The sequence below is a fragment of the Sorex fumeus genome, unplaced genomic scaffold (genome assembly GCF_029834395.1).
Source record: "Sorex fumeus unplaced genomic scaffold, SorFum_2.1 ptg000043l, whole genome shotgun sequence".
NCBI classification, from domain to species: Eukaryota; Metazoa; Chordata; class Mammalia; order Eulipotyphla; family Soricidae; genus Sorex; species Sorex fumeus.
The window spans coordinates 27,705,169-27,849,347 of NW_026606100.1; the positions used below are offsets into that span (position 1 = coordinate 27,705,169).

The window sequence follows — 144,179 nt, forward strand, 5'->3', positions numbered from 1 at the left end:
AGGCTGGAGACAATATTGGTGTCTAGGAAAGAGAGGTTAGCTCACTTTCCAAGTTGCTACGTTTGAGATGCTTGTGGGACTTAAGATGAACACACAGAGAAGGAATGAGAGTGTTCTTTCCTCCATCCTCGTGCCTAGAATTCTTGGGATCACTAATACTTAGGAACTGGGCTGGAAAAAGACGTTGAAACTGCAAAGAATGGTCGGAAAAGGAAAATTTGGCAAGTGACATCGAAAAATAAATGAAGAATATACAACAATATCAAATGGTGCTTCAAGCTTAAATTAGAGGTCCTGAAAATACCTTCAGGGAGTTGGGTCAGAAGGACCCACAAGGCAACATGGGTTTTGACCAAGAGTGGTGGGGGGAAAAAAAAGAGCTGTGTTGCAGAGGATGACGTGGAGACGGCGCGGTTGGACGACTATTTTCAAGAACTGGACAGTGAAGAGGAGAGAAGGGGTTGAAATGACCGAGTGGGGTGTGGGGAAAAAAGCATGTTCCCAGGTGAGTCTAACAAGGACGCAGTCATCTGCGCCATCTTGCCAGAAGCGCGACACGTGACCAAGAGGCCGCCCTGGACTACAACTCCCAGAATGCCTCGCGGCACGGGCGCGGGTGGGGGGGGAGGCGGAGGGCGGAGCCGCGGCCTGGAGCGCGCCCCAGCGGCGCGGGCGGAAGAGCTCGGGCGTCGAGGCGGCGGCGGAAGCGGAGAGCGACGGTGCCCCGGGTAACGAGCCGCTCTGTGCCCCCCTTCCCGCCCCCCACCTCTCCCTCTTTCCCTCCGTATTCCTAGTTGGGCCCATCGCTTCCTCTTGTCCCCTCGGACGGGGGACGAGACTCGCCGTAGCGGCTGCCGGTCCCGGGCGGTTTTATTCTCACGTGATGCGCGGGGCGGGCCCCCGCCTGGGGCAGAGGTTCCTGCCGCGCTCCGGCTCTTGCACCCTTTGGGGCGCCCGGGGGAGGGCACCGCTCCCCGGGCGGTTGGCGGGGCGCCTCGGTGCCGGTGCAGGGGCTGTGCCGTCCCGCCGAACTCCTCGCGGAGGGCGCATTCCTCTCCCGGGGCTCAACAGGTCCGGAGCGGGTGTGTAGCGCCCCCCTGCCCCGCCCCCCCACCCCCCGGAGACCCCCGAGGGACCACCCGGGCTTCCTTCGGGCCGGTGGCAAGCCTTGTCCGCGGGGGACCGCGCTTCCCGTCCCGGCCGGCCGTCTCGGGCAGCCCCCGGCTCCCCGCGATCACCGCGGCCCTCCAGGTGGACCGGGGTCCCGGGAGGAGCCAAACTGTCACGCCCTGCCTTGCGGCAACCTCGGGGGTTCACCCGCGGCTGAAAGTCGTGGGGGAACACGAGCTGGGGTCTGCCAGCCGCTCCTGTGTCGTGAGGTCCGGACACGGGGGATTCGTGAGAAAGCACCATTCAGCAACCCCCTCGCCGACCCCACCCCCAGGCCCCGCTCGTGGGCACTTCACTTGGCATCCGCGCTCGCTCATTGCTCCACGCGGCGGATCGCAGCCGTGGCCTTGACCCGGGAAGCTCAGACCAAGCCGGTAGAGAGGGCACGGGTCCTAGGGAATGAGTGTGAGCTGGACTCAGAGCTCTCACTTGGCTGCGAGGAGCTGCCCTGGGGCTCAGATCTGATTCTTCTCGGACGCTATAACCCACAACAATTGTAGACTTGGCTCCCCGCAAAATACGCGCGCGCGCTTGTGCACACTTGTGCAGACACACACTTTGCAAATGCCACTCCCCACCCCCCATAAGTCCCCAGATCCTTTTTCCTTTGTCAGCACCTTCCTGACCCGTCTCTCAAAGCTCTTGATGTGCCCCAGTCTGGTACTAAGAGTGATGCCTTCTGTCTCCCCCAGGTCCCTTTCCTGATGCTGCGCCCAGCTGATTCTAATGCAGTGCAGCTTGCCTTGGAGTGCAAACACTGGGTGTCTTCGCCCCTAGGTGTCTGTGTTAGAGCCTCTTTCCTCATGGGTGGTACTCGGAGTATAGCATCAGTATTCCCATGAGTTGTCTTTCTTTTCTGTTTTTGGGCCACACACGGCGGTGCTCAGAACTTAACTCCTGGCACTTTGCTCAGGGATTGCTCCCTCCTGGCGGATCTCATCAGAATACCATATGGGGTGCTGGGCACCCAACCCAGGTCAGCTGACTACCACGCTGGCGCCCTGCTGGTGCTCTCGCTCAGGTCCCCCCTATCTGTTTTCTGGCAGGTAAGCCCTCAGACTCTAAAGCAGGTGGCTTTTCCCCTTAGAGATGAGAGATTTTGGAGTTAAAGTTTTAAAGAATGGGTTGCGGGAGTAGTTGCCTAGTCTTGTTTTTATTCTGAAACTGTTGATTGGGAAACAGAATGTGGTTGAGGGATGCGAACAGTGTATTAGTTGAGTATATAACGCGGAACATATTTGAGTATCCAGCAATTTGAGTATCCAGCAGCTGTCGCTTCTACTTTATACCTTTGGGCAAGTTATTTTTGATCTCTTTGAGCAACTTTATTTTCTTAAATAGCATTTATCTCACAAGGTGTCAGTGAGGATTAAATGAGATGTGAACATAAAGAGCTCAGAGTGCCTAAAACAAGTGCTCATTATTTTTACCTGTTGTAATTAATGACTATGATGATAAAAACCGATGACAATTTTAGGTATGTGTTTTCTTGATATTCCATCTTGTTTATACAGTGAGAATGGTTTTCTCTCACCCCACCCCCCCCAACTTAAAAACTACTAACAGACCATCTCAGATTGCAAGGGTGACCTTTTTTGTTATTGTTGTTGGTTTGTAGCAATTGTGTATTATTTAAAGATCATGTGCCTGATGTTTTTATTTTCAGAGGTTTTCAGATGCTATTGTGAAAAGGTGGTTGGGATTTGCTTGTGGGCTGGTGCTTTAGAGTTCGCAGTTTCCTGCTCACACATTGTAGCTTGTAGCTGAACAGTTCTCTCCTTGAAATGCAAGTATCGGTGATTGACTTTAGAGCATTATAAAGCATTTTCCTCCATTTATTTTTTTTCCCATTTATAAACTGTAGTTCGGCCTATTGGGTAGGTCCTAGAAGACATAGTGACCCTCGCTTGGTGGGTTGTGCAGTCGTGAAGTTGGTGTGTGTCTATTTGCAAGACTGCAGAGTTTAGCGGAACAAAGGAGAAGGCCTGGTAGAGAAGAAGTGATTTGTTGGTTAAAGTAAATACATAGTTAAGAATTGAAATACTTGTTTTTAATGTTTTCAAACAACACCATGTTGAGTATAAGTATCTGCAGTTGCAGATGTTCAGGAAATGTTTCCTTTTCTTTTTTTGATGTCTCCTGTGAATGTGCAACTCGCCACTTAAAATTTTTCATTATAGACACATATTAAAGCTATGACAATAGCTTAGATTCTATTTTGCACTGTAATGAGTTGCTCTTTATGTTTCAAACACTTGTTACTTTATTTTTACTTAAAAATTCTTTTTTGAAGGTATATTCTCTTGTTCTCAATTGGATGCTTAGAAATGATTGTGCTGAATTGTTCTTTAAAAAGCATTTTTATTATTTCTGAAATTTTAGTAATTTGGGACAGGGGACTTGGGGCCACATGACCTGGCAGTGCTTGGGGGTGCTGCCAGTTCTGTGCTTTTGCTAGGAGGAGGGGGTGTCACACTTGGTAGGTCTCAGGGGACCTTGCGGTGCTGGAGATTGGAGATTGAACCCATCTCTCCTCTGTGCAAAATGTAACCTGTTGAGCTACCTCTGTAGCCCATTGCTAAATAGTGTTTTACAGGGGCATTTTGTCAATTGCCTTGTGTCAGTGCACATGCCGGAGATGGTGTATCTTATTGTGGAAATGACCTAAAACTTAGAGTCAGACAGATCAAAGCATGGATACAGGCTCAACTAAGTCTTATCATTCTGAATCTATTTTTCTCATCATTTGTGAAAAAAATAGATGGTATTATTGCTAATCACCATTTAAAATTTTTATTGCTATTTTTCTAGTAGTCAGATTTTGATGATGTATCAGTATTCATTCCATCAATGCTTCACATAATCAGTGTATTTCTTTGTCAGCCAAGGTTAAGGTTATTGGCTGTGACCATGAAACCCTTAAACACAGCAAAACTAATTGGCCAACATGGAGTTTGAATCTGTGACCCTGTCCTCAGTAGCTCTAAGTTAACTATTCACAAAAATCTCACTAGAATGAATGCAAAGACTGACATATTGTTGACTGGGCACACATAGAATTCATCAGACATAGTAAAAGTAAATGAACTAGTGCCAGAATACAGGTGTAAATTTTTAATGAGAAATTTATATAAATATGACTTGCCCAGGTATTAAGTTGGCCACCCATAGGATAGCCACTAATCTGAACTATAATTTAGGTATTTCCTCTAGCTGTTGAGTTGTATTTGTTACTGAGTTGCTGCCTCCCGAAGTGAGAAGAAATTGAATGAGGCTAAGTCACATCTTGAAAGGGAACCTCATTTCTACTATGGTATGGAATGAGAAAATGCGCTCTTAGATAGTGGTAGAAACGTTTAGAGTTCTCTGTTAATGAGCTCTGCTGGATGGACAAAGCCTAGGAAACTACTAAGAGCTTAGTGAATTATAGAGAAGTTCCAGTTGTCAGAGCTATAGATAGAAGCTGTGGGACATTGCTCAGCAGCAGTAGACCTGCATTCGGCTATTTTCTCCTCTTAATAAAAACACAAACCAGTTGTTCCCAGCTTGCTAAGCACTTTTCACTGGTAACCTTCTGTGTAGTTTTCCATTCTTCAGATTCACTCATCTGTATGTTATTCCTTTTGGCTCTTGTGCTTTTTTTGCATGTCAAGCAAGGGTGGTTTGGAATTGGGATAAAGACAGAAGCACTGGGCCTTAGAGATAGTATAGGAAGTTAAGGCACTGGCCTTGCAGGCAGCTGTAGCCATGGCAATGGGTCGAGTCCTAGCACTGCATATGGTCTCCCAAGTACTGCCAGGTACCGAGCACAGAGTCAGGAATGGCTCCTGAGTACCACTGGGTGTGCCTGTTCTCCCCGCCCCAACCCCGCTCAGCATCACCAACAACAAAAAACCAGAGAAGCATCACTGGAAACAGCAGGTTCTGGTGTCAGGCAGTGGTTTCCAGGTAGCACTGGTTAAGCTACAAATATAGGGGAATGGATTACTGTTCATAGAGAGACACGTGTTTGGCAGTTTGGTGACCATTTAATTTGGTGCACAGGCAAAAAATATGTGGCACTCAGGTGAGATTTGCCTCATAGGAAATTTGAATATTGTAATGTTATTATTGGCTTGCAGTTTGGTTGCTTTAAGTATTTTGCTATAGGCTGCTAGATCAGTATATAGAAGTATCAGAGAAGTTGGATTTTACGTCTGTTCTCTTAAATTTATATCAATAATTCTGTTGATATTTTCCTGTCATCTCCAAAATGGAGATAATAATGTCCATTGCAAATATTTATAGCTAGCTAGTAAAAAGAAGAAAATTAAGTATTCATTATAAGTTTAGCTAGTAAAAAGAAGAAAATTAAGTATTCATTATAAGTTAAGAAATACCACATTTATGCTTTCTATTACATTAAAATTTTGTTAAATACGAAATTTATTTTGCACATTCAACTTGCAAACATGAAGCCAACTTTTGTTATAGATGTCTTTTAATGACTTCATTTATAGTGTGCTTCTAAACACATAAAGTTTTTTTTCTTTTTAGACACTTTTGGGTCACATCTAGCTGTGCTCAGGGCTGACTCTTGGCAATATGCTTAGGGATCACTCCAGGTAGGTCTGGGGGACCGTAAGTGATCTTGGGATCAGACCTGGCTTGACTATGAGCAAGGGAAGTGCCTTACTCACTGGAACATCTTTCTTGCCCCCAAAATATGTGTGTGTGTGTGTGTGTGTGTGTGTGTTTAAATGTAGTAAATGCTTACTCTCAAAAATGTAGAAAATACAGTAACTTTAACAAAAATTACTTATCTAGTAATCCAGACTGTCTAATAAGACTGTTTCAAAGCATTTAGTAAATGTCTCCTACTTCTTTTCTGTAGAGTTGTGTTTATTCATAAACTTTTTATTGATTGAGGTTCTGTGATTAATAGTATTGTTAGTGCTGGTTTCCTATGCACATAATTCCATCACCAGTGTACCCACCTCCCTCTCCCAAGGACCCCAACACCCTTCTCTTTCAGGCTCCCACTCCCCTTCCCCCACCCTTCTCATTCTCTTGTGTGGATTAGTTCTCTGATTGCCTTATTACTTTTCCACCTTTGTTGCCACCTTGCTTCGTATCTCTAAGCCCCACATATGACAGGGATCGTTCTGTATCTAGACTTTTTCTGCTTACTGACTTCACTCACCAGGATATCCTCTGGTCCCATCCATATTGCAACAAGTTGCATGATTTTGTTTTTTCTTAGAGTTGCATAGTATTCCATTGTGTGTATATATGCTACTTCTTGATCCATTTGTCTGTCCTTGGGTATTTGAGTTGTTTCCATATCTTAGCTATTGTACTAAGTTTTATGATGGCAGGGTGTGCATATATATCCTTTCACATCATTGTTTTTGTGTTTTGGGATAGATGCCAGAAAGTCATGTGGGAATTCTATTCCTGTTTTTTTTGAGAGATCTCCATATTGCTTTTCACAGAGACTGATCCAGATGACATTCCTGCCAACAGTGTTTGAGAGTTCCTTTCTCACCAGATCCCTCCCAACACTGGCTGTTTCCAGACTTTTTGCTTTGTGCCATTCTCACTGACATGAGATGATATCTCAGTATGGTTTTGAGTTACTTGTCCCTAATCACGAATAATGATAACACTTTTTTTATATGCCTACTTAATGACCATCTATATGTCTTCTTTGGGAAAGTGTCCTTTTATTTTCTTACCCCATTTGTGGCAGGAGTCGTTCAATTTTTGTTGTTGCTGAGTTTTATGAGTAAAACTGTTTTAAGTCTAAAATGATACTATAACTATTTGCAGTGGAATTAACTCTGCATTCCTATTTATACTTTATTTGTATACCTGCCTTTATGCCTTTCCTCCCAATTTGGATTAACTGTGGGCTACATTACTTTGTATCTTAGGTATCTAGCAGAGTCTCTTAAACTGGAAATATTTGAAGTGAATGACTGTTTTCTAAGTAAATTTTCTATAATAATAATAGGTATTGTTATTACTGTGTGTTTGGTGCTGGGGATTGAAGACGGGGCCTTCTCACAAAAGCAAAATAAATGCTCTACTGCTGAACTCTGTCCCTTGTTCTGAAACTATCTTTATTTTAAAAGTTTTGCCCAGTTTCTTGGATTAGATTCCTAAAATTGAGAAAAGATTGATTTAAGGGCATGTGTGCATGCATTTATTTAATCTGAAGCTATTGAGCTGGGAAAGTGTGCTTTTCTGGTTCCCTTTTGTCATGTAGAAAGCAACTCTGAAACTTGCTGTAAAACAACCATTTTGTTATGCTATTGATTCTGTCGGAATTCAGACAGGACAGTGTGTCTTAGCGAGAAAGACTCTCAAGCTGGTGGTGACTTGATGACTGGCAGCTGGAACTGGAGGCTTCTCACTTGGGTGTTTGATAGTAGGTGCTGCCTGACTCTAGAATACAGACTTTTCATTGTATAAAATACAAAGAAATTTATTTATTATTTGTTAATGATAAAATTTATTTATTGTAAAATTTACAATACAGCTCATTGGAGCTTCTTAACATTGCGGTGGCATCTGTTTGCCGAATGAACATTCTAAGAGGACCAAGTGAAAATTGATGTACATTTATGACCTCTCATTGGATCTCATGAAATGTTCCTATATTCACTGGGTTCAAGGAGAGCAGTGGTTGCGTGGAATCCACATCTCCCAGAGAATCACCCTGTAAGAAAAGCATAGGGGTTTTGTGCTTTTGTGGGTTTGTGCCGCCTTTAGAGAGACTGTCACTTGTCCTTCTTGAACTAAAAAATACAAAATTAAAGAGTGAGTTGCCACTATCACTTTTTTAAAAAAAAATTATTTTAATGTAGACAAAATCCACAACTGTTGGTACGATTCTAGAGCTGAAAATTAGATAACAAAGCTCCTGTGTTAAAACTCAGTATAAAATAATTTTTTTCATGTGCAAATTGTAGCTCATCACAGTTTTGTTAAGTCCTTGTCTAAGAATTTACTGAGCTGTTTGTTGCTAGTGAGCCTTCTGTGTTACTGTGTTTGTTTGTTGAGTGTAGTTGGCTTTTCTGTTATTTTTCCCACCTAATGGGTGTCTAATGGGTGTGCTCCTACTGGAATATCAGTATTGAGGAATTTGGAGGTGTTATGTGCAGCCTGCAGTCTAGAGAGTTCAGGCCTTTTGTCTGGGTCGATGAGTTGGTATGGCAGCGGATATGAGAGTTGGGTGTGGTTACTGGGGTTTCTGGGAAGTACTCAGTGTGGGTGGGGTGACCTGGGGTGGGCATGGGAAGGGGAGGCTGCCCACTCTGACTCCGAGAAGTCACCATAGCTTTCAGCCTGGGCACTGGGGTACCTGAAATTATTTGCAGTTTGGCCCCATCCCCTTTTTAGAAAAAATAATTACACTTCTGTAGAAATTTGCCATCTTTAAGGAAACAAACAGAAATTCCCTCCTCCCCCACCCCCAATTTGCACTGAGAGGCTAACATCCTAGCCTTTCCCCCAGAGTTTCTTCATAGATGTGGCCACCTCCTCTCCCCCTCACCTCCTCCTGCCGGAGCCACTTTGGTGAAGACTGCTTGAGTTGAAGGCACTTCTGTGCAAAGTACCTGTGATGAAAACAGTGTTTAAGAAAGGTTGTCCCGGTAGCTTTGTGGGATAATCGCAAGTAGGAAGTGACCAGAGACTATTTCAATATTACATTAGTGGAATAATGTAGAAGTGGAAAACGTGATAGCTCTTATGAAGGAAGTACAACAAGTGTGGGGTTAAAATAGAGTTGGGAGTCTAAGGATACCTTAGAGTTTTGAGCTCGAGGTCTTAAATATGTAAGTTCAATTGCTGATAAAATGTTTAGGTATTAAATAATTGAAGTGGCAGTTAAAAAATCTGGTGCTATAAAAATAAAAGTAATGTAAATGGATGATCTGTCTTTTAAAGTGGTCTGTTTTGGGGACCTTGCATTTGGTCAAGAAAATAACTATCATTTGGGTTTTTTTTTTTTTTTAGAATTGCTTCCAGAACATGTAGACATACAAGAAAAGTCTACTTTGTCTTTACTCAATGGTCATAGCCTTTGTCCCCAAAAGAGTATTTTGCATATTTACCATATTTGTTTCAGAGTGATATTTGGCGGTGCATGTATTATTCTACAGGGGTATAGTATTAGCATGGAGGATACTTAAAAGCATATTGTGGTTGTGGAGGACAACTTAGAGAAGACATAAGATAGCACCCTTGGAATAAGTGCTGTGTTTGCTTTAACCAGCATGAGTTTTGGAAAGTCTAGTGTGAATGATTTCTTCAGTGCATTAACTATGTGCCTTGAGCATGGTACTTAATTTGTCTGGGTCTTGGTTTCTTCACTTGTGAAGTGGAATGCTGATAGCATTCTTCACTTGGTAGGATTGTTGGGAGGTTTGGCTCGGGGACTTGGAACAATGCCTGGTATATGTTAAGAGCTCAGTTAATATTAGCTTATTTAATACCACCACAGCAAACTGCTATTACCACGATCACAGTTAACTTTTGTCTTAAAAATCAAGTTATGTTTCTATGTAATTATGTGTCATATAAGTGGAATGATAAGCAACTGGAAATAATATTAGGGTTCAAGTGAAAGATTAGACATACAGAGTTAATGATGTTTTAGGATGTTTGGCTTCGAGCATAGTGGCAGAGCAGCAGAAAAGAACCAGGGTAGAATATTGAGCAGAATCCTCAGGGAGGGAGAAGACGCAGAAGAGAATCTGGCTAGGCGCAGAGGAGAATTGCTTAAAGAAAACAAGGCGTTTCCACTTGTATCGAGCACATATTAGGGTTAGATTTGACAGTAATCAAATAATGGGAGGATGGGACATCACAGAAGTTAATTTCAGTTCCAGGAATACCAGGAGGAGTCTAGGGTTGGTGTGGCGTGCTCTCTGTGCTGGGGTGTGCTGTAGCAGTGAAATGCTCCTCTCATCATGGAGACTGGCCTTTTCCAAAGTCACTTTATTTATTATTTTTTTAAATTTTTATTTATTTATTTATTTGCTTTTTGGGTCACACCTGGCGATGCACAGGGGTTACTCTTGGCTCATGCACTCAGGAATTACTCCTGGCGGTGCTCAGGGGACCATATGGGATGCTAGGAATTGAACTCAGGTCGGCCGCATGCAAGGCAAACGCCCTACCCGCTGTGCTATCTCTCCAGCCCCTTTTTTTATTTATTTTTAATTAATTTTTTTAAATTAGTGAAACACCATGAGGTACAGTTACAGACTTACAAACTTTCGTGCTTGGGTTTCAGTTATACAGTGATCGTGTACCCATCCCTTCACCAGTGCCTGTTCTCCACCACCAATGATCCTAGTAGCCCTCACACCCCATCCCACTCCACCCCACCCTGCCTCTGTAGCAGGGCAGTCCCTTTTGCTCACTCTTTCCTTCAGGGTCTTATAGTTTACAATAGAGGTATTGAGTGGCCATTGTGTTCGGTCTATAGTCTACTTTCAGCACGCATCCCGAGCGAGTCCTCCAAACATCCTTTACTTGGTGTTCTCTTCTTTACCTGAGCTGCCTTTTCCCCCAGCATGTGCTGCCAGCTTCCAAGCCCTGGAGCAGACCTCCTGGTACTTATCTCCACTATTCTTGGGTGTTTGACTCCCATTCTGTTACTTTATATTCCCCAGATGAGTGCAGTGTTTCTATGTCTGTCCCTCTCTTTCTGACTCATTTCACTTAGTATGATACTTTCCATGTAGAACCACTTGTGTGTAAATTTCATGACTTCATCTTTTCTAACAGCTGCATAGTATTCCATTGTGTAGATGTACCAAAGTTTCTTTAACCAGTCATCTGTTCTCGGGCACTCGGGTTTTTTTCTAAATTTTGGCTATTGTGAACAGTGCAGCAATGAACATAGACATGCAGATGTCATTTCGACTGTACTTTTTGCCTCTCCAGGATATATTCCCAGGGGTGGTATTGCTGGGTCAGATGGAAGCTCAGTTTCTAATTTTTTGAGAATCGTCCATGTTTTCCAAAAGGGCTGAACCAGTCGGCATTCCAACCAGCAGTGAAGGAGGGTCCCTTTCTCGCTACATCCACGCCAACACAGGTTGCTTTTGTTCTTTTGGATGTGGGCCAGTCTCTGTGGTGTGAGATGATATCTCATTGTTGTTTTAATCTGCATCTCCCTGATGATTAGTGATGTAGAACATTTTCTCACGTGCCTTTTTGCCATTTGGATTTCTTCTTTGAGAATGTTTCTGTTCATTTCGTTGCCCCATGTTTTGATGGGGTTATATGTTTTCTTCTTGTAGAGTTCAACCAGTGCTTTGTGTATCCTTGATATCAACCCCTTGTTGGATGGGTACTGGGCGAATATTCTTTCCCATTCTGTAGACTGTCTTTGTATTTTGGTCACTGTTTCTTTTGAGGTGCAGATGCTTCTTATTTTAAGATAGTCCCATTTATCTATCTCTGTTTTCTCTTGCTTGGCCAGTGGCGTGTCATCTTTGAAGATACCGTTAGCTTCAATGTCATGGAGGGTTTTGCCAACCTTGTCTTCAATGTACCTTATGGATTTAATCCATTTTGATCTTACTTTTGTACATGGTGTTAGGTAGAGATCTGAGCCCTTTTTTTTTTTTTTGCATGTAGCTGTCCAGTTTTGCCAGCACAGTTTGTTCAAGAGGCTTTCCTTGCTCCACTTCACATTTCTTGCTCCCTTATCAAAGATTAGATGATCATATGTTTGGGGGGAGATGTCAGTATATTCAACCCTGTTCCATTGGTCTGCAGCTCTGCCTTTGTTCCAGTACCATGCTGTTTTATTTATTTCTGCTTTGTAGTAGAGTTTGAGGTTGGGGAGGTTGATTCCTCCCATTTTCTTTTTCCCAAGAATTGCTTTAACTACTCGTGGGTGCTTATTGTTCCTGAATTTTAGGAGTGTTTGCTCCATTTCTTTGAAGAATGTCATGGGTAACCTTATAGGGATCGCATTGAACTTGTACAATGTTTTGGGGAGTATTGCCATTTTGAGAATGTTAATTCTCCGATCCATGAGCAGGGGATAAATTTCCATTTCCTCACATCCTCTTTAATTTCCTGAAGTAGCGTTTTATAGTTTTCTTTGTACAGCTCTTTTACGTTCTTAGTTAAGCTGATTCCTAGGTACTTGATTTTCTGGGGCACAATTGTGAACGGGATTATTTTTTCATGTCACTTTTTTCTCTCTGATTATTTGCGTATAGGAAAGCCATGGACATTTGGGTGTTGGTTTTATAGCCTGCAACCTTACTATACCAGTCTATTGTTTCTAGGAGTTTCTTGGTGGAGGTTTTAGGGTTCTCTAAGTATAGTATAATATCATCTGCCAATAGTGAGAACTTGATTTCTTCCTTTCCTACCTGAATGCCCTAATATCTTTTTCTTGCCTAACCACCACTGCAAGTACTTCCAATACTATATTGAACAGCAGTGGAGAGAGTGGGCGTCCTTGTCTCATCCCTATTCTTAGAGGGAAGGCTCTTAGTTTTCCCCCTCCAAAGTCACTTTAGAATCTAAAATACCAACAGTTGCTCCTGCCATTTTCTACATAGCTGACCAGCAGGAAGGGTATGGAGGTGGGATGGTCTACATCTTAAGGATGAAGAGCTTTTGAAAACTTTGTATACCATGGTTTTATTTCATTGGTGAAACTTAATCACTTATCAGTAACATCCTGTTGGAGAAGTTAGGAAATGTAAACTGTTTTGAGAAACCTGTTTAGAAATAATAAACAGGAATAAAAGGGATATCCAAATGGAGGTAGATGAACAGAATACAGTATAGACGGATTTTGTCTTTAGAACACTTTCTATAATTATGAAGTATAAAACTGCTGTTATCAAATTGCATCATAGAACTTTATTTTTAGGATATCCAACCTTCACGAATCCTTGCTTAAATAGGATTATTGGTCTCGAATAAGAAAAGGAATTAGTATGTGTGGGTGCATATACAGTGTGTATATATGTATGAGAGTATATACATGTGCATATATATGTATACAGCAACTTTGTATAAAGAACTTATAGTAAATAAACTTTTGATAAATTATAGGCTTAAAATACAATAAGCCTATAATTTTACCTAGTGTTCTACTCAGTCTTTAGTTTGGTTGCTTTTGGCCAGTGTTTTTAATCCATCTCTGTCCTTTTATATCACCATTCTCTCTCTCTCTCTCTCACTGTTGTTAATCGTTCTTCCCAAAATAGATAAATGAGCAAATTTAATTAAATGTGTTATTTGCTCTGTCTCCTGATCATTAATGAATTTGTAACTAAGGTCAAGCCTACAGTCTTCGTCGTATTACAATTACTGAATTCTCTTTGTTGAGTCAATTGGTAATTATTTGCTTTCAAAATTGTTGTGCTTTTGAAGTTTCTTCTATAATTCTTGCACTTTTATATTCTTTCAATATTAAAAATACTTTGTCGTCTACCCAAAACGGGGAGAACATTTCCCCTGTTTTTTTTTATCCATTTTAAGTGAAACTTTTATTTGTATGTTTTCTTTCTTTCCTAAAAATTCAGGGCAGCTTCTCAGCCGAGACTTGCTGTCTGGGTCAGCTCCATTGCTCTTTCCGATGATTGTGGTCATCCTTAACACTTTTATTTCCTCTCGGGTTTGTTTCCTATATTGTTGAAACTCTTATCTTCCTTATTCATCGAGGCTCCTTCTGCTTATATGAAGCACATCCTCTATAGTTGTGTCAGATGGAAATAATGGTGCCGCAGCACAGAGCAGGGCAAAGTCTGCCTGGCACTTGGCTTGCTCCTGCCTTCTGCTCCTGGTGCAGCTGTCATCTGGGGCCCGGACGCCTCACTCACCAATATTCCTGCACTTCTCTGATGTCTGATGTCTTGATTTCCGTAGCCCATATCTTTTTAATTTTTGTTTTTGTTTGCTTTTTGGGTCACACCCAGCGATGCTCAGGGGTTACTCCTGACTCTGCACTCAGGAATTACCCCTGGCGGTGCTCAGGGGACCATATGGGTTGCTGGGAATCGAACCCAGGTTGGCCGCATGCCAGGCAAACGCCCTACCCGCTGTGCTATTGCTCCAGCCCCCATCTTTTAAATTATTATTATTATTTAATTCCTCCTTTGATGTCAAAGGTTGAGGTCATTTCTCACTAGAATTTCAAGCACAGTCTGATCTTCATGAAGCGGATCATTGGTTTGAAGAGAGTGAAAGGTTTTGAGGGGAGGATTTAAGTAGTTGAGTTCTTTAGAAGACTCTTTCTTTGGGCAGCACTGAATGTTGTATTGGTTCACTTTCAGGGTTATGTTCATCGCAGTAACTTCGTTCCTGGCTGTTGGTTCGTAAAAGTTGGCTGAAGTAAGTTGTCGTTATTATTAAACGGGGTTCAAATTGGTTCTTCTGGCCTCCTTTTAGAATGAGCTGTATCTTTTTCTCAGTAAATTGGCTCTTCTGTCCCATTTTTACCTTGGGTATGAACTGTATCTTTTTCTTAGATTGCAGGAGCTTTAAATTCTCAGCCCTCCAAAGAGAGGTCATAGGAGGGATTTTTTTCCCCCCTTTAGCCTTTCTGTGTCAAAATGTCTTTATTTTCTGTACTTAGAGTTAAATTATTGCTATAGTTTAGCTGATTGTAAATTGTAGGCATGTTTTTCTTCAGAACTTTGAGTGTACACATTATTTTTTTCCCCTCCCCTCTTGGTCCTCTTTTGCTGCTGAGAAGTTTGATGCTAACGTGAGTCCTCCATTTTGTTTGACCCTTTATGCTGGACGCTTGTTGGATCTCTACTGTTACCCCTAGTATTCTGAGGTTTCACAGCAATGTGCCTTATGACCATTTTTATGTATTGTGCTGGGTATTTGTAGATGCAAGGAAAGCTCTTTTTTTAAATTTTACTTTATTGAATCACCATGAGATACAGTTATAAATCTTCATGTTTAGGTTACAATCACACAATGATCAAACACTCATCCCTCTACCAGTGCACATTCCCCACCACCAATCTCCCGAGTATGCCACCCTCCCTTACCCACCCTCCCCTTGCCTCCCTGGCAGACAATTTCCCCCATACTCTCTCTTTACTTTTGGGCATTATGGTTTGCAACACAGAAACAACAATGAGATATCATCTCACACCACAGAGACTGGCACATGGTCAAAAGAACAGAAGCAGCAAGTACTGGCATGGATGTGGTGGAAAGGAACGCTCTTTCACTGTTGGTGGGGATGCCCACTGGTCCAGCCTTTCTGGAAAACAATTTGGACATTCCTTCAAAAACTAGTGATTGAGCTTCCATATGACCCCACAATACCACTTCTGGGAATATATTGTGAGGATGCAAAAAAGTGTAGTAGAAATGACATTTGTACCTTTAGGGAAGCTCTTCCAATGTAGAACTGCTAGCGTTTTGGAAGGGGGGGGGCATGGAGCAGGATCTGGTATAGGCAGTAGATCTCAGTACTAACATGCTCACTTAATTACCCATTTTTTCACACCCTTGCATTCTAGTCACTCCCCAAACCAGAGAGCACCTGCTGCACATTTTGCAGAGATAGCCTTTAATGTTAGGGAGGGGGAGAGATCTAAGGATCCAAGTGTTGCTGTAAAACGGCTTTATCTGCTGCCCCTCACTTCCTCTTCGCTGAGTCTGAGGTTTCTGGCTTGGAGTTCTGTCTGTAATTGGATTGGGCTTCAACTTTTTCTACTGCTGGATAGATGACCAGTATCAGTGGGTTATCATTCATCGAAATATGTTCCATTGTTCACCTTTTTATTTTTTCTCCCATTTCTCCATCCTCTGGGTTTATGTCTTTAACAAAACATCTGTACAATTAGTGGGATTTGGGGGAAGAAGCAAAATTAGATGTGTATGTTCATTCCATTCTTTTTTATTTTTTGGTGGTGCTGGGATCAGATCCAGGGCCTCACACATGAGGCTGTGCATTATCTTTGAGCCACAGCTCTGATCCCTATTCTACTCTCTTAACAACACAGGTGATGTGGTGAGACTAACTGGAATATTTTTCAATGGACACTTGATTATTCCGGTTTTAATATGTGAAATTCAAAGGGGCACAGAATATAGCTCTCAAGTACAGTAGCCAAATGCAGGTCTGCAGAGAGGGCACTGGTAAGGGAAAATTACTTCATTCCTTCCTTGATTACGGACTGTTCCTTTAATATCTAAGAATAATTTTCAGAAAAAAGTAAAAGTGATTCATGCTTATAAGTATGAAGTGATAAGAAAGGATTACTTATGCTATTCAGTACTAACTAGAAAGAGTGCCCCCCTTCAATGCATTTACATTGTATTTGTGTAAGTATGTTTAAATGCATGCGTTCATTCTATATTATTTCGCTTCTCACCCAGTGTTACCATTTTACAGGTATGTATCTCTTGAATAAAGAAACCTATTTTTGCACAGAATTTAGAGATTATATTAGCAACATCTAAGAGTATTTATTTGAATATAGATGTTGTGCTAGGAACTGTGTTAAGATCTTCCCTTAAAGCTTAATTCTCCCTAATCTTTGTTTTAGTTGTTCAAAGTGGTGACTGGGGGTTGCACATCTGGTTGTGGTGCTGATACTTCTTTAGTTGCAAGTACATGCCAGGGTGGTGCATACTTTAACTATGGTGTTTGCACATATCTGGCTGCCATGGGTCAGAGATCATACATTTCAGTTTGGTATTTGGGGTGGGGGTGGGGGTCCCAAACAGCAAAAATTCCAAGATTATTATATGTGGGAGGCACTGGGAATTGAACTTACAGCCTCATGCTTGCATGGGAAGTATTTTTCCTACTTAGACACCCTTAGACCACCCCCCCCATTATCTTTATTTTTATCTTGTTTATATTGATATAACAAACAACAGAAAAAATGTAAGAAAGTATAAAATTTTCACTCAGATACCCCGAACATTAATGCTTTTTACTATGATCCTTTGCTTTCCCTGAATTTATTGCTGAATTATTGGAGAATAAGATGTAATCTTCTCCCTTGTGTACCTAAATAATTAGGAGTGCATTTTCTAAAAAAACACAAGGATATTCTTTGTATGCAGCTGCAATACAGTTGACGAAATCAGGAAATTAACATTGATTTAATCTTTCCCGATCTACAGACTTGTTTTCACCTACTGCCCCAATTATGTAGTTTTAGAGCAGAGGAAACTTTCAGGAATGGAATGCATTTGGTTGGCAGATTATTTTTTAAATTTCCTTTAATCTCAGACATTTCCTTTGTCACTTTTTTTTATGACAATGATATTGAAGCATAGGCCAGTGATTTTGTAGAGTTGCCTCTAATTTGGTTTATGTGATGCTTTCTAGTGAGTGGATGATGGTTTTCCCGTTTGGCAGGAATACCTTACTAGGGGCATTAAGTCTCTCAGGGCAGCATATCAGGAGATACAGGGTGTTGAAATACTGGTAAAGTAATATCAACTCTTTTTATTAAGGTTTTCCTATGGAAATTTATATGATGAAATCATGTAAAGTTATATAAGATGAACCTAGTTAGAGCTTCTTGTAGTTAACAACTTGAGGAGTATATGCTACCTAAAACTTACATAATGTTAGTGATACTTTAGTTTTTCTAAAAAAGTGAGACATTGCTTAAAGAATGACAACAGATTATAAGGAGACGAGAATCTAGTTGGACACAGTATCGAGTTGGCTCAATTCCATAGGACAACTCAGGAACAGTGCCTCAATAAAGACATAAAATACATAGAAGGAATGATGGAATTTGAAATTTAAGGAAGCATCATGAAAGTGAGTTAAGCAAAAATCACTAGTGGATATTAGAAGTTCATGTTTAATGTAATTGAACTATTTTCCCAATAGAAGATGAAAATAATGATTAATTTTTTTAGCAGTTAATAGTGCTTTGCTGTGGGTTGGCTTTTAGAAGGATTCTCTTTAACCTCATTAAGAAAGAGCCTTGCACATTACCTTTTCTGGATCTCTGTTCCGAACAGTCTGTTAATAATGACAAATTCCAAGGAGAATCAATTCTGAGCCGTTAACCTCCTGTAAGAGGAAATTGGGCAGGATTTCAGAAAGACCATTGTGACAGAGTGGGCTGTGGGGGATGGGTTGGATTATTCTCTGTGAAACACTTTTGTGCACATCTGAGTTAAAAAAAAAACCACCCCCACATTTTTAGAGCTGGGAAAATTGTACAGGAGGGAAAGCAAGTGCTTGTCTTGCATGCATCTGGTCCCAGTTTGATCCCCAGCATCACTTGTGGTCGGCCCCTCAGCACTACCTGAGCAGAACCAGGCAGAGCCCCTGGACACTTGTCCCCAAACCAAAATAAAATAAGCACTATTTTAGAAATGTTGAATATTTCCTGCCCTTGCTGGGGATTCTTAAAAATAAGTGCGTATGTTTTTTCTTTGAAATAAATGGGGGGGGGGGGCACTGAGAGACAGACAGACACATTGACACAGAGAAGGAGAAGGGAGGTGTGTGTGTGTGAGAGAGAGATACAGAGAGGGAGAAGAGGAGTGAGAGAGAGACAGACACAGAGACACAGAGAGGGAGAAGGGGAGAGACAGAGAAAGAGGAGAGGGAGAGAGGAGAGAGAAAGACAGACAGACACAGAGACAAAGAGGCAGAAGGGGAGAGACAGAGAGACAAAGAGAGGGAGAAGGGAGAGAGGAGAGACAGACTGACAGAGACACAGAGAGGGAGAAGGAGAGAGAGAGGGAGAAGGGAGAAGAGAAGAGAAAAGAGAGAGAAAGAGAGAAAGACAGACAGACAGAAAGACAGAAAGACAGACAGACTTGCTCTGTGTGTGGGAGGCCCAGGTTAGATGCCCCTAGCGCTGCATGACCGCCTGAATCCTGGAGCTACCCTTGGGCTCTTTCCGAGCTAGGACCAGTCCCTGCATACAGGCCCAATGTAGTCAAACAAACAAAACTCAGTACTAAACTAAAATTAGAAGCTAAAGAAGTAACAGTATTTGGAAACTCTCAAAGTGTTCCAGGATGCTTTTAAGATTACAAAGGAAATGTGAAATGAAACACTAGCACAGAAAGTGTTAATGAAACACTAGCAATAGAAGTGTTAGTTTCCCCACAGCCTCACCATCTGTGTAGGTTGTTAGGTTTTAAATTTTTGTCCCCCTAATAGGCTATTTCATATAGTTTTTCCCTTCTTTTTGGGAGTGGTAATGGGAAGTGGGTTGATCCACACCTAGAGGTGCTCAGGGCTTACTCCTGGTTCACTCAGGGATCACTCCTGGTGGGCTTAGGGATTGAACACAGATCAGCCTCATGCTAGACAAGTGCCCTACCTGCTGTGTTATTACTCTGGGCCTCTCAATATAATTTATTATTTAATCTGAAAAAAAAAAGATTTTTTTTTCCTTTTTGGGCCATACCTGGTGGTCAGGGGCTTACTTCTATCTCTGCATTCAGGGATCACTCCTTGTGGGTCTCAGGGCACCATATGTGGTACCAGGGATCAAACCCAGAGTGGATACGTGCAAAGCAAACACCTTACCCACTATACTATTGCTCCAGCCCCCTCCGCCCAATATAATTTTAATATTTGTTTCTCTTAGTGGTAGTGAGATTGAATATCTTTATACATATTAGGGGCATTTTAACATATTTTTGTGTATGAGTAGTCTGGAGTTATTATATTCATTCTACTAACAGGATTTTCAATTTTTTCCCCTTTAGTGTTAAAGAGCTCCTTACATATTATTGCTATTAGTTCTTTTTACTTTGTTTAGTGTAAGTTTGATGATAGCTATTTAGACTTTTGTTTTGTGTCATCCAGTTTTTCAGTCTTCTCATCTGAATTTGGGATTATAGTTTATTCAAGGCAAAGGAGAATTTACATGTTTTCTTTTAATATGGATATAGTTTTGATTCTTAATATTTCAGTGCCTGGTTTTACTTGGGTTTCTTTTTTAGTACTGTTGGATCTTAATATTTCTTCAATATGAGTTAGTTGTTAAACCTTGCATATTGGGGGGGGAGGTTGGGAGGGACATGGGAGTCTTTAGGGGCGGAATTTGAGTGCACTTGTAATGAGTACGGTGTTGGAATTATGGGCATGGGAAACCATTACTAACAGTTTTATAAATCACAGAACCTCAATCAATAAAAAAGTTAATAAGTAAATAAAAATAAAACATGCTTACAAGATGGCATGTGGTAGATGCTCAGTATAAATGTGCTAAGTGAGTGGTTGGGTGTGCGCATTAGAAAAATGTTAGTTAAGAAAGAAAAAAAATAAGAGGCCAGTAGTACAGTGGGTCGGAAACTTGCCTTGCATGTGGCCCCCCAGGGTTCGCTCCTTGGCATCCATATGGTCCCCGGCGCACCACCAGGAGTAATGCTTGAGTGCAGAGCCAGGAGTTACCCCTGAGCATTGTGGAGTATGGACCCAAAACAAAAACGAAAGAAAGAAAGAAAGAAAGAAAGAAAGAAAGAAAGAAAGAAAGACATACTATGGGTTGGAGAGATAATACAGCCAGGGATTAAACCTGAATCAGCTTCATGCAAGGCCAGCAGCCTACATGCTGTACAATCTCTGTCCCTACCTTTGCTTTTCATTTTTGTTTCCTCCATAAGAGTTGGGTATTAGTGGGGATGGAGAGTTAGTACAGCTGGTAGAGTGCTGGCTTTGCCAACATGGGTTTAATCTCCAGCACCCATCATGGTCCCCGAGGCTTTGCCAGGAGTGAACCACGAACACTGAGCCAGGAGTATGCCCTGAACACTGCTGGGAGTGTGTCAGCTTTCCCCCTACCCCCACTCCTCGAGTCACCCTCACTCCCTCCCTCCTCCCATCCCCCCCAAAAGAATTGGAAATTAGAATTGAAAACTAACATAGTCCTGTCAAGCTCTAGCTTGGCATAGCACTGAGCCATGCCTTGGGCCCCTGGTAATCTTTTTAGTCTACCCCTTCTCCCACGTGGCCTATTTCCACCAAGAAGTTGACATATAGGGTAAAGATGTTAAAAGTAGCAAGTCACAACAGCCGTCAGAAGATAATTGTGCTCATGTGCTGTTGGAGCACGTAGCTGAAAATTCGATGGAAACTGTAATGAATAGATTCTGATACTATGCAGAATTTCCTTTTAATGGGTTTTGCATAAAACAGAAGTAAATGTTGGTGCTGCTGCAAATATGATCTAAAGGTTGAGGACGCGTAGGCATGGGGAAGAAGTAGAAAAAGATGATTCTCCTCTGGTAAAATTTTGGTCCTCTTTTTAGCATCCGGAAGCTGACTTGCGCTTTCCTGGCTGCGGTATATGACTCACGTCCATCAGAAGCCTGGGGTTTCACTGCACCTGTGTGTGAGAGGGTCTAGGTCTCCGAGCAAAGCAAAGTGGAGTCTGAGCTTGGTTATTTAAAATCTCCTTGTATTCGTTCTATTAGGAGTATTATTTTTTTAAGAAGAAACTTAATTTGCAGCTAGCTATAAAGAGTGACATTGTGTCTGGAAAGATGCGGTGCTCACACAGTATGCTGTCCCACGAGAGCACTTCCCAAGTCCCCTGGCGCCGGGCTGACAATCTGTGACAGCCTGTGAATTGTTGGGCAGCAGTTAGGGAAGATGGGCAGCAGAGTGAGGCAGCAGTTGCATAAGGTACAGAGAAGGTAGGGATGGGGGAAGATGAGGGAAGCATGGGGCAACTCAGATTCCATGCACACTTTCGGTCGAAGCTATTTTGGCTAATTCTGCAGCTGTGAAGTAAACTGTGTGTGTGTGTGTGTGTGTGTGTGTGTGTGTGTACGCGTGTGTGTATGTTTTGGAAAAAAAGTGTATATCACTGTTCTTTCAAGGGGTCATTGTTTCATTCTGTAATCAAAACAGTAAGGTTGGATGTTTTATTGTTTAAATATTTTGAAGAAACTAGAAGGGTCACTTCGTGCCAAGAATTAAAAATGTCAGGGTAATGGCGACAGGACTTGTCTCTCCTGGGAATTATTGCAATGGTAGTAACCCCAGAGAGGATGTCTGGGTCCAAAATGACTAGACCTTTATCTTAGAAAATATGTACCCCATCATTTATTTATGAGATCGTATACAAATGTGCATACCACCAGCTGAGACTGTTTTGGTATAACACCTGACTAACAGTGATTATCATATATCTTTATTTAGTTTAGTTTCTGGATACTGTTTGGACCATGAGTAGATTTTAACTTGAGACAATTAGTGGTCCAATTCTTTCTTTGATTGGGAAACTACTTAGATAAAGGAAGTGTATTTGCTCTTCTGGGTATAATACCTAATTCTAGATTTGGATTAAGTTTGGGTTGGAGCGATAGCACAGCGGTAGGGCGTTTGCCTTGCACGCAGCCAACATGGTCGACCTGAGTTTGATTCCTCCGCCCCTCTCGGAGAGCCCGGCAAGCTACTGAGAGTATCTCGCCGGCACGGCAGAGCCTAGCAAGCTACCCGTGATGTATCCGATATGCCAGACACAGTAACAACAAAGTCTCCAATGGAGACGTTACTGGGCCCGTTCGAGCAAATCGGCCAACAACGGGAGGGCCTTTACCTTTTACCTTTACCTTTTGGGGCAGATTATTTTGGAATTTGTTCCTTCATTTGATCCTCGTTTTGGGGCCATACTCTGGTGGTGGTCAGGACCTACTTATTCCTAGTTCTGCGCTCAGGGATCACTTTTGGTATGCTTGGGGGAACCACGTGGGGTGCCGGGTTGAGCCAAAGTCAGGTGCAAGCAAGGCAAGTGCCCTGCCTGCTGTACTGTCTCTCTGGCCCATGGCTTTGAATTTTGTTAAAATTGTTACTGCTTGGTCAGCTGATACCACCGGAATAAATAGGCATGGGAGAGATGATGGTTTTCTGGGGGTAGGAGAGAGAGGTTGGCCCACAAACAAAGCGAGAGAGAGAGAGAGAGAGAGAGAGAGAGAGAGAGAGAGAGAGAGAGAGAGAGAGAGAGAGAGAGAAAACGGAGCATGGGAGAGAGAAGAGAAAGAATCTTCCAACATTTCCCCTGCCAATTTACATGTAAATCTTGGTTCTTTTGATTAGTTTCTTTTCCCTTCCTCCCTTTCTTCTAAGCACTAGCTATCCTTTATACATAATTTCTTGTTGCTGTTGCACTTTGTATTATTCTGTTTTTGTAAAGTTGTCACTGCAATGCTTTTGTCTCATTCCCCTCCCCACCCTACCGTTCATTTTAAAGATGCACATTCTTGTCTATTATGGTATTTTAAGTGCAGGGGTTTTGAATTACTAACCAACATTTAGAAGTTCTGTGATTTTGGGCCTAAGCACTAGTACAGCGGGTAGGATGTTTGCCATGCACGTGGCCGACCCAGGTTCAATCCCCGGCCCCCCAACACTACTAGGAGTCATTCCTGAGTGCAGATGCCAGGAGCAATTCCTGAGCAGCACTGGGTGTGGCCCCAAAACAAAGCAAAGCAGGAGTGTGATTTTAAGTGACTTAAGTTTCAGATTTCTCATCTATAAAATTGAGATAATAGCTCCCTAGTGATATTTTATTTCAGATCAGATAAGATAAGGCATGAGACAGGTTAGCACAGGTTAAGCCCCCTGACCTTTCAGAATTATATTAAGCTTTTCTCTGTGAGTCTAAAGTCAGGGGAGAGATTAAGTTTAATGCATGTCAAGTTTGGGGCACAGCCCCTAAGCATCATTTATTTCACTTCTTTCTGTTGTCAGTGATAGGATGTTCATTTATTCCAGATTAGACCAGGGAAAGGAAGTCATTTTAAATATGACTGGAAATATAGGATTCTCAGTGTGTAGTGAAGGGCAAGGCGTTTTGGAGGGAGTTTTTTCCTTGTCTGTCTACCCCTTCGTCTTTTCCCCTGCCTGTACCTCTGTGTACATATGCATGCATGCATGCTCTTATGCCTATTTGTATCCTCTGTGTGTGTGTATATACATGTGTGTGTGCGTGTGTGTGTATTTGTTGAGTAACATTTAAGCTTTGATCGGATGGCCTTTTAAGGTGGTCAGTAATAGGTGCCAACATTAAACTTGGAGCAGTTAAGTTGGTGAGCCATAGGGTTACCATGTCAGTGGAGTGTGAAAGAGACGAAGCTTCGGACTGTTTCCCAGCTTATAAAGCGTGAAATCAATCGGTACTGATGCATGGCAACTAGAATCAGTGGAGTGTAAAATAAGTTGGGGGGGGGGCATGAGTTGTGTTACGTTGCATCCATTGCCATAATTCATTTACATATCTGGGTCCCCCAGGATTCTGCTGGAATCATTGTATCCAGTAATTTTTATTGCCTTGCTAGTTGGATGTTTCACAAAATGTTTCTTTTCGAGTTATTCAAGCTATATTGTCCTAACTGCATGCAGAAGGCAAAGGCTAGAAATGCCCAAGGCAGACTGGTACTAGAATACTATATATCTTAAGATTACTCGGAAAATAACATCTGCAGCAGGTGTTTGATGTCCAAGCTTCTTTTCCTTCAAATTTGAAACTGCCCTCTACTTTATATTGTACTTGGAAGCTTCTTTGAAGCGCCTGTCTAAGAACTATGTTAGCCATTTCACTGGTCATTGTTCCTATGCTCCGCTGAGAAAGGGAACTATGTGGAGAAGAATAATGTTTTAAAATTGTTTAGGGGGTTGTTAGGAAGAGGAATAGAGATTGTACTTTGGGGGAATAGAAGAGAGGGAGTTCATCTCCTGACACCTGGTGAGGTTCTTCACCATATGGCTTGGAGGGTGAGGCAAGGTGAATGGGGAAGTTTAACAGACAATAGTGAATTATTATCATCAGCACTTTTAAGTCTGGCGGGTTATTGGAAAGAGACATGCCATGAAAGCATTACACTTCTTTTACTTTTACCCTTGTTGGTTTTCTTAGAGAGGCCTGTAAACTCTCTGGTTACTTTGTCTAAACAAACACTGTCCAAACACTGTCCTCCCGTTGTTCATCGATTTGCTCGAGTGGGCCCAGTAACGTCTCCATTTTTTTGAGACTTGTTGTTACTGTGTTTGGCGTATTGAATACGTCATGGGGAGCTTGCCAGGCTCTGCCGTGCGGGCGAGATACTCTCGGTAGCTTGCCGGGCTCTCCGAGAGGGGCGGAGGAATCGAACCTGGCTCGGCCGGGCTGGCTGCGTGCAAGGCAAACGCCCTACCACTGTGCTATCGCTCCTTTGTATTCATATGAATTCTGGGTAAGTTGTGACTATTTATATGATTAATGCATTATTGCCATACCATTCTGCCCCCAGGCAGTGCAGTGTGGTAATGAAAGACAGGACCATAAAATCCTCACCAGCACCTTGAAACAGTGGAACTTCAGTTTTAGATTTCTCGTCTGTAAAATTGAGATAGCCATACTGATCTCATAAGATTATAGTTGGAGTTAGGTTAGCTGATGTATTTAGTATAGTCTTTGTCACATAAGTACTCATCAAATCGTACCTGCTTCATTCATTCTTTTCCTGTTACAACCATTGATGGTGCTCACCACTACGTCTGCTTGTAGGACTAGAACCATAACGAAACAGGGAACATATTTAGTTATGGTTCACAGCAGCAGATTGTGAGAAATAATGTCATTGTTCAAGGTATGGCTTACTAGATCTTCTTAACCAAATAGAAACTCAGTGAAAGGACTTTATTTTTTTCCAATGAAAGGAAAGATTCTTTGTGTTGACTTAGGGTAGCCTTGAAAATGAGAATAAAAATCTGACTATTCTAATGTATTTGGTTAATGAAAATTAAACACCGTTTTCTGATAATTTAGGGAGAATATAGAAATAAAATAAGAAATCAAAGAATTATTCCTTAATGCCTAACACAAGATAAGTAGGTATGTATACCCAAGGAAGTATGTTTTGAAATTGTCAGAAGTGGTTTGTTTTGTGCTAAGAATAGCCCATGTAGAGTTCTTGTCCAGTGTAAAAAGTACATTTCTCTGGGAACAGGATGGAAAAGTCATCCTGATCATTTAAACTAATGGAGACGAGCATTAGTGTGGATAATATATTTGGTTTTGATGTGCATTATGTGATTATTTTTGCAGCACAATTAACTTTCTGATTAAATTTTGCTGACCTAGTAGATCCTACTCATCTGCTGGGTAGAAAACTGGGTAAGAGCTTAGATGGTGATAAAAACCCCACTAATTTAGTGTGTCCTGGTCTCCACTTCCACTTTTATAGCTATGATTGTTAAATATATTCCTCATCATGTTTCACCTTTGCAGTGAGGTTACATGCTATGGTGGTTTACAAGATCTTCAGGGAGGTATCTTGTCAGTCAAGAAATAAAGCAGTGACACCTTTTTGCCACCAGAGGGTGAAGTCCAGTCAGTCAATTCGTGCTCTTTATTCCACCAGATTTGGTGTCCTTGAAAGGGAAAAGGACATCGTGCACCTCTCTGTCCTGGGAGTTAAAAGTTATGGAGCCTCGTGTTTAGCTTATTTTTCTCTCTTCTTAGCATACTAGACCAGACAGGGACAAATAGATAAGGAAGGTAGGAGGTTTAAGTTGTCTGTTGGCTGAGATTTATCCAGTTTTGTTCTTTAAGTTAGTGAATGACTCTCAGGTGACCAACCCATGGACGCCTTTAGTGGGAAGTACAAAAATAGGTGTGAGTTAAATGTAATTATTCGTGGCCCCTTCTCCTCTCCCCCAACACTCAGGTATATATGCAAATGACACCTTATTACCTGCCACTGCCTCTTGATATCCCAAAGGTAAAGATGCAATGAAATGTAGTAAAGTGTAGGATTACATTGCTTTGTCCTTCCTCCCTTGCCACAGGAGCTTAGGTTTATCAGGTTACACCCATCACAGTGCTCCCGAGTCACTCCGATTCCTTCGTTTACCTGTAACCACTTCTCTATGCTTTCTTCCCCAACCATTTAATCAGCTTTCCCCCCTAATCAGACTCTGTTAATTTGTAAGGTCAGATCCTTCTAGGACACTGAAATTGTATTGTAAGTTAATATTGCCTTTCTCCTTTCCTTATGTCTTTTGAACAGTTTACTTTAAAGCAATGTCCTTTTTGTATAGATACAGGAAGACCGTTAATATTATGCTTTGTAACTTAGGATTTAATTGGCTCTGAATATTATTCACTTCCGGGCATCTGCTTTCTCAACTTAAGCCTCAGTTGCCCTTGGTTCCTAACACCCCAAAAGCAAGGTCCCGGTGGGAGAGTGAATGGACCCAGAGCAAGTGGTGAGCTACCCTGGCATCGAAATGGGCCAGGCCAAAGTGCCACAATTCTTAACTATAAGTTAAGAGTTTGGTCATAGACAAATGCTGTCACAATTCAAAAGTAACAATGAGACTAGGACCCTGCTAGGGATAGGAAAAACTATCTGGTCTGAGCACTGTAGTCTGAGATTGAAATGGCCCTAGGAGAGCAATTCTGTAAGTTTAGGTATTTCTTACTGTATCCATACAAAATGATTTATATTATGTATGCTTATATGTTTGTTGGACAAGGAGAGGAGAAACACACCCAGGGGATTCTGCTCTAGGGTGAGTCAATATGATAGTGAGAATCTGTCTTAGAAGCGGCTTTCCCTAAGGGAAAGAATTCTACCCCTATTGATTTTGACCACACCTATGTGTAATTGTTACCCCAACCCCTCATGCTTTGGGATTTAACTGTACTGTAAGAATGGGCTATGGGATCAGAATCCAGACTCCAGAGCAAGAGGAGGAAGGGAATCGGGATCAGAAGGAGGATGAAGGGGGATCGAGAAGGAGAATGAAGTAGCATGGGGGAGGAAGAAGCAAGAGGAGAATCAGGAGAATGGAGATGGGAATGGAATAAACTGCAACTAAGACCAACCAGCTTGGCCCTCGTTTCCTTCCTTTGCCTGCCCATCGCCATCGACCTCCCCGGGGTGGGGGAACCGGCGTGAGACTACTGAACGCAGGCAGCGGGAGAGATAGACCGCTGCTGTTACTGTCTTTTTTGAGTTTACACAGTAAAGTACTTAAAATTGAGCACAATGCATATTTAAAACCTAGTTTGCATCATCATTTGCTAATAATATCTATCCGGCCAGAGACGGTAAAAACTCAGACCCTCAGTTTTCTTACTTAAAAACTGAGTACTTTGAATTGTGGCCTACACGGTTCCTTCTAAGTAATACTTCTTAAATTCTGTAAAAATTCTTTGATGTTTATTGTAAATGAAACTTATTCTTCATATGACATTATAATTAAGTAGTATCTTATAAAAATAGCCCATGATTTTTCCTCCCCCTCCTCCCGGAACAGAGCTATAGATGTTGCTAATGGCATAAATATTAAAGTATTAAACTACCACAACAGCAATTAAGAACGACAGTTACTACTCCGCAGAGGCAGTTTTCTGCTCCCATAAATATACGTAATTTCTCTAAGCAGAGGTTAAGGATAGCAACAAGTCAGTCAGGAGAGGCCAGGGCTAGGAGTCAACTGTCCGGGGTTGTGTGGAGAGTGGAACATGTAGAGACATCATTTGGGGACCGTGGGAGTTAGAAAGAGCGGGTTCTGATAGTCTGCATCCCAGAGCTGGAGCCAGGAGTCCATCCTCATCATCCAGCCACTTGTTAGGAATGATTTTTGAGACAGTGTCTGCCTGAGTTGTCTGTATGAGCCCGAGTTTCTCTCTGTGAGCACAGGATCATGCAGAGGGTGCAGAGTCCAGAGAGACAAGCAGTAATCAGTTCCTAGAATGTGACTGAGCAAAGGAATGGACAGATGCGTTTGTGCAAGCAGGCAAGGATTAGTATTTACGGTTTGAAATGTCCACAAGAGAGGGGAAGCCAACGGGACAGATTGGACAGAAATAGCATTTTTAGATGCTGTGTAAAAGACAAAAAGTTAATCCGTGGAAACTGGTAGGCCAGATCTGCTTGGTCTATCCAAGACCCCATCCATGTGACCTCCTCATCGTCTGTATAGTTCTAACTGCAAGGCATTCCTCAGGGATGTGCATATTCACAGATCTGTTCACTGTTATGGCAGTGTGCACCTCTCAGAACTGGCGAGTGAAAAAAATTGGCAGGCAGGCTGGCTTTTCAAGTGCTTCTAGGAATGGAGCCCAGCTCTCGTCCCTTTGGATTTTGGCTGTTAGAATGCATTGGGTTAGCAGCTAGAAAGAATGGAACTGTAACATTTCAGCCTAGTTCATGACAGCAGAGCCGAAGTATTAGAATTCCTGCTCTGTAGGTTCACACTGCTAGTAACTTAACCTGATTGTGTGTCTTAATATTACTGGGCTTCTGACCGCTGAAATATGGCTTGGATCGATGGTGGTTTGGAGAAAGTGGAAAGAGGGCTATCCATCATTCTAGGGCTCCCTAGAAGCTGCCTGATAATGCTGCTTTCACCAAGTAGCCATCTGTCCATCCATCCATCAGGAGGATGAAATGAGATTTAGTGGAACAGGCAGCCATAACTCTGAGATACTTTCTAACCAATGATTGCAGCTCTGGCTTGAGTCTTACCACAAAGCACAGCACTGGGGTTTGGCGGGATGTGGGAGCAAGTGCAGGACCATTCCCGTCACTGCCAGCGCAGAGTGTATTCAGTCTGGGGCTGGAGCACAGCCGAACTTTGACTTAACTTGGGTTGACAAGCCAATAGAAATTATCTTTCAGCTCCATACTGTTTTATGAGTTCAATAGATACTGTTGATGTTTGATTTGGAGAAGAAATAGAATTAAGACCTTTTTGTTTCACTAGAATTGTGCCACACAGTTTAGTCTCTAAAACCCATAATTTCTTTTGGCAGGGTGTTTTGTATATGTTCATGAATCAGAAAGAGACCACCCTTTCTCAGTAAGAAGCTCTGAGTACTTCTGGCAGTTCCAGTTCCTTATGGTAATAAGTGATGAGGTTAGATTAAAGTAAAACGATAATTCGGAGACTTACCATTTTTTTTCCTCTTACCATTTTTTTGTTTGTTGTTTGGGCTATAGCCAGCATTGCTCAGGGAACACTCCTGGCAGTGCTCAGAGGATTTTGTAGTGCTCAGACTTGACCCCTGACCTCCCATGTGGAAAGCATATGGTCAGTCTTCTGGGCTAACTCTCTGACTCTTCTCCCCCCCACCCCCCTTACTAAATCTTTACTTTTTTTACCTAGGTTGTTGGGTAGCAGAATTAGCTTTCTTTTCTCCATGTGAATTGAAAGAAAATGTTAACAGGAAAAAGGGGGAGAGATCATAAGCAAGAGACTGGGGGCAGAGTGATGGTATGGGGGTGAAAGTGCTTACTTTGTGTGTAATTGGCTCAGGCTCAATCCTTGACCCTGGAAATGGTCCCCTAAACATTGTCAGGAGTGACCTCTGTGTACCTCCAGGAACGACCTACCCTACCTCCCCTGTTTCCCTTACTCCCAGTAAAGGAAGCAAGATGCTTAGAACCAGGGACGACCCACCCTACCTCCCCTGTTTCCCTCACTCCCAGTAAAGGAAGCAAGACGCTTAGAACCCGGATGACCAGGTTCTGAGTATTGAATGTTAACTCTTGTCTTTCTGGTTCCATTGCTTTCCTAGGACACCTCGCCTCCTGAGGCCCTAACAGGATAGCCCTTCGTCCAGAGCCTGTCCTTGTATCTTCGCTGGTCGTGCTCAGCTTCCTTGATGATTTTCTTGCAATGGTCACTTTGGACTTTCACTCTTGCTCTTTGTTCTGAAGCATTGCTTTTCATTTTAGAGTGGGGGAGGGGTCGAGAGAGCCTAATGTACCGGAGATGCTTCGGAAATGAGCGCCTTGGATGAATTCCTGGGCCTATTGATCCACCAGCAGTTTATGCATCCTGACATTCATAATCTCAGTAGGCTGCTGATGTTCCTGATTAATGGGCCCAGGGGCTGTCCATCCGTCACTTCACATTAATTACTGAAGAGGTGTTTTTCCAGTGATTTACCTGACAGTGGGCTGTGATAAATACCCCTAAGCAGAGTGGGCAGTGATTAATCACAGGGCCACACCCCTCCCCCCGCTTCCCCCCCTCCCCAAACCACAGGCCAGCGTTGGGACCTGACCAAAGAGTGCCCCCTCCCCATAAGCTATCTATCTCCATAATTGCTTGTGGATGCATATTTATTGGAGCATGGGACCTGGCAGATAGCATTCTAGAATTTGTGCCAAAGATGATGAAAAATAAATCTCCCCAGTAGAAAGAATGACTTGTATGTTTTTACACGGGGCAGAGGAGTATATGTGAGCTGTCTTTGTGTTACTTTTAAGAAATCTGATAGAAGCATTTCCTACCTGCTCTGCATGTACTCAACACTGATAGTTGCTCTACTAGTTTTAAGAAGAGGAGAAAATGCAGTTTTGGTCTTTGTGATAGTTGTCATCTTTTCATGGGAGAAGCTGTGAATAAACACAAGAAATTTGAGAATGTTGTAAGGCACTACTATAATCTTGGGAGAATCGGAATAAAACTCCAGGGCTCCAATTCATTGTGGTCTTGGAAAAAGATTTAGTAAACTGTTTAGGTATTTGCTTTTTTCCTGTGTTAGGCGTTGTGTTCAGTTTTGGAAATGTGACAATGAATGTGCACTAGTGGCAAATTTCAGGGAGCAAGTACCCCTGACCTTCAGTTACCCAAGATGTAAGTTAAGGCTTTCCAGGGAGTTGTTAAAGTTTTTGAGATTCATATTAATTTGAGTTTAAAATGATACAAAATTAATTTTAAATTAATCCATGTTCATTTTCCCCCTGAATATTTATTGAGGACTTATTGTATTCCCGGGAATAAGGGAAATAGTGTCTACCCTTAAACTATATTATGGAGTATGAGATGACATTCATAAGTGGAACATTTAAGCAAGAATAAGGTAGTGTATAATGACAAATGAATGCTTTAGATAATGCATGTGAATTCACAGATGAGAGTGATCAATATGTCTTCAAACAGGTGAAGGGGAAAAAAAGTTGAATTTGAGATAAGCTTTTTGAGTGAATAGTGACTAGGATTGTTTACACAGAAATGCTTGATTTCAAGGAAGTTATTTCAGAACTTGGAGTGAACACACCTTCAGGCTGCCTGGTATAGAAGAGAGTGTTTGTGTCTGAGAGTGGTAGAAATATGATTGAAATAGTAGATTGACTCTAATTCTTGCCGAATTTTAAATGCCTGATAAAACCTAGTTTATGTTGTGTAGATTCCAGTGAGTCATGAAGATTTATGTAGAGAGGATCATGAAAAAAAGATAAATTTTAGAAAAATAAGTATACATTGGCTTGCTGAATGTCATTTAAAGCTGTCAGAATATTTTAGGGTAGTTTCATTATACTTTTCAAAGGTTGTCCATTATAATGCTGTCTCAATTAAAAATAGTTTAATGTATCTCCGTGAGTGTAATGCAGAGAATTCTGTGGTTTGGTATCTATGTAGTAGAGAATAGAGTCCACAGTCAAAGGAGAATAAGTTTTACAATCTTTACTCATGCAGAGTTGGGTAAGTCAGTGAAAGTTTTAAATAATGACTGCAGAATTAAGATAGGAAAGACTATAGCCTCAAGTTTTAAGAGATAAATTGAACTTTAGTCTTCCTAATAAAACTTCATTTTGGCTGCACTAATTACTCATTGGCTTCTAGATAGGACTACTTTACTTTTTGGTTTTTGTTTGTTTGTTTTTTGTCTTTTTGGGTCACACCCAGAGATGCTCAGGGGTTACTCCTGGCTCATGCACTCAGGAATTGCTCCTGGCGGTGCTTAGGGGACCATATGGGATGCTGGGAATTGAACCCTGATCAGCATGCAAGGCAAATGCCCTACCTGCTGTGCTATTGCTCCAGCCCCCAAGATAGGTATACTTTAAATCCAAGAAATAGAAATGAAAGAATTAGTATGTTGTTCCTATGTTTTGATAATTGTTTATAGGGAATGCATTTTTTTATTCAAAAATTAAGATATACTTTTTGTAGAGTAATTTCACTTGTGTTAGAGTATGTTCTTCATATTTTGACGTGCATACAGTCACGTAACACAGAATTAACTTACAGAACAGTTACATCTATCCACAAAACTTCCCCATGATCTCTATATAGTCACCCCTTACCTGAATCTGAGCCTCTGGCAGCCACTGATAGATTTTCTGTACCTAAGGATTTGCCTTTTCCATAATGTCATATAAATGGAATTACGACTCTCCAGTGGTAGATGGTATTGAACATTTGTGAGCATCTGCACTTTATATGCCATCTTTAGGTCTCCTTTGGTGAAATATTGTGCAAGAAGTTGATGTTCCATCTTGAGTTTTGTGAGTTCATTATTTATTCTAGAAAAAGGTTTTTTATCAAATACGTGATTTGCAATTATTTTATGTTAGTTCATGGCTTATCTTGATATTCCCTTTAATAGTGTCTTTGAAAAACAGAAGTTCTTAATTTTGTTCCAGTCTAGTTTGTTGTTTTAAAATTTTTACTTTATGGATTGTACTTCCCTTGTGTCTGAGAAATCTTTACTGAAATCAGAGTCACAAAGCCATCTCTCTCTCTCTATATATATATGTATGTATATATATATATATTAGTGTTACACTGTTAGGTTTTATATTTAGGTCTGTGACTCATCGTGGGTTTTGTTTTTATATATGGCATGAGTTGTGAATAGAAGTTACCTTTCTGTTGTCGTATATGAATTTTTAAGTGTTTCAGTAACATTTCTCCCATTTATTGGAAGACTATCTTTTTATATTGAATCACCTGTGTACTTTTGTTGAAAATAAGTAATTATGTGTAGGTCTGTTTCTGGACTCTTTCTCCATCATTTCGTTGATCTTACACTTGCCCTTCCTTTAACACTAACACTCATTTGATTATTGTTACTTACAGTAATTTTGAAATAAGGTAGTGTGAGGTCTTTGTCTTTATTTTCTTTTCAAAATTACTTTCACTGGTCTCTTTATATGTTCCAGATCATTAATATCTACAAAAGCCTGGGTTTCTGATTGAAATTTAAAGATCTTTTGGAAGAATTGATTTTTTGGTATTGAGTCTTCCCATTCATGAGCTTTATTCAGGTCTTCTTTGATTTCTTTGTGTCACTATCTTAGAGATCTCTGCAGACATTTTGTTAGGTTTATAAAGAAGTATTTGGTTTTGAGTTTCATTGTAAATGATACTTAAATGAAATTTTAAAATTTCAGCTTTTTTTGTTCCTTGGTATCCTGTAGAACTACTTTTATTCTATTACCCAACAATTTTTTTCTTTCTGTATGACTATTTTATTCCATTTTCAAATATAAGCATAAAAAGAATCATCCTTGTATTATTTTTTATTTTAGGGAGAAGTATTTCGATTTTTGAGTGTCAAGTTGTGAGGTGAACTGTATATTTTTATAACTTTGTTTCATATAGTTGGTCCTTTTGTAGGTCTCTTAATAAGGTGAGGAATTCCCTTCAATTCTTGGCTTACTGGGAATTTTTATTACATATGGATATTAAATTTTGTCCTTTTTTTGGGGTACACCTATTGAGATAATGTTGTATTGTATCTTTAATCTTTTGTTATGGTAAGTCACATTTTGATTGAAAAACCTATTATTTTTCTTTGTTTTGAAGAATATTGCTGATACAGAATTTGGAATTTTTTCTTCAAAAATTAATAATATTTGACTTTAGAAATTCTAGAATCTGAAACATTTCAAATTTTTTTTCTTTGTTTTTGGGCCACACCTTGTTATGCTCAGGGGTTACTCTTGGCTTTGCACTCAGGAATTATCTGAGTCAGTGCTCGGGGAACCATATAGGGAGCCTAGGATCGAACCTGGATCTGCCACGAGCAAGGCGAACACCCTATCTGCGATACAGTTTCTCTGGTTCTGAGAGTGAAAGTTTTTATCTTGTTCCTTTGTATATTTGTATTTTTAACAACAACAAACACAAAACAGAACCTGGTTGCCTTTAAGCTAAGCTTTTATTTTTCCCTGCAGTTTGAGGTATGTGTAGGTATGGGTTTCTGTTGTTCATCTGCTACTGCTTGGTATTCTCTGAGATTCTTAGATCTGGGATTCAGCCCAATAATTTTGAAAAATTCTGGGCCATTATTTCTCAAGGTACTGTTCAAGTCTCATCTTTTTTCCCTGGCTTCCACATAGAAGTAAGTTTAAGTTTTTTGATATATTGTTCCATAGTACTTGGAAATGTTCTTCTGTGTTTTCACACTTATTTCTCTCTGTGTTTCAGTGTGTAATTTTTATTGACCTGCCTTTACTGATTCCTTCCATGACCTAATTGAGTCCACTGGTAAAATTATTGAAAATGTAGTGTCTTAAGATTTGAAAAAAACTATCCATAAAATCTGAAGAGTTGTAAGGTAAAAGGTAAAGGCCCTCCCGTTGTTCGTCGATTTGCTCGAGCGGGCCCAGTAACGTCTCCATTGGAGACTTTGTTGTTACTGTGTCTGGCATATCGAATACTCTCGGTAGCTTGCTGGGCTCTCCGAGAGGGGCGGAGGAATCGAACTTGGGTCGGCCATGTTGGCTGCGTGCAAGGCAAACGCCCTACTGCTGTGCTATCGCTCCAGCCCCCTGAAGAGTTGTAAGAATCTAAAATAAAAATTTATGTGAATATATAACAAATGTAAAGACATAGTAACAGAAGAAGAGAAAAATTGGAGCTACATTGGAAAGTTTTATAAGCCGTGTTTAAATACTTTTGAACATAAGAATGATGGACAATCACTGAACGGTTGTAGGGAGGGCAATAGATGAGTAGATAATTATAATTATATTTTTAGCATTGTGGCTTAACTTAACTCTGAGTAGCATCAGAGGTGGTAAAAACTGGACAGATTAAAGGAATTCTTAGGTATAAAGATTATTGAAAATGAATCAAATGTGGAGTGTGAAAGAGAAGAAAGAAGTGAATAAAGTATCTAAGTTACTCTAGAATCTCCAACTTTCCTTCCGTCATAGGAAAAATAGAATAAAAGAACCTTCATTAACTTTAATAAACATGACCATGCTGACTGTGATTTAAAGTTATTGAGGTATCAGGTAGAAGGAGGTCAGCGAAGGGAAGGAAGAAAGAATGCAGTATCTAAATAAAAGCCATGGTGAATAAAGTTCTTTTTCCTCTTTGTTTTTGAGTATTGGCATGGAAAAAAAAAAACAAGCCTACAAATGGCTTTCTTTGCACATTTGGAATAGAGAAAGGTGATCTCAAAAGAGCTGTTCCTCTGCAGAGGGAAACTTGCTGTACTTAATCATACTTTTTCCTGTGTTTTCTCAGCTGTTTTTACTCCACATTTAGTGGAGTAGATAACACAGAAACCTTGAGGACCTGCAGTTAAGAAGTGAAGTCTTCTAAGACCCCAGAGTCACCTAAAGTCATAGCCATTACCGTTAATAGATGTGGGAAGTTTTCACAGAATGCATGGCGGATGCCAACAGTATTTCCATGGTGTTAGAAAAGCAAAGTCATATTTTTTCAGAAAAGCTAATAACCATAAAGCAAAAGCTTCATATGACTCAAAATTTCAGTAGGTAAGGTGGAACATATGTGTACCTTTAGGAAAGGACAAAGTTTTCCTTTCTCCAAGAAATTAGTAATTGCTGTGTTGTACTATGGAATGCAGAATTGTGAGCATTGAAGAGTTTGAGTAGTGGTCAAGTGATAGTCAAGGCTGGGTTTCAGTTAGTAGAGGTGTGACTGAGTCTTAGCTCTCTTCTCTGTCCATGGTATGCTAAAAATTACATATAGCTCAAGGAGTTGTGCTGGTTAAATGAGACTATGTATGTCAGCCCTTAGCATAGTCACTCAGAGCCTTCTTTATTATGGAACAAATTGAAATAATGTCACATTCAGGTTTTAAAATATAAATCTATATAGACCGAACATGATTGCCACTCAATGCTTCTTTTGTAAACCACAGCACCCAAAAGGAGAGAGAGAACAAAAGGGAATGCCCTGCCACAGGGGTGGGGTGGGATGGGAGTTTGGGGGTGGGAAGGATGCTGGGAGCATTGGAGGTGGGGAATGGACACTGGCGGAGGGATGGGTACTCGATCATTGTATAACTGAAACGTAAGCACAAAAATTTGTAAGTCTACAACTATATCTCATGGTGTTTCACTAATAAAAATTAAAAATATATATGTAAATCTATAAGGTTTTTATAAGGTTTTCAGCCATTTAGAGCCTTAGTGCTTTTTAGCATGTTTTAAATTCAGGTATGTCAAACTAACTTTGTGAAGATAGGCAATGCTTAAAATAGAGCATTGGGGGTTTTGTTTTTTAATATATTTTTAATTGGCTTATTGGCTTATGAGCTGGAGCGATAGCACAGCGGGTAGGGCGTTCGCCTTACACGCGGCCAACATGGCCGACCCGAGTTCGATTCCTCCGCCCCTCTCGGAGAGCCCGGCAAGCTACCGAGAGTATTCGATATGCCAGACACAGTAACAACAAAGTCTCCAATGGAGACGTTACTGGGCCCGCTCGAGCAAATCGATGATCAACGGGAGGGCCTTTACCTTTACCTTTATTGGTTTATGATATTAGTTTATATTAGGGTTTAGCTTCACACCTTTATACCTAGCTAATTCTCACCAGGCTCACCACCAAAAGGACCCCTCTACCATTCCTCCACCCATTTTCCTTCTCCCTCTGGTAACCAGCTACATTTCAGAGTCTAGGAGATCTGTTTTTGTTTTATGTTTTCATATCCCACATACTTAATTGTGGTAATCGTCTTTTGTTTCCTTTCACATTTGATTTGAAGTCATCTCAAGATCCATCCATTTTCGTCCCCACCCATATTATTTTGTTCCCGAACATATTGCATCTTTTTCTATTATACATTGAGTTTTCCCCCTTTCTCTTTGTTGTTTTGTAATATCAGGTGCTTGCACAGGCATGGTTATGGTGCAGTGGGCGTCACACACTTGTGATGTTGGGGTCACAGCAGTAGTGCCAGAGATCATTCTTGTGTTGGGATGTGATGCCAACAAGTGAACATTTTTGGGTCTCTGTTGTTGAGTATTTTTTAACATTCATTTATTTATTCATTCCTTTACCTCCCACCCCCATGTCCCCATGGTGCTGGGGATTAAACACACATGCTAATCCATTCATTCATCAAACATTCATAGGGTGTCTATTAATGCATACTGATGGGAATTCTGATATGAAATTAAACTACATTTATTCATATTTTTAGTTTCTAATTTTAAAAAATTTAAATTTATTTTTAGTGAAGAAGTGTTGATTTATAAGAGTGTAAACATTTGCAGAACCTCCTTTTTTTTTTTTCAATAGCAGCAAGGTGGGGCTGGAGCAATAGCACAGCCGGTAGGGCGTTTGCCTTGCATGCGGCCGACTTGGGTTTGATTCCCAGCATCCCATCTGGTCCCCCAAGCACCACCAGGAGTAATTCCTGAGTACAGAACAAGGAGTAACCCCTGTGCATCACTGGATGTGACCCAAAAAGCAAAAATCAATCAATCAGTCAATCAAATAGCAGCAAGGCATTGTGGTTTTCATGAATGAACCAGGTATAGGCGGCAGACCTTTCATCTGACTGGTTTAATTTGGTTGCCATCATCTGTTTGTTCAGAAGGCACCTTTCTGTAAATAAGCATCAAGTTAAGAAGAGTCTATTCGAGTAGGAAAATGACTAATGAATTGATTCAAATAATACATGATAAAGCATTATCTTTTCTGAAGAGTACACATACCTTTCACCTTTTCACCAGTCTCAAATTAAGGAGAAAATCTAAGTTGATAAAGTTTTGTGTGTTAGGGACATTGATGTACCATTCAATTTATTGAATGCCACCCATGTGCCAAGAATGGTTCTGGACATTAAGGATGTGACAACCATAAGGCATTTCTTACTTTCAGGTAACTAAGTGTATAACTGAACACCAGGTTTGTTAACAGTTTGAAATGGTGGTGGGAGCAGGAAATGCGTATCACACATTTACTCGAGGAATATTTATTGTAAGCTACAGTGTGGCAAGCTACCTGTGACGTATTCAATATGCCAAAGAACAGTAACAAGTCTCACAGTGGAGACATTACTGGTGCCCGCTTGAACAAATCAATGAACAACGGGAGGAGTGCTACAGTGCTACAGTGCACAACAGGCAATCAGAGATTACTTAGAAACAAGGAAAACATCTAAAACATCCTAAAACATCTCTGCAATTGGATCTTCTAATGACAGTGGGAGTTCTAGGTTTGGGTTCATGGCAGGGCAGCAGCCACAGTGGAATTTTAGACAAGTTCAGACCCCTGAAAGTTTCCTAATCAACTTTCTTGACCCAGTGCCTTCTTTCCTCTGTTTGTTTACATCTTTGGCTTAGTTATGTCTTTTATAATTGCTTTTGAACCAGTGAAAAGAGACGGCGAGGCTTTTGGTCTTCTCAACTCTTCTCTTTCTTAAAAAAACTAAATTAAAATTCTGTTGAATATAGAACACTCTTGAACTTGGATCAGATGACGTACTACTGCATTATATGCTGTGAAGCTGTGCTTGACAGTAGGTTAACATGGAATGTCAAATTAGTGCTTCTCAGGCTATAAAGCTGTTTATGTAACTGACATGTAAGAGGAAAAGAATGACATGTATTTTCACTAATCATCTATGATGAGTTCAGAAAGTCATTTGACGAGACGGGTAGAGTTCTTTAACGTATATTTCGAATCAATTAGTTACATGGTAGACTACTGAAGCCTCTTTCTGCCTCCATTATATTCCATATAAAATATTAGTGCAAACATCAGATATTTTGGTCACTTTAAGACTGTTACTTTTTAAAAAACAATTTTATTTATTGAATCACCGTGAGAACAGTTACAAAGCTTTTGTGGCTGAGTCTCTATCATACAGTGATCAAAAACCCATTCCTTCACCAGTGCACAAGTGCACATTTTCTACCACCAACAACCCCCATTCTGTCCCTATCCTTGTCTGTGTGGCAGATAATTTCCATATTATTTTCTCTCTCTACTTTGATTACATTCAATATTTCTACACCAGTCCCACCATTATTATTTGAAATTTCCCCCCAACACTCAGACCTGCCGAAGTTAGACAGTTTGTTTTCTATTGCTGGTTATGAATAGCATGTGATGTCATGATCTTGGAATTCTAAAATTTTAATAATTAGGTCTGGAGAGATTTCTACCAAGAGCCGCTTGGTTCCAAAATTCGTTTGTGTGTCTCTGGGATCATGGCCGTTAAGGAGCTTAATAAGTAGGTGGGACCATTTGTGGGCATCATCGCAGGGTCTGACAGGGTGGGGGAGGAGAAGGACCGGCTCCTCCCCTGTCCCATGAGGACCTGAGTGTGTCGTCATTGCTGGCCCATTCCTGGATTTTCCAGTGAGTTTTGGAAGATGATGGCTCCCAGGCTTCCCAGGAAACAGGCAGGTGGACAGCACCCACTCCCATCTGTGGTGGCCCAGTGAAGTTGACCTAATGTAGAGTCTGGAGGCATTTCTGCCAAGAGCCACTCGGTTCTGAGATTCATTTGTGTGTCTCTAAGACTCTTACACTCTTAATAAAATAAGAATTCTGAACTAACGTAGATTAGGAAAAAATCAGGAGTACCAGTTACTGCAAAAATTCTTGTAAGCAGACATAAGATTCCATTCTAAGCATTTCTTCTGAGTCTTACATTAATTACTAGAGATGGTTCTCCATACTGAAATGCTATTATTTTAACATCAGTGATTACATTTCAGAAAGAAAATTATTCAATTCACCAATAGCATCATTACTCTGTGTTTTTTAATTTGAACACCATGATTTATCAAGCTTTTCAGAATACCGTTATGTCAGACATCAGTGTTCCAACACCAATCGCACTGCACTCTGATCTTTCCTCCACCAGGGTCCCTAGTTTCCCACCACCCCTGAAGCCTGCCCCACTATCAGGCACAAGCAAATTTATTTCATATTGCTTGTTGCAACAAAGTGGTAAATGGAATTATCAGAAAATAGATCACTAAAACTTAATTTGTCGTAATTGTTATATCTCACAGTGGAGCTACTAAAGTCATTGACGATTTACTGAGCTGGTTGGTGCTAGTCTTAACTAATAAATGTTTTTGCTCATTGAGCTTGTTGGCTTCTATGCAACTTCCCATCAAATTTGTACTGCTCCTACTGGGCTGTTAGTACTACGAAATTGCTATCTCACACTTCAGGAACCAAAGCTGGGGCAGTTTGGTGGCTTGGCAGATTGATGAGGTTCAATTGTGGAGTCGGGCCCTTTCTCTGCTGGAGGATGTCATTGTGGATGGCAGCTTCAGTGGTGGTGGAATCGGCCAGAACCTTAACAAGGAGCTTACCTTCGGCACTCCCACCTCCTGGACCAAGCTCGCTCTTAAGCGAACTAGGCATACCAAGTGATTGAACTTCTTGGAGGATGAAGTACAATGGAGGAACAAGTCCAGGTGCTCAAGTCTGTCTGTTTAAACTTTTAAAGTCTGTAGAATTTGATTGGTAGTAAAAATCACTTGTAAGGTTATTGGGAACCTTAAAGGAGAATTTTGCTATTTTGAATATCATCCTGTAAGTTCCTAAGATCTGGTAAGTGTTCAAAATAGATATCAGAAAGTTTATACCTGTCATTTAGAGAGCATCTTAGAAGCCTTTTTCTGTTTAATTTGAACACACTGAAATTTACAGCAGCCTTTAGAGTGAAAGAAATAAAAATGCTGGGGCCAGGAATATAGCTCAAGGGCTAACCATATGCCTTGCATGCGGGAGGCCCAGGTTTGAGTCCCAGGACCACATGGTTTCCTGGGTACTGCCTGGAGTGACCCTGGAGCACAGGGCTGGAAGTAACCCCTATGCACTGACATGTGTGTCCCAAAAAAACAGGCAAAATGGCAAGAAGTGAGATGTGGTAAAGAAAAATGGTAACGTAAAAACAGGTACTCTGCCAAAAAAATAGTAGTATGAAGATTATTTTGTATGTGTGTGTATGTATATATGTGTGTGTGTGTGTGTGTGTGTGTGTAGGATTAGAATAGCCTTTTTTACTGAAGAAGACCTTGGGTTGTCATTTGAACTGTTTGACAGTTTGAATAGAGCTGTTTGACTCATTCTGCTTCCCATTAATGAATTGGTTTCCTGCATTCTTTTGAGGAAGGTCTTTTTAAAGTTCCCCATCTGAGTGTCTACCTAATTTAAAATATTGTTCCTAGCTATGTTGAAGAGAGAGGTTAGATTAATCTATTATTCTAGAGACATTGATATCACAAGTTATTGTCTTTAGTTGCTTATTTAAAATTTTCAACATTTATAAACTTGGTTTAAATAGAGGTAAGAATCTATGTGTGTAGGGAGTTACTTTGTGGTTTCAAGTGTGAAATATGTCTTGTATTAACTAGTGCAAGTGCATTTACGGAAGGATGCATTAAGAAAACTACAGCAGAATCAGTTGTGGTTCATTAACAGATTTTATAGATCTTAAACTATGAAGCCATTTCTCTGCTGTCAAAGCATAATTTTTCATGTTATATCTCATGCAAGTGCCTCAGTGTTACATTGGGATTAAATATATTTTAAAGAGAACTTCTTTTTTTAGAGGAATGGCATTTTTTGGTTTCTTACTTGGGAGAAATGTTTTTGACTCTGGGAGTGGAGTATCTTGAATCTATGGAAAGTTGAGTATATTCCCACTTACTCTGTTAAGTTTACCTGCTTACATGGTAAATTTTACCTTTTCTTTCTTGGGCCACTCCCACTGGTGTTGGGGATAGCTGTATGCCAGTCAAGTGCCTCAACACATGCACTGTTTCTCTGGCCCCACTAGTTTACTACTTTTTTCCCACATTTAATTTATTACTCTCCCTTTTATTTTGCTCCAATACCAACATTTATTTGAAACAGAATATTCTCTATCATTTCTGGAAACGTCTAACTTTGAGTATACTTTTAGAATAGTGTTTTTCAATCAAGTAAAAACTACATTGTGAATGAATCAGATTTTAAATCTGGAGCGATAGCACAGCGGGTAGGGCGTTCGCCTTACAAGCGGCCAAGATGGCCGACCCGAGTTCGATTCCTCCGCCCCTCTCGGAGAGCCCGGCAAGCTACCGAGAGTATTCGATATGCCAGACACAGTAACAACAAAGTCTCCAATGGAGACGTTACTGGGCCCGCTCGAGCAAATCGACGATCAACGGGAGGGCCTTTTACCTTTACCTTTTTATCAAGAATCTAAAAACTTCTAGTTATAGGAGTAAAGTAAATTGCAAAAATAAGAGCAGTGCACATAATAAGGCTACGTTATGATCTTTTTTGAGTCATATATGTGTGTGAGTATGTATAAACTGTGTCATCATATGAAATGTATGTATCTGCAGTGCAGAAAAGTTTTAAAAAAAGACTCCTCTTTACACAGTAGTCCTCTCTTATCCACAGGACATGTCCTAGGACTTCCAGAGTATGCTAGAGCTGTGACTAATATCAGACTCTCTACATATGATTTTTTTTTCCCCTGTATGTGTATACCTTTGATAAAGTTGAATAATAAGCTGGGAACATCAAAAGAAAACAACTGTAAAAATAGTGAAATAGAACAGTTTTAACAATATTCTGTGATAAAAGTTAAATAATGATTTCTCTTATGGGATATCTTATCATGCCTAATATTTTGGGACCAGGCTGACTGCAGGTAACTGAAACTGGAAAGGGAAACTGTGGTTAAGAGGGACATTGCCCGGAGTTTAGCTCTTAGAGCTATTAAGTCTCATTTATAAAGCTTTAAAAAACGTGAAAAGGTCCAGAAGCATATGAAGCAGGATGTTGGGGTAAAGGTGTTTCTTGTATAATGCTGTTACATAAGGAAATTTTGAAACTTTCATGGCTTGTTTTCTACTTTACTTTTTTCCTTTAAACTTAGATTTCCCCTCTATTAGACAGTTGAATCATCTGTTATATCTTAATAGGTTACTAACCTGTTAATGAAATTCCATTTTCTCTACTTGAAGACTTCATTCGATGGTAGTAACCCATATTGACCAAGGAAGAGAACACCAACTTCGTAATCTAGTTTTGCCATCAGAAAACGGAACAATCTGTAAATGTCTTTAAGTGAATATTAAGTGCTGCATTGACAAGATCACCCCGCACTACCCCAGAGATAGAGAACTGGCTATTGCTGAAGAAGCAGAGTTTAAGTTTGTGTTTTTTAGACTGATTGAACTCAGATGACTGTGAAGTGCTGGTTTTGTACAGGTATCCATCTGTCCTGAACTTTGCAGAGATAGTAATAACCTAAGAATGTCATCAAAGGTCTGGAGAGATAGTACAGCGGGTAGGGTGCTTCTTGCCTTGCACAGAGCTGATCTGGGTTCAATACACATGGTAACCTGAGCCTGTCAGGAGTGACTCCTGAATGCAGAGCCAGGAGTAAGCTGCCCCCACCCACTGAAAAAAGGATGATGTTGATTATGTGAGCTTGATATATGTAGAAATATTGATGTAGAAATGATATATGTAGAAATATTGATATAAAAAGTGACTTAACTGTCCTGAAGTAGTCACATTTATTTACAATATCATATTCTCAATATTTCCCTTGGCTTTCTAAGAAAAATATGACAAAATAGGTGCTGATGAAATTTCTAATTTTATAGTTTCTAAGATTTTGTTCCAGAGTTTAAGAACTATTAAATATGTCTTTGTTACAATTTATCCCCTTTCCCCGTTGCTGTTGCCAGTGTTTCCCTCCTTCCTAACGGATCTTCCTCACTTCATGATTGCCTTGGTGAGACATCCACTCTCCCGGTGCCACAAAAACCTCTCAGTGTTAACCTCTATCCTGCCAATCCAGTAGAAAATTATCAGTTTTTCCCATTGCACCTCTCGAAATGTGATGCAGATGATTACTTTTTGCCTCCTATAGTTTTTTTTTTTTACTTGACTTCTGGGTTACTACATGTTTTCTATTTTCTTATGTTCTTCCTCATTGCCTTTTCCTCTGATCTCAAAATGTAGATCCTCTTTCCCATCCTCCTCTCCAACCCCAGCTCAAACCCCCATGTATCTAGCGCTGTTATCCCTCGGTGGTCCTATCCTGTACCTTGGCTTGAATCTTCTTACGGTGATGACTCCTCAATGTTTAGCTCCTATTCCTGTGCCACCACTGAGTTTCAGAACCCTGTTGGTTCCTGAAGGATCTTTGACAGGCATTGCTGTTTGACATGTCCACACCAAAATCCTTGCTTTCTCTTCTCCTGTTTCGTTCCTTCATCTTCCTTAACCCTATAAATGTTGCCACTGAGGGTAATCAGATCAAAACTCCCAAAGCGACTCTTATTTTCTTCACATCCCATATAGTTGACCTACCAAGTTTTGTTAGTGTTACTTTCAGAATATCTTACAAGTCACCATTCTTGTGACCTCCTGTTCTAGTACCCTGGAAATAAGTTTTTAGACCTTCTTACAGATTTTCCTTCTATTATTGTTTTGGAGGAGGGGCTACCAAGTGATGCTCAAGGGGTCAGAGGGCCACTCCTGGCAGTTCTTAGCCAAAAAGGACAGGTGGTTCAGTGGTAGTTCCCAAGGATGCTGCAGTGCTGCTCAGGGCCTGCAGTGCTGGGACTCCCTGTTCCACCCTGGTGGTGTGGGGGCTAGGGGGGAATTCCAAGGTACCCCCTGGCTATGCTTGGGGGTAATGTGGTACAGGAATGGACCCAGGGTCAGTGCAGGAGAAGCATGCACCTTAACGCCCATATTGTCTCCCAGCCACTCCCTTCCGTTTTTATCCACATAGTAGTGACTCACATAGAATAATCTTTAGTAAAGGTCAGGGAACTCAACTGACTGACTTGCTGAAACCTTTCAGTGACTTCTAATACATTCAGAATAAAATCTAAAGCTCCTTCCTGGCCGTGTGTCTCTGCCCATGCTTCCTTTTATTCCATCACATTTTGTACTTTCAGATCATGTAGTATGTTTAAATCTTTCTTATTTTGTGTTTACCGTTGCAGTGGCATTTCTGGGAGACCAGGGATGTTTTGTTCCTTGCTGTGTGCCTTGGACTTCCTTGGGATGTGGCACCTAATAAATACAATAGATTGGAGCCCTAGTCTCAGCCAGAGGGCTGGGCGATGTGACTCAATGGCAGATCCTTATCTTGCATGTGTTAGATTTTGAGTTTGATTCCCAGCACTGTAGGGTCCCCTAAACACTGCCGAGTATAGCCCCTAAACCATTCCCAACTGGAGATTGAAGGGCACCATATGTTGAGTAGTCTTATTGATCACTAACAGTTTAGTGCCAAATGCGGTGCCTTGGCATGATAGATTCAAAGACAGTTGCCAACCCTGCTCTGAAGTAACCAAACCATTTAATCAGAAATGTAAGCACAGACCAGAAAGAAGTATGCTGATTAATGAAGCTCTGGGTCAGGATATGGAGTGGAAACTTGCGGGTTTTGCAGGTAGTATAGGGTGAGCGAATCAGTCTTGGGGTTACCCAGGTAACCTTTCTTTGTTCTTGTTTTGGTTTTGTGCCACAAAATCAGTAAGAGCTCCTCCCATATCTGCATTCTTGGGGTCACTCCTGGTGGTGCCCAGGATCACGTGGCCCTGGGAATCCAATCTGGGTCTGCAAAGCATTCACTAACCTGTTGAATGATCTCCCTGGCCTGACGGAAATCTTAAGATACTGATTGAAAATTGGGTGGTAGAGTGCTGCCAGGCATGCAGCTGACTGGGGAAAGATCATGCCCCGAACCTCAAGAGCAGAGGACAGCTGGGTATGTTTCTGGCACTGCTGAAACAGAATTTCTGGACTACAATGTCTGAAATTAAGAGTAGCCAGAGATGAGAGTAGGCAGGCCAGCAGTTTGAGGAGGAGCAGAGAACCCGGTCACCTAGGCCCAATATGCTAAAGAAGATACTTTGAAGTTGGCTCTATTAAAGAACTATTGAAGAATTTTGATCAGGGAAATGACCAAATCTGATTTGTATTTTTAAAAAAATCACTGGAAGCAGCGTAGAATAGAATGAACGGGGCTTGGTAATTGATTGAAATGTCAAGGATAATGACTTCCAGATTCCTAGCTTGAACAAGTGGGTTGACAGTGATAACCATTCACCAAACCATGAAATTGGGGAGGGAAGACCAGTGAATCTTTTGGAGTAGATGACTAGAATTTAAAATTATCTAATTATTTAGTGCTCAGAAATCAATTGGCTTGTATCAAGTAATGCATTGTATATTATATTTTAGTACGAACGTACTGAATTTCAAGGTATTTTAATGCTTTACAAATAGACATAGATGCTGCTGAATGAAAGGGTGTTGATAGCTCTTAATTTTTTCAATTTGTAAATAGCTCAATGAATACAAAAAATGGAGAATATTGAATACTCTTGTTAGGAAGCTTTACTGATCTGCGAAGAAAACATTATAAATCTAAATTGCCCACTATTTGAAACTTACATAAAAGCCCCAATTTTCAAAGAAAGAGAAATTTTAAGTTAGAAAAATTGTTTCTCAATTTGTTGAGGATAACTTTTACCACAGAAGAAAGTTGTCTAATCAGTATTACTATCTGATTTATGAAAAGCAAATAGATTCCTTTTGATGCTTTATCTTTTTGGATTATAAATTTATGAAACGTGTTTATGAACGGATAAATTTATGTATTTATGCTTTATTTGAATTCTTGGCTTGCTCCATTCTGTGACATAATCATATTCTTGGTATAAATAATATCTGTGATATATTTCTGAGCTTGGAGCAATCCGAAATAGAAGGAAAAGCAAACTTGTTCTTGAAGCATTAAGGCTAAGGCAGTGGAGTCCTCCATTAAAATATATGGCAAGATCTTACACCAGTATTCTCCCATTGGAAACAAAAAATAGGCCATAAATGAGTAGCTTTTATTCCTCTGGTAGCTACATTTAACAAAACAAAAACAAACCTTAAATTAAAAAAATAAAAACTTTCAGGTTTTGTTTGGGATCCTTACCTAGCAGTACTCAGGACTTACTCCTGGCTCTGTGCTAAGGGTCCCTGACGGTGCTTGGGGGACCATTTGGGGTGCCAGGGATTGAGCCTGGGTTTGCCAGATGCAAGGTAGCACTTTACCACTGTACTGTCTCTGACCTAAACATAAAATTAATGTATTTTTCTACCTGTTGTTATATTCAAAATAGTTTTAATATCCAACCAGCATAAAGATACTGCTGAGGCATGTTATTTCTGGCTTGTTTGTATATCTAGCCTTTGAAATCTGGGATATTTTCCGTGTGCAACACATCAGTTTCGACTGGCCATCTTTGAGGTGCTCCAGCTCTGTGGGCTTATGGCCACTATATTGGACACTTTTTCTGATGCTCAGACTAGAAAGTCGAGATTGCTCAGCATTTTGCCAGTTATGTGTATCTTTCCAAAATCAAGTCATTTGTGTGCTGCTTGTTTTATTATCCTGTCAAGTATATTAAAGAGGTCTGTCTTCTCCATTTATCACTTTCCTGCTTACAGTAATTTTACCCAATAAAGATCTGTTTATCAGTTGTCATTGCTTGTGCTTTCTCCTATACTTATTATACTAATGGCCTGTTATATGAAAACTTTATAAAAACTTTTATTAAACTTTAAAGCATATCTTTCAATTTTAGCAATTTTGTCTTTTTAATGCATTTATTATAATACTTTAAAGAGCACTGAGATGTTTGTGTAAAGCGATAGTAATCTTGAATTCTTTCCCTCTGTCATTATCTGCTCTCCCAGATGTAACCACTATTAGTAGCTTATATAATAGCTTTTTTCCCTTTAGGAATATACATTTTTGAGAAATTGTTAAGTGAAAAACTTGTTACGTGGAACATATCTCTTAAAGCAAACCTACTAAAGTTTGTTGTAAAATGAGCAAGTGGGGGTCGGGTGCGGAGAGAGTCCAGCACTTCCCTTGCACGCAGCCAGCCTAGCTTCAGTCCCCAGCAGCAATATAGTCTCCAAGCCCCACTGGGAGTCATCCCTGAGTGCAGAGTTAGGAGTAAGTTTTGAGTACAGCTGGATGTGGCCCCCAAACAAAAAAACAAACTTAGGTTGAATTTCACCTGTGCTTATTCTTAGATAATAAAGAATAATGTCTTGGCATAATTTTTTAATTAAAATTAAAATTCTTAGATAATAAAGAATAATGTCTTGGCATAATTTTTTAAATAAAATGGTACGAAAATCTGATGCCATGCTGCACTTTGATTTTCCTAGCACTTACTTTGTTGATTGAGGAATAGTACATCAGCTTTACCCAAAATCATTTGACACCTGAGCAGTTTCTCAAGAGACCTTTCTTAATCTTTCAGCTTTTTTTTTTTTGTCTTGATTCCGATTCTGTCATCCTTGTTGGACTTTTCTTTCTTTAGTTGTTTGCTGGTTTGGTTCTGTCAGATTCCCCAAGGTTTTTGTTATAAAATGAGCAAATTCTTTCAATCTTACATTTACAAGAAATTCATGAAATCTGGAATTCTTTTCAGGATTTGTATTTGCACTTAACACTTTGAGTTGCATGTGATAATTTATCAGATGTTTGCAGCACTCATCTGTTAGTGAAAGATCAATGGGCAAAGCCGGGTTACGGAGTTACAGTAAGTGTTAATGTCATGTTGAAATGGTTTTTATAGGTGACCAGGGCACATTGTGAATATTTCTATATATGTAAGAACTTTTATTTGGGTGCAGAGGCCAGTTGCTCTATCACTGACCTCTGTATCTGGCTTGTATAAGAAGGAGTTAATATTTTCTGTTCCAACTTATAACATAAGGAACTCAACTGCCTATCATTAAGTAATAATAGCCATCTTTTATTGAGACTTTGCCCATGCCTGAAAAATTGCTATACACATATTCTATTTAATATTCTGACTGAAACAGATTTTTTTTTCAATTTGAGTAAGCTTTGAGTAAACTAAAGCTTGTGATTATAATTTTAACCTCAGTTAAGGTATTTTTTTGAGGTAAGAGCTGGTATAGTATAGGCTGAAATTCTAACCTATGAACCACAACCCTGCTCTACTGTACGCTCATTTTTAGATAGAGTCAGATACACATATACTGCCTGAGATACGCATGTTCCCATTCATAAAGCAAAAGGGTGGATTGGCCTATAAGTTTATCTTTTCAGTTAACATGTTTCAGGTTCTGATCCATTATATGGATGGGTCATGATTTTTATGAAATTATTTCGGTGGTTTAGAAATTTTATTTATGTCACTGATGTTACATTCTTGGTAAATAAAGAGTCTTGGTTTTTAATTGCCATGTGGAAAACTAAAATGGAGGTGATTAAGTCTAGAAGAGAAGAGACGTTGGAAACTGGGTTCACCTCCTAAAGCTGTAAACCTCAAAGGGTTGTACTTTCATTCTAAAGGTAGAATGAAAGTATAAAAACAGAAAATAATTTTCTGAGTTGCAGAAAGAAAATATGAAAGTGGAAAACTTATTTTTGCAAACAAGTGTGTAGAGCACACAGCTGTTGCCTCCTTGCACATGACTGACCCAGGTTCAATCCCCAGCATCCCATGTGGTTCAGCACCACCCGGAGTGATTTCTGAGCTCAGAGTCAGAGTAGCCCCCGAGCATTGCCAGGTGTGGCTCCCACTCCCCACCCGTAACCAAGATTTTTTTTTTAAACTCTGTGGTCTGAAAGGAGGAGAATAGTTCCCAGAGAATTTGTAACTATTATTTTATCCTCATGGGTAACTGCTTCATGTTATACTTCATTCAGGTTTCAGAAAATCTCAAACTTAAAGATTGACATTCATGCAGAACTGCTTTCTAGCTAGATAGAATCCCTATAGACAAAAGCCCCATTGAAGTTAAGCTCACTACCCAAAATTACCCCCATTTTTTTATAGTGCCTGAAGCAAGGAGACTCAGAACAGCAAAATGAAACCTTAGGAAACTTCAAAAAGTAGAACTATTAAATAATAATCATTGAATATTAAATTCTATTGAAATTCTATAGAAATCAAATTATAAAATTAAAGTACCACAATTATAGTGATAAAAGTTAACAAAATATCACAGTTTAATTATTGTAATATTAAATACTATTAAATATTGTTAAATAATATTAGATATCTGTATCACTGTCATCCTGTTGTTCATCGATTTACTCAAGTGGATGCCAGTAATATCTACATCTCAGCCCTGAGGTTTTAGCAGCCTCTCCTTACTCGTCGTTCCCAATGCTGCAGTATTGGAGGCTCTTTCAGGTTCAGGGGAATGAGGCCCATTTATTAAATATCTATTAACTAATAATAGAATATTAAGATTATCAAAGTAAAGAAGACAAAAATATAAGAACATCAACAAAACTTTTGGAAAAGTAGACCATGGAGATCAAGTTCGGGAAATAAATTGAGAGGACTTATATCATTTAACTGATGAGTTGGTTGAAAGACAGAATAGGCAGTTTTAAGGACAAAAATTAATGATGTGGAAGGTGGATTTGAAGATATTACCCCCATAGAATCAGCAAAAGACTCAGCTAGTCAAAAATCAAATAGTATACTATTCTCCTGTAGAAAAATGCTAAATGCTTAGTAAATACTTGAGAATACAAACACATGAGAAAGTATCTCCAGTCTTCAGAAAGATAACCTACAAAACAGAGTCATTGGAGATTTGTTGATGACAATAGAAGTCAAAATCTATGAAAAAAATGGGAGAGATTTTTAGATATTTTCACATAAAGCAACAAATGTGTAAGGAAAGGATTGGGAAATAACATTGTACATTTGCTAGGAGCTAGGACAGTATTTAGGTTAAATGCCAAGAAAAGATGTTCAAAGAAAAATAAAAATGATTGGTATCGAAGCTAGAAAAGAAGGAAACTGAAAAATAGGGCTAGTACAAGGGATGATTTAAATGGTAGAAATACTTCTTGGTATATCTATGATCATAATAAATGAATTGGATAAAATAATTTAAAATAAAAATAGGAATGGGTAAAAAAATTCAATTTAAAAATTGTTTGCCTTTTGCAAGAAACACATCTGAAACATGATGACGCAGATAGGAGGAAAGTAAAAGGGTAAGAAAAAATACCTGGGGACTGGATAGTACAGAAGGGAAGGCACTTGCCTTGCATGTGGCTGCAGTAGCTGCAGCCTTGGCTCAGGTTCCCAGCATCACATATGGTCCCCTGAACACTGCCAGGGTCACTCTAGAGTATGGTTGGTTTTAGGCAAAAAAGGTTTTTTTTCTTTTCTTTTTTAATTTTATTTTATTTATTATTTTTTATTTATTTTTAGGCAAAAAAATTTTAAAGAAGTTGATAGTGGATCACTATATCATGGTAAAAGTAATAATTTACCAGCAATATAAGTAAATATAAATACAAATATTTAAAACGTGTATAAATTCTATAGATTATAGAATTTTGTACAAAATTAAAGAAACCAATAAACACAGGTGAAGACATTTAGTAAAACTGACCATTTACTAGACTATTAAGCAAAATGAACAGATTTTGAAGAAATTCTTCAGACCATAATGAAATTTAGTAGGACATTTCAAATATATACACTTACAAGATACTTTTATATTCATTATGAGGTTTAAAAAACTTGCAAATAAGTTTTGATTCTTCATTTGATGAATCTAAACTTCTAAGATCTGAAAGGACTTATTGGATGCAATGATATACCCAGTAAACAAAAAAACTGACAGAATTTTTTCTTAAAATAACTTTCGTTTTTCCTTTTCCCTAAACTGAACCAGATCACCTCTGATAAAGTGCTCTTTCTAACTGGGTAAGCTTTTAGTATGACAAGATCTCGTACACTAAAATGGGAGCTGTCAGTGACAACTTGGAGTAGAAGGACTGCTTGTGCCAACGATGTAGCTTCCAAAAAAAGGATAATTACTACAGTGAATTGAAACAAAACAAGTACATGTGTATTTGTGAGTTTTTTTTTTTTTTTAAATCATCTCTGGAGGATTCCCATGGAGCCGCCTTCATTTAGAAAGTGGTACTAGGTGTTCAGCCTTTCCTGTAAAACTGTTTCTTGGAGTGAGAGAATGGTGGTTGAGGAAATCTCATTATAAAAGAATTCCATCTAATAAGGCAAAAAAGAATGACATTTGGAATGCTACCCTTTTATGAACCCCAGTCAAATGGTATATCTTGACTGTTAAAGGCAGCTAAAACCAGGGCATGAAGACTGAGAGGGAGTTTTTATGGCGGATGGCTCAGACTGACAGTATCTGAACTCATTGATCAGTGTTAGCAGTACAAAGATGGAGACAGACATTGCTCTCTGGTGTCATGCAGTGAGAAGTTCATAGCATCATTCATGACATATTCTTGCTACCAAAAAAAATTAAGCCCAATTCCTATCAAATCTCTTCATCAACCATCTAGTTAGGAAGTGCAGAGGTGATAAGAATTTATTAACTAATGTTGCATGCAATTAGCAACCCCCAGAATGTGGGAAATTCTGTCGGAAAGGAAGTTCTGTAGTTAATGAATGGCAGGAGGGGAAAACAAAGAGCATGTTAGTTGCCTGTAAATAAAAAGGCCAGTGAGAGGCATAGATCTTTTTAGATTCCAGTATTAGCAAACCAAATGGTAAAAACAAGATAGTTGCTAGAATTCAGGCACTGGATATGTAATGATAGAAGAAATTTTCTTTTTTTTTTAATATAAAAAGGTACGTATTTTTAAGTCCTTTTAAAAAAACTTTAAGAATATATTTATACTGATACATTTAAAGTATATTTGTTCTAAAGTATTTAAGGATAATATGAAATGATGCCTGGAACTTACTTTAGTACACTCAGTGGGGATGGGAGTGCGTACAGACAAAAATGAAGAAACTGGCCAGACTTAAGACTGAATGATGGGTATTTGGAATTTGTTATAATCTTAAATCTTCTTATATATGTTTGAACAAACTTGTAAAACAGGTGAAAAAACAATTGTACCCATAGCTAATGAAATTTACAGCTTACAGACTGTAAGAGAGAAAATACACGATAATTATCCAGTTAAGATAGTGGACACACCTTGACCAGGTCATCAAGATTAAGCTAGGTGTTGAAGGAGAGAAGGAAATCACATGTCTTTAAATGTGCTGAAGCCTTGAAAGCGCGTCATCAGTTATTTACTGTTTGGCTGAGAATGTATAGGCTCATGAGGAGTCTAATCGTGAGAAAAAGATAGAGAAACCTTCAATGAGAAATACTCTTTATTGGTATTTACTTATTTTGGTTTCGGAGGCCACACCCAGAAGGGCTCAGGGCTTACTTCAGGCTCTGTGCTCAGGTTTTACTGCTGTAGGGGCTTGAGAGAACATAGGTGATAACTGGGAATTGAACCTAAGTCTTCTTTGTGCAAAGCAAATGCCCTACCCTCTGTACTTTCTTGTTCAAGAAATGTTCTCATTGAAGTGGTGTGGAAGTGGGAGCTTTTTCCTAATATTCCAGTGTCATAAAAGATAGTGAAAGACTGGAAATTTTCTGGAATGTTAAGAAGTAAAGATTGTATAGTTAAAAAAGAAAAACATTTCCTGATTCTAATTTGAATCTAGTGTTTTGAAATACTGTGTATGTGTAATGTGCTGTAAAGGTCATTACTGGGTCATCTGACAAAGTTGGACTACTTGTTAGATTACATAAAAGTATGTTATATTTGTCGCATCCATAGCTGCATATTCCTATTTATATATTCCGAAATATATAAGGATAAAGGACTGAATTCTGTGATTTACTTTTAATGGGTGGAGGGTGGGGATACAGGGGTGGGGGTATGACAGGGAATTGTGTGTCTAGTGAGAGGAGAACCTGTATTGATGGCAAATAATAATCAAGTATGTAGGGTGAAATATTAGAGTATGAGTAAAGAAAACACAGGTGTTTTTGTACTGTTTTTACCTTCATAATTGTCAATATGAATTAAGATATATATATATATTTAATTTAGTTATGCAGTCTGACTTATAGAGTGATAGAGCCTACAGAGTTTGTTCTACAAGAATAGGTAACGTGCCCATTAGGCAACTTATTTCAAAATAATGTCTCAAGTAAGCTCTTGGTAAATACTAGATCAAATCAGTTTATGGTTGAATTGTCCAGTGAGTACCTTAAGTGCCAATATTCTCTGTTGTTGATTGAAACGGACCCATATGTTTTGGCTATGAAACGTGGACATGCAGTGGTGACATTGTGTTATGAAAATGTAAAAACCTGTTCTATGCTGGTTCACATACTTATGAAGATGGGTCAGAGAGATACTTCAAGAAAGTTATGGGTATTTTCTCCTAAAGAGAATTTGAAATGGTCGAAGCAGCTGGACAGGTGCTTACATCTGATCACAGTGTTCAGAAGTATAATCTAGAAACAATGGCGCAGCTTAAAGTATTTTAGAGATGTGTGTTAGCAGTGAACTATTCGCTATCTCAAAAGAATCAAAATTTTTGTTCCATTTAGGAAATGTGATTTTTGAACAGAATTGCTTACTGGTGGCCATTCAGGGGAAAAGTACTTGTAATAATATATTCCTCAGAATATCTGAGGTTCCCCTTCAGTTAAGAAGCAAATTAGACTGATAAAAGCACTTAGACCACTGTGGAAAAGTTAAAACTGTTAAGAGGTAGGGGAAAAAAAATGTTTTTAAAACCCATCAGGAAATTTTAAATCCTGTTAGGTTTTTAAAAATCGCATATGGCAGACACCCTTTCTTCCAGTGTAAAAAGCCTCTCCTGCCTACAATTGCAAAAGGAATTAATAATAATATAAAAAAAAAACAGAAAAAAGCTTTAAATTGAATTGGTATTATCTCAAAAGTCACCAGGAAGGAGAGGTTCCCTTTTTTGGTGTGTCTGTTTTTATGGAATTGTCACAGCATGTGATGTATTGGGTAGGTTTCCTCCAAGCCTGAGAGTTGATTATTTGTAGTTTAAGACTCTCTTAGGAATTACTAGTGTTAGTAGTTTAGAAATTATTAGTAGTTTAGAAATTTTGCTAGATGATTAAGCAGCCATTAAATATTAACAAGACTTCTTATTATATACTTAGAATGGTAATAATTGAAATGCATCACTTTGTTATCTTACTACATTTTACCATGATCTATGTTCTTGAAGTTATTTATGTAGATTGTTATCTCTTTGTTGAAATGCTGTATTGTGGCGTACTTTCCAACTCCATGTTCACTGATTTTGGTGGCCTGAAATTAGCCATGGTGGGAATATTTACACACAAAGATCGGCAATTGCCATAAATCAGCATTGGATTTATTGTTTACGGATGGTTTAAACTTGAAGTGATAGAGAAAATGCTAATAAAGTAGACATAAAAGTATCATGTCTTGAGCTGTTGAATTATGTGTAGCTAAAATTGAGGCTAAACTTTTCCATTCAAATGTGATTATCCACTTCAGTGAAGAAGTGACACTGTGGCATCATTGACTCAATGAAAGTACCAACGAGTACTGCACTTGGAAAGCTAGTCGCTAATCACGAGTCTTGCATAATTGAACTCAGTGTTTAATAAAAAAGCGATAGTACAAATTTCTTCCACTGTTACTTATTTTCAGGAAATTGTGATAGCATATGGACAGGAATAAAAAGTTAAAATTTTAAAGTTATTAACTAGCACATAAGAATTTAAAAATTGAAGTCTTCCGTAAATGTCTGTTGTAGTTATTTTTTTCTTGTGGTGTTCTAGTCAACTAGTCTTTGCGGAGTGGGAGGTTTGGACCATACCCAGTGGTGTTCAGGGGCCACTCTCAGCTCAGTGCTCCAGATTTGCTCCCAATAGCGCTTGGGGGACCATGTGGTACTGGGCATTATACTCAGGGTTCTCACATATGAAGCACATACTCCAACCTTTTGAGCACTCTTCCCAGCCCCATCAGTCATCCTTTTTTATTTACACATTGACTCGGGTATGTACCAAAAATGACTCACACTTGAATGTGACTCAGTTAACACAGAACACAGCACGTGTAGCAATGTGCTAATCCCTTCTAGAGATAGAGATTATAATAACAGAACTCTCAAAGTAGGGTTCTTTTTTAGACTTTTGTTTTCTGTTTTTAACTTTTTTTTTCTTTTAATTTCTATTAATACTGCTACAGGCTTTTGGAAAAATATAACAATTAAAATTTTTTTCTTTTGCAGAGCAACAAACTTGTCCTGGTATCGAAGTACCCGGAATGTTTCCATTGAAACTTGTTTGGGCAAGAAGTTTTCTGTTGCTTTTTAATTAGAGATCATATATTTTCTATATTCTTAACACTGTGGTTTTTTAAACATCTGCATCTTTTTTTTCTTGCCTTTTTTGTTTTAACCTTGTAGATAAGTAAAATACCTTTTTAATCTTTCTTTTGTACAATTTTACACAAGGCGCTTTTTTTTTTTTTTTTGCTTATTTTGGTCATACCCAGTGATGCTCAGGGATTACTCCTGGCTCTGCACTCAGGAATTGCTCCTGGCGGTGCTCAGGGGACCATATGGGATGCCAGGGATCAAACCTGGGTTGGCCGCGTGCAAGGCAAATCCCCTACCTGCTATACTATCGCTCTGGCCCCACAGGCAAATCTTTTTTATTTTCGATGCTTTTAACCCAAAGCACATTTTTGTATGTTTTAAGTTTTATTTCTTCATAGATCTGTGACCACATTTCAGGTTGTAGAAATAGGTTAAGTTTAGTTTTTTTTTTTTAATCAATTTTGTCATTTGCAGGTTTTATTTTTTGAGTCCTAAGAATCAAACTCAAGACCTCTTGCATACAAGGCAAGTACAGTACAGCTGTGCCTCTTCCATCCTGGATAGGAGTTGAGATTTGATTTGCACACAGCTGCTGTTTAAGATACAGGATATAAAGAAACTTCCTAGGGGATGCAGTAGAATTCAGGAGCTGGAGAACTGGTCTTCCGCCGAAGCTTGCCATTGGGAGGGTTGGGGTTGGGGGCCCTAGGTTCATGGAGGAGTGGAAATGTATCTTCCACAGAGGCAGGGGGAAGGGGTGGTAGTGGGGGGGGGGGAGTCATCCAGCATTGGTGGAATGTAGTAGACGCTGTGAAGGGTTAAGTGTTGGAACAGTATACCCTGAAATATAATCACAAATATCAAATATCCTTGTAACTTTGTAATTCATGATGATTCAGCTAGAAAAAACTAAAGGGTTGGATCCCTAAGGGCTGTCAAGTCACACTCCTCCTTTAAGGAACCCCCTCTGAGTTTATTTCTGCTGATTATATTCCTTTTTGTTGTAACCCCCGCCCCCCCGCCCCCAACAAGTTCTTTCAAGAACCTAGCCGACTTACCCCCTCACATATGTAGAAATTCATCATGGTACATCTTGTCAGATGCTCTGCTAAGATCAAGAGGCAGCGTGACCGAGACATCCCGTTCAGTAAAATGTACTTTAGTTCAGCTTCCAAAATTAAGTGTTTTGGGAAAATTTCGGTATGACTGAAAGTTGGTGTCATATTTTCCCATAAAGGAAAAGATGGAAAATCTACAAAGAATGGTGAACTAAGTAGTAATGAGGACACCGACACCAGAATGCATTGAAAGGAAAATAACCTGTGCACACACGTTCTGACTCGGGCGATGTTTTAGAGATTGAAATGGAGTGGGCAGGCTTTGTTGTTCTTAGAATGTAGCTTGGTCTTGAAGTGCTTGCTGGTGTATGTGAGTCTCTGGGTGGTCCCCCAGACACAGCCTGGCTGTGGCCTTAAGACCAAAAAAAAAAAATTAAATAAAAACAAAAAGCTACAACAAAATGATTAAAATGTCCTGTCCTGTCCTGTCCTGTCCTGTCCTGTCCTGTCCTCCCGTTGTTCATGGATTTGCTCGAGCGGGCCCAGTAATGTCTCCATTGGAGACTTAGATGTTACTGTGTTTGGCATATTGAATACATCACGGGTAGCTTGCCAGGCTCCGCCGTACGGGTGAGATACTCTCGGTAGCTTGCTGGGCTCTTCGAGAGGGGCGAGGAATCGAACTCGGGTTGGCCATGTTAGCTGTGTGCAAGGCAAACGCCCTACCGCTGTGCTATCGCTCCAGCTGTAAATGTATGCGGTGGAATCTTCCCCCGCCCTCTTTTTGGGTCTCTCCAATGGTGCTCGGGAGGCCCTGGGGTCGGGTTGGGGTCCACTGGCAATTCTCAGACCAGTGTTGGGGCCCGGCCGGCAGTTCTCTGGAATCCCAGGGCCTCCCTGGGGGTGGAGTAGGGAGCCTCCAGCACTACACTTGGGAAGGCTCGGGAGCTTGTGGGTAGCAGGAATTGAGCCCAGGTCATATACCCTAACCACTATACTCTCTCACCCCTGTGATGGAATCTTAACAGTGAGCACATCTGTTAGTGTTTCTTTGCTCTATATAGCACCTCATTCTTTTTAGTTTGGACACACGAGTACCTCACACTATTTAAAACTCATGGGGGCTGGGGGTGTGGCTCAGGAGTAGAGCCACAGTCCATACATGGCCCTGGATTCTATCCCTGGCACTCTGTTTTTAAAAGAACTCAACATGGTTCTAGCCCTGGCACCCCGTTTTAAAAAGAACTCAACATGAAATTATCTAGCACAGCATTTCTTCAGTTGGGGCCATCTGATCCCCTGTGGCCCCCCAGGAGAATCCAGGGTAATGAGGCGGGGGGTTGGGGGATCACAGATGAAAATTCTATAGATGGGAAAACTGTGGAATGAGACTAGCAAGCCAGTGGGAAGAAACGGGGTTGAAAGGGCCCACAGTTGGTAAAAGACTGAGAGACACCGGTTAGCCCAGAGCTCCCCAAACTTAGCTGGCCTACTGCCCCCTTTTTGGGGGTGGGGGGAATCACATAGTGCTTCTCCTAGAGCCACCTTCTTCCAAGGAACAAGCAAAGCACCCCCCCCCCCCCCCAATCACCAGAAGCTACTGCTACTTCCCTGGGTCATTCCAGCATCTCCCAGATGGTCCTGGGGAGGCACTGATCTGACACATTTCCTTTGTATTTTTAGATTGTAAAACAAAGTTTCACTTAACTTTGTTAAATTTCCCCCCTCATTAGATTCATTTGACCCACCACGGTGGAGAGTGTCTAAGTTACTAGGAGTTAACAGTCTTCCTTGGTTTCAGACTATTTCCATTCTACTCAGACTTGTTTTATTGCTACTCAAAGCAAGAATTTTTAGTGGGTCACTTGGTTAACTATTATTAGTAGGATCATTGCCTTTATCTCCTCCACTACCTTCTTCCTTCCTAAAATATCATATTCAGGGCTTACGTCGTTTGCCTTGCATGTGGCCAACTTTGGTGGTTTGATCTCTGGTAGTGAATGCTTGGTCCCCTGAGCATCCCAGGGAGCTTCCTCTGAGCACAGAGCCAGGAGCAGCCCCTGGGCAGCACCACGTGTGACCCAAAAATAATAACAAAATCATAGTCAAAAGCAACATCTATAAAATCATCCCTGATTTATCTATTTTCTAGCCCACCTCCCATTTAAGTTTTCTTAAAAATCGTATTTATGTGTGTGTATTTGTGAGAAGCAGATGTATTTAGGGGTCTCTTTTGAATATACTTTGCAATGTGAGTTCTATAAAATGGAGGAAGCTGTGTGGCTTGGAAGCTCACCGCTGGTATTACAACTTGGTTTTAATTCCATTTAAGATAAGTCCACTTGTTCTAAACACGCAGAGGACTTAGGAGGAAGAGGTTTGGGGAAATAGAAGAGAGGCTACTTGGATTCATGGGTTATTTTAGAATTTCCTTGCTTAGTTGATGACATTACATTATGGCAGTTTTTCCTTTCCATTAAGGGCTTTTGTGGGATGGACTTGTAGGCCCTTCACTTAGGCCCATTTAAAAGTCTCTTGGTTCAATACATGGTAATTAGTTTCTGGTAATTAAGTCATCTCTTTTCCTTGCAGGTTGACTTGGTACCATGCAGCAAGCAACAGAGAGATGCAGGGTTCGAGTCCGGAGGCCTGACAAGGCACTTTACATCCCCATAGCTCGAAGGGGAGTAGTACTCATCAAGTCAGGTGAAGAGGGGAGAAGCCGCGATCCCCCTCACTCCACGGGAAAGGAAGAGCAGAAGGAAGATGGTCTCTCCCAAAAGGAGATCTTCAGAGATAAGCCAGAGACTGAGAGATTGAATAGTGATCCTGATAAAAAAGAGCATAATCCTAGGGAAGGAAAGAAGTCTTCCACAAAATTAAGGAAAGACGCGTGCCTTCAAGAAAGAAAGAAAGATAGGGTTTGTGGGAAAAGAGGAGGCATCGAATCCAAAGAAGTCACCTCTCGAGGCTCTCGCCTCAGAGACCCAAACCCTGGGGCTCTACCTGCGACGCCTTTGCAAATGCATTGTAAGCCAGAGAAGACTGAGGGTTTGGAGGTTGAAACCGCGGTGGTGGCAGAACCTGAGAAGCCATTTCTGTCACAGCCTCGCTCAGAGAGCAGCGAGTCTCAGATTCTGAATGCCCTCTTCCAGAACGGGAAAACCTGTGATGGCAGTAGGCATGACCTAAGTGGGGAAACTTGCGAAGACAGAGATTTGGAAAGCAAAATCGGAACAGGGGATGTCAAGATCGTGGAGATACTATCTCGGTTTCCTGAAGTTTCTGATTCTGATTTAAGACCTGAGGGGATGACGACACCAGGAAAGCCAGGCTCTGGTTCTGGTAAGCCAATAATGGGGGGAACGTTGAAGTTCAGTGGTGGAGACATCACAGCGATTTCTGTCCCGGGAAGTCTGGAGGGTGGCACTGATGAAGCTTCTCCAGACTTTGAAGTGGAAAATTCTGGTGAGAGCGCCGATGTTACAGATGTCATCTTAGGTCACAAAGACCTGGGTTCCATTCCTGAGACGGTGAGTCACATCTCTCCTGAACCGATGCCAGTCAGTCAATTGGAAGGGGCAAATGGCATTTATGACCCAATAGTGATTACGGAAGATAAGGAGAATGACGGTGTGACTGATGAGCTACCCACGAAGCACGAACCTTCTGATCCAACTCTCCTTGCTCATAGAGCTACAGGTAATGAGTCTCAGAGTGTCAGTGACACTGCCAATAAGGCATGTACAAAGGGCATGACAGATGTCATATCTGATCAGGTCCCTAGAGGCAGCCCTTGTCTAGTTGCAGCTGGAACGGCAGATCAGACTGGCAGCAACACAAGTGATTTCTCAAAATGTATAGAAACGAGTGTAGGTACAGCCCCTTTTTCTGTAACTGGCAGTGAGAATGCCCCTGAAAGCTCCAGGAGCCCGACTGCTTGCCCGGATATTTATGGGGAGAGTATTTCATCGAGTTTCACAGAGTCAACAGGAAAGTTGACAGAGAGCTTGTCAGATTGTGCCTCCTTCTTACCTATAAAGAAGATTGCTGGTAGTAATTGTAACACTGTTTTGGACTCTGAACTCAGTATGTTAAATGGGACAAAAACGCTTTCAGAAAGTGCCTTGGGCAATGATCTAGATTGTACTGGTGATATAACAGAGGCATTGCATGAACTAAAAACTGCTGAAGAGTTCAAAACACAGGAGGAAGATGTCTCCGAGAATATAGAATTGGATGTATCCTTTGCTAATATAGAATCAGGATCTATGAATACATCCACGGAACTGAGGGCAGCAGAAAGAGCTCCTGTGGAGGAGGAGGCTGCTGCCGAGGAAAGCTGGGAGTCTATGTTCAATGATGATGGTGACTGCCTGGACCCACGGCTTCTGCAGGAGGTATGTCTGGCTGAAATTCTTCAGTACCTCGATCATTGATAGATCTGTAGAATCTGGCATTTTAGGGATAATTTTGAGGGCCTTTGTGCACATTCACACATTCACACATTACACCCAGTGTAAGAGTTCCTGCACTAAACAATTAGGATTGTAGATTGAGGAAAGACTGATCAATATTTTATTTTAAAAATACAACAAGACTGGAGCGATGGTATAAGGGATTAAGGTGCATACCTTGCACATGGCTAACAGGGGTTCAAAGAGATTTTCTGTGTTGACAAGATTTATTTTATAGAGATCTGTTTGAAAGAAGGGCAATGACAATTTTTGAAGAAAGGTATTTATAGTAGATACTGGAATGTTAGCACTGTAGAAGGAAGGAGTTAGAGTTGGGAAGGATAAAATAAAGGAAGTTAAGATTGTTACTTTAAGGAGTTTATACTAAATTAAGGTATGGGGGGGAGACCATTTTGTGCCTTTTTTAAACTGGGCCATCACCCCATATATAGTAGCTTAACTTTTTACAAAGTAGGGTTTTTTTTTGTTTTTGTTTTTGTTTTTTTCCTTTTATCAGGGAGGGACATTGTAAGAGGTGCTCGTGCTTGGCCTACCCAACTAGCTCTTTGGTGTAAGGACCAGAGGATGCAGTGCCGCCTGGGCCACTGGTGGCGCCAGGGTTCCTTAGGCCACAGGGGCAATGCCTGGGACCCTCCTGGACCATGTCCTTCCTGCCCTGCAGTACTGGATGGGTTGAGGCAGCCCGGTGTACTTAGAGACCATGTGATGCCGAAGACAGAACCAGGCAGGACCAGGTACATGCAGTACCTTGATCCCTATCCTGTCAGTCCTCTAAAACAGTTGTTTAAAATAAATTACTTTTTTTTTTTTTTTTTTTTTTTTTTTTTTAGTGAGGGAAGGCATACCTGCTGTGCTCAGGGATCACTCTTTTAGGGCACCACAGGTGTGGTCCTGGGGATCAAAGGAGGGGCTCTAGCCTGCATGTTCACCTCCCTGGCCCTAAGATAAACTTCTTTATGATTTATTATCAGTAGATGTTTGGCTTGTATCTCTATTTTATATACCCAGATACCCAAGGGTGTTTTATATACCCAGATAAATTTCTCTAGTGAAAAGGGGTTGCAAATGGAAAAGTTTAAGAAACCCCAGCTTAGTATATGTAGCAAATATACAGTTTCATGATGTTTAGAGTTCATGAATACAAAATGTTGCATTTAAGGTCCTCTTAGAAATTATTTAGTTCAGTCTTCTATTTTCTTTATTTATTCACTATCTAACATGTTCCTTACCATAAATAAAAATCAATGGCCTTAAATATAGAACCACTTCCCTTATCATTCCTTTTGGTAGGTTCACATTACCTTTGCCTGGAATAGAAAAAAGATTTTTCTTTCTTATAATATCCCCAAGTTTATAAATAAGAAACCGAAACTTAGGTATTGGGTATGCCTTTGGGAAAGAAAAAAAAAATCAAGATTTTATTCTAGCTCTGTCTTCATCTACTCTTTCTTTTCTTTCTACCAATGCACTTTTCACCTATAATACAGTGTTAGTGATTCCGAAGAGCCTTTTAAAATCGTAAGTGATGGCTATCTAGAAGTTCCTAGTACTCATCCTTTAGTACTCTGCTTCCTAACCTCTGTAGCCACTAATCTTCATGTTGATTTCATAACTGTGCTTTTTCCAAATGGCCTAAGTTGGAATCATACAATACGTACTCTTTCAGGCTTCTTTCTTGCACGGCCGTGCGTATTTACCTTTCCTCCTTGTATTTTCATGACTTGGAAGCTCTTGTGTTTAGTATTGAGTAATACTCCACTGACTTAATGTACCACAGTCTTGTTCATTATTTACCTAATATGGCCATCTTATCTCTAAATCTTGGTAGTTATGAATACACAAGCTATAAACATTCATGTGTGGGTTTAGCTCGAACATCTATTTTTATCTCATTTGGACATATACCAAAGAGAATAATTGGTATGTCTATGATAACAGCATTTTTGGTTCTGTAAGACATTGCCGAACTGTCTTCTGAAGTGGCAGTGTACCACCTTGCATTCCTAGCAACCCTGAATGAGAGTTCTTGTGGCTCCACATTCTCATCGGGATTGGGTGATTCAGTGCTTTGGATTTGGGCCATTCTGATGGGTGTGGAGTTGTGTTTCAGTGAGTTAATTTGTAGTTCTCTAATGACCTGATGTGGGACGTCTTTTCATGTGTTTATTTGCTATCTGCATATCTGTGATAAGGAATCTGATTAAGTCATTTGCACTCCCCAACCTTTTTTTTTTATATGGATGCTAATTTTCTTATTAAATTTCTGGGGTTCTTTTTTATATTAAGAAAAATCAAATTGTATTATTTTACTATTAGCTTTCAAACCCATACAATTATGGGATTGTTTTATTTGGGAGGGGGGTAGTGGATACGAATCCTTTATCAGATAATGTCTTTTGTAAATATTTTTTTTCCCAGTAAGGAGTTTTTCTTCTCATTCTCATGCTTAATTGGCACATTTAGATAATTGATGTTTAAAGTAATTATTGACATTTATTTGTTACTGTTTTTATTGCCCTTGTTTATTTCCTTTTAGTCTGCCTTTTCTCTTTCCAGTTTTAATTGGGCATTTTATGTGATTATATTTTTTTTTCTTCTCCTCCTACCTATAATACTTTTAGTACTCTTTATAGTGCTTGCTCTTGCATTTGCAGTGCGTAGTTATAAATAATCCAGGTTCTGTTTCAAATAACACTATGCCACTTCATGAATATTGTAGGTACTTTGTAATCAGTATTCCTTACTTCTCCTTCTTGTTCCTGAAAACATTGCTGTCATTCATTTCATTTATTTATGCTCATATTTAGAACAAGCTATTAACTTAGATCGATTAAAAAATAAAAATATTTTATTTTAGAAAGAAAAATACTAAGTGAGGAGACTTGTTTCTGAGAATCAAACAGGAAAAGAATGATCACATGCGTATGAAAGAGACAGTTGTGAGGGAAGAGGCAACTCATTGGACAGAGCTCACTCTTTTACCCGGAGATGCTCAGGGGTTACTCCTGGCTCACGCATTCAGGAATTACTCCTGGTGGTGCTCGGACCATGTAGGATGCTAGAAATTCAGCCTGGGCCAGCTGCGTGCAAGACCAACACCCTACCTGCTGTGCTATTGCTCCAGCCCCAGAGCTGACTTTCTATCAGTAAATGGTTCGTTTTCATGCTCGTGAGTTGTTTCCACATATGCTCATGCCACAACTTGAACTTTCTATAGTTCATTCTAGAAACATTATTCAATTTTTTTCTTGAAATATAAAGTAGAAGATATCTGCAAGTGAGATTTCATGTTCCCTTTAAAATTGCATGCAGAATTTTCTGTGTCTAGACAGTTTTTTTGTAGCTTTCATCCGACTCTCAAAGGTAGTTATTGTGTCCCAAAGTAGGATCTCCAGACTCAAGCTTGAGTGTCCCTGGGAGCTTATTAGAAATGCAGACTCCTTAATTCAGCAATTTACATATTTACTCCTTTAAAAAAAAACAACAAAATGGTAATTCTGAAACATAAAATGAGAACCACTGCTCGAAGGTAATACACTAAGTTAAATGTCAGAATACAAGTATGTTAAGCAGCAAAATCTGTGAGCCCTTGAGGAAAAATTTTGAGCAACAGTTTAGACTTAAGTCAGATTAAGTAGTATACTAATTATGGGGAGAAGTTATTGGTTTAGGCTTAAGGAAGAAGGCCTTCTTACGAGGAAGGAGGCTCTGTCTGTCGGCACCAGCCAAAGGCCGTCCTGGTTGGGGGGCAGGGAGGGAAGGATAGAGAGACAAAGATTAGCCTCCTACAAATGAAAATTGTGCTCTACGGAGCCTTTTGCAACTGGTTGGACTCAATAAATATTGATAGACTAGATATAGTGGCAGGGCACCTTTGGGACTGTGTTTTTTGGATGGTTTCCAGGGGCTTTCAAAATAGCATTATTGCTAGGTTTGTACTCTTAGTAAGAGCTGAGGTACATGGCTTCTTTACTGGGGGGAAAAGTTGAGTATCACATGTGCAATTCAGTTTCTCATTTTAATACTGTTCAGAATAGGTGCAAAATATTCAAATTACTACTCAGTATTTGAGGTACACAATATGTTACTGTGCTAAGTACTAGAATAGCCACGGGGGCTCCTACTAGCCTAGCCTGAAGCCAGGGAATAGCAGAAAAATGGAGAATATATGGTGTTCCAAGTTGAAGATCACTGGAACCTTCATGTTCTGCTGTGGGAGGTTATTTTTGAAGGTCTTGGCAAGGAGTGGGGTCTGATTGAGGATCAGGATTAGTGAGAGCAAGAGAAGAGAAGTAGGTTGAGAATTCTGGCAGCAGATCCAAATTAATATCTCCTGTGCTTTTGGGGTTTTTGAAGATATAATAATAGTGTTATTAAACAATGTCACAAATTCAATAACACTAATAGTCCTTTGGTGACTATTCTTAATTTATTATTTATATGGCTTCAAACATACTTTATTAAAGGCTAAACCAAGAGTATCAGCCTTCCTTGAAAATTTTCCAACTAAAAATTTTTGGCTCTTTTCCCAGCTGGCCTGTTTGTTGACAATGGCACAACCTATGAAGTACGTCTAATCTTTGTAATAGAGAGGTGTGCTGCAGAGCAGGTTGTGGCAACCATTGGCATGTAGAGTATTTCCCTGTGACACTTAAGCATCTAAAGCTTCCGGAAGTGGGTAGAGATCATCGGGAGGCCATTATATCCTGGAAATAACTGCAACTCTTGATGAGTCTCCAGAGATCACACCTTATTTCCAAAGACCATGGTATGGGGTGCCCTGGAACGCAAGTTGGTAATTGACAAAGAAAAGGATGTTGGCATGACCTCTTTTAACCCTGTCAGGTCTTGTACAAGAATATAGGAATTACAGTGGTCTAGATAGAACTTCCATAGTCTCTCTTGATCAGGAAACCTATTGAAGCATGAGACTAATATCCAAGGCCAGGGAAAATGGGGGCCAGGAGGATGGTCATTGGTTGGAATCTATCACAGATGTATAGGGGATGGAAGGTACGTCGATAGAGAAGGGACAATATGACAATAATAGTTGGAAATGATCACTTTGGACAAGAACTGAGTGTTGAAAGTACGCGAAGGGACAAACATGATAACTTTTAGCATCTGAATTGCAAACCACAATGCCCAAAAGGGGATGGGGAGACACAGACAGAGACAGAGAGAAAGAGAGACACAGAGAGACACAGGGAGAAGGAGGGGGGTAGGAGAGAAAGGGGGAGAGGGAGGGGAAGAGGGGGGAAGAGAGAGAGAGAAAGTATGCACCATAGAGGCAGGCTGGGAGGGGAGTTGGGGGTGGTGTGAGGGAAAACTGGGGACAGTGGTGCTTGGAAATACACACTCGTAGAGGGATGGGTGTTGGAACGCCGCTGTATGACGAAAACCCAACCATGAACAGCTTTGTAATGATCTATCTCATGGTGATCAATAAAAATAAAAAAAAAAAACTAGTGGTAAGAGGGATAATAAGAAACTAGCAATACAGCATTGCTACATACACTGATAGATACTAGGCTCTGGTTCTTTTAGTGGCCATTGCTGACTTTGATTAGGTAGGAGCTAATATTTAGGTTATTCTATATTCTATGTTTTAAGAATTCGAGACCTGTTTGGAAAAGTCCTGTGCCTGAATGCTCCTAATAATGTCTAACATGGAAAAGAGTAAAAAAAGACTACCCATTGCCAGACCACCTTCCTTTAGTGTTTGCTAACTCACATTTATATAGTTTGTGTTCCTTTAGTCTTTTGCTAGTCTTTTGCAGAAATTTTTTCTATTTCTTAAATAGAAAATCCAAAGTTGAAAGGAAATATTCATGCCTGACCATTAAAAGCGTTATTATATAAGATACAAAGGGAGGCATGTCCTTAATATCCCACCCCCAGGGGACTCATTATTAGTTGGAAAATGATCACTTTGCAGTTAGCAGCAAATATTGAACACTTAAAATTTGATCATCTATAAATTGCTAATCTCTCTTTCTGTATATAAATACATAGTTATTTATCACTACTGTGTTAAAGGCAGTATGCCCAGTCTCAGCCTTTTCTCTGGTCTGAAGTCGCTTATATTTTATATGAGGAAAAAGACTTAACTCTGTGAGTAGATAGTTGCTATCCAAAGAGTTTTAGTACAAAGCAACTATAAGACATGTCCTAATTAACTGAATTTGATTATCTGTTATGTGATCTACGTTAGCATTTCTCAATCATATGGCCCCACGGGCTCCTTGGGTAATTCCAGTGGGTCCATCAGTGAAAATCACAAAACAGGGACCCCGACATAAGTCTGAAGGACCAAGCAGTGTGATGGGGTTACCACAGAAGGAAAAAAATGTCAGAAGGAGGCTGCAGGCTGAATGGGTTTGAGAAACACTAATCTTGAAAACTGCTTCAAAGGATGAGGTCCCTGAAGGTTGAGCTACTTTATAAGTGTGTCATGCTGGTAAAGCCATAACATCATACAGAAGTTATCATTCCCACGGCTGCCAGATTGTTCTGTTTTTCCTTTTTTAATTGTATTCTTGTAGTATATTTTTATATATTAATGCCTTAAAAAAAATAGAGTCCTTACCCAACAGTGCTGTGAGTGGTATGGAGGGTCCAGAACCACTCCAGGTGGTGCTTGGCCTAGTGGTCTCATGTTCATTGTTCTGCACAGTTTGGTGGTGGTCAGGGCTGCCCCAGTGGTGCGTGAGCCCCTGGGGCCACACCTGCTGGTAATAGGGGTCAAACTCAGGGCATGTGCTCTACCTGCCACTTGAGCTGTCTCCCCAACTCCTAACCTTTATGTTTTCTTTAGTTTATTTTTCCTTAATTTTTTTTCTGAGCAGCTGTAGGTTTACAGAAAGGAAAACGGAGTGGAAAGTGCAGAGTTTCCATTATTAACCCCATGTTCTTCTGTTACTGTTTCAATTTTCATAGTTTATTCTTTTTAAAAAAATTTAGTTTTTTTAAATTTGAGGTGATTTGCAATACTATTCGTGTTAGGATTTCGTATTTCATGCATACATGCACACCCTCCTTAACTGTCCACTCTCTCCATCGTTGTCTCATTGTGTGTGGTCCCTGACCTTGTCTCTGTCTCTCTGTCTCTGTCTCTGTCTCTCTCTCTCTTTCTTTTTAATCCATAAAGCTTTAAAATTCTCTCTTCCAAACTCTGATAGAGCAAATTACATAAACTTGTTTTGTTTTCTTTTGTTTTGTGCCAACGACACCACACCCTGCCTGCCCCCCCCAAAAAAAGAAAGAAAGAAAAGAAAGAAAAACCTAAAGAAAAATAAAAGTGCTAAATAGGAGACTAACACCCAAGAATAGCCGAGATAGGTACAAGGAGGTTTACTCCATGGCTTGGAGGCCAGCCGCACGCGCTAGGGGAAAAGGCAGCTCAGATAGAGAAGGGAGCACCAAATAAAGGGTGTTGGGAGGGTGTTGGGAGGATCTTCCCAGGATGGGAGATTCATGCTGAAAGTAGACTATAGACCGAACATGATTGCCACTCAATGCCTCTTTTGCAAACCACAGCACCCAAAAGGAGAAAGAGAACAAAAGGGAATGCCCTGCCACAGAGGCGGGGTGGAATGGGGGACATGGGGGGTGGGAGGGATACTGGGATCAGTGGTGGTGGAGAATGGGCACTGGCGGAGGGATGGGTACTCAATCATTGTATAACTGAAACCCAAGCACAAAAATTTGTAAGTCTACAACTGTACCCCATGGTGTTTCACTAATAAAAATTTAAAAAAAAAGAAAGATAGAAGTGTTTCTACTCAGGACTTACATTATTACTACTGTAAGACTTTTATGTAAGAATTTTTGTCTGAAATTTCAGAGGTTCCTGATATACCTTGTCTGTCCCTGGCTGTATTTTTGCCTTGTTGAACTATCGGAGATGTGGGTTACAGTTGGGGCATATGGGATCGGAGCAGTTATGTGGATAATAATATTCATACCACTTAGTCCCTTTTCCCTTTGGTGCTAATAGCTGTAAGAGAAAAATGGCGGGCTTGGTGAGAGCCACAGTAAGCTTTGACCATGGTCAGGATAAAACACCAGTGTGTTTCCAAGTTAGAAATGCTGTGTCAGGAAAAAACCTCATTAAAGATAGAAACATATCTGTACTATCTTTGGGAGAATTAAATCGTATCTGTGCTCTGATTTAAATTTATCATCTAAATCATAAATTACTTATTGTCTTGCTGGATACTCTTTTGCTGAGCTTTGGGGGAAAAGTGCTAGGCAGGAAAGGATGAAACTGCCATTGGCTTGACTGCTAAAGTGGGCAGCCAACGGTCTAAATATGTTTTAATTCAGACTTGTTTTGATGTAGGGGGGTATAAGTTTGTAGTAAAACCTTGATTTGGGGACAGAAGCAATTTTAGGGATAATCAACAACCTTATTCAGAGCTTTCGGAAGCTTAACCCCAAACTGAGGTTATTTGAAAAAAAAATCCATGGGGATGTCCAGTCATCTATCTACTGGATAGTAGATTTAAAGCAGCAAGACTGTATCTGATTCTTCAGAGTATGGATTTATTACATTGCCTACCCTGAACAAGGTTGGTTCTCTTATTAAGCCAGCGATTCTGAGTCTGCACTTTGAAGGTCAGGAGTCCATTTCATTGCCCATCGCTAAGAGGAGCATATTGGCAAGGGCAGAAGCTCTATAAAGTACTAAACAAGGAGAAATTTTTGTATGGGAGAACACACCTGGGTGATGTCAGAAGTTAGGCAGCTAAAGTTAGAATAAGGAAAAATGTTCAATTAAGAGTACCTACCTTTCAAGATCTAAATTTGGATTATTTTATTGCCCTTAAACTATTAAGAACTAGGAATTAGAATTTTAACCTGTCTTTTTTTAACATGGAAGGTTAGCATTATAACATCGTTCTAGCCCTCTCATTTTGTTGGCAAATTAACTAGCACCCAGAAAAGTTGTTACTTAATCCACTTCAGGTTAGTACGAGAGTTGACCCAAGAATTCAAGCCCTCTAGTCTTTAGCTCTGGGCTCTTCCTTACATTACATCTTTGCCTCCACCTGGCAGGTCTCACCAAATCAAATAATCAGTTGTGTGCCCAAGTCTAATTTGGGTATAGGAGGTTTGAAAGTGAAGGATTTTTGTATTTAAGAGATTATATATAATAGATAGTCTTTGGCTGGAGCGATAACACAGTGGGTAGGGCATTTGCCTTCCAAGTGGCCAACTTGGCCGACCCACGTTCGATTCTTCCGCTCCCCTCGGAGAGCCCGGCAAGCTACTGAGAGTATCTCGCCCACGTGGCAAAGCCTGGCAAGCTACCCATGATGTATTTGATATGCCAAACACAGTAACAACAAGTCTCACAATGGAGACGTTACTGGGCCTGCTCGAGCAAATCGATGAACAGCGGGAGGACAGTGGATAGTCTTTGGAGTTGAGGAGGTTTGTTCTGTAGGAAAAAGTAGTGTTCCATGTCATTGAAATGAAGATGCTATTGAGTATGAAAGCATTTTTATATCACTAGAAAAGAAAAAAACGCACAGAATACTACTTTTCCTCTCATATAAGGAAAATAGAGGTAGAATTGATTGGTTAAATTTACCTCAATTTTTTACCTATAAAAACGTGTTCATAGTCCAACTCTTCCTAAGAACTTTAGTCATGGAAACGGGTGCTTTTCCATCCAATACCATCTATATCATCAAGAACTTTGAGGATGATGCATTTCTTACGAGAGTATATAAAAGAAGCCTAAGCAGTTGTGGATGGCTATATATCTTTGTCCATTACAGAGCTGTTCCTTGGAACCGGCGCTCTGACTACCCTTCAGACTTGATATGAGGTCTTTTGATGCTCATTCTCATGCAGATGAGCAATAACTGTGCTTGGTTGAAGATGAGTCCAGATGAGTAATGTTAATATGTGGAAAATTGTGCATTTTTTGATGATACATGACAGTATATTCAGCTGATAAGTATTATGATAGAGTGGTGTAGGAATGGGAGACAGTTCTGGATTCAACTCAGCAGTGAAGGGTCGTGAGGAGTTAAAGACTGAATCTGAGTCTTAAAGGAGAGAACAGCTTATAAAAAACACAGAATGTGGTCAGATTTTAGTATCTGAATTTGTCACTATCAGAAGTTTATATAGTGTATTTTGAAGTGTAGGGCACTTGCCTTACAAGCAGCCAACATGACCAACCCGAGTTCGATTCCTCCGCCCCTCTCGGAGAGCCTGGCAAGCTACCGAGAGTATCTCGCCCGCACGGCAGAGCCTGGCAAGCTACCCGTGATGTATACGATATGCCAAAAACAGTAACAACAAGTCCCATGATGGAGACATTACTGGGCCCGCTCGAGCAAATCGATGAACAACGGGAGGACCGTGATCGTGATTCTGTTAATCCTTTTATAATTTGTTAATTCGGATATTTTTGGCTGGTGTTTTGTTTGGTTTTGGTTTTGGTTTTGTGGTGCTAGGGGTTGCAATATTTATCTCTACTACAGAGGTACGTCTCCAGCCCTAATTTGGATTTGGGGCATGATTTATACAATCAGTTTATTATGTAACCAGCAATTGAAGTTTATCGGTAAAGGGGCGGAAGTGTCCTTTCTTTCCCTCCAAATATCAGTGTGCCCTGCAGAATCATTTGCAAAAAATATATATATAGTAGAATGATGGGCGTATGAAACTGTCATTAGCCGCACTGTAAATCACAGTACCTCAGTAAAAATGGAAAAATAGATTTTTTAAAAGTACATCCTTACTGATGAACGACATATGTAGAATCAGTCTTGTTAAGTAAGTGTGCTTTTGGACAAAGTAATTAACTTGAGGCATGTACAGTTTTATTCATACCATTAATTATTTATTGAATGCTTAGTTTGTGTAAGATAATGAGCGTAGGGGGGAATATTAGAATAAATATGATATGTTCCCTTTCAGATGTACTATAAAATCAGAATGTTGATGAGGAGAGGGAAACTCCAACCTTTCTTATGTAACTGCCTTATTTCTTGTTGGTTTGCTAAGGCTTCCAAAGAAAATTCTTATTTCATCACATTCTGGAGGCCAAAAGTTCAAGATCAGAGTGTCAGCAGTTGATTTTTTTTTTTCCTTTGAGGTCTCTCCTTGGGCTTTTTATTTTTCCTCCTTGATTTGTTGATGTCTGTTTTCCCCCCATGTTTTCAGATTAGAGGGCCCACACTAATGTTCTTACTTCGGTTTAATTAAAACGTAAAAAACCTTCTTTCAGATGCATTCACCGCTGGGTTCTGGAGCTCGGGACATTAACATGGAGTTGTTGGATGCCGCATGCCCATCATACTTCTCCAGGGATTCACAGCCTTTACACACTTTGTCCTCTGGATCTCTTTCTCTATGTGTTTTTCCTTACTTGGGCAGAGAAGATGCTGTGCAAAGTGTAGACTCCTCTACTCACTAGTAGCACTTTCTTTGTTCTTATTCCTGTTTCATATTAATCACAGTCAATTTTTTTCCCCCATTGCTCTGGGGAGGGGTGGCCCATACCTGGTAGTGCCCGAGCCCGTGTTCAGAGACCAGGTTGTATTGGAGATCGTGCTGAGCTATCTCTCTATCCCTAATTCTTTGCTTTCCAAAGTATGTTTAACAGTACTTAGTGAATGTCTAGGTGGTCACAGTCAGGTTGGAGGAAAAGACTGATCTGGCTGTAATATAAGATGTCATGTAACTAATACTATCAAAGTAGTGCAGAAGATGCCAGTATAGAATTAGAGAGGAGGAGTCAGATTATAACTGCTTTGGGCAGTTTAGGGGACGGATCTGTCGATGTTCTTGGGTGGTCACTGGCCCACCTGTGGTGACTCCAGGCTCCCTTTGGTGTGTTCAGGGACGAATCACCACCTCCCAGGCTGGCCAATAGAAAGAACAAGGGCCACAGGCTGGTTGGTAATCAGTGGCCATTTACTGATTACCACCCAGTAATCAGTAAAGTACTGATTTACTGATTAAATAAATTCAAGTTATTTAATTTGAGACTTGAAGTTTATTCAAGTCTCACAGCGTCAGTTATAGAGAAATCATGGAGGGTTGGGGGTAGCAGTTACACATAGGTGTGGTTGAACATTATCATAAACAATGAACAGATGCAAAGCCCTTTCTTCTGGGGAAGTTCTTCTGGAGATTTACTCAGGGACGAATTCTCATCTAAGTGCTCAGCACTCTAGATTCCTGTTAGGAGATCCGCCCAAGGGCACAATTCCGTCTAAGACTGTATTGCTTTCTTCTTTTCTTATCAGTATCCATTTAAACAACCATCTTAAATTTACTCCTTAATATGTCTGTCATTTTTACCGACACAGTAAAAGATATATTAAGCTTAAAGGGTAGCTTTTCCTGGGAAATCTCACTATATATCCTGAGTATAATCCAGGCCAGGTTAGTCTTTTCTAACCCCAGCAGGGTCCTTATCCAGTTATTTCTTTTTGGGTGGTGACAAAAGTTTGTTCCATGATCGTGCTCCTAACTTATTATACTTATGGCACTTAGCCATGCCAGGGTAGCTTACATTTTGCCCTGGGTCCATCCAAGTCACTTACCAGGACCCTCCTTTGGGGGGTGTTAGGAAGTAAGGGCAACTGAGGCTTAAGACAAGTAAATATGATGGATACCTAGGAGTAAGTATTATTTGGAGTCACCTAACTACCATGTTACAAAAGCATAGCGTTAACTATTTTCCTGTGTCTCTACAAAAAGTATATTGCACTAAAATAAACTATGCAAAGGATTTCAAGGAAAGAGAAAAGCAGTATTTCACTTATATACACAAAATCCAGAGTCACTTAATCACTTAATCCCCGTTATTCATCGATTTACTCGAGTGGGTGCCAGTAACGTCTCCATTCATCCCGGTTGCGTGCCAGCGTAACCCAATGGTATCTGTTTGTTCTAGGAACATGCAGAGCCTCAAACCGATCATTCAGGGTCTTGACGAAGAAGTCTGACCATCTTGTAGGTGGGCGTCCACGTGATCTTTTGATGTCCCGTGGAATCCAATCAGTAATGGCTCTAGTCCAGCGGTTGTCTGTAAACCTCATTACGTGTCCAGCCCATCTGATTTTTGATGTCTTGGCAAATGACACAGCGTCCCTGATTCTTGAGCGTTGACGAAGATCAGAACTCCGGATTCTATCTCTCATTTGAGTGAATCGTGATATTCCAAGCATAGCTCTTTTGATTCCTCTTTGAGAGACCCGAATAGCGTTCTCATCCTGTTCTCGTAAGGTCCAGGTCTCTGAGGCATATGTTAATGCAGGAAGAACAGTGGAATCAAAGAGATGTGCTCATAGCTGGAGGTTCTTTGTCCTCTTAGTTATTTCTTCAACGCTCTTGAAGGCATTCCAAGCCGCTCTCTTCCTCCTGCGCAACTCAGGTGCCAGGCCATTCATCATGTTGATTTCTCAATCTAGGTATATATAACTGTTGCATTCGGAGATGGTGGTTCTGTTGAGAGCGAATGGAGTGTCAGGAACAAGGCTGTTTCTCATAAACATTGTCTTCGTAAGATTCAGCTGTAGTCCGACCTTTCCACATTCACGGTCAAAGTTGTTCAGCATTTGTGCCGCTTGGCTGATGTTTGGTGTTATTAGAACGATGTAATCAGCAAAGCAGAGGTGGTGTAGTTGCCGACCATCTATCTTCACTCCCATTCCTTCCCATTCCAGTCGTCGCATGATGTTCTCGAGGGTGGCACTGAAGAGTTTCGGTGAAATGGTATCACCCTGCCGAACCCCTCTTGACATCGATGATTACTTCTTTGCAGAATGGTGAGATCCTGGTAGTGAATCCACAATACAGTTCACGGAGGATCTTGATGTATTGGGCTTGAATGCCCTGATTGGCTAGGGCTTCAATGACCACTTCCGTCTCAACAGAATCAAAGGCCTTCTTTAAATCAATGAACGTTAGACAGAGCGGCATCTTGACCTCCCGAGAAACCTCAATGAGCTTAGTAATCGTGTGGATATGGTCGATGGTACTGAATCCTTTTCGGAATCTGGCTTGTTCACATGGTTGTCCTTCATCTAGTGTTCTGCTAATCCTATTCAGGATGACTCGAGTGTACAGTTTGTAGATGACAGACAATAGGCAGATTGGGCGATAGTTGCCAATGTTGTGGATGCCTCCCTTCTTGTATAGTAGTACAGTCCTGCTGGTTTTCCATTGGGATGGAACCTTGCATTCAGACAGGTAGCGTGTGAAGAGCCGAGCCAGTGTATTGATGAGTACTGATGGTAAGTTCTTCAGGTGTTCAGGTCTGATTTTGTCTGGGCCAGGTGCTCTTTGTTTCTTTACCGACGAGATGGCATGTTGGATTTCGGAAGGGAGAACATTGGGAACGACATATCTATCATGTGAGGGCAATCTGGCTGCGACATCTGTCACCCCATTGATCGCCAGGGTTGATTTGGCTGATCTGGCTGGCTAGGCGGGTGTCCCCTTCCTCCCTCACCGCTCCATGTGCGTCCCTCCCGAAGCTGCACGCTCGGTCAAAGAGGACGGCCTTCCCCGAATAGAGACGGACCAGTCTTCGGTCGAGGGTATACGAGTAGCTGCGCTCCCCTGCTAGAACCTCCAAACAAAAATCCAGAGTGCTCAGAAAAATTTGACTTTACAGGTTACAGGGTCAGATTTGGGGATATTTGTGATTAACAGATATGGGACAAAGAGTACAAAGGAGAGATTAAAGATAAACACCGAGGATTGGGAGTGCCTTATGGAATTGGGTGTGCTCAGGAGCACTGTGATGGGAGTAACTAAACCTAAGCTCCCTGTGGGGGACGGATGGAGAGAGAAAGGAAAAACCATGCTATTTCTTAAAATGCTTAGACTGTAATCCCACAAAGATGAAAATAGAAGGAGAGGTATTTGGAGAAGTGCAAAGTGACAGGTATCAGTTCTTATAAAGTAATTCAAAACAAAGCCATAGGCAGAAGAAGTTAGGGGTTTTGGCAAAATGAGTATCATTTTTTGGGTAGTAATGTAGCCTTTTGTAACTTAATACATGAGAGAAAGAGAGGAAGTAGTTTATTAGTTTATTATTGTCTGTAATATGTTACCGAAACTGATGTCCTAAAATAACACAAATTCATCTTACAATTCTGGAGGTTAGAAATCCGAAATAGGCTTTAATGGACTAAAATAAAGGTGTTAAGAGACCTGTATTCTTTCTGGGTGCTCAAAAGGACAGTCCATTTTCTTGTCTTTTCCAGCTTCGAGAGATTGCCTGTGTTTGGGGGTTCCCGCTCCTTCCCATTCCCAAAGCCATCATTGTGACTAACACCCTTCTCATGTCACATCGCTGATAAACTGAGTCTTCTACCTGTGAGCTCTTCTGCTTGTAAGGACCCTTTAGTTGAGTTTGACTGGGTCTGCCCAGATACTCCAGGAGGATTTTCTTTCTGTAAGCCGAATTAAGTTGTGACCTTGATTTGATCTGCTCCCCTATTTTTTTTTGGCCATGCATTAGTGATATCCTCAGTCCAAGTCTTTTAACTGCCTGCCAGTTCATGAAAAAGGTGATGCCACGTAACTGACAGTTGTTCTCAGCCACCAGACAGTCTGCAGATGTGAAAAGGTTGAAAATCACTGATTGAACATATTCATAGGTTAAGGGAATTACAACAGAAACACGTTTGGGAGAACTTTATTCTACTTACCATAGGTAGGTTGGGATTCTGAAAACTTTAAATGTAGATAGCAAGGCTTTTTGATCAAAGGAATGACATGGTGAAAGTAGTGCTTTTAGAAATTCAACCTATATTCTCTATGCTATCTAGAAGATAGAGCTGGAAAGAAATCACCTCTGAATTGTCTTTTCAGCTTTTCCATTAATTCTCTCTCTCTCTCTCTCTCTCTCTCTATATATATATATATATATATCTCTCTCTCTCACACACACACACAACACACGCACACACAAAGTTACATCAGTAAGTCTTAAATCAAAGAATTAGTTGTACTGAACATTGATATAGCCCCTATTTCTGATTATGTTCATGAAGGGCCATTTAATTATATTAAACTAGACTGGCAATCAGGAGAGTTGGATTATGATTCAAGCTTTGTTGATAATTTCATTTGTAACCTCAGGGGTATCCTTTAGTCTATGTGATGTGACTCTCCACCTCTGAGGTAGGGATTAAAAACAAACACCTACCTAACAGAATTCTAAATATTGTGATAACCCTGTTCTAAAATAATGCAGCGTATTTTCAGCTTTCGTAAGAGTTACCGGTTGCTGACTTAAAAGCTTTCTGTTTTTCTTTTATGTTTTGAAGACAGGATCAAATGTACAACAACCAAACAAATAAAAATAGCGCTCAGTTTTTTGAGAATGATTCCAGGGGCCCCTCAGTGCTATTCTCATCCACACCCAGGGTTAAATTGCTGCCATCTCAACCATTGCCTTAACTTTTTGCAAACATCCTTGACAAATCCTTGAAATCATGAATGAACTTCCTGAGTGTCTTCTTGCAGATGCCTCTCATACTCAGTCCAAGCAAGGTTCTTTATGCAGTTATAGATGTTGAGATCCTCCCACAGTCACTGTATCTACACGAGGCAGTGACTCTCTCTCTAAGAAAGTGTGGGGAGGCAACAATATAAAGATGTTTAGAACGTTATCTTTTCTAATCTGTTACAGGCCAAGAGAATGTAAGCAAACGATTGAAAATAAGTGATTATGACTTATAACCACGTACATTTTAGGATTCTACCTGTGGTCTGCCTTGTAAACATATATAAAAACATAAGTAAACTTTAAAAGCATAAGTATAATCTGAGTATTATATATAAAAAACAAGTAAAGGCTGAGTATTCCTTCATATGTTTAACTTCCCACAAAATCATTCAGCTAAATTAAAATTCTGCCCCACAGTGAGGATCTTAAGACTTTCATAGCCTGAATGTCCTTGTCTTCAATTTTTATTTTTGGGCCACACCCAAGAATGCTCAGGAATTACTCCTGACTCTGAGCTCCTGGTGGTGTTCTGGGACTATGTGGGATGCCAGGGGTCAAACCCAGGTTGGCCGCATGCAAGGCATGTGCCCTACACACTGTACTGTCTTGCCCGCCCTCTTCATTTTTAAGTGAGATAGTTGCCTTAATGACTATTTGCAGGGGGTTGCAGAAAAGGAGGACTCAATATGGGTTTTATGGAGAGTATAAGGTCAACTGGTCAAGGCCACTGAGCTTTCCCTATTTTACAAATTGAGTGTAGCTTAATTATACAGTATTTATAAAGTTTAAAGTAGTGTACAAGTGTATCATAGGCCTTCACATTCACTGTCCACTCACTCATTGACTTACCCACGGTAAAACTCAGTCCTGCAAGCTCCCTCTTATGTTTCCTATATAGGCTTGCTATTTTTAATTTCTCTTACTGTGTTTTTTTACTGCACCTTTCCTATATTTAGATGTGCTTGGATACACAGATGTACCATTGTGTTGCAAATGCCTACTGTATTCAGTACAGTAATATACTGTGCAGTTTTATAGTCTAGAGCAATGGGGTGGAGTAGGCTCTTTAGTACACCATCTATAGATTTTTATAACTATATGCTATGACTTTTGCCCAGTCGTGAAATTTTCTCTTGACGCATTTCTCAAAATGTATCTCAACCATTAATTAAGTGATGCATGACAATTTGGTGTTCCATGAAACATAGACTTACAGTTTTCTTTCTCTATCAACAAAATTTTTACTTTGTGTCAGAGTCAGAAGGCTTAATAGTGGGGCCCGGGCAATGGTACTGAGGATAGGGCATTTGCCTTGCATGCGACTGACGAGGTTCAGTCCCTGGCATTTCATATGTTGCCCCGAGCCTGCCAGGATTGATCCTTGAGCATGGAGACAAGAGTAAGCCTTGAGCACCACTGAGTGTGACCCCAGAACAAACCAAAAATGCTTAATAGTTATATCAAAAATAAGTAAGTATTCAAGTTCAGTTTTGCTGATCAGGGTAGAGCAAAGAACCATAATCATATTTTCTCACTGGACCCCTGAATTTTTTCTTCCTCTTTTTAATCAGTTCTTAACATCTATATTTCTGGGGCTTGAGCTATAGCACAGCAGGTAGGGCGTTTGCCTTGCACGTGGTTGACCCAGGTTCGATTTCCAGCATCCCATATGTTCCCCTGAGCACCGCCAGGGGTAATTCCTAAGTGCAGAGCCAGGAGTAACCCCTGTGCATCGCTGGGTGTGACCCAAAAAGCAAAATATATATATATATATTTCCAAGATTGTACTTATGTATTGTTTACCTCTCACAATGTATTATTTAGCTCTTAACTTATAAATGCATGAACATGTATTGCTTTATTTTGTTTGGGCTTTGCAAAGTAACTCAAAACTCAGTCCAGATATTGGAAAGCCAGGTATGAACTGGCGGTGACCAGGCAACTGCAGTCTCATGGGAAGGGGGATGGTACCGGCTCGTCCTTCACGCCCTACCAAGGTCACGAGTTGCCCCCTACGAGCGGCTCTCCAGCACAGCCATGGCTCCAGAGGCAAAAGGACTTAGTCCAGAGCCCGGCAACTTGCGGCAGAAAAGTGAATGGACCATGCATTAAACTACGGCGCCATGCCTCCTCGGGAGGGAAAGGGTGTTGCTCCCTTCCGCCTTCCCTGCGCCCCCCCACCCCCCCCCCAGCAGCAGGGTGGCTGCCGCCTCAGAGCTTATAGGAAAGCCAGGTATGAGCCGGCAGCGATGGGGCAACTGCAGTCTCATGGGGAGGGGGTCAGTACCGGCTCGTCCTTCATAACCTACTGAGGTCACAAGTTGCCCCCCACGAGCGGCTCTCCGGCACAGCCATAACACCAGACGCACAGAAACCAATCTTGTAATTATCTGGCTCTTTGCAGAAATCCAAAATTGTGCGGCTGCTGTTGCGGCCACACGACATTATATGATTCTCATAACCAGCTATAGAAAACAAAGTATTTCACAATGCCTTTTCAGCAGTTTTGATTGTTGGGGGCGGGAATTCTAAACAATAATTGTGCATCTTTTGTCAAAATAATGTATGTAATTAATGTGGAGAAGAGTTAAGTAGAAAGCATCTGCCTCACAGGCATTGGGAGGGGTGGGAGGGAGGTATATTGGGGTTCATGGTGGTGAAAAATGAGTATTGGTAAAGGGAAAAGTGTTTGATCATTGTGTGACCGAGATTTAAACCTGAAAGCTTAGTAATTTTTCCCACAGTGATCAATAAATAAATATAAGAAAAAAATAAATAAAATTATGAAGAAAAAAGGGCTGGAGCGATAGCACAGCGGGTAGGGCGTTTGCCTTGCACGCAGCCAACATGGCCATCCCGAGTTCGATTCCTCTGCCCCTCTTGGAGAGCCCGGCAAGCTACCGAGAGTAACTTGCCTGCACGGCAAAGCCTGGCAAGCTCCCCGTGACGTATTCGATATGCCAAACACAGTAACAAGTCTCATGATGGAGATGTTACTGGGCCTGCTCGAGCAAATCGATGAATAACGGGAGGACCGTGAACCGTGATGAAGAAAAAATAAGTAAGTTGGAGTTCATGCCCAATTCAACCAGCTTATCAGTGACTGAATAAATAGAAGTACTCCTACATAGAAAAAAAAAAAAACTCAGTCCAGAGATCCAAAAATGAAATGAAGAAACCCTTTCTATTTATGATATACTTTAAGAGGAAAGGAATAAATTTAAATAAACTTAAACTTTACAATCTAAGAACTACATTGCCATAAGAACTTAAATAGTATCTAACTAAATAGCATGATATCCCCTATTTATGTTTTTAATTTTGTTAGGATGCTTCCTAAAATAATTTACATATTCAACACAATCTCAGCTGCTTTTTTAAAATTTTTTGACAGAATTGACAAACTGATTTTCAAATTCATGTGGATGTGCAAGGGGCCTAATATAGACAGTCAAAGTTATTTTGAAAATGAACAAATGTCAAAGACTTAAACTTCCTATTTGACAGCCTATTAGATGTAAAACTATAATCAAGACAGGTGACATGCCATAAAGACGGACTTGCAAGCAAGTCTAGTCCTGGAGTCTCTGTAGCTTCAACTCACTCTGAACTGTTAAACCAGCCCAGTTGTATTAAAAATGTTGAAAACCACTGCAGTAACCCACTGTAGACTTAAAATTGAATTGAATCTTCAGCTGATGTGAAGAGTACTTCTTCCGTAGTCTGCCATAGGCAAAGCAGTTTGTGTTCTGATTCTCTTTTGAGAGGGGAGTTGTCATTCTATAGATTTAAATTTCTTTGGTTGTCTTGCATATCCCTCTCTCTGGTGAACTCAACAAAGGTTATGATTTTGTACATCATGAGGCCTCTCTTCATTTTACAGTGGGCAGAATACTCTCTGCCTTCCAGATCTTAAGCAGAGTTGAAATGACATGGTGCTTGACTTGTAACAGATTTAGTACTCAAAACTTGTTTGAAGTGGGTTGAATTCATGAAATACTTAACGTGTCAGGCTCTATACTAAGTATTCACTGCGTCATATCCTGTAATGCACATATCTATCCATAAAGCACTGTTACTATACCCCCTTTTTAGACTAAAAGTAAAGCTTAGTGGAAAAAAGAACTAGAAGTATAGAAATAAATAATACTTTGTTAATTTTGTCAAAATTACCTTTTCGCTCCCAAATAAAATTTCTGAATTCATTTTGTATTTCTCAAAGGAAAGGTGGTAAATCCTTGGCGTAGCAAATTCTCATTTTCTTAATTTGATGGAAAGACAGGCACACTGGATAATGAGAAAGCTTGAGAACTTGGTTGTACTTTCATTAATAGGGAGAAGATATTTTAGGGGCTGAAAGCCTGGATAGGCTGTAGTGGTGACCACTTAAATTTTATAGCAGGTGAACGACAAAGTAACTGTCTTGGCTTTTCTCCCACTTTCCACTGTTCCTCTCCCTTCTGTTTCTAGCATGAAATCATCAGTAACCCTTACTAAAAAATAGGATCATTGAATTTTAAATATATTCATTCCTGTTAACTACTAATTTGCCATGTGAGATTCCTAATGGTAGCTTTCACCTTAAATACGATTACTTATACTACTTACATTTGTCTTAAGTTGCTTTGTGAGCAATCTCTTTGTCTTTTAATATGTTCATCAAAAGGTACACTCAGGCTTTTTTTGTTATTGTTTTGAATTTTTTCAGTTTGGTTCTGTTCCAGAAAAGATGCCTCATCATAAGCTCAAATAAAATGAAAGTTATTAATTTCTCTCCAGCTGTTTTCTGAAATTAATTTTCCAAGGTGTGCCAGTTGTAACTCACCACATTAATCATTCTGCATTTTCTCGTGTGCTGGTTGGTAGAGGAAAGTTTCATGCATTACCTGTCTTCACTGAAATTTCAGCACCTTTCCAAGTGTCTCATATGTAGAATAAAAACAGAATGATAGGTTCTTGTTCATTGTTCAAGAACAGTATTATTTTTTTTCTTTTTCTTTCCTTTTGGTTATTTTTAGTTATTATAGTTTAGGTAGTTATAGTTTATAGTAGTGACATAGAAAACTATTATCCTCAGCTACATTCAGAATGCCCACGACCTTCCGCTTCTGTCCCTGCACCAACTCTGCTCGGGCCTTTCTCTCCCCTTCCCTTTTGCGAAGAACAGGGCCATTATAAAGGCACTCCTAAAGTTGAACATGGAGAAAGGAAAGATTATTTACATAATTTACATGGGAGGATAATGTCCTGGCTTAATGTTAACAATCACTGACATGCTGTTTCTTCCTTAGTTGTCAGGGAATATGAAAAACAGGAAAAGCATCCAGGAGCCTAGATTTGATTATTACAGCCATGAAGTTCCTGATATTGATCTCAGTGATTGTGAATTCCCACACGTCATTGAAATTTATGACTTCCCTCGAGAATTTCGTACTGAAGATCTTCTACGGATTTTCTGCAGTTACCAGTAAGTACTTGTAAATAGCTGGGGAAGTTAGGGAAAACAGGACGTACTTGTCTTACAATATCTTTTGAAAAGTCATCTCATTTTCATGTTCCCAGTTACTTATTTTAACATAATTTTGTTTGTTTTTGCAGATCCATTGTAAGTCTGTATTAAATCACTTTCTTCTAAGGTCCTTAAAAATGCCTGAAGTTTTTTTGGACCCCATTGTTAGCATTTAAGGAGAATGTCATTAATGATTACTTCCAAATACATTTGGTCCATTTTATTTGTTGTAATTGTTGATATATGTGGATGTAAACCTGAATTTCTTTTATGTGTGTTTACCTTGTCCCATCTGTTTCTCTTCTTTCTTGCCTTCTGTTGGATTGATGAGGTATTTTTTTTTCTCTTGTTTCAATTTTTTTGGAAAACCGTTCTCCTTCTTTGTTGGTTACTGGATAAATTACACAATGCATGCTTAACTATCTATGGCCAGTTAATAATTTTTCCCTTTATAAACTCTTGTGTAGACTTTTACTTCTATTTTCTAATCCCATTCCCCATCCCAGTTTATATGCTTTTGTGATTATTTTAATTCATTACAGTTTTTTCATTGTCCTTTTAAACTTAGTTTGTTGTTATTGCTGGTATTTAGTGTTGTGATTTACCCACTTTTTAATTTTTACTAATTCCTTTTGTACGTCATGCATTCTATATGAAATCTTTTTCCTTGTGCATGGAATATATTTATTTCTTAATTTTGTGACAGTATGCTAGGCAAACTAAGTTGTTTATTGTTTTTTAATAAATTTATTTCAACTTTATGTTTGAAAGATAGCTTTACTAGGTATAAAATTCTAAATTGGTAGTTATTTTTTCCCTCTCAAATATTTGAGGATAGGGGCTGGAGTGATAGTACAGCAGGGAAGGTCCATGCCTTGCACATAGCTGACCTGGGGTCAATACCCAGAACCACATATGTCCCCTGAGCACTGCCATGAATAATCTCTGATCACTTCCAGGTGTGTGCTTCCAAAACAGCAACAACAGAAAATAAGTTTGAATATATTCTGCTTTCTGTGTGAATGTCAGCTTCTGAATGCATCTGTTTTTTCTCCTAGGATGTGCTCAGGAACTTTTCTTTGTCTTTGAATTACTTCATTTTCAGTCTGATGTGGAGGTGTGTGTGTGTAACATTAAAATTATTTGGATTCATTTTCAGTATGATATTTGGGCATCTATGTGTGTGTGTGTGTGTGTGTGTGTGTGTGTGTGTATGTGTTTAACCTTCTTGATACTTGGGTTTATTTAGTATGATGTGTGGGTGGGTATCTTTATGTATGCATGTGTGTTTAATACTTGAGATTATTGGGATTCATTTCCAATACAGTGGTGTATGTGTAGTGTTGAAGTTATTAGGGATTTTTAAGCCAGTAATTTCATGTTTTTTATTGGCCTTAGAGCACACTTCAGTATCTGTTCAGTTCATCTCAAATATAGCCTATGTGCCCATCTCTTTTGCATTCTTTAAGATGCCTATTAAATATGTACAGACCATCATTTTTAGTCTTTGTTACTTTCGCATTTTCCATCTCCTTGTTTCTGCCACATTCTGCATGACTTTCAGCATCATTTTATAACTATTTTTTTATTCATCTGTGTTTAGTTTGATGTTAAATCATCATTTAATTTTTTATTTTTCATAGTTCTTTATGTTTATTCTTTTATTCTTCATCCTCATTTTTAGATTGTTGCTCTACCTCAAAACTTCTAAAATCTTTATTTCTCTAAATATTAAACATAGTAGACATTCTTTGTCTTTATCTGAAGTCCTTTTAAATTCTTTTCTATAAATTTTTATACATAGTTGCCATGCCTTTTTTTGGAGTTCTTATTCTTTGGGTTTTTTTTTTTTAACTGATAGCTGATCACTTTCCTGGAATGTTATTTATGGAAACTGGAATTTTCTATAAAGGAAAAGAATTTCTCCTTCAAACATGTATTTTCTTTCCCCAAACACTAGATGTTAATAGTCTAGAAGCTCACTAAATTAAATAATTGATTTCATGTTATTTTGAGCACTCAGATAGTAGAGAATGATAAACAGTGATTTTTATATGCCTTAGCTAATTTAGCTAGTACATGTAAATATCATTTCATTTGTCAGTTTTTAATTTTGTTCCAAGGCCCACCCCACTTCCTGCTTTTAAGGTTATTAACCTATTGACAGGAGGATTCTTACAAGTTACTCTCATAGAATATCACTAACAATTTTCCATTTTACTTCTGTAAATGGGGGCAAGAAGTCTAACATTCAGTAATCTGAGCACATATTCCTTACAGGTTAGAATAATTCCTCATTTCTCATTTTTTCAGGTTTTTTTTTTCTCAAACATGATTGCTATCATGTTAAAAAGACCTTTCTTCGGTCTTCCAAAGCACTCAACTATGTTTTTGTGGTTTTTCTTTTCCCACCTGTATTTCATTGGTTTTAATTTTATTGGTATGTGGTGAAGATATAAATTAAAACAATATTATTGGATTTGAGAACAATGTTACTAATTCTTTATATATATATATATATAGTACATATATAGAAGAAAGCAGAAGAGTCAGAAGTATACTCTTTCTAGCTTATAAGAAAAAATAAGTTTCAGGAGTAAAGAAATAACCAGAAAGAAAATTCTGAAGAAAAAGATTTTAAGGATTATGGAAGAAAGTCAGTGCTAAGGATTATACTTTAATATATCAGTCTTGATTAAAAATGAACCACTCTATGGACTAATTTTAAAATCAAATGTATATACTGGTTAGAGTATAGCTCCTGACTTTTCTTTAAGGGGCCAAAGTAAATATTTTCACACCATCATAGCACAAAAGCAGTCATTGATGATAAACAAACAAATGGTGCCTGCCTGTGTTCAGTGAACGTTCAAAAGCATTCTGTTTTTCTATAACATTCTAGGAAAAAGAAACTACTTAGCATCACCTAAATGTGTTTGGTCTGTAAATACTAGGAAAGTCCTGTAACTACTAGGAAAAGCGGGTGACTGAGTCCTAAAAGGCAACTAACAATCTCTGCTGTAGATCTTACTCTAAATATATAATGTAAGTCAGTTAGGCCAAGTTAGATCGACCCAATCTTTCCAGCTAGACCCAAAATCGGAATAGCCTAGTCCATATACAATGCATAGTATAATTTAAGAAATGGTCAGTGAGATTAAATAAGTTAAAAATATCTTTCTCACTAACAATGAATTTTAAAAGTCAACAGCAGGGCCACGTAGACAGCTGGCAAGGACTGGAGTGAACGCCTTGCATGCATGGGCTCCCTCTGACTGTTACCCAGCACTCCCAGAAATAGGGTATGCTGATGACCACCAGCACCTCTGGGTGTGACCCTGTTTGACCCCAGCACTACTGGAAAGCTCCCCAGTAAAGTAAACAGCAACCAGAGCAAACCCTAAGCATCAGCTTTGTTGATGTCTGGAATTTCCCAAAGATGGTTAATTCTTGTGAAGTAACTAACTTCTATTTGCTTTGTTTCTTCTCAGTCTCATCTGTAAGACTATTATCAAACTCAGAAGCATTCCCAAAGAACAGTACTTTTTTAAAGGATTGTGAAATTCCGGAGTCTGAAAGATACTTCAGGAACCCATCTACTTTTTTTTTCCTCTCTCTTTTTGTAAACTTTCTTATAATATTGAGCCATATTTGTAGTATTGAAATTTTCCAACTCCTGTGGTCACTTTGTGCCATGACCAAATTTGTTCTTACATTCATCACATTCTCTAACCTTCATTAAAGCCTCCATTATTCCTTTTTTATCGGATTGTTTTACTTTTTTTTTTTTTGCTTTTTGACTTTTTTTTTCACGCTTGGCAATGCTCAGGGGTTACTCCTGGCTCTGCACTGAGGAATTATTCCTGGTGGTGCTCAGGGGACCCTATGGGATGGCTGGGGATAAAACCTGAGTCAGCCGCGTGCAAGGCAAACGCCCTATCTGCTCTACTGTCACTCCAGCCTAGTTTCTTTTCTTTACTCGTTGTTTAGGAGGGAAAGCACATCTTCATTTTAAACACCCTCTTTCATCAATTTTAACAGTCTTTCACTTGCTATTAATAAAATGAACATAACTTGTGTGCTGAACTTTCCCTACGTTTTCAGCACTGTACTGTTTGCCTCGTCACGGGTGACCGCTTCCTCAGCAGCTGTGTGAGGGAACACCGTGTGCCTATTTCAGCAGATGAGCAGACCTGGCTTCAGGAGAGGTCAAACCTGCCCGGGGTCTCTGGGTCGTGCAACCAAATCCACGGCTCTCTGACCCTCAAGCCTGTGCTCTTTCCATAGAATTATTTTCATTTCATGAGTAGTTTAGGCTCCTAGTTGAAAAAAATAATAACATGATTATCCGGATAGTCATTGTGCTCATTAGACACCTCTGCTCCAAATAAAGATGCTTTTTTAACACTAAAATGGTCATTCTTTTCACTCTTTGTAATCTGGCCTGCTACATCTCTTATCTGTATTGTCCACAATTCTAGCCTATTTTTCCTTCCATTCTCCAATAAGGAAAAAAGAGAGCCTCTCTAGTTATCGTTGTCCTTTTTTCTTCTGTTAGGTTTATTTTTGATTTTTTTGTATTGAATGTCCTGTCTCACTGTCTCTGTCTCACTGTCTCTTTCTGTCCTTGAGTCTGCATCAGCATTAAATCCCGGTGTCCTTCGCTATCAGCCTCCTCCTCTAATGCTCTTTCTACCCCTCCTTTGCTTCCTTTTCCCATCTCTTCTTTACCCGTGCCCATACGAACATCTCTTGTAAATAGGGCGTTAAATACCTTACCTCCCCAAGAGACTAGTGAGGATTAATTAGTTGATGTCTATAAAATGACTAGGAATGTAAAATACTCCCAGGTAGTCCTTTATGATGGCATTATTGCTTTTAAAATTCAGTGGCTTCTTCTGTCCTCCAAGCTGTTTTTGCCGTCATTATCCTCATTCCACCTGTGCGCTGGTTGAGGATTTCTCGCTATCTCATCATGAAATGCTTTATGAGACTGTATTTGAAAGGTGTTTCATAGAAGCAAATTTTATTTTAAGAAATAAAATCGTGGTTTTTTTTTTTGTCGTTGTTGTTGCAGAAAAAAAGGATTTGATATTAAATGGGTGGATGATACACATGCCCTAGGAATATTCTCCAGTCCGATTACAGGTATTCACCCAATGAATTTTCATGTTCTTTTTTCTTTTTTTTTCCCCAACAGGCAAAGTGGGGGGTAGGGGGGTGGCGGGGGCGGCGGGGGCAGCAATGGATAAGGTTAGAGGCCCTACCAAGTGATTCTCTAGAGCCCTGGAGACAACTCTACCAGAAGTTCAATGTCAGGTGCTCTGTAGTACCGGGGACTACCCAGACCGCTCCAGCAGTGCTCAGGGGCTTGCAGGCTAGGGCTGCACCCTCAACACTCAGGGGACCATGTGGTGCCACAGATTGACCTGAGGCCAGGTACTTGGAAGACACGAGCCTAAACCCCTCTCCTGTCTCATTGGCTCTTCGTGTTCTTTTCCTGTTTTGCCATTTTATTCCTGATATTATCTTTATTCTCAGTTTTCCTTCTATTCCAGACAATTGGCTTACCTCCCCCGCCCCCAACCCCCACCCCATTCCTCACCCCAGTCAGTGTAGGTAATTGGCAGATACGGAGTTTTTTGGTTGGTTGGTTGGTTGGTTTGTTCGGGGGTCAGTACTCCCTGTCTTTTTTCACCATAATCTAATGGTCTTTGGAGAGATCATCAGCTCTTTCCAAAGTGTTTTATTTTATGATTCTCAATTATGATAGTGCACAAATAGATGATAGGTAAAGAAGAAGCCACTGTGACTGATAACAATGCTTATGTTTTACATTTGTATTTTTTAGATTTTTATCATGCAGTATTTGTAATTCCATTCCTCCCTCTCTGCCCTAAATGGATTTGAAGTAGTTCATAAACAAGTCCATCAAGAATTTGTAATCCTCCTTCCTGAATATATGATTGAGCCTTTTCACATATGTCATTGCCTCTGACAGGTCTTTAAGGAAATTAAAGAGGTTGGTTTCTGTCTCAGCCTCCCTGAGCAGTGAGCTATCCCCTTGTCTGTAAAGGGCCCAGATCGCAAACATTTTAGGTTTTGTGTAGATACAAGTACTTCACTCTCTGCTTATAGAACACATCCATGGGCATTCTACAGATGAACAGACATACCTCTATTCCATAAACTTTAATTTACAGTAATAGCTGTTTGGCTAGAAATGGTAACAGAACTATAGTTTGCCAACCCCCATCTTAGATTCTCTCTATCCAGTTGCTCCTTAGAGATTTTTTTGGAGCCTGCCATCTGTCTCTTACCATGGGGGAAGGAGGGGGAAAGGGCATGTAACATCTAGAAAATAGAAAGTACTAAGAACTTAAGGCCAGGAATTTAGCTCAGTAGTAGAGCACTTGCCTTGCTGGTTCAATCCCAGGCACCACAAAAAAGAAAAAAAAAATAGAAGAAAGGAAAAAACTAAGAACTTGCCATAAATTTTCCCATACATCTGCAATCATCATGTCTTCTTCTGCTTTATTTATCTGTATCTGTCTTTGCAGCCCGGGATGCTCTGGGCAGTAAGCATACCATGGTGAAGATCCGGCCTTTGTCACAGGCCACGAGAGCAGCCAAGGCCAAAGCGCGAGCGTTTGCCGGTGAGCCGATAATCCTCAGGGGGGAAAGGGTGTGCTCATGTTGCTAGTTGTGGTTTTGTTTTGTTTTTTCCCTCGAAGTTGTACAGTACCCATAGTTCTAAAGATATATCACCTTTATTTTTAGAGTGAGAGGAAGTATATTTTTAAAGATAGGAAGAAGAGAGAGAGATGGCTATGTTGGAAATATGAACTCTTGCGCAGTCAGTCGGAAAGCGAGACGTATTAACTGCAGCAAAGCAGCAAGCATTTCCTGATGACATGCTTATCTAGTTTACTTCCGTGTTGAGCTGTTTGATAGTCACTGTAAGAAACTGTGTTAATACTGATAATGAAGCCAGGGTTGTTTGTGAGCTGCCTTGTTAATTTCTTCTGATCGTCATCTATCAGGCTTCTATTAATTACTGCTGATGCAGCCCTTGTTAGTCTATTTTGTATGTTAATTACTGAGTTAAATCACTTGGAGCTGGAATGCTTTCTCTTCCTCACTCCCTCCGATCTGCCTCCCCCTTTCCCTCATGCAGAGTTCCTCCAGCCTGCAAAGGAGCGTCCTGAGACTTCAGCAGCCCTTGCCAGAAGGTTAGTCATCAGTGCCCTTGGGGTGCGAAGTAAGCAGAGCAAAACCGAGCGGGAAGCAGAGCTCAAGAAACTGCGAGAAGCCCGAGGTGAGTTGAACTGATGACATTCTACTATAGTCGCTTTAGAGCTCACCGTAAAGGCAGGTATTTTTTAAAAAAAAATGAATGAAGCCCGTTCCATTTTGTCATTTCCATTTCCTAGAAGCCTTCCAAGTGTATTGAAATTTTTCCCATGCCTTATATTCAGGAGAGAGGAGAGAGACAGTTCAGGTTTTGTATCTCTCTCTCTCTCTCTCTCTCTCTCTCTCTCTCTCTCTCACACACACACACACACACCATCACCACCACCACCACCACCCCCCCCACCCCCCCAAGGCTTCTTAATTCATGCTCCTTCTAGTTGTTTTCCAAGAGATAGGTTTGGTCTTCTCAGATTACCCAGGGCTCTTTTTATGTAGTTCTTGTTCCAACCTCTGAGTAACCATAATAGTCTCCCAGGCAAAGAAGAAATATAATTTGCTCATGTTTTTACTGAACCATGATTGCCATAGTGCTATCAAAATGGTTCAGCTCTTAGAAGAAGAAAAATTAAGGGAAAGCCAGCAACTGACATTGATGATAATAACTAGAGTAGGTTTTTTTCTTCAGAGTATTCCTGAGTGACTCCATTAGCGTTTATCTAGATTCTCCTATCTTCTGATTGTTTTCCAGTACCTAACAGCTCTCAGAAAATATTTCACCTGATTCACACGCAGGGTTTTCCTTTTCCTATAGTTTCGAGTTGATTTTTAAATCCCTCTCTTCTCCTTATATGCTGTTGACTTGCATGTAAAGGTTTGGGACTCTGGCTTGGCCCGCAAGTACTTTTTATCAACCTTCAGGCCTTTGACAGTCTCACTGCTGAATCTGTGAAGGCAATTTATTCTGAAAATTCCACTTACCAAAAAGTAACTTCATTTTTCCATTAAACGAATTGAAGTTTCAAACTCCTTGTTTATTGCTGATCTAACAAGGCCATTAATACTTCCTGTCCACTCTGCTCCAGTGATAGCAGGCAGCTTGTGGACTCGGCTGCTCTGGCCAGATAACCAGTGACTGAGTGTGTCCTGGCAGGTGCTCCAGTTTCAGAGTTGAAATCAACTAATTTTTGAAACCTTCTTGATCATAATGAGGCAATTTGGGTTTTGTTTGTTTGTTTTTAAATGCATTGTTTATTTAAAGGTTTCTTAAAGATTACTGAAATCGAGGATGATTTCTCTTTTTTTAATGGATGATCATAATAGGACTGTGTTAAAGGAGAATGTATAGTGTTCTTATCCTTTATTAATTGGTTATGTCTGTGATAAATGATTTCTCTGTGATAAGCACAAATATTCCATGTGATCAGTAGAGTATAATAGTAATGGTGCCTGTAAGAGGAGTTATTTCTTTGGCAGTGTATCAGGCTTTCCAGTAAGTGTAATATCACCTGTATCTCCAGATATTGCAGCTGTTGTTTAGCTTGGATAGCATCTGGATGTTCCCTTTATTTTTCTGTGGGCACATCAGCATGCAGTTCCATTTTAAGTATCTGTTTAAATGCCCAGCTATACAAAGCACATTTCAGGGATGCAATTAAAAATGAGACTATTGGCTAATTGGGTACCCTATTACTTAACCTTTTTTTTAAAAAAAGGCTATTGTGAAGAGACCCACTGTGATGAGTTCCTTCTGTCCAGTGGTGCCGAGGCTGTACAGATGGGAGAGCACCTTGCCTTTGTTATTCTTTAAAACTCCTTCGTTCTCTATGTCCAAGGAAAATTCTTGATACACCTTTTTCTAGCTCCTTGATCTACTGAGCAGACATTGATACTGTTAAGGTATAAGGCAGAACAGACATTTCTGTTCAAGATTTGCCATTGTAGAAGGGTCAGTATAGCATAGAGAATCATAGAGGATAATATTATAAACTCTATAATCATACCTTCTGGGTCCGTATCAGACCTCCTGGGCCCACGTTTACCGACTGTCTGACCTTGGTCAAATCTTAGTCTCTGAACGCCTCTGTTTCCTCCTCCATAAAGTGGAAGTCAAGTGAGATAATCACCTAAAGGTACTTGTCAAAAAAGTCATTGTCAAAAAACCCTCCTATTTCTTGGGCCAGTAATAAGTATGTGATTTCAATGTAAACTGCAGCTACTTTTATTAGTAATTGCAACAGTACTTCTTATGGTAGGTCCAGCTAGATTCCAGTGCATTATTTCTGTTTTCATTCATTTTACACTGAGCACTGGTCCCTGTGTAGGGCAGGGAAGGAGATGGCAAGACTCTTATTTCTTAAGATTTAGAGTCCAGTAGGGTATATCTTCCTTGAATAAGGACTAAAATGTGAACTTCATGTTTTAAGCCGTAGCACAGCGGGTAAGGCCTTGCATGCGACCGGCCTGGGTTTGATCCCTTTCTCCCTCTCGGAGAGCCCAGCAAGCTACCGAGAGTATTCTGCCCACACGGCAGAGCCTGGCAAGCTCTCTGTGGTGTATTTGATATGCCAAAAACAGCAACAACAAGTCTCACAATTTGTTGTGAGACGTTACTGGTACCCACTCGAGCAGATCGATGAACAACGGGAGGACAGTGCTACAGTGCTGCAGTTTCCTCTCTTATTTCATTTCCTCAGATTTTCAGATTAAAAGCCATGAAAAGGATTTTGTTGATCAGAGAGATTAGAAGAAAATTCCAGGCAGTATAACCTGTTATGGTGGTGTTGTATATGACAGTTCTGTGATGGATGGTATTATCTCTTAGAGCCAGCCCGGAGAAGTTAAGTAACTGGCCTGCTAGGTCACCAAGCTGCGAAGCTGAGAGGAGGCATTTGAACCTAGACCTCTCTAAAGCTCACGTACCTTTTACATTACTGTAAAAGTCCCCTTCAAGGACTTGCGAATCACTTTTTTTTTCTAGAAAAGAAATTTAAGATCTTTGGAAAATAAAAGATGCCAGATTTCTTTTAAGTTCTCTTTCCAATTGTTACAGCTTTCACTGTCCAAAGATTCTTCCTAAAGTCTATAATGGTGGTTTAAACCTGTTTCCTCTTCGTTTTTCCTCAGTAAAAATAGGGAACATCTGGACACCATTCTGTTCTAACAACTTTTAACCACGGAGATCAAAGGCAAATCACTTAGGACTGAGGAAGTCTGGTCTGTAATGGAGTTTTTGCCATTAACTAGCTGTGTGGCTCTAGGCAAGTCTCGTATACCTCTCTTTGCCCCTGTTTCCCAAAAAGGTGAAAGTGTTATTTTGATTATTCCAAGCCAAGGTGGATTTTTTTTTTAACACAGCATAAGGTAACAAATAAAAATGTTAGAAATGCTTTACAGAGTCAGTGAACTGTTGGGCAGTTAGTATTCATTAGAATGATATAAACAACCAATAACTGAGATACATTGTGTACTGTTGCCATAACAGTTTAGGAGATTAGGCTAGTCCTGTTAGTCGGGGACATTCTTTTTGTTTGTTTGGGGTTTTTTTTTTTTTTTTTTGCGGGGGTGGCGCAGGTAATGCCACAACCAGCTGCTTTTTTTGGGGGGGTAATGCCAAACCCAGCTGCACTCAGGTCTTATTCCTGGCTCTGCACTCAGGACTCACTCCTGATTGAACTCCAGGGACAGTGGGTTGCTGGGAATTGAACCCAGGTCTGTTGTGTGGAAGGCAGGAACCCTACCCACTGTACTATTTCTCCAGGCCCATGACATTATTTCTTGGTGAATTTTTGACATGATTATTCAGTTGATCAGTATTAGCATGGAAATTAAAATCTCCACACTGAAGTGGTTATCTGTACTTTTGTTAATACTGAATTGTTGCCATGTGAACATGAGTCCTTTTTAGCTTGCTGACTTGTTGCTGAATAAAACTCTCAACCTCTCAAAAAAAAAATGCTATACATTGTATTATGCAGTTAATCACTACATATTCATTGAATACGCAATATTGGTTGCTATAATTTTTCTCTGTAAGTCTTATTTCCTTCCTGATTCTATTCTGAACCCTGTCAAGTCCTTTGTGTTTTTCTTTATAAAAACCAAATGTTGAACACCGCATATGAGATCTTTCTAATTAAATGAATTTGAGATTTGGAAATTTGAAGTTAAATACTTTCTTGCTTAGTTCCCTTATCCCACTTTAGTTTTCAGCTCTTTTAATGAGAAGTCTGTCTTAGCCCTTCTTAGACATTATAAAATAAAATTACTCTGGGAAAAATTCAACAAAAAGGAAGTACTAAAATCATTCTTAAGAATACCATTGTATATATAAAGAGGATAAGAGTTTTAGTATACAGTCCTTGAACATCAGGAAAGTATCTTTTAGTTCAGCAAAGTATGTATTATATCAGAAGTATGCTAAAAGTGAAAAGTAAAAGCATATATATATATATTTGAGTACTTTGTATTTGATTTAATCATGTGTTTTAAATCAGTGATTCATGCTGAATGGTAAAATATGTAAAATTGTCCTCGTGTTCCACTTACCCAAACAGTTTTATTTCCTACCTATAATTCAATAAAAATCCAATGCCAGGGCCAGAGAAATAGTACTTGCACTGCATGCCGTTGACCCACTTGGATCTCCTGCACTGTGTCGGATCCCCTGATCAGTGCCAGGGATCGCTCCTGAGCCCAGAGCCAGAAGCATCCCCAAGTGCTGCTCCAGGCATAGCCCATCCACCCCACCCCCACCCCCCAGAAGTTGCACTCTTATTTTCAAGGCCTACTGAATTTTATTTTATAACTTATTTCCATTTTACTCCTGGGCATTAGTAATTAGTTGACTGGTTCTAAAAGTCTATGTTTTGGGTCACAGCTCTAAAAGACAGGATAAAAAATAATTTGATCCTTTAACTTGATTCATTAAATCACTAACTTGCAACAGTAAAATCATCTGTAGGATTTTTTTTTCCCAGCTATAATCTAAAAAAATAAAAAACCACTGTCGCTGCCTTTTGAAATCCTTTTTAGGCATTCCATTTTCTTCCTTAAAAGATGGTGCTAGATTTGCTGACTCATACCCCGGTCCGTGGCATTTTATTGATGTCTTTTCACCCCCGTGTGAGGCTTCCTTCATATCTAACCACATTTCTTTTCATTTTATTATGATCTTTTTCTCTGCAATGCAGTGCTTACCCCACATATTTTACCTTTTATTTTCATCGAGGGGGACACTGCGCCATAGGGCAGTCAGAATCACCTTGCTACTTGCACAGCACCCAGGAGTAAACCTTACTCTCTCTCCCTAGGTATTACTAATCCAGCTTAGTAGCACCCAGGAGTAAGTATAGACCCTTAATCTCTCCCTAGACTCACTGAGCCAGCTTCAGGCCCTTCTCCCAAGGGCAACCTAACAGCAGAACTTGTGGGGATTGACCTAGTGCCTGTGAGATGCACCAGGGTTTGAACTCTTGGCCTTGTGGCTGCTGGCAGCTGTTACGCCATCATCCATGCTCCCTTTCACTGCTCTTTAATAAATTTATGTCCCTGGCCTAGATCAGGGATTAACATATTAACCTCAGAAATAACTGATCAGTCTGCCAGCTGTTGCTGAATAAACAACACTTAGTCCTTTGTTTTAACGAACATTAATTACCATCCCACCATCCAGAGTTAAATAACCCATCCACTTACATGACCCATGTGACGGTTCCCAATACATTAATGATTCTGTGTCCATGTAAAGTCTAAATTTAAAGTCTGAAATATGAAACGGTGCTAATAAAAGGAGATTGCTTTTATTAGTTTTTGATCTCTTGGATCTATTAACTCATGAAAGTAGTCCACTGGGTCAGTTTGACTGGGCTTATACTGCAAGTCTTTATATTGCTTATTCTGTGGGTAACTGCAAGTGGATTTTGTGAAGGTCCTTTTTTTCCCCCTATTCTGTTCTTACGTATAGAGATGAATTTTCAGAGTTTTAATTTGTATCCCTTTTCTTTCTTTTTTAAAACATGACACCCAGCTGGCCCTTTTGAAATCTCAACATTTTCATGTCTCAGGGAGAGGTGGTGATTTCAGTCAATTCACTTAGTATCATTTTTGCCAGTCTATTTATTATTCTTGGAAATGAAAGTCTTTAGGGCAAGTTTATGTGAATGCTTTTATGTCAGTCATTTCATGGGAATTCTTCTATCCTTCTTAGTTCCCAGCCTTTCAGGCTTTTGTTGAGCTTTGCCTTTACTTAGTTTACTTTCTTAAGTTGTTGGAGGTAAAATTAATAGAAGCCTTTTTCCTATCCTATGTCTGTCAGCTATTATCTCCTTTTTTTTTTCTAATAAAGGGACATTTCTTCAGTACCCCTTTTTTTTCCTAGTCATTTCCCCCCTTTTAGATTTTTTAGATTGTATCTTCACAATGTCAGGATATTAGAAAGTATGCCAGTTTAAGAATTAAGGATCTGGGTTTCAACTTCACTAATTACATAACCCTGGCAAGTCATGGGATTTCTTTGCACTTCCATTTCCTCTTTAAAATGAAGACATTTTAAAGTTTCATCCTAACCCGTACTTCTCATTTCTCTTTTTGGCATCTGTTTCTGAGTGTATGTCCCTCTTCCTAGTGCTTCTCAGTTTCCATCTCTCCTATTGCAGTCTTACATGATTTTTCTGTGTGACTTAACACCAGAATGACCTGTTATATTTAAGGTAAAAGGTAAAGGTAAAGGCCCTCCCGTTGTTCATCGATTTGCTCGAGCGGGCCCAGTAACTTCTCCATTGGAGACTTTGTTGTTACTGTGTCTGGCATATCGGATACGTCACGGGGAGCTTGCCAGGCTCTGCCGTGCGGGCGAGATACTCTCGGTAGCTTGCTGGGCTCCCCGAGAGGGGCGAAGGAATCGAACTCAGGTCGGCCATGTTGGCTGCGTGCAAGGCAAACGCCCTACCGCTGTGCTATTGCTCCACATTTAATAATGGACACTTATAACCTTTCTCTAGAAAATGTTGGGGCCATAAATGTTTCCAGATTTTTAGTTTTTCCAATTTGGGGAGGTGCGGGGGGTGTTTATTTGGGCCACACCCACCAGTGTGGGTGGGTAAGCCCACTCAGAGCTTACTCCTGCCTCTGCACTCACCCTGAAATATGAAACGGTGCTAATAAAAGGAGATTGCTTTTATAGGAGATAATGCCTATATAGGGAACTATATAGGAGTGCCAGGGATTGAGCCTGGTCAGCTGTGTGCAAAGCAAGTTCCCTACCTGCTGTACTATCACTCTGGTTTTATCCACTGTTTTTTCCAGCTTTCGAGAGGTAATACGGTTGTCACATGACCCAATGCCAGAAGCACACACCGAAAGAGTATTTCTGCAGCAGAATGTTTCACACTCAGTGGGCATCTACATAGGCCAGACAGCCTTGTGTCCACTGAGGTTAGGTTTTGGACACTGTATTGGGTTAAAAAGCAAAGCTTCGTTTTCAGACATGCTTCATTATATGGGCCGCTGCTCCTGGAGAACTTCTGTGTTAGTTGGGAGGGAGGGTGACAGCCACCTCCTGTGCTGTGCTCAGGAAACTCTTGGCCAGTTGGACCCGTAGTTTCATACAAGGGCCCAACATGCAGTGCAGTATGGGCCCTGCAGTGCCAGGGGTTATTCAGACCACCTGGCCAGTGCCATGGGGTCTTCAGGACTGCACCCAGTGATGCTCGGGGAGACCATGTGATGCCAGGGATTGAACAAGGGTTGGCTGCATGCAAGGCCTGTGCCTTCCCCCTCATGCTCTCTTTCTGACCCCCATACTTGACGTTTTAAAATTTACTGAAAGTTCTGTGTTCTAATACATTTATTTTTTTGGTTTCTTCATGTGTGTTCTTGGAATCCAACTGTTCGTCGCTCTCATCCAAGGTTGCCTTTGCCTTTGCTTTCTAATTTTTCCCTGTTCCTTAGAGGGAATACCACAGTGCCGTGCTTAGAAATGCTGAAATCCTTTCGGCAAGCCAAAGTCACTCTTGGCACATCTCCCTGAGTGCCCCGTCTCGATCCAAGCCTGTCTTGAAGCTGAGCCATAGGGCACCGAGTTAATTCAGCCCTCCATTTGCAGTTTGCTGACCCGCCTTTTGCCTCCGACAACTTTGCTGCTATATTCAGATAATGCCACAAGATGGTGCCCGAATAGCAGCAGATTTCTCCTCCTCACGTTTCCAAGTGCCAGTCAGCGTCCTAAGTTTTTCCCCCCTTGAAGTACTAACATAGTCTAGAGATTTTGTAAGGAATTCAACCGAGTTAGAAAAGTACAGCAATGTAGAAAATGTTGTCTAAACCCACCTTGACTTCTGTACTCCTTGGCTCATGACTTGCAAAATCTTTTTTACAGACATTATCTGAAATAATAGCCCTTGGAAGGAAGCACTTAAGCTTATCATCTATATTTTATGGTTTCAAGATAAATGATTAGCCATGAATTAGAACTGGTATTGTGGTACCTAATGAAGTGCTTGGACTGTCAACATAGATGGTCTCTGTTTTCTCAAATCTTGGTGAAATGTTAAATGGAGAAGCAACCTTCTGTGTAAAAATTTGAATAGGGATCAGCCAGATTTGTACGTTTGTATTTTCTTTTCTTTTTTTTTGAAAAATAGCCCTTAGTGTCCTTCCATATATGTGGTCATTTTTCCACCCCGCCATCGTGTGTTCTGGAAGATTCTGGTTCCTGGAAGTGCTTGGAAAGTACTGAAATTTGATTGACTTCTGACATACTTTTCCCCATAAGGTTAAAGGAAGGAGATATAACTAAAGCTAGGGGCTATTATTTTTATTTGCACAGAAAGACAGAAGAAGAAGAAGAATAAAATATATTCCTAATCACTGTTGAAAATGTTTAAGTATCAGAAAAACCAGGAATAATGGACAGCTCTATTGAAACACTAATGCAGTTGAGAAATAAAACGCACTCACTGGATTATCAGACTAGAATCATAACTGCTCAGTCTTGACTAACCTCATCTAGTTCTCATTTCCGTTAGTCCTAGATCTTTCTCTGTATTATAATACTTTTTGTTTGTAGTATTTTATGTTTCTATTTACAAAGCATTTATAGAGTTAAAGATATTAACTCTTGAAATCAATTCTGAGAAAAAAACAGGAAGTCCCCCTGTCATGTGAATCAGTGAACCTTGTAATTTGTAATAAGGGAAAGACACTGGTTCCAAGATTACTAATTCTCCTTAATGCCGCCCTTATTCACAGAGAGAAAACGCCTAGAAGCCAAGCAACGGGAAGACATCTGGGAAGGCAGAGACCAGTCTGAAGCTTGAACATACACAGTGAAAGGGATCTAACTCCATGGATTCAGAAAGGATTTCCCTGGTCTTCAGAGATGAGGGGGATTTCAGACCTCTGTGCACATGCAGATGTGCACGTTAATAAGGAGCGAGAGAAAGTGACCAAGAACTGGCTAAGGATAGAAAAAGAGATTGACTCCTGTCAATCTCTACTCCTAAATGCAGTTCTTTGGAATCCCTTAACTGTGGGGCGTAGAAGGAAGAGCCAGTGGTAGGAAGGCACTCGGGAGATGTGAGGTCCAAGAGTTCTCTGGACGGGGCAAGTCCCGTAAGCATGGATCACACTCCTGAGATGTTTTAAGTAAATACAAAACAGAGGATTTGAATCTGCAATGATGAGAGATTAAGGGGCAGCCAAAACACGGTGTTCCTTCCTGAGGGCTTCCCCGAATCAGAACCGCAGCATTGAGGGGAAGGCGGGGGCAGGGGCAGGGCCAGGCAGTTCAGAGAGACGGAACCGTGTCTAGCGTACGTGGCATTCCCAGAATGGAGACTGCCACCTCCAGGACGCCAGCGTTGGTGAAGGGCAGCAGATGGGGGGGGGGGGGGGAGCGGAGGAGGTGGGGGTTGGGCTGCAGAGTGTGCCCTGAGCTGGCTGCCGGGGGGCTGCACTAGCTGCTCGGCCACTAGGGCCGTGCCAGCCTCGTGCCTGCTGGGAAGCCAATCTCAGGATGGCTCTCGGCGCCAGCATAAGCAGAGACACCCGTTGTAAGAAGACATTAAAGTCCATTTCGTGACAAAGACGTCTCCGGTGTTGGCTGATTTTGCGCTCCCACAAAGAAGCTAGAGCTCATGCTGCCTCTTCCGTTCTGTGGTGCAGTCCGCAAGGTCGGTGGTGGTGGTGGTGGTTTAGAGTGGATGCATGTGTGGGGAGAACTCGTCCCCCGTGTCCTCTCTCTCTGCCCATCATCTCTCTGCACCCAGAATAAAGCACATACGTGGCTTTTCTAGGGTTGGTGCGTGGTTGTCTCCTCTTACCCTCCTGCGTGTTCCCCCACTCTAGCCTCGAACCCTCTCCCCCTTCTTTCACCGCTCGCATGCTGCAGGGAGCATTTGGCACACAGCAAGTTCCTGGGATGGCCCTCTCGGCCTGGGACAGAGGCACCTGGCAAGGCAGCACCAGAGAGACCTCGGTCACAGTGAAGAGCAGCCAGAATCAGGCACCTCTGAGCCACGGGGGATTCATTCAGGGCACAGGCGCAGACAGGCCTATCCATCTCGTGTCGATCCCCGCAGGGTTTGGAAAAGTCATTCCGCACTGCCAGAACGGTTGAGAACCAGCCAGAGGCTCCCGGACTTACTGACCTACCACTCTGTTCCGGGTGAGAACTCAGCACTCCCCGAATGCCCCCTTTGTTAAGTGGACAGACAGAAAGCACCCCACTCCTGAATTTCACCTGAGGCCACTCCTGCCCCCCTGGATCATTCCAGCTGCACCCTTCCCCAAGGAGTGGTTTCACTCACTTTGGGGGAACACTCTCCTGGACTTTGAGATGCTGTGAGAGAAACAGTGTCTCATTGTGCTTTTAAATGAGGGCAAAGTCTTATTTTTGTATGATTCCGTGCCTGTGACAGTGATGGATGTTAGCATCGCCAAAAACATGGTAGCAGGCCTCTGCCCGGACATTTCTCAGATGACACCAGCCTCAGGTCTTAGTCCTGACCCACCTATCCTGGCTACTATTCCAGTCTCTCAGCTCTCTTGCAGCTCCTCAGCATGGTTTTCTCACGTCTCGATCAGAAGTATCCCTTGTTCACATGAGTGCCTCTGTTCCGAGTTTGGGAGATTACGAAAACCCTTCTCCTGGCAGGCTGGCATCCCTCTCCCTGACTTCCAGCTGCCCGATCTCTGTGTTCTCATCACTGACAGACTCTCCTCAGACAGGCAAGTCTGCCGGAACGATATGGCTGCATTTGAAAAGAAATGCAGGGAATTGGAGCCAGCCCTCCTACGGAATGTTCCATACCTCTCAAGTACACCCTGGCTCTCTCCTCATTTTCCAGGGTTGAGAGTGACTTTGGGCAATAAGAGGGTGGCACTTGCTTCTTCCTTCCCTTACTATGACAGTATTTTGGCTTTTAAGGGCATGATCAATGGTAGCATATGCATATGCCTTATGTTATTGCGACTGTTTTCTTGCCATCCTCATAATTTCTAGGTGTTCTGTCCTCATTCTAATGCTTATTCTCTCTCACTCGCTCTCGCTTGCTCTTGCCCTTGTTTTTGTTCTCTCCTCTCTGTGGCTTTCAGGTCTGATTTTTTTTCAGTAGTGGGATTGGCTGGGAGGCAAGATCGATTTCCGTGGCCCATTGTGATTACAGACAATCAGGCATGTCCAGATGGGACTCCAGAGCTTGGCCTTAGCAACTACCGTCTCAGACAGAGCTGAGGGTTCCCTGTAGCCGCCATGGCTTTCTTTATTAAGATACTTGGTAAGACAACTCCTGTGCTCTTGCTGTGCATAAGTGTTTCATTTATGGCAAACATCTGAATCCCTAGGTCCCTTTCAACTTTTCCATGGAAAGCTACATTTCCCCTCAAGTTCTACCGACTCCCCCTAGAGTGAAAGTCTTTGTGGGATGGAAATAAATGAGGCTTCTGATTCGTCAGCAGCTGCCTTGGCACTTGAGTTTCTCAGAGACGATGCCGAGGTGAAAATCTTCGGACATTTTTTGGTTCCGTCTGGAATTTGGTGGTTGGTATTCTGTGAACATTCCTCATCTAGTTACAAGTCATGCCAGCCCCCACGTCCTTCCCTTTCAACTCAGATGTGTAACAGCACCACCCTTGTATCGCTTTTTCCAAGAATTAGAACCAGCTACAACTCTCAGATGTGTGATGTGGGCAGCAAGACCAGAAGCAGTGCCGGTGGCTGGCTGCCTGGCCGGCTTTTTCTGGCCCTTTTGGAAACTAGATCCAGCAAGAGGCTGCGGGTAACCTCCCTACATGAATCTAGTCATCAGTCACCACACGCCACCCCCGCTCCATCCCCTACCCCCCCCCCCCCCCCCAAGCGCACATTCTTTCACAGACCATTAGCTGCATGTGTGAGTATAATGTTGTTACTGTTGGGGAGACGCTTGCTGGCTCCAACAGGAAATCAGTCCTTCCCTTGTTTAGCTAAACTGCCATGCCAAAATATAATGTGCCCTCTGCCTAATGAAGGCGCGGGGAAGAGAGAGGGAGAAGAGGAGGAGGAAGAAAGCCCTCCTTTGTGTTCCTGAGGGTTATACCTCGGAGCCTGTCCCTTCCTCCAGCCTGAGACTGAGGTGGGGAAGGGAGTGCCTTATAAATCCGTCCCATCTGCTGCCGTTCATTTCGGTTCTGCGGCAGCCTTGGTAGTAAAAGTTTACAACCCTTGGATTTTAGCTTCTTGCCTCTGAACTTGAATCCCTTTGCCTTTCCAACCCATGTTCTGTGTTTCGGCACTGAGCCTGGAAAGGGAGTTGGGAAGACAGTCACGGTTAATGAATGATGAGAGAAATAGAGGGGAGCGCTATGCACCCTGGCCCTCTGCGCTGGGCGTTTGAGGGGCGGAACTATACAGACTCAAGCTGTCCTGGTCCGGAGCTGTCCACCGTGAGGAATCTATTGGCATTTGGGTGTCAGACCTGGAATGATCTGTCTCTTTAAGTGTGTCTAAGTGGGGAGAAAACCATGCCCAAGAGACCTGGGGGATTTGTCTGCTACCTAAGCAAGAGCTTACCATTGCCACATCTCCGCTCTTGCTGGGTGTAGTCCTGGGCTAAATTTAAATTTCCCCTTGACTTTCCCAGTCTCCTGCCCCCCCACCCCATTTTCTGATTCTACAAGCATGACAGGCGTGTTGGACTGCACAAATTGATGTTCTTTCCACTGCACAAATTTATTCAGTGCCAAGTTCACTCCAGAAACTTGGTTGAGACCCAAAACCGAGGCCAGTCCTGAGATGCACGGGTGATCTGGAGGGAGGCTGTTGGATTGCCTGCCAGGTAGTTGGCATGCATTTTTCCCCCTTGGCACATGCCTTGGCAAGGACTAGGATCCGTATTCCCCCAGCAGTCTTTCTGCTTGACCGTCTCTTGCTTCTCTGCTGACCACTCCTGTGAACCCCTTGAGCACTCAGTGACGGGTGGTGGCTGATGGGGAGGTGCAGGACTGCCCGAGACCTAAGCTTCCAGAAACACCCCGTGTGCAGTGGGGTGAAAGGAAAAGGCGCTAACGAGTGGGCTCTGAAGCGTGTACGAGGGATGAGCTCTAAGGAAGAATAAAGTTCAGGGACTGAACTCACCGACTTCTCTGCCACTTGTGACTCTGGCACAAGCTGTATGTGGCTTTGGGCTTCTCTAGCAGAGGGCTAACCCCACCTCCTGTGCATTTTGGTCTTCTGTCTTCCACTCCGTGACACTCGCAAAGCACCATTTAGCAATGGGGGCACTGGACCATCATCCAGCCCTAAGGAACTGACTGCTCCTGAACTAGGAATGCTGGGACCAGATCCAGAGGGAAATCGATCTCCTTACGGAAGACAAGCTCAGTTGAGCGAAGCTTGGAGGCCGTCCTCAGAGCCCAGGCCTTTGGGGCTAGACCATGAACCCTCCTGGGGGAGCAGCGCCCTCTTGGCCTGGTGATCTCGCCATCCAAAGGCTTCCTGAGCAGCTGCTCGGTGCTCCTTGGGTCAGCCTTTTCCCCGCTGAAAGAGGGCATGGCTCCAGTAAGCTGAGGTATCTGGTGTGTGGGCCGCCACCGGGCGCGTGCCATGCTGGCTTCAGATGAGGTTGTTCCGGAGCCGCTGCTCTTGCTCCAGAACCAGCTCAGTGTTGACCCGTAAGGCATCCCCTGAGGGTCAGACAGAAACAGGTCAGTAGGCAGCCCACCACCATCTTTCCCGCCTCTTTCGGAACTCCACAGACCACTGACATACCCGTTCCCACTCAAGCTATTCATCCTGGCAGTGGACCCAACCCATTCTGAAGAAGCAGCTCCTGATGGGTGTGGGCAGAGGCACGGGGCTGCTGAGGGGAAGGGTCGTGTTGATGACCGACCGTGGTCCCTTCCCAAGATTCATTGTCCTTTTCCCAATGACCCTGGGCAACAGATCCCTAGTGGTCGGCCACCTCAGCCCCCTCAGCCTCTAGTTTCTCACTGTGGTAGCTCAGTGGAGAATAGCGGCAGGAGAGAGGATGATGGAGGGTGGAAGGAGAGAAGCTGGCGCCCTCCTTGCCCTGTTGGCAGTGCAGACCTCCAGCTCTGCATTTCCTCCACAGCCCAAGCTCCCAGAGGCCCTAGCCACCCTTGGTCTCTTCAGACCTAAAGGCAAGAATAATTTTCCTCCCTATTCTTTTTTTTTTCTTTTTGGGTCACACCCAGCAATGCACCAGGATTACTGCTAGGTCATGCACTCAGGAATTACTCCTGGCGGTGCTCAGGGAACCATATGGGATGCTGGGAATCAAACCCAGGTCGGCCGTGTGCAAAGCAAACACCCTACCCACTGTGCTATCACTCCAGCTTCTCCTCACCATTCTTGCTTACCCTTTAATGTCTCCACACTCTTTGTTTTTCTTCCTCTAATACCTCTATAAATTATATTACGAATTTCAGGGAACTGAAGAAATCATGTGGAGGGAGTTTGCCTTGCATGTGCCTGACTAGGGTTTGAGCCCTGGTACCCAATGTGTTCCTTCAAGCCCTGCAGAGGCAACCCTGAACACTACTGGGTCTTGCCCTAAAAACTAGAAAAAAGAATTTCAAAATCTGCCTGATTTTCTGCAAGAACCCTGCCAGGTGCTGTGCTCCTTTTCTTCCTCAGCTGCCTCTGCCTGGATCCCACACAACCTGCTGCCCACACTCCCTAGAATATGCTCCTTTTAATGTAATTTTTCTCTTTTAATTTTTTTGCTTTTTGGGGTCACACCTGGAGATGCTCAGGGGTCACTCCTGGCAGTGCATGGGTGACCATCTGGGATGCCGGGAATCGAATCCAGGTCGGCCACATGCAAGGCAAATGCCCTCCCCACTGTCTTATCACTCCAGCCCCTGGATCTGCTTTTTCCATACGCACAGCCCCACATTCCAATCCCGCAACCATCACTGTCCCATCTCGGAGGGTAGCAACATCTATTCAGCCTCAAAATCCTTTCTTCCTCTACTCATCCGACCCCCATCCCCTGTCACCAGAGGTATCTTTTGAAAACATAATTCTGATCATTTTCTCCCTTAGCTGATGGTTCCCAGAAGCACATATGATAAATTCTATTTTCCTAGCAAGGACCATCATCCCAACCTTGTCTACAAGTAACTCCTCTGGATCTGAAAATACAGAGCCTTGTTTTCACAAAAGGGGAAACGTCTGAGGCTGACTTTTCTCCTATCTGAGCCAGAAAGTGGGAGTTACATTTGCAACCCAGTGAAGCCTTCAGTGAAGCAGTCAACTCCTATGCCCTTTCTCCTACTTTTCTTTGCTAAATTTGGCCCCTCTGAAGCCCAACTCAAACCTGAGTTCCTCTGGGAAGCCTTGGCTAGCCCACGGTTCAGTGCTTTCAATGGTAGCATTTTGTTTACACCAGTCTGAGGTGTAGGTAGCATTGAAGTTCATTGTTTCTCTCTCTGCTCACCCTGTTTGACATCGAGCTTCTGTTTACTTCTTACTTCTTGTTACTTAATTTACTTACTTCGATTGCCCAGTGCCTGGAATGGTACTTACTAACACCAGAGAAAAAAAGGTCATAATGACCATTTCTTGCCTAAGCAGACAAGTCAGCCCTACCTTGGCAAGGGTGAGTATTAGCACTCACAGCCCACAGCAAGCAAGCATTTAAAACTGAAACCAGGAGCCCAAGCTCTAGTACAGTACTTGCCTTGCATGCTGCCAACCCGATTTGATCACCAGCGTCCCATGTGGTTCCCCTGAGCATCACCAGGAGGAACCCCTGAGCATTGCTCTGTGTGGCCCCAAACATAAGCAATTACATATATTGGAACTGAATCTAAATGCAACACTACCTTTCTTTGCAAACTGGTCCCACCAAAGCTTCCTCCCCCACGCCCGTTGTTCTTATGTCTGATAACAAGGTCCTGCCAGGATTCTGTGTCCTGAGCTTACGGGCAGTTCATCACAGTTGGAAATAGCAACACAGCCCTGGGGGCCTTATGATTTGACCTGTGAAATGGCTCAGGGCTGAAGCAGCTAAGAAAGTCAGACTATAGGCACGGGAGGCATAGCCCAGCGGAAGGGCTCCTGCCTGGCAAGTACAAGCCCACCTTGGTTTCGTTCTCACCAGCACCCCCACAAAGGAAAAGGAAAGAGAGGGAAAAAGACCATTTGAAAGTGACAGAGAAAATAATAAAACCTGGAAAGGGAAACCCCGGGTGTGTCTTGAGTAATAGGTAAAAATTCCAGGAGAGCTAGGACGCAGTTTACAATCCGAAGGGCCATGGGATAAGGAGAAGAAACAAGGCTGATGGGGAAGGGGGGCCGGGCTGAGCATTTTGTTCTAGAAAATGCATTTTTGTTCTAGAAAATATGCCCTGGACCAAACATGATTGCCACTCACTGCCTCTTTTGCAGACCACAGCACCCAAAAGGAGAGAGAGAACAAAAGGGAATGCCCTGCCACAGAGGCAGGGTGGGGTGGGGGGATGGGGGGTGGGAGGGATACTGGGACCCGTGGTAGTGGAAAATGGGCACTGGTGGGGGGATGATACTCGATCATTGTATAATTGAAACCCAAGCACAAAAATTTGTAAGTCTATAACTATACCTCATGGTGTTTCACTAATAAAAAATTAAAAAATAAATAAAATTTTAAAAATTGAATCACTGTCAAAAAAAAAAATCTTCCCTGGAGATGTCAAGTCAGGGCACCCGTTCCAGCGCCAGCCTTCCCTCACCCCCCATTCCAGTGGCCCCAGTGTGTCGCCATTCCGGGCTCCTGCAGAGGCTCGCGGGCACCTACCTGTGTGGCAACTGTGCAGCCAGACTCGGTGCCCGTCGTATTTGCAGCGACAGCGCATCATGTTGTTCGAGAAGTCAGACTCCGCCACCTCAAACTTGGGGTTCACGACCACCTGGAGTGAGGGAAGGGGACGAGTGAGCCTGGGTGACAGTCTCTGAGCACTGGCCACTCTGTGCTGGTCCCGAACTCTGATGCTCCCCACCCACTGCGGGGGACAGTGTGATCTGTCTGCAGGACCCCTGTGGAGCCTTCGTCCAGACCCTGGAGCACGGACAGCGCCTTCCGTGCACCTCTGCAGGAAACCGCCTTCCTCTCTCCTTGGATGCTTTTAGCACAGTGGGAGGAAGTGGACTTCCTGTTAAGAAATCCCTCAGTGCCTCTTACCTGAAAGATATAGTCCCCGGGGCCCACGTCTGTGATGTCCACCCACTGGCAGTCGATGTCATGCCGGTAGGTGTCCCAGCAGCCAACGGTCACTCCCTGCTCTCCAAAGTTGGCGCAGGCGTAGCGCCGCTGCAGTCCTGCGAGGAAGGGGATTGGTCTCAGGCACTGAGACAAGAGATGACCTAGCACTCGGCCTGTCCTTCCAGGCCGGACTTCCACCCAGTACCACCAGCTATCTCTGCGTCATAAAGTTCCCTTCAGTAACTGGCCCAAGGAACAGCCAGGATTCCTCCTAACCACAAGCCAGTGCTTCTGTGTGACAGATGACTTCTTCGCACGCTTGGACGGGAAGCCCCGCTGGCCTAGGAAAGGAAGTTGGAAGATTCCAGCCCTACCGGGTTCTCTCATTCCTCTATCCATCCAGCCCTTTCAAGGTCTGTTGCTTGCGGACCAGAGTGCTAAGCAGAGGCTGGGGCTTCTGCCTTGCATGCAGACAAACCCAGGTCCTATCCCTGCCATCCCATATGGTCTCTTGAGGACCGCCAGGAGTGATCCCTGAGTGCAAAGCTGGAAGTAACCTCTGAGCATCACAGGGTATGGCCCCCAAATCAAAAACAGAACTATATAGCCTCTGCTTCCCCTGCCATTCTGAAGGGCTGGGAACCAGGGTTGGGGGTGAGGGGTGGGGTGTCAGAGCAAAGCATGCAACTTGCTTCCTCGGAGAACCTGGCAGATGAGTCGGGTCTGTCTGCAAGTAGATTCCAAACTGGAAAAGTGTTCAGTATCGTCACACACACACACACACACACACACACACACACACACACACACACACAGAGCGAGCCAGGGAACACCAAGGTTCCCCTGAGATTTCCCAAGAGAAGAGCTTTGGAATGGCCTTGAGGACTGACTGCCCCCAGCCCCTGTCCCAGGTAAGAGGCTGCTGGGCGACTCCCACCCATGGGCTCACTATTCCAGAGAGGAAACAATTCAGACCACCTACCTGTGGGGCAGTTGGTGTCCTCCAGGCAGAAGCTGGCTTTGTGCCCCTCAGCCACCTTGGAGCCATTGAGAGTGAGGAGGTCGTAGTGGGTGAAGACCTCGATGCTGTGGTAGTGCCTGCGGAGAGGACAGCTATTGGCCAGAAGCCAAGGACAAGGGCCTCTGGAGAGGTGCTGGACGGGAGGACTGGGGCTCCAGCCCCATCATTACCCAGGCAGGGACGTCATAATAGTAGGGCAGTGCCCTTCTCCCTCCCAAACCCCAGATTAGCGCGACCCACAGCCGACTTTGCTACACCCCTTCCAGCACCGCAGCCTCCCCTGCCTGCTGGCTCTCCGCAGAGCTCACACTGGGAGAAGAGGTGGAAGCCAGCCGAGGGTGGCAGGGCTTGGCGCAGAGGTGGAAGGAAGGGCAAACCCTGGGTCCAGTCAGCCTGGGACCAAATTGGTACCATTGTTTCCCAACCTACGTCTAACGACCTGCTGCGGGGAAAAGGGCTTATTATTTCAGGCCCAGCCCTGGAGCTGCTGCCCGGAACTCTCAGCTCTCCCCACCCATGGGGGTGTCCGAAGCAAAAAAAAAAAAAAATCAAGCGTTTTTCCATTCTTTGTCAAGGCCAGTGCCTCCCGCTGTCTGTTTGGGGCAGGAAGGAATTCCCTCCGTCTCCTTTCTGGGACCTAGGGTCACGCTTTCTGGATCTGGCTATTTTTGCCAAGCCAACCTCATGGAGACGTTGTCTGTGTCGTCATCTTAAGATTTCCAGGAGCCCCCACTATTGCCTGAATTTTTATTTATTTATCTCTTTATTTATTTTGCTTTTGGGGTCACACCCAGCAATGCACAGAGGTTACTCCTGGCTCATGCACTCAGGAATTACTCCTGGTGGTGCTTGGGGGACCATATGGAATTCTGGGAATTGAACCCGGGTCAACCGTGTGCAAGGCAAAATGCCCTACCTGCTGTGCTATCGCTCCAGTCCCTATTGCCTGAATTTTAAAGACAGGGTCTGAGACCCCCACATAGAGAAAACTGTCCAAGATGGTTCTGAATGGACCGAAGGCGCCGCTGGCAAGGGCCCCGGGTACACCCACCAAGCTGGGCCCGGCCAGGGCAAGGAGCACTCCTGGGACCTCGTCATGCCTCCTGGGGAGTGAGGCCAGTCCCAGGGCACACAGTCTCCCAGGGGGCTTTGGGCCCCTCATCCCTCAGGAGCCTGTCCCGGGTAGGACTCACCGGTGGCACTGATGCCAGATCCAGCTGTGGCGGCCCGTCTTGGGCCGGAAGTCGGCGCGGCCCAGGTTGTAGATCTGGGAGGAGAAGCGCAGCAGACGCCGGTGGCCATAGGGCCAGTCCATGCGGTCAGCCGACTGCGAGAGGCAGCGCTCCTCGTGTGCGCAGTATAGCTGGCTGAGTGGCCGGTCCTCCAGGTAGGCTGTCTCCTGCACCAGCTGCGCGTTCATCACCAGGTCAGGGGCACCTGGCCGGGGAGAGGTGGGAGGGATGCAGGAGGTTCCACTGTGGCTTCAGGGACCAAAACCACCCGCACCCGCACCCTGCGAGCCCAGACTAAGCTCTACGGAGGGGTCTGGAGAAGTGAGGCTGGTTCCAGGCTTGCCCAGGGCTGCACTTCCGGCAGCACCACTAGCTACACCAGCTCACTTAGCCCCTGTACCTCTTGTTCTATTCATCCGTCAGATGGGGGTGATTAGAGTGATATTAATGAAGGAATCCCGTGACATGTGTGTCAGGTCATTGTCTGGCTCGTGGCCAACAACTCAGGGATGCACGATAGAAAATTGCTTCCCCAGGGCTGGAGCGATAGCACAATGGGTAGGGTGTTTGCCTTGCACGCAGCAGACCCAGGTTTGATTCCCAGCATCCCATATGGTCCCCTGAGCACTGCTAGGAGTAATTCCTGAGTGCAGAGCCAGGAGTAACTCCTGTGCATCGCTGGGTGTGACCCAAAAAGAAAAAAAAGAGAGAATTGGGGCAGGGACAGAGCTCGAAGGGCTGGACCGCGTGGGGCCCTCCCACATTCAATTGCTGGCACCACACAGTCCCCCTCTAAGTGCTGCCCAGAGTGGCCCTGGTTGCCCCTGGCACAGACCTGGACAGCAGCATATGAACCTTCAGGCCCACCTAACCAGACCAGTGCCATCAGGAGTGGCCCCCTGCTTGGGAGGCTCAGGAAAAGAAAAGAAAAATTTCACCTCCACGAAAAGGTTTTCCGGAGTTGGGGTGAGAGTATAGCAGGTAAGGCAAAGCCTTGCACAGGGCCAAACCGGATTTGATCCCCCGCACGCAATAGGGTCCCCTAAGCACAGTCAGGAGTCAGCCCTGTGGGCGTCTCTAGCATGTCTCTGCAGTGATGCTGGAGCCTTGCCCACCCCCTCCCTACCCTGAAGGTCCACGGCCCCCCACCTCTGCATCTCCACGTGGAGCCTGCGATACTCCTCCCGAGTCTGTCTGTTCCCTAGGAGTGAGTCCTGTGGAGATTTGGGGCGGCATTCTCCAGGGTGGGGACCCCTGCTCAGTGCAGGGACATGCTGGCGCATGGTGGGGGATGGAAACGGAGTGTGGATGGACCCTGCAAGCACCATCCTCCCAAATGCTCTGACCCTCACAACGGATGGGGGCTGGGTGTTGGGAGGTGGCCAAAGTCTCTCCACTGATGAGTCCTGAGAAAAAGGAGGTGCACTTTTGAGGAGCTCCCGGAAGGAGTGAAGGACGGTCTCAGAGACTCAGGGTCATGCTCCAGGCTCTGCCTTGGTGAAGTGTCAGATGAGCTCAGGCCACGGACCAATTGGGGGGGGCTGTCCCACAAAGGTGCTAGGAGGGGTGCTAGGTCCCACTGCACTGGGTGGGAGCTCTGGTAGCCTGTGGCCCGTTGACAAAACTCAGGATGTCCTGCCACTGCAGCTGGTCTGGGAAGAGGAGCCAGGCACGTGAAAGGGAGCCAGCCCCCAGCCTTGGTGCTCTGAGAAGCACAAGGATCTTAAGTCACGGGCCACACAGACCCCATACAGAGAAAAGAAATGCCGCATGTCCTTGCTGAGCATGTGACAAGGTTCCTGACACCCTCCCTGGGCTGTCAGAATCAGGGGTCCTGATGGGAAGGTGGGGCACAGTTCCTGGATTCCCCCGGGGCTCGCTCCCAACCTGTTTTCATCCCCATGGATCCCTAGTAGCTGGGCCAGACAGGGCTCCTGAGTGGCGGGATTGGGCCTTGCAGCTGGTAAGGGCTGAGCCACAGCTGCAAGTCCTGCCCGGGTGCCTGTCCCTGCACGCGTCGGGGGAGGCCTGGCCTGCACCAGGGGACGCTGCCTCTACTCACTGTCTGTGCAGGAGACCGCGGCAGGGAAGCGGCCGGCGCCATGTGAGCAGTGCACGGGCCCGTGCCTCTGGCACTGGTGCAGGGCTAGCTCTGTGCCCACGCAGTGCACCCCACTCATCACCACCTCTTCGGCACCCGGTGTGCCCTGCCAGTACCACGTGTCCTGGGGAAAAGCAGCATCACCCGGTCAGGCTCACAGAGTTGGGGGGTCCTCTCCCTAGTGTGCAGAGGTTTGCACCCATCCTGGCTGCATCCAGCCCCAGCCTGCCAACCTGGGGGGCCAGGGGCAATCGGAGACGGACAGGTCCTGCTACTCTGCCCACCCCCATCCATCACCTGAGCTTTCAGCATGGACCCTGCTCCCTCTCCCTCTTTAATGGGGTGAGGGGTCCCCCTTCCGTGCAGATCTCTGAGCCCACACCAGCTCCCAACTCCAGATCATGGACTGGGGACGGAGTTCCATACGGCAGAGCAAGCGTGTCCAGCACTGCCCACCGGCAGCTGTGAGTCCCTCCAGGGCAGCCCCAAGAAGGCCTTGGGCATCTTCTGGTCTTCCCTGTGTCCCAGAAGCCCTGCTACCAGGTCAGTCTCCCCTCCCCTGGGCTGCTACAGTCCTGGGTTCCTTGTGCCTGGCCGGTCAGCACCGCCCAGTGGATTGCCCAGCAGTAAAGAATGTTTGACCTTCCAAACACCTGGACTAAAGGGCAGGGAGATGATGGCAAGGGCCGCAGCTCATGCTGTGCATGCAGAACGCCTGGGTTCCATCCCCACACTGCATGCACCCCCAGAACTTCCAGAAGACCCCTGAGCACCAAGCCAGGAGTGGCCTCCAAACACTGCTAAGTGTGGCCCCCAAATCCAAATAAATATAGACACAAGTATCTGGCTGTTGGCCTTGGAATGGCCCTGGCTCTGCTGTCACCTTCCCTGCTCATTCGGGGCCCCCAGTGCTGCCTCCTGGGACCCGCTTTCCTCAACTGAGTGACACATCTTCCTGCCACAAGGACTTTGCTTGGGGGTTCATCTCCTCCCCCCACCTCATATCCTGCCTAGCCCCCTGCATCACCTCCCTAAAGACACACGTGTGCCAGGGGGCTGGAAAGACAGTACAGCAGAGAGAGTGCTTGCCTGGCATGTGGCCAAACCGGGTTCTATCTCCAGCACCCTATAGCGCCCATCCCCAGCAGCGCCAGAAACAATTCCTGAATGCTGAGTCAAGAGTAACCTGAGCATTGTTGTCGGTTGTACCCCAAAACCAAACAAAAAAAGACGTGTGTACTCATGGGACCCTTTCCTGCCTCTCCCCATGGTACCCCAGAGCAGCTCACACTGCCCAGTCTCACCCAATAATTGGTGAGAGAATGCATGAAATATCAGTGCCTTAGTGCGGGAGGTTTGGGTGAAAGGTCAGCACCTTGGTATGGGAGGTTTGGGTGAAAGTCAGGGCATTAGTGTGGGAGGCTTGGGTGAAAGGTTAGCACGTTGGAATAGGAGGTTTGGGTGAAAGGTCAGCATCTTGGTGGGAGATTTGGATGAAAGGTCAATGTGTTGGTGTGGTATTGGGTCCACAACAGGTACCTACCTTGATGGCGTGGCTGGCGAATCCCTTGCCGAGCTGCCTGCAGGCCACCATTGCTTCCATGATTCCCCAGTGGTCACTGCACACGGCCCCCCAGCGCCGCACCCCGTTGGTCTCCACCTGCACCTCCACCACACCCTCCTCGGAGTTGCGCCCACCGACCAAGCGCACCTGCAAGGGGCAGAGGGAGTGAGCGGGGGCGGCTAGGGGGGTTAGCTCATGGCCCCCCACCAAACACGACACCCCTCACTGGGACTGTACCCTTCTAGGTCACGCAGGACACTCTCTTCGTGTCCCACACCTGGGGCTATCTGGTGCCCACCCTCTGACCTTGGACAGTGATATGTCCCTTGTGTCATTATAGGCGCTGAGGCCCGGGGGCAGCTCCCAAGAGGAGAGACCAGGACGGACATGGAGAAAGGCCCAAGTTCACAGTAGCCTGGCCTAGGTAGGGACAGCAGAGATGGGGACAGCAGAGATGGGGACACCAGAGGTGGAGACAGCAGAGACAGGGAACAGCGGAAGTAGGGATGGCAGAGATGGGGACAGCAGAGACGGGGGACAGCAGAGGTGAGGAACAGCAGAGGAGGGGCAGGTGAGTATGCAGCTCCCAGTTGGGTTGCAGCAAGGTGAGGGGCTCGTGGGGTGGCAGCAGGAGGCAGAGCTCCCAACCCCGCTGTCTGGTGCTCACTCACCTGCTCCTGGAAGCCCGTGTCTGGGACGTTGCACCTGACGGCGGCATCATTCTCATGCTGGCAGCCGTTCTGGGCGCCCTCCAGGGCCGGGCAGTCGCTGAGCACCCGCTCGTAGCCGCGGCAGCGCACCTCGCTCAGGTGGATGGGCCCCAGGCCTGCGACAGAGGTGCTGTGTGGGCCCCACCCAGGGCGAGAGCTCCTGTCCTGGGCCCGGGTTGCCCTCCCCCCACCCCCACGCCACCCTAGCCCCTCACTCACCTTGACCAAGCTGGGCCCCAAAGAGCGCCTCCCGCGCCGAGCCGAAGCCCAGCTGCCGGCACACCACACTGGCTGACATCAGGTTCCAGCGGTGGTCACACACGGTCCCCCACTGCCGGTCCCTGAGCACTTCCACCCGGCCCTCACCCACCTGCGCCCCAGAGCGCAGCCGCACCCGCATCTCCTGCTGAAAGAAAAGGGGCTCAAGGGCCACACCAGGGTGTGGGGGGGTACCCAGCCCCCTGTAGCACACGGGCTTCCCGTGCTGGCCGGACAAGGGTCAGCCATGCTCCTGCTGTGTGAGTATGTGTGTGCGTGTGCGTGTGCGTGTGTGTGTGTGCATGTGTCTGTCGCTGGTTGTGTGCGTGTGTGTGTGCATGTGTCTGTCACTAGTTATGTGCATGTGTGTGTGTGTTTGTGTATGTGTCTGTTTCTATGTGCGTGTATGTATATGTCTGTAGGTACTTGTGTGTGTGTATATGTGAGAGTGTGTCTGTGTGTCTGTGCGTATGTGTGTTTGTGTGTATTTGTGTAGGTGTGTCATATGTTTCTGTATCTGTGTGTGTTTGCGTCTGTGTATTTGTGTATAAGTTTGAGTATTTGTATTTATTTGTGTGTATGTATGTATGTGTGTGTTGTGTGTCTATGTGTGTATCTGTGTGTGAAAATGTGTTTATATATGTGTCTCTGTTTTTGTGTGTGTTTGTGTGTATGTGTCTGTGTGTGTGTGTGTATGTCTGAGAGACCAGCTGCCCCCCGCCCTCTCCCCTCCATGCTGGGGGTCGTCCCTCCCCAGCCTTGCCCTTGCCGCTGCCCTAGAGGAAAGGGCCAGGCTCCAGTTCAAACCTGAGCCCAGAAATGATGGTGCCACCAGGTCATGCCTGCTTTGAGGTGACCGTCTGTTCATGGCAGGTCTGGGGGGACCCTTGGCAATGAGGTTCTCCCCGGTGGCTCTCCTCTCCTGAGTCCCCTCCCCCCGGGGAATTTGTGCCTCATCTCCTGCCTGTCCAGGAGGCCCATTCTGCCTTATCCCTAGAGGCCCCTGTCCACAGGGGCGCTGATTCCAGCCCGGGGTGATGAGGAACCCACCTCTGCCCCTGACTCCTTGCTTGCGGGCTTTGCTCTGGTTGTCCGGAAGCGGGGCCCGGGCACGCAGCTGACCACGGCGTGCATGCCTCCAGGGCAGGCCGGCCGCAGTTTGCCCCTTGTCGGGGCCACTTGTACCTGGCAGTTGGCCAGGTGGGGCTCCATCCCCAGGCAGTTGACCCGGTGGATCCAGAAGGAATTCCTCTTGGTGAGGTTCTTCAGCCTGGAAGACAAGGGTCCCCCAGGGTGGCAGGAGGTAGAAAGACGTGCCCAGTTCTCAAGGCCCCCTGGGCATGGGGGACGGGTGCCAGGGCAGGAGAATCCCCGTATCTTAGCCCTCTGCGTCTCCCCACCAGGGTCCCACTCCTCACCTTGACTTGGGATCCTTCATCTTCAAGTTCCAGACTTTTCTGAGGTGGGAGAGAGCAGACAGAGGGTGGAGAGGGTGCGGACTCCCATCCCCTCCAACCCGCCATACAGCATCCTGCAGGCTCATTCTGCACTGAGCCTCCGGCAGCCAGTAACAGGCAGAGCCTCAGAGCAATATGCCCCCAGTTTCACAGAGGGGGAGCAGGGCCAGGTCTGCCTCGGTCAGGCAGACCCGCTTGGCTAAGGCTGCTCCAGGCAGGCCCTCCCCCAGTCCAGATGAAGGGAACTTTGATGCCTGAGAGTGGGGAGCTGGGGAAAGGTTCCAGCAGGCGCTAGAACCTCACGGTCATGGTACGTGCAGAGTAGGAGGGAGCACTCGAGAGTCCCCAGCCCAGTGTCCCTTCAGGAGCTACCCCCTAGACTAAAATTTCTGCCACTCCAAGAGAGCAATTGGGTCATTTCACAGTGCTCTATCTCATTTTTCCCCCCTGCAGTGCTGGGAACCCTGGTCTCCTGCCTGTGTTTAACCACTGAGCCACATCCCAACCTACGAAGTCTTAGGTTTCGAAACCTACGAAAAAGTTTTAAGATTAGGGCCACCAAGTTGTCCAATCAATCGCATTCATCTTGGAAGGATGCTATACTCTGGTCCATCCTTTTTCTAAGATTGGCAAGGATTTTTTCCCCTGTCATTTCTAGGTGTTTCTTAAGGTCTCAAAGTACTTTTCACATTCATCCTTTTTTTCCCCTGGACACTCCTGGCTAAGTGCTCAGAGAATCATGTGGTGTGGGGGACTGAACCCAAGGTCCCTGCATACCAGATACGTGCCCTGCCCTTTGAGCCATCTCCCAGGACCCTCACCTCTTTTTTTTTTTTGCTTTTCGGGTCATACCTGGCGATGCTCAGGGGTTACTCCTGGCTTTGCACTCAGGAATCACTCCTGGCAGTGCTCAGGGGACCATATGGGATGCTGGGAATCGAACCCAGGTCAGCTGCGTGCGAGGCAAATGCCCTAGCCGCTGTGCTATCACTCCAGACCCAGACCCTCACCTCTTAGGTATCAGAAGGATTGTTCCCCGGGGAAATCTAGCCATTGTGCCCACCATCGTCCCTCTCGATCCCCAGCCCTGTGGAACGTCCTGCCTGGACACCACTGCCGGCTTCTCCCTGGCGCCCCCTAGCGGAGGCCCGTCTCCTGCACCCCCGAGCTCCCCAGCTCTGTCTCACCTGTAATAGTGACTGTTGACGGGCGCGGTGCTGGGGAAGCCCAGCATCCCGCACACCACCCGGCTGTTATTCCTGCTCCAGGTCTGGTCACACACGTGGCGCCAGTGGCCGTCGAACTTCACTTCCACGGCACCCTCGGTCACGGGCCTGCGCTGCTTGGCGATGGCGAGAATGGGCTTGAGTCGCACCTCCTCCAGCCGCCGGCCCTGATGGACAGACATGGCCACACGCACATCTCAGCGGGGGCCCTGGGAAGGCTGCCGGACCCCTGCTCAACGCCTCACGACCCCCCTGTGGTGCCTCATGGTGGGAGGGACACAGTGCTTGCTGAGCCCACACCCTGGGACCGGCCGGACACAGGTGTCCATGAGTGGAGGAAGGCCGAGAGCTGGACAGGAAGCTGGCGCTATGTTAATATTCATCTTTTGGGGAGAGAGAGAGGAGGAAGTGTCTTCTCAGTGGTATTTGGGCACCAGGGTACTCAGTCCCATATCAGGCTTGAAGGGTAGGGGCTTGGGCCTGGCGGTGGGGTGAGGGTCACACCCCAGGGGTCCACGTGCTGTGAGGGATGGAACTCAGAGCTTCAGGCATGCTTACTGCAGCCCCTTCAGCCTCTCCTCAGCCCATGGGACTTTTCTCACACAGGACTATGCTCATCCCTGTCTCTCTGGGGTCTCCATGGAAGTCCTTGGAACATGGGGGTAGCAGTTCCACCAGGCCTTCATGCCACCCCAGGGAGCAGCCAAGGACACACCGAGCCCAGGTGCTGGAGACCACCAGCAGGGTGGCTAGGAGCCCAATCCCCCACTCCAGCCCGTAAGCTGCTTTGGCCAGGATGAAGCCCCCATTCCGACCCTGCTTTTGGTGATGTGTGGGGGGCCTGCTGTCCTCAGCCCAAGGGTGCCTGGCACAGAGGCCCCAGCCGGAGACCCTGCTCGCGCCTGTTGTTTGGCCTGGGCTGTTTTTAGCTCAGGCTTGTTTGTGACGGGAAGAGGCAGCAATTGTGGTCAGGCCTTGTGGGTGAGGCAGCCCCTCGCCCGTGCTGCCTCCCGGGGGCCACATGCACGGCCGGTTCCAGACCACACATGGGTTCCTAGTTCCCCCTGGGCCAGCCACCCGACAACCCCTCACCTGCGGCCCGAGGGCATTGGAGACCCTCTCGGAGAGGAAGCCCCGGCGGCGCTGGGGGTGGCACACCACGCCCACGTCTTCCGAGTGGCTGCAGTCGCTCACGCCCCAGCCGTTGGAGCTGCACTGATCGAGGGAGCTCTCTGTGCCCCCACAGCGGACATTGTCCAGCCAGATGGGCCCTGGGGGAAAGAGTGGGCACTCAGGGACAGACCTCAGGCCCACCCACGTTCCTACACCAGACCCTGAGCAGGAGTGGGGTGGGAGGGTAGAGAGGAGGGGCTTCTCCTCAATCTTGGTATCAACAGCCCCACCTGCTGCCTGCTCCCGCCATCACCCCCCCGACTCTGTTTCCCAAAAGTGCCCATTGGGTCTTGTGGTCAGTACTTGCTCCCCATCACCCCGTCCCTCACTCAGCAGCATTTCTTGGTGCCCACTGTGCACCTGTCGCTACATTAATGCAGTCAGACTGAGTTCTGTGTGTGCGTGGGGGGGGTCTCGTCAGTAAGAGTGGGGGATTCAGAGCAAGGGCCAGCTGTGGCGGGCACCCAGGAATTGCCCTGCAAAGGAGGTTGGCTGGGCAGCGTCCGTGATGTCTGTGTGTCCCTGCGGTCCAAGTCACTGCCAGGTCAGCGCCCACAATCCTGGCAGGCTTTGGGCCCAGCTCCCCTACTGGTCTCTGCCAATTTGAGGCACTGGACAACTTCCTGGTGACCCCCACCGAGTGGGGCCGACACTCACCCTCCCCTTGGCCGTACTTGGCACTGTGGGCCCAGGTCAGAGCACCCTCGAAGCCCAGCTGGCGACAGGCCACATTGGCCTCCTGCAGCGCGAAGTCATCATCACACACGGTGCCCCACTGGCCCTGGTGCAGAACCTCCAGGCGGCCCTCCTCCGGCCGACTCCCAGGGCCTGCCAGTCGCAGCTTCACGGACTGGGATCGGCTTGCAGGCAGCTGCTCCAGCAGCAGGAAGAGCAGAAACAGGCCAACGGGGGCTGGCGCAGCCCACCTCATGGTGAGAGCCAGGACACCTGTAGGAGGAGTAGACGTGACCATGGATGTTGCCTGCACCATTGCACGCTGGGCTCTGCTGCGGGCAGGGATGGGGATACGCACCTGTTAGAATATGTGTGCATACAGTGTGTGTATGCATACATGTGTGAGTGTATGTACGCACATGTATGCATGCACACGTGTGAGTGTACATATGCATGCCCACAGGTGTGTGTGTGTATGCATGTGTGAGTGTGTATATGTATGAACATGTGAATATCTGTGTGTGTTCGTGTGTGTGCATATGCATGCACATATGGGCATTGTGTACTCATGTGTGAGCGTATAGGCATGTAGACAGGCATATGCATGTATGCACATATGTATGTATGCATGTGAGAGTGTGTATGTGCATGCACACGTGTGAGTGGTGGTAGCGATTGTGTCTGGCTCTGTGATGACTCCGTTTGGTTCTCCTCCCATTCACTGACTCTGTGACCTTGAAGTTTCAGGTTAACCTGAAGTTTCAGTCTCCGAGTCCATCAAGTGGGATAACAACTCCATGACACTGGTCATGATAGTAAGCCAGGTAAGTCAGACCCTGTGTGAGGTGCTGGCACAAGTGCATCCCATGCTAAGGGTTCAGTGAGTATCTCCTTTTGCTATAGTCTTTATCTGCAGGGAGAGGAGATTTCCTGCCCTTCGAACCATACAGAGCCCCTGGGGTTCCCTTGCCTCCTCGTGTTCTTAGCACCGGCTGCCTCCCCTGAAGAAGACACCAGGGGATGCTCTAGAGTGGGAACAGGCCTTTGGGGCAGTCTGGGTCTTTGTCTCTCATTTCCGGTGTGGTTTGAGCATATCTCTTAACCTCTCCAGGCCCAAATCCTCCATCAAGGATGCTGAAACATGCATTGTCTTCTCCCCACGACAGTGAAAATAGTGCAGGTTAGCAGTCAGCCCTAGCTCTGGCAGCCATGATTTGGGGGTGGGAGTGGGGACATGGCTCGACAAACATCTTTGGGAAACCCACCCAGGCCAACTATTAGGCCAGGTTCTGGGGGAGCTGGGAACAGAGATGAGGCTTCACTTGAGGCTCAGATCAGAGTAGAGCAAGCAGGGAAGACTCAGAAAGGGCATTTTCCCCTGGGCCTTGTAAGATGAATAAGAGTTCTTTGTTACTGTAATGGGTTAGAGCGATAGCACAGTGGTAGGGCGTTCGCCTTACAAGCGGCCAACATGGCCGACCTGAGTTCGATTCCTCCGCCCCTCTCGGAGAGCCTGGCAAGGTACCGAGAGTATCTCGCCCGCACGGCAGGGCCTGGCAAGCTCCCCGTGACATATTCAATATGCCAGACACAGTAATAACAAAGTCTCCAATGGAGACGTTACTGGGCCCGCTCAAGCAAATCGATGATCAACGGGAGGGCCTTTACCTTTACCTTTACCTGTTACTGTAATGGTGGTGGTGGGGCAGTAATGGGGGCTCAGGGCTCACTCCTAGCTCTGCATTCAGGAGTCACTCCTGGTTCATGAGACCATATGGAATGCCTGGGATCAAACCCAGGTCGGCCATATGCAAGGCAAGCACCTGACCCATTGTCCTATCTCTCCATGCTCCCTAACATGAATTCTCCAGCGTGGGAGCAGAGACCTTCCAGGTAGAGAGGACCAAATCCCACAAGAAGGAAGGAGATGTGATTGCCCCTGGCGGCCCGTACCTGCAGGACCAGGACCTTGCAGGAGGAGGAAGGGTCCAGTTGGGCCCATGTGGGATGTGGAGGTTCTGCCTTTCCTCCTGAAAGTAGGGGCAGGGGCGCTTTCAGGCAGAGGACATACAGCAGAGGGAGGACTGAGCCTGCAGACATACAGCAGAGGGAGGGCTGAGCCTGCAATCCATGCATGCGGGGTGGCTAGAGGTGGGGGTGGGATATAGACCTTCCCCTTCCTCATGGGCTGGAGTCCTGGTTCTGGGCAGGGTGGGAAGCACGTGGCAGAGAGCATCTCACAGGGCATCTGGGCCTCCACCATGCTGCTCCACCACCAACTCAGCGCAGGACAGCGCCAGAGAAGGAACACGCGTCCTGACCAGCACCTGAGTCTCAGGAGCCCCTTCTGGGGACACGCCTTCCCTCATAGCTGCCATGCATGGGAGGGTGGCCTAGCAGCTCAGGGTCTTAGTGTGGGTGTGGCCTTGTGGGGGGCCACACCCCCTTCACGCAGACTGCTGTCTGGTTGGAAATCACTCTTCCTTCCAGCATCCACCACTCCACTCCCCACCCAACCACGGACCCCCCCTGCCTCAGTGCCCCCGCTGGGGGAGGCGGATCTTCTAGGAGAGCAGCAGAAAGGGCCCCAGGAAAGGAGCCACGTGGGCAAGGTTGCACTTTTGTGGGATGGGAATAAGAACAGTCCAGGTCCAGGGGCTCTTGAGCAGATTCGCGGAACAAATAAGCTTTTCAGTCCAGCTCTCTCCACTGTAAGAGCTTCAGGCCCTACTGGGCTGGGCTGCGTTGCTGAGAGGGATTGAGGCAGGTCCTAGTGCAGCAGCAAGACCCTGTCCCTTCTCTGCCACAGTTCCAGTCCCCCTGTCCCTGACCTACCCAGGGCTGCCCCTCCCCCCCGACTCCTCCCACCCCTCTTCTTTCCCAGACATAAACACTGTTTTCCTCCTGTCCTTGCACCCAGGAGCCTGGACCTAGTGGTGGGTGGGGTGCGGTTTCTCTGGCTGTCTCCAAGCACAGGGCTGTCAACCGACTTGGAGGTCCTGGTTCTCTGTGCCCCCCCCCCCAAAGGAAGAAATAGATATCAGTTACTGAGCCAAACTGGGGCCACTGTGATTAGTGACCCTTCCTGGATACCCACTCCAAGCCAGGAGAGGATGCGAAGGGGCAATGAGCACCCCAGGGCCACATGCGGGGTTTGGTCCAAGAGGCTCCCCCACCCCCAAGTCAGGTGGTTTCTAACTGACCCCACCAAGGATCAGCTCTGGGGAACTTCCCTGTCTCTGAGTTTCAGATGCAAATGCCGTTGTCACATGGGTGGGGGTGCTGGGACCCCTGTCTGTGACACGCTCTGATGGCTCGTGGGTGAAACGGACGGTGTGTGGTCCAGGGCTGGTCTTAGCAGAGTCAGTGGACATTCCCAGCTAATGGGCTTTGTCCCTCCCAATGGTGAACCTGGGCACATGGAGGGCTGTGGGCAGTGTGTGACCTGTGGTGGCTGGGGCACGACAGGACAGGTGTCCCTGTGCTGCTACTGCAGGCCTCCTGGCTATGTTCAGATTCACCCTCCTACCCCCGTGGACACAGCCTGCCGCCCCGTCTGTCCGTCCATCTGTCTCCCGCAGTGACATTCCCACTCGCCTTTTGTCCCTCTTCAATGCCACTCCTCAGACAGAGCCCCGAGAAGAGAGCCGGGGTCTGAGCGGACCCCACAAGAGGACACAGCCTCCAGAGGGGTGGCTACTTCCCCAGGCAAGGTGTAGGGGTCAGTGAGGTCACCATAATCATCATTATATCATTATGGCCCGCTCAAAACATTCATACTGGTCTCTGCTTTACAGAGGAGAGTACCAAAGGGGGGAAGGAGCTGACCCAGCCTGGATGGGTCCAGACTGGACAGTCTGGCTCCAGGACAGACATGGCGGTGGGGGGGGGGGGGTCCGGGCACAGTGGGGGGGAGGGGAATGCAGCAGTGGGTACCGGTTGGGGGTGGGGAGTGGAGAGGATAACAGGCAGCAGCAAGGAATGAATGAAATTCCAGCTCTGCTCCCCAACCTGCTTCAACCCAGGTGGGAGGGCGCCACTCAGGGACACACCTGTAACCCTCTCGGTCACAGATGCACCTGCCCCAGGGGCACTGGCCCTGCTTTGCCCCTCCCCACCCCCACACTCACACCTCAGGGCACCAAAGAGGAAAAGTGCATGGGGTGTGGTTCAGTGCTGGTGGGCATCAGCCTGGTCCTCACTCGCAGCCACTTCTCCTAGCTTGATCCCTCCCAGGAGCCTCTGATCCAGAGGCCTGAGCAGTGCCCACAAGTGGGCCGGGTGGATGCAGCGCCGACCTGTCCACCAGCTGACGTCGGGGCTGAAGAAGCTCCGCCCTCTGCAGCCTAGTGCCCCCCCAGCCCAGGAAGATCTGCTACAGAGTTGGATAGCGCAGCTTAGCCCTGCCACTTTGTCCCCTACGTCACGCTGCCAAGTGGCCTCTGAGCCTGAGTTGCCTGTCGTCCTAGGTCCTGTCCCCCCCGAAGGGCAGGGAAAGGGTTACAGCAAGTCTGACCCCACCCAAGCCTGGCTGCCGGCCCAGCGCCCTGCTCGTCCCTTCGCTAGTAGGAAGCAGGTTGGAAAGCTGCGAGGGGCTCAGCGAAGTGGCCCTGGGACCCCCGCGCTCCGACCGCAGCCCGCAGCAGCCCTCCCAGGCCAGGGGACCCACGACCGACGGGACAGCCAGAGACAGACCTGGGCTGGCCGGGCGCGGGCGCGGGCGGCGAGCGCAGCGACGTGGACGGACCGGGCCGGGCAGGAGCGGCGCTAACGGGCCTCGCGGGCTCCCCAGGGCCCTTTTATCCGGCGCCGCGCCGCGGGCGCCCCCCACCCGCGCCGGGCAGGCCCCGCCCCCGGGCGGACCTGGGCTCTGCAGGCGCCCCGCCCGGCCGCCGCGCCCCGCGCCCCCCGGGGACTCCGGGACCGCACCGTCCAGGCGGGGCACGCGGAGTCTGGGTCCGCCGGGTCGCGGGGTGGGGACAGGTGAGCGGGGACAGCTGCTTTCCCGGAGGAAAACACGCGGCAGCGGGAGGGCAGAGTGGACGCAGAGCCCAGGAGGGGCGCAGCCTCCCGCGTTTCCTCCTGCCAGGCCGGCCGCGCCCCCTCCCCACACCTGAGAGCTGAGAGCCGGTGTCAGCCCCAAGGGCACAGTCCTAGCCCCGAACACAGCGCCTTTAGGTGAAGCACCTTCCCCACTGTGGTGGGCCGGGACGTGGATGGTCAGGCTCTACACTGCCAGGACCCCCTCAATGCAGTGTGCGATGAGGCTTCTGCTGGTGCATTGTACAGTCGGGAACACTGAGCCCCAAGAGACACAACTTGCTCCCCAGGAAACAGTGGCCAGGGAGAGCTTCAGGCCTCCCCAGTACAGCCCCTCACTGAGTTAAAGGAGGTAGCCCTGGCCCCTGGCAAGCTCTTGGGGAGAAGGGGGTGCATGTCTGTGTCTGTCTGTGTGCATGTGCATGTTTGTGCATATGTGTGTGTGTGATTGTGTAAGTCTGTCTGTAGATGTGGACACGTAATGTGTATGTGAATGCTAATTTGTGCGTGTGTGACCATGTGAAACTTTGTGGAGGTGTGTGCACCTGTATGTGGATGTGGTATGTGTGTACATGTGTATATGCATGAGCGTGACTGTGGGAGTCTGTATGTGTGCACATGTGTGGAAGTGTATGTACATGGTTCATATATGTATGTGTGTTCATATTCATATATGTATGCATATGTATGTGATTCTGTGTAGGTGTGTGCACATGTACATGAAAGTGTGCGTCTGTATGCACTTTATGCATGTGACTGTGTGAGTCTCTATGTGTGCACATGTGTGTGCATGTGGTTGTATCTGTGTGCACATGTGTGATCATGTGAGTATGTAGGTATGTGCATGTATGTGTGGAAGCGACATGTGGCTATGTATATGTGTGTGTATATGTGACCACATGAGTCTGTGTGCACATGTGTATCTGTGTTGTGCATGCATGAGTATGCATATGTATGTGTGTGTGCTCGTGTGTATGTATGTGTGTATTGTGTGTGGGAGGGGATGTGGGAGGATTCTGGACTGAGAGAGATGAGGGAAAGGCTGAGACACGGGAGTAGTACCTTGTTTGTCCATATCTGCACGCGCATGTGTGTGTGTGTATGTGTGTGTTGTGTTTGTGTAGGGTAGGGGGTTCTAGACTAGGACAGATGAGGGAAGGCTGAGATAGGAGAGTAGTGCCATGTGCTCAGCTGAGCCCCCAGGGGTCTGCATCCAGCCTCCAAATCCTTCCCCAGTTCTTCCTCCCACCCTCCCTCCCGTCCCTCTGTAAGTTCTGTTCACGGGGCAGATGGTCCTGGCTCCCTGCTTCCCCCCTGGGTCCAGGGCAGTCAAGCCTCCTTCCCCTTGGCCCCATCTTGCCTGAGTGTTGTTCCAAAGGTTCATTCATTCAGCAAACGTTATTGATTCTCTCCTACGTGCCAGACGGGGTGCTGGAGTGTCAGACAGGGGCTGGGGAGGGGGGGTGGTCCTCTCCTCCTGGGGGGAGGGGGGACACAGGCATGTAAACATATGCCCAGAATGGGACATAAATGGCAAGATGGACCCAGGGTGACAGCCAGGTCACGCTGACCTGGAGGGCCGCCGCCGTCGCTGGGCAGCTCATGTCTGAGATGTCCGCCTCGCCTCGTGCTCCTGGCCTGCCCCAACGGGGCCGAGCCTCCTGTGATGACTCAGCAGGAAAGAATGCTGGCAGCATGGGTCAGCGGCAGAGGTGGCCGGCAGCCCCGCCCCCGGGGACAATGAGGCAGCTGTGGGCTGGGGTGCCAGCCGTGCCCCGGCCCCCTCCCCATGCTCAGCATCTCTCATGCAGAGCCAGGAACAACACAGAGGACTGGGGAAATGTGGGCTCCGCCTGCTGCCAATCACCCGGCCTGGCTGCCCAGAACTAAAAATACCCTGGAGGCCAGCGGCTGGCTGGCCAGAGCCCAGGGAATGAATGGACACCCACCGGAAGCCCTTTGACTGGCCGGGCTCTAGGCAAAGGCTGAAGATGGGGAGCAGTGTAAGGAAGGGCCTTCGGGAGGGGTGCCACCAAGAGGCTCCCTGCCACCCCCTGACTAACACTAAGATGCTCAGGTCCCAGCCAAGGGACTGTCTTCTTGGCCATGGTGCATGATGGCAGGGTGACCCCAATAGTTCTGTCTGTCTCAGTGAATGAGGCTGTGATTGAGACCACCATCCACCTCCTCCTTCGTGCCTGACTGCACGCATCTCCACAGCCCGAGCCCTTCCGCTGCCCTCCAGACAGACAGAGCTGTCTACTCTGTGCAACTCTGGTCCAGGTATGTGTATCTGGTCCCAGATTTTAGCCCAGGCCTTGGCCCGCAGTGAGGTCCTGCCAGTGCTGCTGGGCTCATAGATGCATCAGCTTACTGGGCTGCATGGATGCGTCAGCTTGGTGCTGCGTCTTGGGGAGACAAGCCAGCTGGATGCTGGTACTCTAGGGATTTGCACCATATTGGGGGACAGCCCCACTGCCACCCAACTGCCCTCCAAGGCACCCTTATCATAGGCTATGGGGGTGTAGGTGGTTTTATGGATCATTGAATCCCCTTCAAATTCCCTGGACAGAATTTTCATCAAACTGCCCTCCCCACACCCCCTACCTCCCTGCTAACCACAGACTGGGTGGGGTAAAGGGATCCAGTCTATCCAGATTGCCTGCAAGTGGGAGGAAGTGGGGTGGAAACCTGGGGACAGGATGCAGGGGAGGCGGAAAGGGTTCCTGGGGAAGTGCCACGGGTGGCTCCACTTCACTAGGTGGACAGGTGGCAAAGGTCATGTGTGGATCTGGGGAGCACAGAGCCTGGACAGGTGTCATGAGTAACCACCATACCCCTGGCCCCTACTCTGCCCCCAGGGTCCTTGCTGAGACCCTCTCTGTAGGGAACAAGCACCAGCCCCTTCCCTGTGGGGTGCTGTGCTCCCTACCTAGGACAGGCTATCCTGCCCATGGAAAACAGTGGCCTGCCAGGATATGACTCCTTTGCCTGGCCAAGTGCAACTCAGTTCTCTGTAAATCTGTCTGAGAGCTGCCTGGGCTCATGGAGCCGAACCGAACACTGTCTGTTCTGGTGCTGCTCCATCGACCACCTAGCAGGAGAAAGATCTCAAAGGCCCAGCAGAGATGCAAAAGGTTGATGGGGACAGGACAGGTCACTGCCCTGTGTGACCTTTTCCTCTGCTGAGAAGTGCAGGCTTTTTAGCAGAGGTGGAGATGGCAGCTGGGAGGACTTGGATGGGTCTTTGGGGATGGAGAGGTGAATCCAGGTTGGTTAAAGAGGGCAGTCAAGAGATGGTTCCGGGGTTAAAGGAAAGAGAATCTGGAGGGGATTCTCCTCGCCCAATCAGGAGGGGAGATTGGAGAGAGCAGAGCTGGTTCAGCAAAGGACCAGAAGAAACCTTGCTTTGTGACTGCTACTTCGCTCTCCTTTCCACCCCTCCTAGAGCTTCAGAAAACTCCTTCATCAAAAACCATACAAGAAGGAACAGGCATTAGCACATGGTATGACTGAAACCCAATCATGAGCAACTTTGTAACTATGCATCTCACTGATTCAATAAAATATATATAGATTGATAGATAGATATAAGCAAAAAAAGAGTTACATAAAGAGAAAAGATTTTTAGTCTACAATATTTTAGTCTAGAATATTTTTAGTCTCTAAATAAATTTAAACCATGAAAATTAAAAAACCAACAAACATATGGAATTGGATACACCTTAAGTTCAAGTCGAAGAGCCCCTTAGGCCATTTGTCTATGTATGTAAAAGTAAAAGTAAAATAAAGTAAAGGCCCTCCCGTTGATCATCGATTTGCTCGAGCGGGCCCAGTAACGTCTCCATTGGAGACTTTGTTGTTACTGTGTCTGGCATATCGAATACTCTCGGTAGCTTGCCGGGCTCTCCGAGAGGGGCGGAGGAATCGAACTCGGGTCGGCCATGTTGGCTGCGTGCAAGGCAAACGCCCTCCCTGATGTGCTATCGCTCCAGCCCATATGAACAATGTGAAAATCAAGCTACAGTGGTGGCATAGTATAGCCCCCTGACCTGACAAACACGCCTCCAGAGAGACCTGGAAGGCCAGGCCAGGCTTGAACATACAACTTGATGTTTCCTGGGCAACAGCATGACAGGTATAATTTACATGCAGCTGACCTGGGTTCAATCCTTGGCACCCTTAATGGTCCTTTGAACCACCCAGGAGTGATTCCTGGGCTCGGAGACAGTAGTAAGCCCTGAGCAGCACCAAGTATGGTCCTAAAACAAAACAAAACAAAACAAAACAAAACACCAGCTTGATGCTTCTTGCCAATCTGCCTGGTAATTGCTATCCTGGGGAGAGTCGACTCAGGCCCTGAGCTCCGTTTCTATGGCAGCCTTGCTCCACCACCTCAGCTCCCTTTCACACAGCAAGGCCCTGCTGTTTGTCAGCACAGAAGTGACCACTCCAGGGTCTGACCAGACCCCCAAGTCAATTGGGTTCTGGCTGCCCCTGCCCGGCACTCCCTCTGACAAGCAGTCTACACACAGGAGAAGGACCAGAAATAGGTCTCCTCCCACACAGGTCCACCTGGAGCATGGCCTGGGAATGGGGTGGGGGTCCCAGTGGACACACGCCCTGGCCCTGGGGGGATGGATGTCAGTGGAGAGGGTCACAGCAACAGCCTCTGAAGCAGCCGCTCCTTGTTCTTGGTGGTTGGTGTGGGGTCCAGAGGTGAATATGTAGTGGGTATTTAGAGGAGTGTCCTAGGTTGGGTTGAGGTGCTCAGTCACCAAGGTCAGCTCTAAGAGCTGTGGGCTGGCCTGGAGACATAATACAGGGGTTCAGGTGCTTGCTTCATACACAGCTAACTCCCGACAGCACATATGGTCTTTGAGCCCCTCCCGGAGTGTGTGGCTCCAACCCCCCAACCTCCCCCCCCCCCCACACACAAAAACCTTGAAAATTCTAGCCCCAGAGCCAGGTGGGGTTTGACCTCCTGTCCTTAGGTACAAGAGGCTCCAAAGTTTTCCAAAGGGGACTGGGGGCGAGGGCGTTAGTTAGAGCTGGGCTGTAGGAACCTTAAATCTTGACTACTAATTCACCTTTTGGCGTGTGGCAGGATACTTTGGGTGGGAACTGGAATCCTTGGGGGAAAAGACAGGGTAAAATTGCTGAAAAGCAAGGATGCCTCATTAACCCTCTCCTCACCCTTCTGCCTTTCTCCAGCACCCCCAGGGAAAAGACCCCTAGTGCTCACAGCTGCTCCTGTGTGGATTTCCCCCTTTGATTCTAGATTGGTTCACACTCAGTGCTGCCCAGGGCCTCCTTTCTTCCCACTCTGCAGCCCCTCACTCCATCTCTCATCGCTAAGTGCTCTCTGACCGAGGCTGTGCTCCTGCTCCTATCACTCCCTGTGGTCACGGCCCCCTCTCTTGGATCCTTTCATGCTCTGCCAGTTCCCACTCCCCTTCCCTTCTCCCTCTCCCTGCAGACACACACCCTATAGCCCCCATCCCAAGTTCTTCTCTGGTTTCTCTTAGGATCCTCCTCCCATTCTTCCTCTCTTTCCACCTGCAGGTCCTGATTTCCCTGTCTCAGCACATGCTCAGTGCGGGGATGCGGCACTCTTCAGGGAGATTAAAGCCATAAGTTCTGGGGGAAATGAGGTGGAATGAAGATGCAGTGTCAGCCCCAGCCCCCAAGGTCCCTTCAAAAGCTCACGCAAGTCTGTGCTCACCTTCTCGCCCGCGGGTAATTGAACCCCTTTTTCCTCAAGCAGCACAAGACAAGTTAAATTAAAAAGCATTTCTTATTTCATGCAGTTTTGCCAGATTCTTCAAGATAGCGGCTAGAATCATTGTGTAGTTTCTCCTGGCTTCTCCTGATGAGGAGGTCAAGAGGCCTCGGTGGGCTAGCCTGGGAATCTCAGCCTGTACACAGTTCCCGGGACCCAGTCCTGGCCTCTTTGTGGCCCCTTTGGAAAGTTATTGACTCTTTCCTTTAAAACGGTGTTTCATTATTTTTTTCCTACAATAGTGCCATTGGATCATACTATTGTTACCTGCAGAGCTGGTTATGCCAGGCCCACCTGCAGAGTACCAGGATCCTGTCACAGTTATTCCCAGGCCACTCCCGCACCCCACTTTACCCCCAGCTCCCTCAGATCACAGTTCTGTAATTCCTGGGCGGTTTCCACTGGGGATTAGCTAATCCCTTGCTTTGTTTCTTTATACTCCACAAATGAGTGAGATCATCTGGTGTTTGTCTTTTTCTTTCTGACTCATTCCACTTAGCATGGCTTCCTCCAAATTTATCCAAGCTGCAGCCAATGGTGAGATTTTTGTCTTTTCTCCTCGCTGAGTTGTACTCCAAGATGGACATGCACCAAAGTGTGACTCTCCTAAGGCAGGGCCAGATTGAAGCCCACAGTGGGGTAGGAGCTTCTTCCAGCCTGGGTTCTGCTCATTGCAATGATTCCTGGCAGGAACTCAGTCTGGCAGTGGGAAACTCAACTTCAAGAGCTCCAGAACAGAGCAATAGATCAAGGAGAGTCATATAGGATCCAAATACAGATGACTGCTCTCTTGCACTGGAGTTCGCTAATCAGGGGCTTTGCATTCACTCTGAGGGCTCTTAATGGTTTTCTCTCTTCAGTGAGATGTAGTAAGATCAAGCAGGGTCCAGAACAGCAGGGTCTCAAGGGTTCATTTTAGGTCACTTGCCAAAGGTCAGTTTCCAGAAATTAAGAGGGGGCAGAAAGGATCTGAGTATGGGGGGAAATCCCTTGACCTTTTCCTTCCTGGGAAGAAAATGGGGACCCTCAACCCCCACCCAGGCCAGAGGTCCACGGCAACATCCCTGGTGCCACAGCTGAGTCAAGAGCAGAGGGAAGATCTGTAGCCGCAGGTTTCAAATGCCAGTGCAACCGGGAGGGGGTGGGGCGCTTGGAGAGCGAGAAGTCCCACAGGAAGCCGCCCCACCGGAAGTTGCACTCCTCTCTCTGGTGGTCCTGCATCCATTGGAAACCAGCAAACAGTGTGCATGCAGGTGCACACCCAGCAGTCCCAGGAAAGTGGACCCAGCCCTGCTGCACCAGCATCACCTGGATGCTGTAGAAAGACAATCGTCAATCCCCACCCCAGATCCACACAATCAGAAACTCCCAGAATTGGGGCGCAGCATCTGTGCTTCAACACGTCCTCCAGGTAATTCTAACACCTGAGAACATCTTCTGCAGACCGCACCCTTGGACACTGCCTGCTTGAGTCTTTTTTTTTTTCTTGGAACCACTGACCTGTCTGGCGAATTTAAGGCCCTGGTGGTAGTGGTTGTTGGTGGTGGGGGGCGGGTCAGAGGTAGGGGGTGGTGTTGTGTTAGGAGTGATGGGCTGAGGCCATCTCTGAAATGGATTTCCAGTCCTTTATGCTTGGATGGGAGGACCATATATTATGCCCTGCAGAGTTCTGTAAGGACCTCCGAGTCCCTGGGAGGTAGGTGAGGGTTTGTCTCAGAAATGTTCTCAGGGATAGGAGTGGGAGGTCAGGTCAACATCTAGATTCTGGCGGAACACTTCTCCAGGGAAGGACTCTCAACATCCATTCAACACTACACAGATCCCGGCTGAACCTCACACTGAAATCAGATCTTCCCAGAGAACTGTAGCCAATATGGGCCACGATGCTGCCAGCTCAGGCAGACAGGAGGGACCCCGTTCCAAATGTCCTTTCCAGATGTCCTTGGTGTGTGTTTTCATAACTTGTAGTAGATTCCGAGTTAGAGGAATCATTCTTGGTCCTGGGTCATTCTGGATACACCCAGGACCAAAGAAGAATTAAAAGGCTGCAAGATTGTTGACCTGTTCACAAAGGAAACTACTCAGAAAGGACAAGAAAAACTTCATTTCTCAGCCATTCACAGAAAATCACATGTCTTAGGATAAGTTGACCTCTAAAAGGTTGACTGAACCATCCAGAAAAATAAATGTAGATAAACGATGTCTCCTTTTAGCCCTAATGCTAGTAAACAAGGTGGGAGAGAAGGAATTCCACCAAGATATCGGCAGGAACTTAACTTCTTAGGGGAAATAATTTCCTCTCCTCATTACCAATTAATGAGCATAAGCTTCTGCCTCCCAGCTCTCTTTGAATTGCTGTTGCTGCGGTGAGGTGGTGTGACGGGAACTTGGTGTACCGCCTCATGCCTTTGGCAAGGCTTTGTAAACCAGAGCTAATGGGTGAATGTGTCTCATTCAGGTCAGGGTGTTATCCTGTACTAAATAGTGGGCATGGATCCCGCATATTTATACAGAGAGCACATTGCTAGGCACAGTGGGGACAGGAAGAGTAAAGACCCAGTCCTTTCCTAAATGTAAGGAACTTAAGACATCAATTACGGTGCTGGAGAGATAGTACAGGGCTTAACACACTTGTCTTGGATGTGACCAACTCCAATTCAAATCATATGGTCCCCTGAGCACTACCAAGAGTCACCTCTGAGAAGAGAGGAGGAATAAGCCCTGCAAAGTACTGCAAAGTATGACTAAACTCCACTCCTCACCCCCCAAAAAAAAGACATGAATTATATTTATATTCTATGTAGTCAGTGAAATCTCTCTATGAGATTGATCCTTTACATATCTGTTCAACAGATGTTTCTTGAACACATATTTACTTATAGCTGCTTAGTAAATTGAGCACAGTAAATATAATCTATGTGCCAGGCTTCTGGGTCCTACTGGAGTGGCACCCTGAGGGAGGGCTGCATTTCTTAGGCTCTTTTCTCCACCATTTGGGTAGCACTTCTCAACAGCATCCCTCATCCCCATCCCACCAAACTCACTCTGCTGACACCTAAAACTTTTAGGGGAGATTGACATGTGTCCATAGACCAGGCTGCAAGCTGTCGTTAGATTGCCATCTTCCATCTGTTTTACCCAAAATTTGTGCCCTCCCCTCTACATGAATGGAGGACTCCATTCTTTGAGAATCTTCTTGAAAAAACTCTTCAAGCATTTGGTGACTTATGGTCCCTGCCAAATCTGCTAAGATCCAAGCCAGAGGATGCTCTTGATGCTTCTAAATATGCCCCCTCTTGGAGCACAGAATGATGTTTCTGTCTCTCAACTGGGAGGAAAATGCTTCCTCTTAGTGGGCCCTGTGGTATGTCACCAGAACTTTATTCCACTTCACCATTGTTTTGTCAATGTCACACAGGAAGTTGTGAGGCGTCACTTCCCTAATAGATGCCTAGTTTAATTCCCATACCCGAAATGCCCGAGATCACCCCTGTGAGCACAATCATCTGTGCATAGGAACCTGAGAGATCCCACTGTCACTCACCTTCTAGAATTGGGCCAGCCACTCTCTTCCCAGGATGAGCCTAAATTATTTTATACACTGCTCACTCCTGTCTCATGAGTGGCTTGGAACATTTTATGTACACCTTACCTCTCCCCAGAACTGGATACAGGTCTATTTGCCCACCTCCCAGAATTAACTAATCTGTGGAAAGCAGAAACTTCCCACCTAGCATTCCAGAGATACTCAATGAAAGATTCCCCTAAACAGGTCTGCGGGTCCTTCTCTTGAGTGGCCTCCACACTGTCAGTCTGACCAATGTACTCTCAGGATAAACGTGGTTTAAGAAGAAATGACATTCTAAGAAAATTGGGTCTTTGATTCATGAACTCAATATAGTTCTTCAGTTATTTCTCTTCTTTGACTTCTTTAATTGGTGATGTATAGTTTGGGCTAAACGATCTTATAGAACAGTACTTTTACTATAATTATGTCTAAGTAGTCTATATTTTGTAATTTTATAAATGGTACTTTTTGCTTGTTTGCTTGTTTGTTTTGTTTTGGGTCACTCCTGGCAGTGTTTGGGGCTTACTCCTGGCTCTGACTTCAGTGACCACTCCTAGCAAAAATGGGGGAACCATATGGGGTGTTAGGGATCAAACCTGAGTTTGTTGAGTGTAAAGCAAGCACCCCATCTGTGGCTTGTTTTTTAATGTCCAATTGGTCATTGCTAGTATATAAAAGTAGAATCCATTTGTATCTATTAACCTATATTTATATGTTATATATTAGTCCTTTTACTTGTGACCTGTGAAATTGCTAACCTCAATCCTCATAGTTTATATAGTCCATGGAATTTTCTACATAAAAAAGTGTTACCTGTGACTAGAAGGTTGTATTTCAACATTTTCCAATGTGCATGTGTTTTTTTTCTTTCCCTATTGCATGTGCTGCATGAAGATGAGGAGGAAGCGTAAAAATTGACATTCTTGCCTTGTTCCCAATCTAAAGGGAAAAGCATCTGCTCTTTCATCATTAACTAGGATGTTACCTGCAGGTTCGTTTCATCTATGTTGTCAAATATATGTGAGTTGTTCATAGGATTCTCTTATCCTTTTGGGATCTGCAGGGTCTATAATTATATTTGCTGTTTCTTTTCTGATATTGGTGATTTGATTCTTCTCTCTCTCTCTTTCTTTGTCAACCTTGCTAGAGGATTGTCAATTTTGTTGATCTGTTCAAAGAACCAGCTTTTTGTTTTACTGATTTTCTCTATTGTTTTTCTATTTTCAATTTCAGCTTTATCTGTACTATTTCCTTCCTCTGATTTGTGCTTATCTTGTTCTTTTTCCTCTACTCCTCAATAGAGATGGGAACTTAGATTATTGATTTGAGATTTTCTCTTTCTAATGTAAGCATTTAGTACTATGCTTTTCCTTCTCTCTCATTCTTTCCTTCTCTTATCTGTATCTCACAAGTTTTGATGTGTTGTATTTTTCCATTTTAATTTTTAATATATTCTTATTCAGTTTGATGTACCTTTAATTTTCCTTCAGATTTTCTCTGTGACTCTAAAAAATGGGAATTTACTAGTTATATTTTTGTTTTTGACTTTTATTTGATTTTCTATTGATTACTTGTCATTGATTTCTATTCTGGGTAACATACACTTTGTGATTTAAATTCTTTTAAATTTGTTGAGAACTGTTTTATGGCCCAACGTTATCATCTATATGTCCCAGAGACACTTGAAAAGATGTATTTTATGGTATTATTGAGTAGAATGTCAGTGCTTCTGTTGGTTAATGATGCTGTTGAATTCTTCTACGTTCTGATTATTTCTGTCTGGTTATTCAATCAGTTGTTGAAAGTGATTGTGAAATACACTAAACTTTCAGATTTGTCTCTTTTTCTTTTTAATTCTTTCATTATTTGCTCACACAGTTGCAGTTCTGTGTTTACAGTTAGGATTGTAAAGTTTTTAGTGGGTTTAACTCATTATCATTTTCATTAGCATTATTGGCCCAGGTTCGAATTCTCTGCCCCCTCAGACAGCCCTGCAAGCTACCGAGAGTATCTCGCCCGCACGGCAAAGCCTGGCAAGCTACCCGTGGCGTATTCGATATGCCAAACACAGTAACAATAAGTCTCACAATGGAGACGTTATGGGCCCGCTCGAGCAAATCGATGAACAATGGGAGGACAGTGCTACAGTGCTATTATTAGTAGTAAAAGTAAAAGTAGTAATATTAGTAATATGTATGCATGTATATAACACCCACATGCTCTCTGATATTAATAATGTAACCACTCATGATTTCTTTTTATTGTTTTTAATGATAAATATATTTTTATTTCCAATATGCCTGTTATTATATTTGAAGCGAGTTTTTAATAAACTTATTATAGTTGACTCATGCACTTTTGTTGTTTGTTTGTTTAGGGACCAAATGAACAATGCTGGGGGAATACTCTTGGCTCTGTGCTTGGAAGAGCTCCAGGCAGATTCTGAGAACAGTCATTGCTGAAGACAGAAATTTCCCTCCCCAAGCAAAGCACATGCTCTAATCTTTGATCTGTCTCTCTAGTCCCAGATAAATTTTTAAAATCCACTCTGGCAATTTCTGGATTTTTATTGGTGTAGATTGTTTACATATTATGCAATAATTAATTTATCACTGTTTAAATCTGTCATCATTTTCTCTTTCTTCTATTTTTTGTTTCTGCCTTCCTGTGTGATATTTGAAACTTTTTAGAACTTCATTTGGTTCATCTATAGTGTTTTTAAGTGCACCTCTTTCTGTAGTTTTTTTTTGTAGTGGTTGCTTTCAGTATTAAATTATATATACCTTGTTTTTTTTTAATATTCCACTTATATTGCTATTTCCCAGTTAAAGTTCACTGTACAGACCTTATCTTCCATCTCACATTTTATCTTTCCCATTTATTATATAGTCTAAAACATTTTCTTTTCATAAATTATAACCAAATCAGAGTATTGTGTTTTTTGTTTCAACCATCCAGTATAATTTAGAAAATCCAAGAACAGAGGAATACATACATTTACATATCGTTGTACTTTTCTGTTTTTCCTGATTAAACCCTGATGTCCCCAAAAACCTTTATGCCACTTCCTTTCTGCTAAGATAACTTCTGCTAGTCATTCTTTCAGGATAGATTTTCTGATAACAGACTCCCTTAGCTTTACTTCATCTGAAAATGTCATTCCATTCTTTCCTGAAGAATTGTTTCCCTACAGTTTTAGAAATGCTACATTGAAGGCTTTTATTTTTCTTCTTTCCTTTCTTTCTTGAAACATAACTTTTCCTGGTCTCCTTGGTTTTGGAGAAGTACTCTGTAATTCAAATAGTTTTTTTTACAATTAAAGTCAGTTTTCTCTGCTGTTTTTAAGATCCTCCTCCTCCTCCTCCTCCTCCCCCCCTTTCTCCTCCTCCCCTCCTCCTCCTCCTCCTTCTTCTTCTCATTATTATTATTATTATTGGTCTTTAGAAGTTTGACTATGAGCTGTTTTGGCATAGATTTATTTGAATTTGTTCTGTTTGGGATTTTTTCATCTTTTTTATGATGAAATTCTGTGTTCAGTTTTTAGCAATCTGCCATAGACTCCAGAACCTGAAGTCTCACCAAATACTCTCAGGAAGGCCTCCTAGCTTTCTCTATATTCACTGAGTTAATAGTCCAATCACCACACCTACATCATAATACATGTGTTATTGTTTTAAAAAGATTTTTAGGATAATATAAAAATTATTTTCCATTATCCTTATTACTACCACTGCCCTCTCCCAGGGGTCTAGCGGGGGTCTCAAAATTGGTGAGTTAGAGCACGGTGAGGGTCTTGAACACTCCATTTACCATCAACATAGTAATGATTTGCTTTTGCTGTGTGAGCTGATCCATGACCAGTTCCATAATTTCTTCCTCAGAGTATACTTTCTTGGGCCTTTTAATACCAATGGGATTAATTTGGGTTTTCCTGAAAGTAGTCTTTGAGACAAGGACTAGGGTACATACTATTTAAGAGGTAATCCCACAAAGCAGAAGTAAAAGACCCAGGAGAAAGGCACAGTCAAAGGAGAAAAGCTCACTGGAGAAAGATTATTGAGTTGCTTCTTAGTTACAGTTGGGAAACCCTTGCTGGAAAGAAACCTCAGAATCTCATACACACACAGAGGAGAGGAGACTGGTGCATTCAATAATCAACTCTTCTTCCCATTGTGTTTTCCGTTGTGGTGTTTTCTTGCCTTTGAGCTATTACCCACCCAGGACAATTGGAATGACTCATAAGGAACATTTGCTATAGTACCACAGAGTAAATATGGAATGGAGGGACATCAAAGATATAGTCATTTAGATTTAGTCAACATAGATCTCAAACATGTTTGTATTTCTGGCATGTTCCTGCCCTTGAAGCCTAGATTTCTACTAAGATGATTCTAACACATGAGTCTCCTGGCCCCTCACCTGGCTGTCCTCACCGGGGCCCCTTGGAGGGGGGCGGGTTGAGTTTCCCTCCCCGCCCCAAGCAGAGCCCCGGCAGCCGAAGACCTCCAGAACCAGCCACAGCCATGCTGAGACCACTCTCCACACGTCCGGACAAGCCTCATGCATGAAGGAACCGGCAGAGGAACCGAGGCATGCGGGGCCCGGGGCTGAGATCTCCAAGCCTGCTCAGATCGGGACTGGGCCTTCTCCACCCAGATCCCCCATTTTTCAGTATGTAGGCATTATACCCACCAGCTGCCGCTGCCAGGTGGTTCCATCAATGGCCAAGACCCAGAGACTATAACACCCAGCTCCCAGATCTTATTATCTCGTTTTTACTTTAGAGAACCCGGCAGGCTACCGAAAGTATCCTGTCCCGTGTTGTACTCAATATGCCAAATATCAGTAACAATGATAGGTCTCATTCTCCTAGCCCTGAAAGAGCATTGAATATGGCTCTTAAAATCTCAGGGCTAGGAATAAGGAGACGTTACTGAGGCCTGCTCGAGGCAATCGACGAACAACAGGATGATCACGATCACGATGATTCTAACTGCAGAACTAATTAGTGAACCCATCTTCCCCCCAGTGTTAGGTGTGTTAGCTCTCCCATGATAAGTAGCCTGCTTTTCTGGGTGCTGATGCTCTGATTGAGGATATAGATAAGCTGGAGTAGATGGGAGTTAAGCTCCACTCCAAATATAGGTAGTAATGTGTTGGGTAGTGGTTGTGTAGAAGTAATAGAAATAGTATTTGATAGGTTCAAGTTCTGACTGCCCGGAATCTAGAAAGAGGATCTAATTTAGAAAAAGAGTCCATAAGACATTCTATCGGTGCACTGAAGGACCTAGAGATGAGATCACCTTGAGCTTAGGATGGATTCTAAATCCAATGACTGGTGTCTTTAAGGAAAGGGAGGTTTGAGACAATGAACATGGAAACGAAGCTGGAGATTGGAGTGATGTCATCACATTCAGGGGATGTCCAGGTGTACCTAGAAGAGGTTGGAAGAGGTAAGCAGTGGTCCTCCGTGGGGTCTTCAGAGGGAGTATGGTCCTGACAACAGCATGTAACTGACCCTCTGGCTCAGTCTGAGGGGCTCAAACCCCACAGAGATGGAGCTGCTGCCTCCAGGTTGTGCTCTCTCTGATTAGTAGTCAACAACTGCCGTTCACAGTTGGCTGGTCCTGTTAGCCTTTGCCTTGATGGTCCAGTCCCCATCTGCGGCCATTGTCCTCACACAGGGTGGCCTTGACATGCCTGGCCTGGGCTAACCTAGAAGCACCTTTATCGCTCTGCCAGAAAGACACATGATACAGACCTTGTCTGTCATCTGTGGACTCTTTCAAAAGGAGAACCCTGGGGGTTGGCAAGGGTCAGTCAGCTTGTGTCTCAGAGGAAAAAGTAGATACCAGTGTTGCCTAATTTAAGCAAAGAGGGAATTTAGTGGAAGAATTCCAAAGAAATCTGAATAATGTGATCAAAGGCAGAGTTACAACTCAGGGCAGTTGGTTATTGACTGGAACTAAAGGGCAGTTCATTCAGATTGCTGCCAGGGAGTGGTTTCAGGTCATCTCGTTCAAGTTTAAGTTCAACCAAAGAAGGTCTGATCAGACCAGGCAATGATGCTCAGTGCCAGGATTCAGGGGTCGGTGGAAAGAGAGGGCTCTGCAGTCCTAGTCTGGTATGGGGCTCAGCTCCTGGACAGGAAAGATGAGCAAGTCTAAGGAGACAAGAGCCCTGGGCAGAGAGAAACACCCGAGGTCAAGGGGCAGGGGCCTGGCAATCTTCTCACCCTGATACCTGCCCCAGGTCTCCTTTTTCCTGCTCAGTGCCTTCAAAGGATGAAGGGGAAGCCACAGATTGTTTTCTGTAACTTCAGAGGATACCTCGAGTCAGCAGCGGGCGATAATTAGACTGTGATCTTTCTATTTAAGCACTTCCCTTAATCAATGCCAATCGCCCATGCTGTCTCCTTGTATCGATTTTAGAACCCTGCATTCTGGAAATCTGTAGAAGCCCTTGCCAGACTGCTCCCACTGACGTGGTAACTCTTAGAGCATGGGAGAAGCGGGTGCTGAAGTCGACCTTCTGTGGGGTACTGGGCATATCTTTTCATCTTAATTGTTGCTGAAGACAGGGCAGAGAGGCAGTGCCTTCTGCTAATCTGTGTCTAAGTGGGAAGGAGCGACCCAGTTAATAGGGCACAGCGCTGTTCACAGGTGGGAAGGACAGTCTTCACTGCCCCAGACACCTGCTCTCAGAGGACCTGCTGTATGGTCTAGAGATTGGCTGTGAACCCTGGTGTGGACAGTCGATAGAGAGGTGACCCTTGCCAGGTGATACCGAGGCCTTCTCCTCTTCCCATAATCATCATCAGGGCAGGCCACAGAGCCTCAGGTCTGGGAGCAGGGACCCCATTAAGCCAAAGATCTTGAGACCCATGAGGTCTCAGCCGTGTGCCAGGGATGAAGGGCAAGGTCAAAAACACAAGAGCCAAGTCAGTAATTTCCAACTTGCTGCACATTTACCAAGACCAGGCCTCAGTGGGCCTCTGGATCAGAATCTGTGACAGCATCCAGGGTGGAGGTGCAGGGCATCCTGGACATCTAGAGTTGGTTTTCTTTCATTGAATTCAATTTTTTATTGGGCCACACCTGGTGGTGCTGATGTGGCCGTTGGATGCCAAGGATAGAACTTGGGGCATCATATATCATGTAAGTCATGTTCTCTATCACTTGAACCATCTCCTCGACCCTGGTTGTCTGTATTTTATTAAACACACACACACACACACACGTGTGGGTGTATGTATCTTTCTAAGGTTTATTGCAACACCATAATTTACAATATTGTTAATGATAGAGTTTTGTGCATGATAGAGAACATTAACAATGTCCCAACACCACACACTCCCAGAGTGTCATCGTCCCTCCTCCAGTGTCCCCAGGTCCTTTCTGTCCACCCTCCCCAACTCCCACTCTTGCTAAACTCAAGCTCTGCTGCCTTTGGCATTTGTTATTCCCTTACTCTGTTTGTTTATACCCCACATCTGACAGATCATTCTGTACTTGTCCTTTTCATATGAACTTTTTTGTTTGTTTTTAAAGATGCTTTGGGGACCACATCTATGGTACTCAGCCTTACTCCTGGCTCTTCACTCAGGAATCACTCCTGGAGGGGGTCAGGGGACCAGAGGTGATACTGGGGATCAACCGGGGTAAGTCATATGCAAAGTCAGTGCCTTATCCACTATCTCTCAGTGACTATCTCTCCGACCCTCATCTGCATGTTTTAGTTACCAAGGCCCTGAGATAAAATGGCACAGAGGTGGGTAGGTGGGCAAGTAGAGGATTGAGCTACTCAGCGTGTGTGTGTGTATTGTGTGTTTTGTGTGTGTTGTGTGTGTGTGTGTGTGTGTGTGGTTGATGCTGAGCCAGGGATTGAACCCAGGGTCTCACACATGTAAAGCAGGGACTCTGGTGCCCTGGAAACTGTGCTCTTTTGCAGAAGTAGAGAACCTAGAGGCAGAGAGACGGAGGGTTTATAGCCAGCAGCAGGAATGGGGGGAGGGACAGCCCTTCAGAATTGCTCCCACCTACCCTCCTCCTGAAGCCTCACTCAGCTGTGAGACCCCTGTTCTGGGGTCCCTGGGCACAGCCTCCTCCAGATATTTGTCTATTGAGGGACATAAGGTAACAAGCCAAATTTCCCTGAGCAGTTTGTAAGGGCCCAGAGATTCCCAAATCATCCTTCACAGATTCATTCAAAATTCTGAGCAAGCGGGGTGAAACTGGCATGACTTAAATATTTAATTGATGTCCATTAAGGCTGGAATATTGGTTCTGGTTCAAATTTATGACATAGTTGTATTTTTTACAGCTGCACATATATTGCCCATCAGCCAGTGGGTCTCTTCATGTAATAAAGCGATCAGTGTATTTATGCCTATTTTACAGCACTTGGTGCATAACTGGAGTAGCGAGAGTGATTGTGGAGACGAACTGTACTTGCTTTTACGATGGTGATGGTGGGATCAGTGATAAATTCATGGTTATGTCACCCCTGATCAGACCAGTGACCACCAATTACAAGCCTGGGCCTCTGGGAAAATGCTTCACAATTACAACAATCCATTTCACTCTACTATTTCTGGG

The 144,179-nt window shown here is 43.8% G+C and overlaps 2 protein-coding genes across 4 annotated transcripts; one reads left to right on the top strand and one right to left on the bottom strand.

The window, feature by feature from the left end:
* Positions 1-621: 621 nt before the first annotated feature.
* On the top strand, positions 622-101,952 carry R3HCC1L (R3H domain and coiled-coil containing 1 like). 3 transcript variants are annotated; one of them, XM_056120538.1, is made up of 8 exons: positions 655-728; positions 14,478-14,535; positions 61,005-62,812; positions 84,680-84,855; positions 89,975-90,045; positions 91,458-91,553; positions 92,075-92,215; positions 101,338-101,952. In XM_056120538.1, exons 3-8 carry the CDS (start codon positions 61,019-61,021, stop codon positions 101,403-101,405), a joined length of 2,346 nt encoding a protein of 781 aa, XP_055976513.1. In that variant the 5' UTR covers positions 655-728; positions 14,478-14,535; positions 61,005-61,018; the 3' UTR covers positions 101,406-101,952. The 3 variants fall into 3 exon arrangements, with proteins under 3 accessions (XP_055976514.1, XP_055976513.1, XP_055976515.1); XM_056120539.1 differs by lacking the exon at positions 14,478-14,535 and having other exon boundaries at positions 622-728; XM_056120540.1 differs by lacking the exons at positions 91,458-91,553; positions 92,075-92,215; positions 101,338-101,952 and having other exon boundaries at positions 84,680-84,865.
* A 3,374-nt stretch (positions 101,953-105,326) lies between these two features.
* Positions 105,327-121,448, bottom strand: LOXL4 (lysyl oxidase like 4). Its single transcript, XM_056120738.1, has 14 exons — positions 121,175-121,448; positions 120,437-120,615; positions 119,306-119,511; positions 118,080-118,118; positions 117,712-117,931; positions 116,623-116,806; positions 116,365-116,519; positions 115,673-115,840; positions 114,091-114,253; positions 111,990-112,233; positions 110,758-110,873; positions 109,755-109,891; positions 109,371-109,482; positions 105,327-106,251 (listed from the first exon to the last, which is right to left on the bottom strand). Exons 1-14 carry the CDS (start codon positions 121,446-121,448, stop codon positions 106,181-106,183), a joined length of 2,268 nt encoding a protein of 755 aa, XP_055976713.1. The 3' UTR covers positions 105,327-106,180.
* Between the last annotated feature and the right edge of the window lie 22,731 nt (positions 121,449-144,179).

What these genes read in the sequence shown, in the direction of transcription:
- R3HCC1L (XM_056120539.1), top strand. Translation starts at nt 61,019, where the DNA reads ATGCAGCAAGCAACAGAGAGATGCAGGGTTCGAGTCCGGAGGCCTGAC. An exon ending in ATTCTCCAGTCCGATTACAG is followed by an intron (nt 90,046 to 91,457) that starts GTATTCACCCAA and finishes CTGTCTTTGCAG; the next exon opens with CCCGGGATGCTCTGGGCAGT. An exon ending in GAAACTGCGAGAAGCCCGAG is followed by an intron (nt 92,216 to 101,337) that starts GTGAGTTGAACT and finishes CCTTATTCACAG; the next exon opens with AGAGAAAACGCCTAGAAGCC.
- LOXL4 (XM_056120738.1), bottom strand. Translation starts at nt 121,448, where the DNA reads ATGAGGTGGGCTGCGCCAGCCCCCGTTGGCCTGTTTCTGCTCTTCCTG. An exon ending in CGCGGTCTCCTGCACAGACA is followed by an intron (nt 112,234 to 114,090) that starts GTGAGTAGAGGC and finishes CTCCCCGGCCAG; the next exon opens with GTGCCCCTGACCTGGTGATG. An exon ending in GCTGCACAGTTGCCACACAG is followed by an intron (nt 106,252 to 109,370) that starts GTAGGTGCCCGC and finishes TCTGACCCTCAG; the next exon opens with GGGATGCCTTACGGGTCAAC.